At 42.6% G+C, this 121,896-nt stretch overlaps 4 protein-coding genes and 1 pseudogene across 4 annotated transcripts; all 5 read right to left on the bottom strand.

Annotated features, from left to right (window-relative positions):
* Positions 1 to 2,221: 2,221 nt before the first annotated feature.
* On the bottom strand, positions 2,222 to 24,333 carry ARHGEF5 (Rho guanine nucleotide exchange factor 5). Its single transcript, XM_052639039.1, has 14 exons — positions 21,222 to 24,333; positions 20,603 to 20,660; positions 20,112 to 20,176; positions 19,659 to 19,912; positions 12,503 to 12,663; positions 11,710 to 11,862; positions 11,282 to 11,411; positions 10,978 to 11,052; positions 10,485 to 10,574; positions 8,999 to 9,156; positions 8,022 to 8,183; positions 6,495 to 6,565; positions 3,307 to 3,411; positions 2,222 to 2,379 (listed from the first exon to the last, which is right to left on the bottom strand). Exons 1-14 carry the CDS (start codon positions 24,331 to 24,333, stop codon positions 2,222 to 2,224), a joined length of 4,752 nt encoding a protein of 1,583 aa, XP_052494999.1.
* Positions 24,334 to 54,112: 29,779 nt separating this feature from the next.
* LOC128046347 (olfactory receptor 2A1/2A42-like) lies at positions 54,113 to 55,053 on the bottom strand. The gene is given in 4 exon segments (XM_052638428.1): positions 54,113 to 54,169; positions 54,171 to 54,241; positions 54,244 to 54,297; positions 54,300 to 55,053. Coding segments are annotated over 4 exon segments (936 nt in total).
* A 13,972-nt stretch (positions 55,054 to 69,025) lies between these two features.
* On the bottom strand, positions 69,026 to 69,953 carry LOC128046555 (olfactory receptor 2A1/2A42-like; annotated as a pseudogene).
* An 18,549-nt stretch (positions 69,954 to 88,502) lies between these two features.
* Positions 88,503 to 89,441, bottom strand: LOC128046580 (olfactory receptor 13-like). The gene has a single exon (XM_052638713.1). It carries the CDS (start codon positions 89,439 to 89,441, stop codon positions 88,503 to 88,505), a length of 939 nt encoding a protein of 312 aa, XP_052494673.1.
* A 26,891-nt stretch (positions 89,442 to 116,332) lies between these two features.
* LOC128046540 (olfactory receptor 2A2-like) lies at positions 116,333 to 117,265 on the bottom strand. The gene is made up of 2 exons (XM_052638667.1): positions 117,014 to 117,265; positions 116,333 to 116,968 (listed from the first exon to the last, which is right to left on the bottom strand). Exons 1-2 carry the CDS (start codon positions 117,263 to 117,265, stop codon positions 116,333 to 116,335), a joined length of 888 nt encoding a protein of 295 aa, XP_052494627.1.
* Positions 117,266 to 121,896: the final 4,631 nt, after the last annotated feature.

The raw sequence follows: 121,896 nt of genomic DNA, 5'->3' as shown, positions 1-121,896 counted from the left end.
TCATTTAACAAAAAACATTTTTTTAACATATATATCATTCAGAAGTTGATATTTTATCTCCCTGGGAGAGTAAGGGAGCATTTGCCTAGAAAATATAAGGTTGGATATGGCTCTCTTTGAGTCATACAGCCAGTGTTCAATTATTGGTGTGAGCAAAGATCTGGATGAAAATTACTGTTATTGCTATTAAGAAGAATCAGTTGTTAGTTTACATATAATATATACATTTAACATATATTAATACTTAAAAGCTAACTTTATGAAAAGATGTAAAATCTTAATTGAACTTCTCTAAAGTCATGTCTCGGAGAAGGCAATGGCACCCCACTCCAGTACTCTTGCCTGGAAAATCCCATGGACAGAGGAGCCTGGAAGGCTGCAGTCCATGGGGTTGCTAAGAGTCAGACATGACTGAGCGTCTTCATTTTCACTTTTCACTTTCTTGCATTGGAGAAGGAAATGGCAACCCACTCCAGTGTTCTTGCCTGGAGAATCCCAGGGACGGGGGAGCCTGGTGGGCTGCCATCTATGGGGTCGCACATAGTCGGACATGACTGAAGCAACTTAGCAGCAGCAGCAGCAGCAGCAGCAAAGTCATGTCTATTTTAGACCTTTTAGCACTGTCAGACTGTTTAGAATAAATTAGTATTATTCTGAACTTAATTAACTTAATAGTGACAACTTTTCTAAAGATTAAGTAAGCTAACTTACATTTTAGGATGGATTGTAAACAAAATGTGTTATCAAAAGTGATACTATCATGTCATATCACAGTTAATTGGGTACGAGACCAAATTTAGAGTATTATTCTTACCTTTGTATAAAGCTGCAGTGCAATTCTACCCTGAGGCCCTCTAAAGATAAAGCATGGCAAAGGAAGAGACAACCCACTCCAGTATTCTTGCCTGGGAAATCTCATGGACAGAGGAGCCTGGCGGGCGAGAGCCCATGGGGTCGCAAGAGTTGGACATGACTGAGCAACTGAACCACCACCACCGGAGGTAAAGCCGAGGGGTAGAATGTCCAGGGATGGACCACAACGTGCCCGCTTAAAAGATGACTGTACCATTGCTGTGTGACGACTCGACATAAGGAAAAAAATGTAAGCAGGGATGTTCTCCACCTGAGAAAGGCAAACTGATGGAAGACAGAGAATCATGCATCACAGAGTCGGATGGAAGTCTGGAGGTTACGTGGCTTCATTCGGCATTTTACATTTAAGGAAAGTGAGAAGTAGGCAGGCTGCATCGTGGTGAGGCACTAACTGGAAGTTAGGTCTTGTGACCTGGATTCTAGGACTCTGCTATTTCCATGCTCTTTCTCACAAAGAGGATGAAGCAGCGGCGATGACACCCTTCCAGTATCTAAAGTCAAAATATAAAATCCATGAAGGGTCTGAGTAACAGTTCCAAATCCACCTAAACTAGCTTAGACCTTAACTTGTGGGTTCAGTTAAAAAAAGGTTTGGAGTTTTCATCACCCATCAACTCATTCTACTTCCTGATACGAACTCCGAGGCCATAACAAGCAGAAAAACTGCCCAAACTCTCCACAGTCAAAGAAAGAATTGGCCACTGCTGTAACCCAGTCAGCATTGTGGTCTTTCATGACATCTGAACCATGGGATCCCATGTTCTGAACCTCGCTCAGTGCTCAGGAGTCTGGGGAGAAAATACTCGGAGAAGTGCCAACTTTATTAGAGTGAGAGTGTATCACCTCACATAGCCACCGACAGACCCCAGAGACCCAGGCACTGACCTTGCCCAGTAATTACGGGATATCTCCAGGGTTGGAAGATACCTTAAAAGGTCACTGGGTTAACCCTCCCATCTGATTTTTCCATCCTCCTTAAACATCTCCCTCCAGATTCTGTTTAATACACGGCCGTGATGGAAACTCTGGTCAGCTCTGAATCTGTACTCTGAAAGCGTTTAGCTGCAGGGCAGGTGAAGTGAAGTTCCTTGGCTTAGGCCCCATGGATCCCTTTTTCTATGAGAAAAGGTTCTCAGAGTCCAGTGTAAAGTCCCTCAAAATCCCCACACCAAGTACAAAGCACACAAAAAAAGGAGGCCTGGGACTAGCTCCTGGCAGCTGGGTGTTGTCCTTGGGCTTCAGAAGGCCTAGTTCCTGACGCACAGAAGGCCTCCACCACCGCGTTCCGGGCCAGCCCTGTCCAGGAACATCTCATCCTTAAGCTCGGGGGTTTCCTCCCAGAAAACGGCTAGGCCTGCTGCTCCACCAGCTGTAGCTTGGCAGTCTTGACTCGGTGGGCTTCCTTCAGGTTCCGTGCACGGACCTCTGGGTTAGAGATGAACTCCACTTGTTGTAGAGGGAACCAGCCTTGCTCCCCATCAGACAGTCTCACGCCTTCCAGCCAGCCTATGGGCACAGGGTGGGTGGGAAGAAGAATTACCTGGCAAAGACTCACAATAATTTCCCCCGGACCTCCTTCCTGGACGCACTTGTGAATTAAAGGCTACGAGAACTGGAGAGTCCCCAGCATGGGGAATTCAGCCTCCCCATGTACTCACCCTGGCTGCTCTAGGTCTGATACAGTCTGTAGCTGACCACTTCTGCACCTTCTCCACTCTTATGCGTGAGCTGTATTCCCCCAAAATATATGATGAAGTGCTAAGCTCAAGAGCCTCAGAATGTGGTCTTATTTGGGAGTAGAGTTGTTGCAGGTATTGTTAGTGAGGTTAAGATGATGTCATACCTGAGCAGAGTGTGCCATTCATTCAGTATAATTGGTTGTTGTTTAGTTGCTAGCTGTGTCCGACTCTTTTGTGACCTCATGGACTGTAGCCCATGAGGCTCCTCTGTCCATGAGGATTCTCCAGGCAAGAATACTGGAGTGGGCTGCCATTTCCTTCTCCAGGGGATCTTCCCGACCCAGGGATCAAACCCAGGTCTCCTGCACTGGCAGGTGGATTCTTTACCACTGAGCCACCTGGGAAGCCCAATATAATTGGTGTCTTTATTAAGAGAGGGAAATTTGGACACCTAGACACACACAGAAGGAAGAAACAGAGCTTGGAGTGATACTGCCAAAAGCCAAGCCAGCTGGGGCCACCAAATCTGGAAGAAGTGAGGAAAGACCTTTTCCTAGAGTCTTCAGAGGGAGCATGGCCAGCGCAGCACTTGACTCTGGACTTCTGGCCTCCAGAACCATGAGAGGATACATTTCTACCCATTTAAGCCACCCAACTTGTGGCGCTTTGTTAGAGCAGCCCTGGGAAATGAGGCCATCCACCCCCACCATCCCACCTTCCATACCCAGCCTGCCCCTGTGGATCCCTCTCTTACCATCGCTGCTCTGCTGGGTCACCATCACCACGTCCGCCTTCTCGAGCGCCAACTCGTCATTCTCTCGGGGTTTGTAGGCTCGAAGGCACTGCACTTGTGGGGAGTCTTGGAAGAGAAGAGCGTGAGAGGGGTAAGGAAAGGCAGGAACTAGAGCATGAAGGAGGACTTGCAGGGGTGGTAGGTTGAGAGGACTTGGAGGAGAGAGAGTTTAAACTGTTGAAAGTTACACACAGAGAGACAATTGGAAAAGTCTCCATCTTCTCCCAGGGAACAAGATGGTTGATTAGGAGATAGAAATGTCATCATTGAAATGAATCAAAGATTCTTTCTAGTGAAGATGAGTTGAGAAACAGGTTGTGACTACCTTTTAGTGACCACTGTTACAAAGAATTGAGATTCTGCTAAGCACTGAAATCTTCGCTGTGTCTTTCATCCACAGTGGATTCTGAACTCCTTTAAAACTGTCTACGACAAACCACTTATCTTTTACCTAATTGTTCCAAGCTGGTGTTCTGCCTCTCCAACTCCATTGTAAACTCCAAGACTCATTTTTCATTCTTCTCCATGGTATATGTTGTGGGACTAAGTAAGACTTATCCAGTGTGCTTCCCGGTATAATCTAAGCACTGAATGCCCTTTCGTTTCAGTTTCCTTTTCTATAAATGACTCAGCTGATCAAGATGACTCAAGAACATTCTGGATTTTCTGTGGTTTTGTGATACAGGGGAAATTTCCAAAGTTTTTAAGTTCAAAATTAAGAAGCCTCAGAGTATGCCTGATCCACAGTCTTCTATCTTACATGGGTTTATGGCTCTTTATATTTCACCACACTGCACTGGTTCTCTTAGAGAATAAATAGACCATGTACTGTTACAGAAATGGTATGAACCTAACAGAAGCAGAAGATATTAAGAAGAGGTGGCAAGAATACACAGAAGAACTGTACAAAAAAGATCTTCATGACCAAGATAATCATGATGGTGTGATCACTCATCTAGAGCCACATCCTGGAATGTGAAGTCAAGTGGGCCTTAGAAAGCATCACTATGAACAAAGCTAGTGGAGGTGATGGAATTCCAGTTGAGCTATTTCAAATCCTGAAAGATGATGCTGTGAAAGTGCTGCACTCAATATGCCAGCAAATTTGGAAAACTCAGCAGTGGCCACAGGACTGGAAAAGGTCAGTTTTCATTCCAATCCCAAAGAAAGGCAATGCCAAAGAATGTTCAAACTACCGTACAATCACACTCATCTCAAATGCTAGTAAAGTAATGTTCAAAATTCTCCAATACATGAACCGTGAACTTCCTGATGTTCAAGCTGGTTTTAGAAAAGGCAGAGGAACCAGAGATCAAATTGCCAACATCCACTGGATCATGGAAAAAGCAAGAGAATTCCAGAAAAACATCTATTTCTGCTTTCCTGACTATGCCAAAGCCTTTGACTGTGTGGATCACAATAAACTGTGGAAAATTCTGAAAGAGATGGGAATCCCAGACCACCTGACCTGCCTCTTGAGAAATCTGTATACAGGCCAGGAAGCAACAGTTAGAACTGGACATGGAACAACAGACTGGTTCTAAATAGGAAAAGGAGTACGTCAAGGCTGTATATTGTCACCCTGCTTATTTAACTTCTATGCAGAGTACATCATGAGAAACGCCGGACTGGAAGAAACACAAGCTGGAATCAAGATTGCCAGGAGAAATATCAATAACCTCAGATATGCAGATGACACCACCCTTATGGCAGAAAGTGAAGAGGAACTAAAACGCCTCTTGATGAAAGTAAAAGTGGAGAGTGAAAAAGTTGGCTTAAAGCTCAACATTCAGAAAACGAAGATCATGGCATCTGGTCCCATCACTTCATGGGAAATAGATGGGGAAATAATAACAGTGAGAGACTTCATGTTTTTGGGCTCCAAAATCACTGCAGATGGTGACTGCAGCCATGAAATTAAAAGACGCTTGCTCCTTGGAAGGAAAGTTCTGACCAACCTAGATAGCATATTCAAAAGCAGAGACATTACTTTGCCGACTAAGGTCAATCTAGTCATGGGTTTTCCTGTGGTCATGTATGGGTATAAGAGTTGGACTGTGAAGAAGGCTGAGCGCCAAAGAATTGATGCTTTTGAACTGTGGTGTTGGAGAAGGCTCTTGAGAGTCCCTTGGACTGCAAGGAGATGCAACCAGTCCATTCTGAAGGAGATCAGCCCTGGGATTTCTTCGGAAGGAATGATGCTAAAGCTGAAACTCCAGTACTTTGGCCACCTCATGTGAAGGGTTGACTCATTGGAAAAGACTCCGATGCTAGAAGGGATTGGGGGCAGGAGGAGAAGGGAACGACAGAGGATGAGATGGCTGGATGGCATCACTGACTTGATGGACGTGAGTCTAAGTGAACTCCGGGAGTTGGTGATGGACAGGGAGGCCTGGCGTGCTGCGATTCATGGGGTCGCAAAGAGTCGGACACGACTGAGTGACTGAACTGAACTGAACTGAGCTGTTACCTGTACTTAGCTTGTCCGTATTTCCCATTCACAAGATCACAGTGATGGAGCAAGAACTGTCTTGCTTCCTTTCTCTTCTGAGAAAGTGAAGTGCAGCAGATGGGTCGCACCCTGAACAGAGCCTCATTTATATGCTGGTTCTCCTACGTCCTTTTCCAAAGTGCCCTGGATTTGTTTGTTGAGTCACTAATAGCTCAGTGTTCCTTTGAGTTCAGTCCCTCTCTGGATGTGAATTAGAGAGTCCTTGCCGGAGGACAACTATGAGGCTTAACAGAGACACTTCCTAATGTGCGTGTCTGCGGTACCTGCGGGTGCCTGGAAGCCGAGGGTAGAGGCAGGGCCTCAGGTCAGCCTGTATAGGGGAGGGGTGCTCAGGACATATCTGCTATACTGCTGTACCCCCCAAACCCCACTCCACATGGACTTTCTCCCCCTATTTCCCCAAGACCTTCAAGTCAGTGAAATTTAGGCAAACAAGTAGCAGGATAGACTTAAAGGGATGAATATTCAAAACAAGTGAACTACTGCCCAAGACGAGGAGTGTATGGGGGGTTGGGTGGGGCGCTGCCACGGTCACGAGCAGTTTTAAGCAGATGCATCTTGTTACCACCCGGCCTCCTAAACTGCACCCAAAGCAGACTTCTGACCACCTCTCCCTCTCTCTTGGACTTTAACCCACCGTAACACTCCAGAAGGTCCAACTCCTCCCTCGGCATAGCCAAGGCTGAGATCCAGCGAAGCTTTTCACTTCTGAGAAAACAAAGCAAGGTCATGCTTCAGCAGCAGCTCTGGGGGTACAGGATAGGGGCAGGTGATGGGGAAGCGGAGGGACCTTGGGAAAGACTTGTCTAGTTCAGCGATATCTAGGACAAAAATCAGTGGGGCTCCGCTTGGATGGAAATTTGACCGGATCATGAATTACATTTTCATGTGTCTTGTCACCATTTCTCTTTCTCTTTCCAAGCTTACCCTCTTAAGGACATCTTGTGTCTTTCAAGCAGAGGCCTAAAGTCAACTATCAATTGTGCATATGTAGACTTTCCATTTGGGGAAGTCTACTGAGTGAAATGTTCAGCTCAGTTGAGATTCCCTCTATCACTCTGCATACTTCTTGACACTCTGCCCACCTTCCTTCAGTCAAAGATCTCAGAGACGAAACTATTCTGTAATCATAACTGGGTCAGGTAGCTGCACCTACCTCTTTTTGTTTTTTTTTTTGTTATGTAATACTGGGTTGGCCAAAAAGATTGTTCGGGTTTTTCCATACAATGTTATAGAAAACTCCAAATGAACTTTTTGGCCAACCCAGTATGATCCGAGCCGAATTCTGTAATTATCTGAAGGTTTCTGTATTATCTGAGCCTCTGCCTCCAACCACGCTGGAGTAACTGAGAGCTGACACTATCACTGTTCCAGGAAGATGCTACCCAAAGCACTAGACAAAGAATGTGAGTCTGTATCCGATGACCTGACTTTGGTGATATTTTGCACCTGTATAGCCCCTCTGTCCTTTAAGTGAGGGCAGGCATTACTGATCCTACCCTGAAGGGTCTTCCAATGGGACAAAATCGTTAAGCGTCTACAATGTGAGGACCCTCAGACCATTAGGTGTCAGGTCAAACTTTTCAAAGAGGAGGTTTCTTATATCTTCTGTAACAGCTGTAATAGTTACAACTGTTCATTATGGTAGGTACTGAGTACCAGACTTTTAGACATTATTTTGAATACTCTTTACACTGTATGCATGTGTGAATATGTTTTATTAATATTATTATTATTAAAGAGATGAGCCAATCATAGTTCTCAACACTATGGATTTCTGTTCAGTAGAGGACTGGGTGGGAAGATGGGAGCAAAGAAAGCTAAAGGCACCCAGTGCTTATCTAATTCATGGCTTATTCACGCATATGCCCTCCAGCCTTGAGCACTGAGGAATTTCTGGCTCATACACATCCAGTCATGGATGTCAGTAAACCAATTATGCACTTTGTCCTTCTTAGCATAACAGATGCTAAGCCTTGATGGTAACAGCGACTTTACACCTTCTCCCACCCCCAGGCTCCTCAAAGTCCTCTATCAGCTCTAGGAGTCTGGGTTTAGGCTGGTCTGTGGATGCTCCCTGGACATGTTTTCTGCCCTGGTCCCTCTTCCTTGCCTGGCTGTCTTCCCACCCTCCCCACAGCTCCCCTGAGCAGCCCCATCTCACTGGGTCTCTGTGCGGAGGAGGAACTCGGCCTGGGAGCCCTGGGCGTTGTGCCGCAGGAAGAGTCGGAAGACGTTTTTGTGAGCTCCATGCAGCTTCATTTCACACTTTTCCCCACGGACGGCAGAGAAGGGAGCATGGTCGAATACCAGGAATCGGCTACCCCTGCAAAACACAAGGCTTTTCAGACTGATGCTGGGGTGATCAGACTTCATCCACCCGCTTATCTTTACAATTCAAAATCCCTGTCCTTAGCATGTTCAGCCTGTAAATTCTTGTCTTCTCATGGTAAGATGGTGTCAGTATTGAAAGGACCTGTCAATGGCTTGGCAAATCACGTAGCCAGGGCAATGGATGCTCACCACTATAACAAGTTGCAGAAACAGAACCAATATAAAGTTTCTAAGGACCAAGGAGTTAGGATCTGGAACTGGCTCAGTATCGCTAAGCTAGTAAGCTAAGCCCAGCCCAGAACGTGTGTTAGTCACTCAGTCGTGTCTGACTCTTTGTGACCCTATGGACTGTAGCCCACTAGGCTCCCCTGTCCATGAGGATTCTCCAGGCAAGAATACTGGAGTGGGTTGCCATTTCCTTCTCCAGGGAATCTTACCGACCCAGGGATCGAACCCAGGTCTCCTGCATTGCAGGCAGATTCTTTACCATACGAGCCACCAGGGAAGCCCAGAGACAACACAGACTTATTCGAAAAAGTGATATAGGCTAATATGCTGCATTTTGTCCTGTCTATATAACATGGTCGAGGTCCTGCCGGGTGATCTCAGGATGTAATTCAGTGGGATTCCCCTCTTTGGCTTTGGATCTTTTCTCCTTTTCTCTAAGTCATGACGTGGACTCCATGGGGGAAGCCGTTGAGAAGGTTCCTCTATAGGACCAGGACCCTTCTCTGTCCCCTTTAGTCCTTCCCTCTCGCCTCATCCCACTTCCCCCTCATGTTCCGGCCTCCCATCCCAGTCACTGACTCTCGGGGCCGAGACAGCAACAGACAGTCGTTGAAGAGGTGCAGGTGCACTGGGCGAGTGGTCAGCTTCCTCCGCAGAGCCTGGGAGACGCTGAACTCCAGGGCTGTCAGCTCCCCACTCTTCACCAGCCAGCGTGACTGTGAAATGAGCGGGAATATCTATATGGAACCGGGAAGAGAAAGAAGGTGGCGTCACACACAGGACATGCATGAGGCTTTCTCCCAGGCCGGCCCTCCTCATCTGGCCTCTTCCTCTGAAGTCCCACCACTGACAGTGATCCCTTCACATCTTCCTTCTTGCTCACACCCCATCCACTTAAACTCTGCTTCTCTCTGAAACATCTGACTACCGCTGTCTCCTGAATACTGCTGGGTGGCTCCCATGTCCCCAGCGCATGCAAATGGAAGATGCCCTAAGGTTCGACCCAGGAGAATGACTCCATGAGATCGCTCAGCTGTAGAAGCTAGAACTGAAGAAGAGATGGGAGAATCTGACTGGGACGGGTGGACGATGCCCCAGCGCTGAGGCCAGTATATGATGTGTCTCGTGGAAGTTAAAGGTTCAGGGTGCTTCTGACGTCTGTTCTTTCTTTGATTATAACCTGAGACATGAGAGGAGCAGTCAGAAACAGATGTGGATGAGAATACAGAGATCTCAGTGGGGTCTGCCTGGAGTTTGCATAATGTTAAGGGTGCTGGACACTGATGAACATGTGGACGAGGGATTTTCCCTCTCCTCTGGGGAGGTAAGGATAGTATCTGAATGGAAATTTGAACATGGAATGTCGATTTTAAATCTGGATTTGGATGCCAGATTGTAGCCCTATATCTGGATTCAATTTTATATTGCCTTGGTTAGACTAGATAGAGACATGATAAAATACTGAATAATTCAATTACCGAAAGTATATCTTTATAAAGGTATACATTGATAAGTTCTCTCTCATCTGCCCAGGTCTCAAAGGTACTCTCTCCCCGTCAGGTAACCACTGTTCTTTATTTCTTAGGTATCTTTCCAGAGTTTCTTTATGAATACACAAGCAAATACGTATAGATTTTGATCCTACTTTTTCACCAAAAGTAAGAAACTACAATACATATACAGCTGCATCTTCCCTTTCCCCCTTAACAATATATCATGGAGATTGAAGTTTGCTGTGTGACTCAGGGAACTCAAACCAGGGCTCCGTTAAAACCTAGAAGAGTGGGATGGGGAGGGAGAATGAAGAGGGAGGGAACATATGGATACCTATGGCATGATTCTTGCTGATGTTTGGCAGAAACCAGCACAATATTGTAAAGCAATTATCCTTCAATTAAAAATCAATAAATTATACATATAAAAAGAAAGAAGTAGGCATGTGGGTATTCCAGAAAATAGAGCAGAAGAGAAGGTGTGCAGCATGGAGCTTAGAGGCTGGGATACTGTGAGCGAGACTGGTTCTGTGTTAGAAGGTGACACTTGGGGACCCGAGGGACGAACTTACTTTGCACTCAAACTCAATCTTCTGGCTCAGGTAGATCAGCTCCTCTGTCCGTCGCATCCTCTGGACGTTGTTATTGCAGTCTCGGATCAGCTGTGTATTTAGCAGGGCAAGGAGAGAGGAAGAGAACCATGTTAAGAGGCTTTGGCTTGAAGTCCCTTGCAAGAAATCTGGAAACTGGCTGTGATAGCTCTCATCGTTCTGCTGGCCTGGAACCGAGCAAAGACAGCACAAGGATGATGGTCTACTTTGTGGAGACCTGCTAGAACACTCCTGGCTGCGTCCAAGGAAGATGTAATCTGGGGATCGTCCCTTGGTGTGGAGGGTCCTTGCAGCTGGCAGGCACGAAATGCTTGGAGGTTTGGTGGGTGCAGTGAGGCAGCTGAGCGATCGCATTGGCCAGGACCTATGCCTCCTGATGTCATGGGCCGGGGCAGGGGCAGACTTCTCTGTGAAGGATAATCAGGGGGTCCGAGCAGGGATGGTGGCCGCCTACCTCCTCCAGGGCGTGGTGCGCTTTCGTGGCCTCTGCTTCCTCTGCGGAGCCAGGCTGTGTTCTCTTCAGAATGTTCTACAGAACAAGGCGTAGGCAGGAGGCAGGTGGAGAGAGGGATGGGCAAAGAGGAGGAAGAGGTCAATGGAGACGGTCAGGAACCAAGCTATAGCAGCCAACCTTTCTGGGAAAGGAGGGTGGGGGCTGTGGGGAGATGGCTCACTGTCCAGCGGGCGTGGGAGCGTGGCACAAGGAGGGACCGGCGTTTTGGTTCAGGGGAGCGGGCTGAGGGGGGCATTTGCAGTACCTGGAGCAGGAGCTTGAGACGGGTGATGCGCTGGAAAGGCAGAATCAGGAAGGACTTGAGGGAAAGGCGCTGGCAGATGGGGGCGCTCTCCAGCTTCTCCAGGACCTCTCGGAAACTGCTGTTGCTGTTCCTGCAGGGCAGGGAGCCTCGGGTGAGGAGGGGCACAGGGCATATGGGGGACGCAGTGAAGGTGCGGGGTGTAGGGGCTCATTGGAACGTCTGCAGGTAGAGAAAGACCAGTGGGGACCCAATGCAGAGGAGCCCCAAGGGGGATGGCTGAGGGTATCCTGGAAGTCGGGCGGGAGAGGCAATCGCAGGGCAGGCACGAGAGCATGTGCTCTCGGAGCGGGTGGTGGGGGGAAGCTGGGCTGGCTATTGGGGGTCACTGCAGGGCCCACGTGGGGACCGAATGGGAGATCAGGTCTCACAGCAGGCTTTGGAAGGTGCGTTCCTGGTAGGTCTGGTTGGTGACGTAAGGCAGGTAGACCCGGCGGAAGTTGGGGGCGTGGTTCAGGACCACATCACACACTTGGAAGGTGAAGATGTTGTTCTCAAAGTTCTCTTCCAGGTCAGAAAGAAACCTGCACAGAGTTGAAACACGTCTCATGAGACCTGTGGGTCTCAAGTGAGGAGTCGGCTGACCCCGCCTGTAGCTTAAGGTTGGAACTTCTCTCCATTAGTCATAACGTCTACTGACTCTCAGCTCTAGAGTCCTTGCCACGCACCAGGGTTCCCTCTGCCGCTACTCTGCCCCTGATCTAAGTTTCCGGTTCTAATAGCCCACGTCTTGTCCTTCTTTCCATCTTGTCCTGGCTTTCTGATCATCAGCTATTTCCCATCTCATCTCCTGGAGAAGGGAATGGTTACCCACTCCAGTATTCTTGCCTGGGAAATCCCATGCATGGAGGAGCCTGGTGGGCTACAATCCATGGGATCGCAAAGAGTTGGACATGACTGAATACGCAGGCGCCTCACCTCCAATGCTGTGCACGCCCCTAAGACATCCAAAACCTCCCTCCAGGAAGCATTTCTTATTCATTTATCCATTAATGTTCCCATCCACCTGCACGCCTCCTCTCCTTGCTCTCCTTATCCCTACAGCCTCTGGGAATCATGCAGGGAGCAATGAGAGGGCTCTGAAAGCGGAAAAACCCAACGAGAGGTTTACAGGCTAAGAGCGTGAGGCTGAGTGAGTGGTCTCTGGGAGGAGGGGATGCTCACATGGTGCTGACGTCACGCACATCCTGCAAACGAGAGAAGAGCCATTGGTGATCCTGGTTGGAAAGGGTGGCCCGGAGCTGCTCTGAATGTTGGAAATGATCCACAGCTATATGCAAACTGCGCAGGTAGGAAGCCTCTGACACAATCAGCTCAAATTTGGCCTAAGAGGTTAGGGAGGAGGAAGACTAATTAGAAACATTTATTGAATCCCTGGCGCATGTTAGCCACTGTGTAATATTTTAGGGATAGAGCGGGACACACGACACATCCTATTAGAGTTCATAGTCAATACCAGAATCCAACCTGATCTCAGGAGACAGAACATTTGAAGCTGAGTGAAAGACATGTGCAGACTCTCAGGTGGAAGAGAAAATGAAGCTTTCAGGAAACTCAGATACACTGAGTATCATTGAAAGCAAGGGTATCAAAGGAGAGGACGCTGGAGAGGCAAACAGTGAGGAGGTCTGAGGATTGTCTAAACGAGGTAAGACATGACAATGGGGAAATGAAAAGAGCCTTTATGTAGGGGGATAACTTGGTCTAATTTGTTTTATATAAAGATATATCTGAGGACACCATGGAGAAAAGATCAGAAGGGGCAAGAAAGACACACGAGGAAACCGTGATAGTAATTCCAGAGGAGAGAAGAAGGCCTAAAGAGCCATGAGGACAGAGAGATATACGCCAATTTCATAATGATACAGGAGGGAGATCTGGAAGCGCTTGGTTATCTGCTAGAAATAGAGGCTGAAAGAACAAGAAGAGTCACAGCTAATGCCTGTTTTTGAGTTTGGTAACTGGCGCTTCCCTGGGGGCTCAGAGGGTAAAGAATCTCTCTTCAGTGTAGGAGACCTGGGTTTGAGCCCTGGCTCAGGAAGATCCCCTGGAGAAGGAAAGGGCTACCCACTCCAGTATTCTTGTCCGGGAAGTCCCATGGACAGAGGAGCCTGGCGGGCTACAGTCCATGGGGTTGCCAAGAGGAGGACACGACTGAGAGGCTAACACACTTCAACTGGGTGAGTGATAAAGTTCCTAAATGAACTAGATAGAGATCTCTGGAAGAGGAAGAGATTTAGGCGATGAAGGTAATTTGGGGTTTGAGGAACCATGGAAGGAAGCAGGATATTTGAGGTTTAGATGGTGCAATTGTGGTTTAATGGAAACAGCCCAATTGTTGGGAAGTTCCAGCAGGATGCACAATGACTCACAGCCCTGTTCTCTAGCTGGGCTGGTCAAGTTCATCACCCAAGCATGCAGCTTCAAGACAGATGCATGGACAGAAAAGAGAAAGGGCACGCACACACCTGGGAGATGACGTGGATAACTAATGACATGGCTGGAGGCCACTCACACACAGCACTTCACCTGCATCCTGGCTCAAATATCCACTCATTATATGACTTCGGGTGGCTCATTTAACCTCTCTGAACCTCAGGTTTCTTGTCTGTGTTGATACAGTGACCCCCCTCGTCACACAAAAAAATGTTGTGACAGTCAAAAGAAATGCAGTCAGTAAAAGCCCCTTTTCCCAGAAGTGCTAATTCAGGAAAGGAATATATGTGTATAAGCACAGAGGCTTTTCTTCTCAGAACCATGAGACCAGCGCTGGCCCAGGAATGCTGGCAGACTTCCTTAAATTCTGGTGTTGGTGAAAGAGCTATAGGGTTCATATCACCTGCCCACTCACTGGTTCATAAATATGCGCAGACTAGTGATTTTCTAAATATCTCCCACATGCTTTTAAAGTTGAGGTCAGCACAAGGCGCTCAGGTCTGAGCTTCAAAAAACCTAAAATTTTTTACCGATTTAGCTTGGTAAAAGCACTGCTATTATAAGTCCTTACAGCCAGAATTTTACTCCTTCCCACTTCTGAAAAGGGGGAAGAGTATGGTACTAACATGTATCAAACTATGCACCAGGTGGGCTTCCCTGGTGTCTCCCAGGTTAAGAACCCACCTGCCAATGCAGGAGATGCGGGTTTCAATCCCTGTGTTGGGACAATACTCTGGAAAAGGAACATTCCAGTATTCTTCCCTGGGAATCCCCATGGACAGAGGAGCCTGGCAGGCTACAGTCCACGGACTTGCAAAGAGTTGGATACAACTTGGTGACTAAACAATAACAATGTACCAGACACCATGCTCAAAGTTATATGAGAGTAGTTTCATTTAAATCACACAGCAACTCTGAAAAGTGGTCATTATCATCCTTGATTTTTAGATGAGGAAACAGATTTAGTCAAGTTATATAACTTAAGGTTACACTGCTAGTAAGTGGTAAATATAGGATTCAAATTCAGCTCAGTTTGACTTGAAACTAAATAGTAAATATTTTGTATATAGTGTCAGGAAATGTTCCAACCTCATTCTTTTACATGGAGCAGTACAGTTTTCTTAGCACCACTTATGAAGACACCACTTATGTCTTTAACTCCATTACATAGACTTGCCTCCTTTGTCATAAATTAATAGACCATAAAATAAAGGAAAACAGTGACAGACTTTATTTTCTTGGGCTCCAAAATCACTGCAGATGATGACTGCAGCCATGAAATTCAAAGGTGCTTGCTCCTTGGGAGAAAAGGTATGACAAAGGTAGACAGCAGCAGAGACGTCACTTTGCTGACAAAGGTCCGTCTAGTCAAAGGTATGGTTTCTCCAACAGTCATGTATGGATGTGAGAGCTGGACCATAAAGAAGGTTGAGCACTGAGGAATAGATGCTTTTGAACTGTGGTGTTGGAGAACACTTGAGAGTCCCTTAGACAGCAAGAAGATCAAACCAGTCAATCCTAAAGGGAAACAGTCCTGAGTATTCATTGGAAGGACTGACACTGAAGCTGAAGATCCAATACTTTGGCTACCTGATGCGAAGAGCCAACTCATTGGAAAAGACCCTGATGCTGGGAAAGACTGAGGGCAGGAGGAGAAGGGGAAAACAGGATGAGATGGTTGGATGGCATCATCGACTCAATGGACATGAGTTTGAGCAAACTCAGGGAGATAGTGAAGGACAGGGAAGCCTGGTGTGCTGCAGTCCATGGGGTCACAAAGAGTCCAACACAACTGAGCAACTGAACAACAACAACAAATAGGCCATAAGTGGATGCACGCATTTCTGGGCTCTCTACTCTGCTACGCTGATCTATGTATCTGTTTTAGTGCCAACATAATACTGATTACTGAAACTTTGCAGTATAGTCTGAAATCAAGGAGCATGACACCTCTAGCTTATTCTTTTTTCCTCAAAATTCCTTTGCAATTTGGGGTCTTCTGTGGTTCCACATAAATTTCAGGGTTATTTGTTTTAGTTCTGTGAAAAATGTCATGGGTCTCTTGATAGGGATTACATTATATACCAACTCAAAATGAATTAAAGACCTAAATGTAAGGCCAGAAACCATAAAATGCCTTAAAAACATAGGCAGAACACTTTTGGACATAAATTGTAGCAGCATGTTTTTGGATCTGTCACCTAAGGCAAAATAAATAAAAGCAAAGATAAACAAACGAGGCCTAATTAAACCTAAAAGCTTTTGCATAGCAAAGGAAACCACTGACAAACAAAAAGACAACCTATTGCAAAGTATGTGATTGATAATGGCTTAGCACCCAAAGTATATAAACAGCTCATAAAACTCAATACAAAAAAGCAAACAACCTGATTAAAAAATAGACAGATGACCTGAATAGACATTTCTCCAAAGAAAATATACAGATAGCCAACAGGCACATGAAGAAATGCTTAACACTGCTAATCATCAGAGAAATGGCAACCAAAATTGTAAGAAATCACCTCACACCTGTCAAATGGCCATCATCTAAAGGTCTACAAATGATAATTATTGGCAAAAATTTGAAGAAAAGAGGATCCTAGCACAGTGTTGGTGAGATTGTAAATAGGGGCAGTCACTATGGAAAACATTATGGTAGTATCTCAAAAAACTAAAAATAGAACTAACACATAATTCGAGAATTCCACTCCTGGGTATATATCAAAGAAAATGAAAACACTAATTCAAAAAGATTAATGTACCCCAATGTTCATACCAGCTCTATTTACAAGAGCCAAGATATCGAAGCAACCTAAGTTGCTGATAGTTGTCTATCAACAGATGAATGGATAAAGAAGCTGTAGTACACATACATACAAATACATGCACACACACACACACACACACACACACACACACACACACATACACACGCACAATGGAATATTACTTGGCCATAAAAATAATGAAATCATGACATTTCCAACTACATGGATGGACCTAGAGAGTATGATGCTTAGTGGAATAAGCTGGAAAGAGAAAAACAAATAGTCTATGTTCTATAGACTACTGTATGTGGACCCTAAAAATAAAAGAAACAAATGTATATAATAAAAGAGAAACAGACTCACATATATGAGAACAACTAGGATCACCAGTGGGGATAAGGAAGAGGAGAAGAGCAAGATAAGGGTCTGAGATTAAGAGGTAAATACTATTATGTACAAAATAAATAAGCAACAGAATATATTGCACAGTGCAAGGAAATATAGCCATTACTTTCTAATAACTTTAAATAAAAAATAACCTATAAAAATACTGAACCACTAATATAATACTGTAAATCATCTATACTTCAATTTAAAAAAGTGACATTTTTTGACTGATTACTATGCACTGGGAACTTTTTAAAAATTATCTTTCAATTGAAGTATAGTTGATTTACAATGTTTCAAGTGTACAGCAGAGTACAGAATTCAGTTACACACAGATAGATACACATGCAAAATACATACATACATACATACATATTTCTGCTTTAATGACTATGCCAAAGCCTTTGACTGTGTGGATCACAATAAACTGTGGAAAATTCTGAAAGAGATGGGAATCCCAGACCACCTGACCTGCCTCTTGAGAAATCTGTATGCAGGTCAGGAAGCAGCAGTTAGAACTGGACATGGAACAACAGACTGGTTCCAAATAGAAAGAGGAGTACGTCAAGGCTGTATGTTGTCACCCTGCTTATTTAACTTCTATGCAGAGTACATCATGAGAAATGCTGGACTGGAAGAAGCACAAGCTGGAATCAAGACTGCCAGGAGAAATATTAATAACCTCAGATATGCAGATGACACCACCCTTATGGCAGAAAGTGAAGAGGAGCTAAAGAGCCTCTTGATGAAAGTAAAAGAGGAGAGTGAAAAGATTGGCTTAAAGCTCAACATTCAGAAATCTAAGATCATGGCATCGGGTCCCATCACTTCATGGCAAATAGATGGGGAAACAGTGGAAACAGCAGCTGACTTAATTTTTCTGGTCTCCAAAATCACTGCAGATTGTGACTGCAGCCATGAAATTAAAAGACACTTATTCCTTGGAAGGAAAGTTATGACCAACCTAGACAGCATATTATAAAGTAGAGACATTACTTTGCTAACAAAGGTCCGTCTAGTCAAGGCTATGGTTTTTCCAGTAGTCATGTATGGATGTGAGAGTTGGACTATAAAGAAAGCTGAGCGCTGAAGTATTGATACTTTTGAACTGTGGTGTTGGAGAAGACTCTTGAGAGTCCCTTGGACTGCAAGGAGATCCAACCAGTCCATCCTAAAGGAGATCAGTCCTGGGTGTTCATTGGAAGGACTGGTGGTGAAGCTGAAACTCCAATACTTTGGCCACCTGATGTGAAGAACTGACTCATTTGAAAAGACCCTCATGCTGGGAGGGATTGGGGGCAAGAGGAGAAGGGGACGACAGAGGATGAGATGGTTGGATGGCATCACCAACTCAATGGACGTGAGTTTGAGTGAACTCCAGGAGTTGATGATGGACAGGGAGGCATGGCATGCTGCAGTCCATGGGGTTGCAAAGAGCTGGACACAACTGAGCGACTGAACTGAACTGACTGATACATACATATGCATACAAACCTATATATCCTTTTACAGATTCTTTTCCATTATAGGTTATTACAAAATATTGAATATAGTCCCCGATACACAGTTAATCCTTGTTTATAATTTTATATATAGTAGTGTGCATCTACCAAACCGAAGCTCCTAATTCATACTCTTTCTTGGTAACTATAAATTTGTTTTCTATGTCTGTGAGTCTGTTTGTATACACATCACATCTTCTTTAGCCCTTCATTTGTTAATGGACTTATAGGTTGCTTCCATGTCTTGGCCATTGTAAATTATACTGCTATAAATACTGTAAATAGAATTTATCTTTTTCTGATTCTCCCAGGAATTCTTTGCAACCGAGTTTTTACAAATGAAACAGAAGCTTGGAAAGATCAAGTATTGGGCTAGCCAAAAAGTTTATTTGGACTTTTCCATAACATCTTATGGAAAATCCTGAATGAACTTTTTGGCCAGCTCAATAATTTGGCCCAAGTTAAATAGCTAGCAAATATTAAAGTGGGTCCAGGTCGTTTAAGCCAGAACCTAATGCTTAAACATTGTTCCATAATGCCTTTCCAATGTGCCATACCGTCTTTCCAGGAAGAAAGGTTTAACCCATACTTTAGATTGATTTTTAAGATAAGTGCTCCATGTAAAATATATTAATGATAGTAACTTAACATGAGACCAACAGCCTTTACTGTAGTCTTGCTATTGGAAGGAAGGACCAAGCAGAGCCTGATGGTCATTCAAAAGCCTCTTTGAGACCCATGAACCACAGAACAGCTGCAAGGGCCACTCACCAAGGGAATACCAAAAAGCCCCTGCATGTGTCTTGGTTGAAGAGGAAAACTTCAGTGTAGGCTGAACCTTTGGTTGCAGAGGGAAATTTAAGTCTAGCCTGAAGCTAGACTAATGAGATTGAGTATATACTCCTCCCATCAAATTCAGGGGCATGGTCACTTTGTATGAGCTCAGACCAATAGCACGGAGCAGTAAATGGTTGATGGAGCGAGGAGGAGGTAGATAGGAGGGAGAGTGGTGATGTTCACAGAGCAACTTGAACCCAGCAAGCGGGGGGTGACCCGGTGTCACGGTGGTGAGTGTGGTAGGGACAGCCCGCTTGTGGTGGGGGTGGGGGTGGGGGTGGGGGTGGGGGTGGGGGTGGGGGTGGGGGTGCTGAGTAGGAGACACGGGCGTGAACAGAGGAGACCCTGCTTTCCCTTCCGCAGCCCCTGCCCCACCCCGCCTGGTGGTACCTCCTGGAGCTTCTGGTCTTCGTGGGTCATGGAGAGCAGCACGGTGCTGTTGCGCACCACGGGGATCTCCTGCCACAGCGAGCCACTGGAGGCCATGGAGAGGCGATGCAGGTAGGACTCCGAGGAGACCAGGGCCTTTCGGGGCTGCCGGGGCGAGATGGGCCCCGGTGCCTCCGTCAGGCTGTCCAACCGCTGCTGGCTCTGAATCTCCTTGTTCAGAAACACATCACTGTACTCCTGGTAAAGCAGCTGGGCTACAGGGGTGAAGAGGTGCAGGAGAGGGAGGGAGTTAGGGAGATGGGAGTTGAGGCTCCGAGATAGGTCACCAAGCCCCGTGGTCTCCTGGCATTTCTCCCTACAGATGGCCAAGTCCCACCGCTGATGACCACGAACCCCTCTCCGGCTCAAGCAGAACACTCACGCGGGTCCACAGGCCTGTTTTAAGGTACTCACAGGAGTTGATGAGCTTGGAGCACCGTCTTGAAAAGTTTCCCATCACCTCCTTTGGCTTTTTCTCCCTGTGGGATAAAGAAGGGCTCCATGGTGTTTGCTGACCATCAGACACGGAGAAGCCCCAAGTGACTATAAATAAGATAATCTCTGACCACTGGGACATGTGCCAGACTATCATGGCCAGAGCCTCTGGAGAGGCAAGCTGTAGCCTGACGCACTTTTGCATAGTTCGACGCTCTTATGGATGTCAGGTTGAAATTTTACAGCAGGGTTTAGTTCATGGCCAAAGGGTCTAGATGGATGGGAGATTGGGATTCAGCTGCAAGAACAGGGTAGACGAAAGATCTCCCTACCCTGGAATCCTGGTGTCGGTCCCTTCCCCTCCCTATGCCTGGAAAAGACACGGTCTCTGCACCTTTGTCAGCTAATAAAAATCTCAGTATCCTAGGAAAGAGAGAAAACTGTGCCCATTGGGAGAGAGGGTGACTCACCGGAAAACAATGGCATCCAACAGGCCAGGGGATCCTTCCATGGCGGGACCTCTTGTGTCTGAAAATGGAAAACGGGTCAAGTAACAGATTTCGAGGGGGTGTTCAGACAGAGTCAAGGAACCTAAGACCTAGAGTGGGAGTTGTAGCCATGGGGAGGTGGGTTCAAGGTTCAACTGGGCATCTGTGAGAAAGGGAAGAGCCCAAGTCAAAAGCATTTGAGATCTATCCCCACCCATTGCGGCAGAGTGTGAACTGGACAAGCAGAAGATGCCTTCTCTGCTAGCGGAAGGGCATCGAGCAAGTGTTTGTAATGAAGGTATGCAGCGGCGGTGGGGGGTTGTGGGGGGGAAGGTTCCAGAACAACGTTGGTAAACAGAGATGCACTATAAAAGTACACACCGCAGTAGAGCGAGAGAGAAGGAAGGGGAGAAGAAAGAGCCTCGCCATGAGCTCAGAGACGTTCTAGAGGACTTTCCTCTGCTTGGGGCTGGGTATGTGGGTGAGGGAAGCCAGCAGGGGGACCAGCAGGAGCCTGGAGGACGGAAGACGGATGAGGAGGGGAGAGCGGGACAGAGTCTGCTCTGAGGCGGGGTCACCGTGGGCCAGGCTCCGCACTCACCTACAGGGCTCTCGGGGAGGATGGAGGGTCTTCGCAGGCCCTGCCGGTGCCAGTCCTTGTGCTTACTCGACCCCTCACCGGGGACCGCCACCGCCTCACTGCCGTCCTCCGCTGGCCTTCTCGGCTCCCGTCGATGGGGCCAGCTCGATGCCTTCTCCAGGGGGATGTGGCCCGATTTCTCCGGCTGCCTCGCTGGGCCTACCTCTGACTTCCTCAGGCCATTGCTTCCTTCCTGGGGGGCTGTTCTTCTCCAAGACCCTCTGGCAGGGGCTTCAGACTCTTCTGAGAGCCCGGGTTCAGAGGTGGGTTGCTGGACCTCTGGAGTCCATGGGGTGGTTGGGGAAGATGGGTGTAGAAGGGCCGTCATGTTACTGAAAGCGAGGCCCGGGGGTGCATCACTCTTACACCTGCCGACGGAAGCCAAAGGGTGGGTTGACCGGCCTGTGGCTGGAGGCCAGGAGACCCGTCCTGCAGAAGGCGGGGTGGAGACGGTCCACTCTTGACAATCAGGCCTCGGCCTGCCTTGATCCCCTGAGTTCACGAGTCCTCCCTGTGAGCTCCTGCCCCTCCCCTTGGACTTTGGGGGCAGAGGGGGCGGTTCAGTAGGAGGATCCAGGATGGGGACAGGAGGGAGAGGCTTGTAGATCCTTGAGATGCTCGACAAGACAAGGGGGTGGTGGGGCTGGGGGGCGTGGGGGGTGGGGGGTAATGGCTTGTTGTATCTCTGCCTGGGAGAGACAGAGTGCTGAGTGTGGAGTGGCGCATCTGGCGTGGAGGGCAGCGGTCGGTGCTCCCTTGCCACCACGGGGTTGGGAATGTGGGCTGGGGGGGCCCTGGGGGGGCCGTGGGGCCCCGGACCCAGGGTGAGTGGTGGAGGATGGCTGTACCGCTTTAGCATGGGGACCACCGTAGGGGGATGGCCATCTCGCTCCACCGTGGAGGGCTGGACGTGCCTCCTCTCCGGGGGAGGCAGGGGTGGAGGTTCATGGATCATCAGGTCTATGGGGGTGCCAGGGGCTGGGGAGGAGCTGCAGGCAGGAGACCCGGGGGCAAAGGCCCAGTGCTTCGTGGGGCCCCACGGCTGACTGTCGGGGGGGCTGCCGGCCGTGGCTGGATTTGAAGCCGGTTCTCCAAAATCCTGCCCCGGAGCGGGTGGGGAACTCGAGGCTTCGGGAATGATGGCACAGTCCCTTACAGTTCTCCTGCCCCTTCTTGGGAGCACAGAGCCATAGATGACAGGTTTGGGAGGTCTCTGGGGCAACTCTGAGTGGGAGGAGGACAGGGATATTCCCACCAGGTGCGGGGCTGGCTCTGTCCCGTGAGACCCGGGGAAGGAGTTGCTCCTCATGGGCTGGACCGCTCCGGTGGGGCTGCCCAGGGACCCTGGGGGGCTAGCCCAGCCCGCCAAGGGGAAGCCGTAGCGGGCTGCTGGGGGGGTCTTAGGAGCCCCACAGGGAGATGGACTGTCGGTCAGGGGAGAGGCTCTGGAGGTTTCTGGAGAACTGGCAAGGACAGGAGGCTCCCTCCTGGGAGAGGCAGCCAGGGAACGGGCCGGCGGTGTGGCAGCTGTGCCAGGGGGCCCTTCAGGGGGACCGGGTGTAGCTGCCTCTGGGCTCCTTGGAGGGGTCGCGGAGAGACTGTAGGCAGAGACTTCCTCCGCCCCCCCACCACATGTGGTCTCCTGCCCCAACTCAGAGCCCTCTTGCTGGTGGCGATGAGCAGTTTCTGGGTCTGGGGACTCCTCGGCAGGACAGGAACCAGGTAAAGAAAAGGGCTGGTGGGAGCATCCTGTGGGTTCTGGGGCAGGACTCGGAGCGACGGGGGATGGAACCTCGGCTCCAGGCTCTGTCTGAGTCCCCAGGATCCTGGTCGGGGGGGAAGAGGTCTCTAGAGACAGGCCACAGAGAGGAGAGACCTCAGGGGCGACCAGAGCCAGCGCAGGGGGACCCTCAGGCTCTCCTTGTCCTATGCAGCTCTCTTCTCCTCCTCCCCCCGGTGTATCCCCCTCCCCGCCCCCTGGTTCCTCCTCCGGTGACCCCACTTCCTCCTCCTGCCCCTCTGCTGCCTTGGCTTCCCGCTGTGCACCTGGATCTTCCGGCTTTCCACGTCCTTTCTCTGACTTACTTGCTGAGCTTCGATTCTCCCCATCCTGAGCACCCACCTCATTCTCCTCTGGCCCTGTTAACTCCCTCCCCTTCTGCTCCCCTTTTTCTGGATCCCCGTGGCTCCAAGCCCTCCAGTCCCACTCCCCATAACTCAGATCCCCCAACTCCCCACGGCAACACCCCTCTCTTTCTCCTTGACCTGCGAGTACCATGTCATTTTGAATCTGCTGCTGTTTCTCTCTCCCTTCTTCCTCTGCACCTTTAACCTGCTCTCCTATCTGCTCTGGAGCCCCGGAAAGCCCAGCAGAGCCAGCAGCCTCTCCCTGAGGTCCCCCTTCCTCCAGCCCCTCAGTTCCCTGGAGACACACGAGGCCTGGACTTTCCTGCCTGGCAGGTCCACACTCCGAGTCCTCCATGGGCCGCCTGGTCTCAGCCGGGTGATTGTCATCACAAGAAGGCCCGCGTCTGGTCTGGGCATAGGTGTCGGAGGATGTTTCCTCCTTCCCTTCTGCTTGTCCCGTTTCCAATATCAAAGACGTGAGTTCTGGTTTAAAGTCTATCTCCACGCTGCTGCCCAGGTCCCTGGATAACGAGGCCGTGTCCAGACAGTCACCTTGGTCAGGACAGGCCAGGAGCTCCAGGGAAGCTGGCGTCCTTGCCTGTCTGTCTGCCAGGCTCCAGGGCCCGGCCTCCTGGCATGAGGGGGTATCATTACAGGCCTCAGCTGTCAGGGTTTCCTGGTCAGTCTCCACCTCTGGAGAGGCTTCGTTGTGGAGAGAGGTCATGCTCTCAGCTGCATGGTCATTCGCATCCCTCACGTGTCTCTGCTGGGTCTCCAAGAGTGTGCAGCCTTCAACCCACTGACACCCTGGGTCCTCGCCCTCTTCGGCTGCAGGCTCCAAGGCAGGGGTCTGGCTGCTCCTCATGGGAGCTGCCCGGATAACAGGGAATTCCGCTCCGGCAGGGATGGGAGTCAAGGCTCCGTGCTGGGGCTCCTCTGCCTCCATCAGCGCTGAATCCTAAAGAGGAATAAGAGACCAAGTTTCCACCCCCTCTTCCGCTTTATTTGTTATTCATCCAGAGGGACAGACCATAAAGAACAAGCATGGGGCATTTCTTTGGTTTCATTTGCAGTCTTTCTTTGAGACAAAAAGTCCTTCACAAAGTAAGCCATGGCTTCTATAAAATTTATCATTGATTTGTTCATTTTATAAATATTTGCCAAGTCACCCTTTCAAGGGTGGGGCATTCAGTAGCAAAGGAGGCAAACAAAGACCGTGTCCTCATGGAGCCTGCAGGCTTGTGACGGAGACAGGTGAAAACAATTACGTTAGGGCACCAGACCGCTGTCAGAGAGCTCCCAGCATTCCCCAGTGGTCATTAAGCTCTAGATGGTATGACGTCATGGTGTCTCCCCGTCGACTCTCTGGACACCAAGAGTGACTCAGGCCGGTATAACTCACAAACACTGTGAGTGACACGCCCTAGATCTTACAGCCCAGAGGAGCAGTGTCTGGAGGGGAATCCTCCTTCTAAACTGCTAATGGGATTTAAACAGGTCTGGCCATTATGGCCGGTGTCTGAGATACCACAGCACCGTATAATCTCCTTTATGAAAGTGAAAGTGAAGTCGCTCAGTCACCTCCAACTCTGCGACCCCATGGACTGTAGCCTACCAGGCTCCTCCCTCCATGGGATTCTCCAAGCAAGAGAACTGGAGTAGGTTGCCATTTCCTTCTCCAGGGGATCTTCCCAACCCAGGGATTGAACCTGGGTCTCTCACATTCCAGGTAGACGCTTTAACCTCTGAGCCACCAGGGAAGCCCAATCTCCTTTATAGAGGGTCTGAATTTCACTCACCTTATTTTCCAGAGTGTCTAGCAAAGCCTGTGACTAATTAACAACAACAAAAAAATTGTGTTTCAATTATAGAACAGCTTTAGTAAAGTGGAATGATAACTAGACTTAGATGAGAACCAGATGAGATTAGACGAGAACGAGAGTGATACAAAGGGTACCCACTTCAATGAGGTCCATCAAACTGGGGACCCCTCACCATCTTACTCTCCCCTTCTCTCTAGCATGAACTCATCTCATCACTGGTCATATTTTGATCTTCCCACCTCTCTTTGCTACTTTGCAAAGAATTTACAAACCAATAGAGAGGAATTGCTTCCGTTTCTTGCAGTTCAGAGCAACCCACACTTCACTCTGTCCATCTTTCCCCTCTGACTATGCCAGAGCACCCTCATCTCTAAGTGCCATCTTCCATAGCTGCCTTCTCAGGATCTGATGCAGTGGCTAGCTCATTCTCTAGCACCTTCACCTTCTGTTAGAACCATCCCACCAGCCTTTAAGCATGTTTGTGTCTTTCTTCTCTTCCCATGATGTACTTGAAGTTCTTCATACCTACTCTCCTCATATCCTTGCATCTCCCCTACCTCCAACCAAACTTTAACAGCGCCACTTTGCTCACCTCCCCTACAATCTTCAACTTTCTAACTCTAAACAAGACTCTGTGGATGCTTATTTTCGGTGGTTCTTGCCAGCATTTGACATTTGACACTGCAGTGGACACCAATTTGACATTACACATACCCTTTTCTGTTATTTGTGAGACTACATTTTTTCCTCTTAAGTTTTCCCCAACCCTCTAACTGACTCATCAGAACTGACTCATTGGAAAAGACCCTGATGGAAAGACTGAAGGCGGAAGGAGAAGGGGACGACAGAGGATGAGATGGTTGGATGGCATCAATGACTCAATGGACATGAGTTTGAGTAAGCTCCGGGTTTGGTGATGGACAGGGAAGCCTGGCGTGCTGCAGTCCATGGGGTCACAAAGAGTCAGACACAACTGAGTGGCTGAACTGACTGACTGACTGAACCCTCTAACTGGGTTACTTTGCTCCTGTTTGTAGCACTTATCATCTAGTTGCTGCTGCTGCTGCTGCTGCTGCTAAGCCGCTTCAGTCGTGACCGACTCTGTGTGACCCCATAGACGGCAGCCCACCAGGCTCCCCCGTCCCTGGGATTCTCCAGGCAAGAACACTGGAGTAGGTTGCCATTTCCTTCTCCAATGCATGAAAGTGAAAAGTGAAAGTGAAGTCGCTCAGTTGTGTCCGACCCTCAGCGACCCCATGGAGCCTACCAGGCTCCTCCGTCCATGGGATTGTCCAGGCAAGAGTACTGAGCTCAATTTATTTCTCCTTTGTAGCACTTGTGCAATTATAATTATGTAGCTATGTGTGTATTTTAGTTTATCATCAATCTCAAACAATGAGCTTCAGAAGATCAAGAACAACATATGTTTTGCTCAATTGCCTATACCTAGGACAGCCGACTCACTGGGAAAGACCTGGATGCTGGGAAAGATTGAAGGCAAAAGGAGAGTAGGCCAGCAGAGAATGAGACGGTTGGATGGCATCACCAACTCAATGGACATGAACTTGAGCAAACTCCAGGAGATATCAAGGGACAGGGAGGCCTGGCAAGCTGCAGTCCATGATGAGGTTGCAAAGAGTCAGACACGACTTAGCAACTGAACAACAGGACATAATACGTGGCCCATACTAAGCACTCAGTAAATATTTTTTCATGATAGAATAAAATTCTTGTTTCCCTCCTGGCCGACATTCCCCATATTTAATCGAGCATTAACTCCTCTGGATCCTTTCTCCGAAATCTCACTCAAGTCTGTGCACTTTTCTCCATCTCCACTGCTAGAGTCTGGTCCATGCGGCTGCCCTCTCGCACCCAGGTCACTGCAGCTGGCTGCTGGCCTCCACACGGCTTCTCTTGCCCTTTTTCCGAGGCATTCTCTCCTTACGGCCTGAGTGATTAAAGGCCCCACTTCTGGTAAATTTCTTCAGTAATCTCTAACTATTGGGGTGAAACCCAAATATATGTGGGGAGCATGCCTTCCACAATCTGGCCTCTGTCTTCCCTCCAGCAGCATCCTCGTTGGTCACCACCACCCCCATCCCACTGGCTTCCAGAGCCTTCAGCTCCCCTTCCTGTCACCCTTAGGCCTTCACAGATGTGGCTCTGAGACCTGGAGTCCTCTTCTCCTGCCCAGAGGACACTTGACTACTTCTTTCACACTTGGAGTTCTGCATGTAATGTCTATTTTCTGGGCCAGACCATGAGCTTCATGAAAACACAGATGCTGTTCAATTCCTTCTTCCCGCAGCTTAGCTGGCCCTCAACAAACATTTATTGCATGGATGAAGGAAGCAAGAACATAGACTTACAAGAACGTTGTCCAGCTTTTAGTCCTGCCTTTTTCGTATCTTACTAATTTTAACATAATTATAGAAATCATGTAGTTGAACATTTTTTTTCTCTTATTTTCAGAAAGGGGATAATAGCATTTGCAAAGAGTCCTAATAAAGATTAAAGAAGGCAACATAAAAAATGAAGAAAAAAAAAGGATTGGTAACACTGATGGTAGCAGACATGTCAAGAATTGTATGTATTTTGGGAGAAAGAAAGTGTAAGAGACATATATTGGATTTATGAGCAGGATGGACTTTTGGAGACACACAGAAAACTTTGCCTAATCTACAGATGAGGAAACTGAAAGTCAGCTAACCTTCAAGTGTCCTGAGTACAGGTGAACTCAAAACATGGTCTCCTGACTTCAGTCTACCATGAGCAACCGGAAGTCCAGCTGTAAGAAAGCTAGCTGGTCACTAGTCTAGAGGAGACCTTGGGGTCCTATAGAACTCACAGCTCCACCTGGACTCACCCTACCCTGTCTGATCTAAGCTGAGAGAGGAAACCCACCACCCCCAATGCCGGCTGTCTGGCTGAGACATTGCACGTGCATAGACACTCACATAAGCACACACATGCACGCACACACACACACATACAAAACACTAAACCACCCTTGCAGATTCTATGGGGACAGCTTGACATAACCAAACGAGCATGTCCCTAGCCACCCTGCAGCTGTCGCATGTGACAAGCTCCTGGTCCTTCACACAGATACTATCTCTATGGGCTAAGGGGCCATGTCTAACACACGCATACTGTGTACAAGGGCTTTTATGTCCTTTTCCAGTTAATTGACACAGTGTGTGATTTGCCCCCAACACTCAGCCTAAGTACAGAATAGTATAATCACTATAGATGATCCTGCAGTGACGTGACCCTCTTCTCCCAGCCACATGTTAAATAATATACTTGCTCACCGTAAACACTTTCTGAAACTTGGCTCCTACCTGCCTAAGGAGACCCTGTGATTAAAGCTGTAGTCTCGCCTCCCTGACATGTGTATTGTCCCGGTCCTATACCCATACACAGGATTCCCTGGTGGCTCCGGGGTAAAGAATCTGCCTGCCAATGCAGGAGATGTGGGTTCGATCCCTGGGTGGGGAAGATTGCCTGGACAAGCCATTCCAGTATTCTTGCCTGGGAAATCCCATGGAGAGAGGAGCCTGGTGAGCTACAGTCCATGGTACTGCAAAAGAGTCTTCGCGACTAAACAACAACAGACAGGCCCAAACACTGGCATGTCCTTAAACAAGCAGCCTCTAAATACATAAGTGTATTTCTGCTACATTCAGGTTGTTATCTACAGACAGTAAGTGCTGCATGGACATCTTCCGTTCCACCCTAGTCACATAGTGCATGTCTGTCTCCCACTGACACTATTCTTAACACCATCTTTACCCCTTTGGCATTACTGGTGGTCACCGGCTCAGCCCTCATATGCCTATTCTTCGTCCTGTGCTATAATCCTATGGGAATCAGGCATTACAAACCAGGAATGTGACAGAGCTAAAGGAGATCTGTAAAACGCAGTTTTACTCACATAAAGGCATCAAGAGAGATTTTTTTGCACTTCCCATTATCTTAGTGCCACCGCCTCATCGCTTTCTGCACTGGGGGTGAATGATCATTTTTATCCGAGTACAGGCAAAGACAGAACACGGCACGGGTGACCTGGTCTTCCTCCAGGCCAAGGTCATCTTTGCATCTGCTGCCCCTGTTCACACGCGACTTCTTTCAGGACAAAACTCCAAGTCACTCCAATGACAGTGTGTGACAGAACTCAATGCCCCCCCACCATAAAGCCCCCAATACCTTAGCTCTGGCCTATTTCAACTCACCAGATGTGAATTCGTATTTCAAAGATACCCCTCCTCCTCACCTGCACCCCTCATCACACTACGGCTTCTTCAGTCCAATGCCAAGTGCCAAGCGTACTTCTGAAGTGGATTTTGCAGCAGTGTTAGTTTCAAATATCCTGACTTACACCACAAATCACTGAAGTACTCTAGCGATTACAATACTTCTGCATATACACTGTGTCATCTATATTCTATTTTAGGAAAATACCCACCAAATCAAAAGACACATTCTCATTTTGCTTTCAAAAATAAGACCCATAGATGGATGCCTTTATTCATTGTTTGACATTACTGCCCTCGATGCTACATCAAAATAAGAGTAGCTTTCTGGACCACTAACTGCTAAGATCTGTGTTCTACATATTTGAGGAAAGCCCCACCATCCAAGTGAAAGCTGTAATAAACACCTCTATCTATTCCCTAATGCCTGAAAACACCACATCATTCAGTGCTTTGTAGCCCCAATGGGCTTACACAGACCATCATTAGTGACAATGCTAACACAGAGCCCACAGACCCACCAGTGGCCTTGGTGCCATCCACACAGAAGTGTGAGTGACCTGTTTGTGTCCTTAACCTAGACCCTGACGGTCACCTTGTTGACACTGTACGTGACCAGCTCCAGTTCACTCCACAGACATGGTGAGTGACTCAGCCCTGTCTGCACCAGATGCTGTAAATCATCTGCTTGGGTCTACACCACTTGAGTAACCCCGATCCCGTCCTTGTCCACACCACAGTGTGACTGACCGCTCCAGACACCACGAATGACATATTCCTTGTCTATCCCACAAGCACTGTGCTTATGAGGCTGCAGACAACCCCAGACAGACCACACTGTGGACAGCCATACACTCCAAGAACCCCAAAATGATAAAGACTCTTGACTAAGAACCACTGTATCCTTCTGATAAGAGATTCCTCCTCCCACCTCCTGCCTTCTCTTTCTGCCCCACCAGGACAGCGACCTACATTCCTCCTGTGGGACATCTCATTTGATTGATGCCCCACATCCCTTCCCCTCCCCAGCTCCCCAAGAAACCCCCACCATGGACATGGTTCCAATTTCAGGCCCACAGACTGGCGAATAGATGATCCCCATTTTGCCAGGGCCAGAGGTGGGTGGGGGTGGGCGAGTAGGGAGCTAAACCAGGAAGTCTGAACAAGAGGCCACATCAGGAGCTCTTTAGTCAGGGGCTGGGAATTCTGGAGTCGACAAAGGATGCAAGATCCTGGACAGCAGTAGGGGAACAGAAGGGGACAAAAGATAGAAAAGTCACGCTCCCTCCCTGTCTGTCGGACACACCCTTCCCCTCAATCTGACAAGAGTCCTGGCCAGAGTTCACGTCTAGGCAGACAGGAGGGCAAATCTGGCTTGGGAACCCCAGATTCAGGAAGGCGAGCAGGGGCTTAGATCTGAGATTTGCGGAACGGAGCTAGGGGGGGATGCTCCGAATCGGGGCTCAGAAGGGTGTTCTAACACCCCCGCCCCCAGCCCAGCTCTGCACAGCTCCCTTCCTACCTCGCCGGGTTCTGAAGGCAATGCTGGGATCCGCAAGAAGCTTTGGGAGCCCTCCCCGGGTGTGGGGAAACGGGAGGGGGGCAGGGCGCGAGCCCTTGTTTACAGGTTGAGGCACCTCCTCGGCTCCCAGCGAATAGCTTAGACACACACACAGTAGGCGAGTCCACAGGCAGATAAGCGAAGGAAGGCCCGGCCCGAGTAGGAAAAAGCAGACAGCAAAACACCTCCAGGGAGGGCGTCCGTCCACAAAGGGAATCTCAGCTACACCTCATTACAGGAGCGGGCTTTCCCCAGGGCCTGGACTTGGAAGAAAGAGCCCTGATCACCGGCCCGCGGAACATCTTAAGGGCAGGGTGCCCATTTCCGAGGCGGGGACCAGGCCGGAAGCAAAGTTTTCCAGGCAGGAGCCCTTCCTCCCGCTTCTCTCCCCTCTCCCAGACCAGGTGCTCGGGCCCCGCACCCCACCTCCGCCCACCTGCCCGGCGCGCTCCCCCCCGCTTTCTGGAGCCCGCGCCCCGGAGCCCGCGGGGGCTGCTCCCAAGGTGAAGGCCTCGATTCCCGGGCTTCCCGCCCCCTCGCTTCCCCTCCGCCGGGGCGCCACAGCCGCCCGCCCGGAGCCGGGCACCGGGCACCCACCTGGGTCGGTGTCACATGCTGTCCGGGCGCCCCCCCGCGTCCCCTCGGGTCCCCCGCCGGCCGGCCGTCCCCAGCGCAGGCCCCGGCCGCCCCGCCCGGCCGGGAGGGAGGGATCTGGTTCTCCTCGGAAGTTTCAGGTGAGGAAACCAGGGACACACCTTCCTGGGGGAGGGCCGGGGCCGGTCCGCGCCGCGGCCTCATTGGTGTGAAGGCAGCGCCCGCGTCAGAGCTGGGAAGTGCCGGCCCGGCCGGGACGGGAGCCCGGGGCCGGGCGGGGAGCCCTGGGCCCGCGGGCCGGCCCGAGGGCGTGGGAGCGGAGAGCCGACCGCGGGGCCTCCCCGGGGTCGGCTAGGTCTCTCAGATCTGCCTGGGGTTTCTTCTCCCGGGTGTTTCTCCAGGTCTTTACCTGAGCTGGCCCCTGACCGCCCCCCGCCCCCGCTTCGGTGTTCTTCTGAAGCTCACCTCTTGGCCAGTCTGTCTCTTGAGTTTTCTGTGTTCGTCTGTATTTGAGTCTTTATCATGAGGCCTCAGTGTTAATTTCTCTTCCTTGTTGGCTACCAGTCTCTTCCTACATGAGGAAGGGTGTATCCGGCTCCTTTTTCACTTTTCTGCCTGCACTCCTGCCCCCTACCCCTCAATCCCCCAGGCCCCCATCTTTCCCTTTCCTGCTGGCTTTTGCCTCTCTAGGAGGCCATCTCTCCCAGTGCCAGGCCTCTCCAAAATAGCTTGTCCATGTCTTTCCTCTTTGTATGACCTGAGTTCACATCTCCCAGGATGTGGGTTCCTTCTGGCTTCTTCCCAGGACAAGTATGTGTGTTGGTATGTAAGTATCTAAGCCTACATCTCAGGCCTGTGCGTTTTCTCCTGCCTATATATTTCTCCTCTGATGTTTTCAGGGACACTTTGTGTTTTCCTGGTCTCTGAGACCAAGGTTGAGTGGGTCTATCTTTATGCCGCTTCACAGACTTCAGGGAGGGCTTCCTCGGTAGCTAGCTCAGCTGGTCTGTCTAAAATGAGGGAGACCTGGGTTCAGTCCTTGGGTTGGGAAGATCCCCTGGAGAAGGGAACTGCTACCCACTCCAGTATTCTGGCCTGGAGAACTCCATGGACTCTATTAGTTCATGGGGTCACAAAGAATCGGACTCAGCTGAGCAACTTTCACTTTCATAGACTTCAGGGAACCCATAGCATTCTATGGTGTAGTCCCCTACACACATAGGGCAAGAATCCCACATGTAGGGGACAGAGATTTTTGGTATGTTCATTTCAATTAGATCAGCCCCTAACCTCACTCCTTACTCCAGGGGTTTCCATGATGAAATAAGTCAAGTGCGTTAAGTTGCTTCAGTCATGTCTGGCTCTGAGTGACCCCTGGACTGTAGCCCGCCAGGCCCCTCTGTCCATGGGATTCTCCAGGCAAGAACACTGGAGTGAGTTGCCATGCCCTCCTCCAGGGGGTCTTCCCGACCCAGGAACTGAACCTGCATCTCCCACGGCTCCTGCATTGGCAGGTGGATTCTTTACCACTAGCATCACTTGAGAAGGTAAGTAGAATCTTTATGGGCTTTCTGACTGTTTTGTTCTTAGGACTGCCATGCTCTATAAGCCCAACAGCTAGTTGGTTAGACCATTTCCAGATTACTGTGCCCAGTGGCTACTGCACTGATCCCAGCTGACCAGGCCTACCAGCATTGGAACAGGCTTTAGGACAGAATGCCACTTGGTCTCTTCTCCAATAGGGTCCTGATATATCTCTATATTTAAAGAGTGTGCTACTTTGTATTACTCTGAGGAGTTAAGCCCTAAGTAGTCCAGAAGCCTTTAACCTACTCCGAGCTGCTGTGTAAGGTGTGGGTGGACATGGGGAAAACCAGGAGACTCAGAGTTAAGGTGTGTAAGCACAGGCCTCTCACTTGCCATATGCTCAGCAAGAGAAAAAGATTGGGGAGTGCAGTTAGTCAAAAAGTTTAAGCTAGAGCTGTCTAGTTCTCAACTGGGAGACAGAATTCAGTCCAGAGTGTGAGATAGCCCTTGATTTCTAATGGCTGAGCCAAGCCAGTTGGATCCTGGGCAGAAGTGACTGATCTCTGCTGTTTCGTCCTATCTCCTAGGGGTGGGCAGTGTGGTCAGAGGTGCTGGGACTGCCTTCATCTTCTTCTTTTTTAATCTTTTGGCTCTGCCATGCGGCATGTGGGATGTAGGATCTTATTTCCCCAACCAGAGATCAAATTCACGCTCCCTGCCTTGGAAGCACAGAGTCTTATCCCTGGACCATCATGGAAGTTCCTGGCACTGCCTTCTAAACCAGCCTGATTATTCTTCCTGCTCCACTCTGACTTCCCTTGGTTCTCCTTCTAGCCCTTCATCTTCTCTGAGTGTCAAGTCTCAGAGACTTGACCTTCTCTTAATCTGCCAGCTTTGACCTATCGGCGGCGTTTTTTTTTTTTTTTTTTCTCTTAAGTCACTACCCTTGAGTCAGTGATCTTGGGGTCATTGAGAGCTAGGCATACAAGGCTTGACCTGACTTTTCGACTAGTAGTAAGATGAAAATTACTAGGAAGTAGGAAAGCTGAAAATTACCACTCTCCCCATGGAGCAACACTGTCTGTGGGGTGTTTGCAATGTGGGAATCATCCGGCACCCCAGTTGTCTCTTCCCTTCACTGTGCACAGCGGTCTTCTTCTTTTTTTTATTTTTTTCCATGTTTTTGGTGAGCGGGCTTCTTAATAAGGCCAGTCATCCTATTCCAAGATCTTGATATTTTGCTTGGGCCGTTTCCTCTATAAAGGACCAGAGATGAGAGAGAATGATTCAGTAGAAAGAGGATGGAATTTAGATTCAGATAGGGGTGGATCTGAATCCCACCCTCAACACTTTCCAGTGGCTCAGCAGGTCAAGAATCCATCAGCAAAGCAGGAAACACAAGAGACGCCGGTTCAGTCTCTGGGCCAAGGAAGATCCCCTGGAGAAGGAAATGGCAACCCACTCCAGTATTCTTGCCTGAAAAATCCCATGGACAGAAGAGCCTGGTGGGCTACCGTCCAGTGGGTCGTAAAGACTCAGACATGACTGAGAACACACAGCACAGCTCACCACTTACTTAATGCAAAAATTGGGCATTATTAACCTTCCTGTGCTTCCTCTTTATCTTTCTAGGCTTCGTTTTCCTACGGTCTTACGTGGGGAAAGTAATATTTAATAATACCTGCCTCCCTAGGTTGTTGTGGTGATTCACTAACCTAATATATAGAATCACCTTAGTACAAGGGTAGAAGATCTGGGCTGGTTTCCTTTCCTAACAGTGCCTGATAATTATGCATGTTGAATGAATACATTTACAATAAGAAAGCGATAAGAGCTGGGAAAGGTAAACTAATTCAAAGTAAAGTTGTTTTAAAATGAGAGATGTATTCAATGGGGGAAAAAAGGGTTCTGGATTTGGGGAAGGTGGTGCATTTTAACTGGAGTCAGTGCCTTTGAGATCCAGCACGGTGTGGGAAGGACAGAGAACTGTCCTGTGTAGTTCTAGGTTTTGAGAGCAAAGGGATTATTATAGTGACCTTTTGAAGCATCAGATTTCTCCCCCGGGCTGTCACTGACCTGACCACATGTCCTCCCGGTCCCACCATCCCACGTTGTTGGCTCTGTGGCCTCCCACTTAGTTAAATGACCCTCAGCTCATCCAGGATCAGTTCCTTCTATATTTCTCTGGCCTTTTTGATTCTGCTTTTTACCTGATCCCCGACCCACCTTGGAATGATTTTGAACTCAGTTCTTTTCTTAATTTGACCAACGGTGGTCTCTTCATCTTTCTCCTTTAAATCCACCCTGACTTGACCAGTGTGGTTCTTAACTATCCTTTTCTATTCTGATGAATATGTTTTTCTTTCTCACCCTTGGAATGGAATGGTGCTTGAAGTGAAAAACAGCTGCTGCTGCTGCCGCCAAGTCACTTCAGTCGTGTCCGACTCTGTGCAACCCCACAGACGGCAGCCCACCAGGCTACCCCGTCCCTGGGATTCTCCAGGCAAGGTTTCCCTTTATTTCTTTTCTCAAACTTTGCACTTTGGCTCTAGCCTAAATGTAATGCTATTCAAGGTATAAATAGTGATTGCCTACACTTTTTTTCCCCTTCATTTACTTAATATGCATTTTTTTAGAACTCAATATACAAAAACCAGCTCTCTGCCCCCAAAGAACTCTCAATCTAATTGAGGAGAAAAAGTAGCAAATAAGGATAACAGAGTGTAAGGAGTATTATGCTGGGATCCACGCAAAGTGTGATGCAGGCATAAAGGAGAGCATACTGCTTGGAGAGTAGGAAAAAGCTTCACGGATAAGATGATGTTTGAGTTGACTTGTCTTTAAAAAGTATTCTGCTTCATGGTGGAGAGGAGGAAAGGCATACCAATAGCAGGAATGGAATATGCCAAAATAGAAGCATAAGCCCCAGGGAAGCCCCTTTCACCATGAAGTGTGTAAAGAATTAGCAGAGAAGAAAAACAAAAAAGAAGTGGTAACTATGTAAGGTGATGAATGTTAATAAGCTGATTGTGGTGATCATTTCATAATATGTATGTATATTGAAACATCAAGTTGTGTACCTTAAACATACAATTTTTATTTGTCCATTATCCTCAATAAAACTGAACAAAACCCTTTAGGAGACCCCATCTCTGGAAGCATAAAGTCCAAATTCAGTAGCCTGTATGACCTTCAAGATCCTTCATGGCTTGACTTCACACTCTCCCTAGGTCTCTAGAGGTTCACAGTTCTTGAAAGTTTACCTATAGGTATTTTTAGCTTGGGCACATATATCATAGCATAATATTAATATATAGACCTCTGCATCTCATTTGGGCTTCCTCAATGGCTCAGCAGGTAAATAATCCACCTGCAGTGTAGGAGACACAGGAGATACAGGTGTGATCTCTGAGTTGGGAAGATCCCCTGGAGGAAGGGGATAGCAGAGACATTACTTTGTCAACAAAGGTCCATCTAGTCAAGGCTATGGTTTTTCCAGTGGCCATGTATGGATGTGAGAGTTGGACTATAAAGAAAGCTGAGCACCAAAGAATTGATGCTTTTGAACTGTGGTGTTGGAGAAGACTCTTGTGAGTCCCTTGGACTGCAAGGAGATCCAACCAGTCCATCCTAAAGGAGATCAGTCCTGGGTGTTCATTGCAAGGACTGATGTTGAAGCTGAAACTCCAATACTTTGGCCACCTGATGCGAAGAGCTGACTCATTTGAAAAGAGCCTGATGCTGGGAGGGATTGGGGGCAAGAGGAGAAGGGGACGACAGAGGATGAGATAGCTGAATGGCATCACCGACTCAATGGATGTGGGTTTGGGTGGACTCCAGGAGTTGGTGATGGACAGGGAGGCCTGGCGTGCTGCGATTCATGGGGTCACAAAGAGTTGGACATGACTGAGCGACTGAACAACGACCACCTGGTGCAGGAAATGGCAGCCCACTCCAATGTTCTTGCCTGGGAAATCCCATGGAAAAAACACCTGGAAAATAATATCTGAGAACAACCACATCTTTCCCTAGAATGGTTACAGTGTGTTTTATTCAGTTGTAAATAATATACAAAGTGAAAGTGAAGTCGCTCAGTCGTGTCTGACTCTTTGCGACCCCATGGACTGCAGCCTACCAGGCTCCTCTGTCCATGGGATTCTCCAGGCAAGAATACTGGAGTGGGTTGCCATTTCCTTCTCCAGGGGATCTTCCCAACCAAGGGATCAAACCCAGGTCTCCCGCATTGTAGGCAGACTCTTTAACATCTGAGCCACCAGGGAAACCAAATAATAATGAGATGAAAATAAATATAATGAAAAGTTCTAATATTTTCATCCCATTCTCCCAGTAGATCCACTGAGCATCCTGCTGTGGATATCCTTTCATTCCTTATAGAGAGAATGGGATGAATATTTCCTTAGTTGGACCCTCAACTCTTAGATTTTACCATCTCCAATAGTTAGTCACCCTCTTCAACCCAAGGAGGCACTCTCATTCAATTATTTAAGTTCCTCAGTTATTCAACATATTTGTTGTGTTTCCATTTTGTGCAAGGCATTGAATAAGAGGCTGGGGGTATTATGGTCCACATAGTCCTTACCATGTCAGTTTATATTATTGTTGTTGTTGTTCAGTTGCTAAGTCGTGTCTGAACAGTATGAAAAGGCAAAAAGATATGACGCTGGAAGATGAGTCTCCAAGGTTGGTAGGTGTCCAATATGCTACTGGAGAGGAGTGGAGAAATAGCTCCAGAAAGAATGAAGTGGCTGGGCCAAAGTGGAAACAGCGCTCAGTTGTGGATGTGTCTGTTGGTGAAAGTAAAGTCCAGTGCTATAAACTCCATGAATTAAGGTAAATTGGACATGTTCAAGCAGGAGATGGCAAGCATGAACATTGACATCTTAGGAGTCAGTGAACTAAAATGGATGGGAGCGGGCAAATTTAACTCAGATGACCATTATATCTACTACTGTGGGCAAGAATCCCTTAGAAGAAATAGAGTAGCTCTCATAGTTAATGAAAGAGTCTGAAATGTAGTACATGGATGCAATCTCAATAACGACAGAATGATCTCGTTTCGCTAACAAGACAAACCATTCAACATTGCAGCAATCCAAGTCTCTGCCCCAACCACTAATGCTGAAGAAGCTGAAGTTGAATGGTTCTATGAAGACCTACACCTTCTAGAACACCAAAAAAAAAAAAGATGTCCTTTTCATCATCAGGGATTGGAATGCGAAAGTAGGAAGTCAAGAGATACCTGGAATAACAGGCAAATTTGATCAGCTTATATTACGACAGCACATAAACATTAAACAAGTGATTACTTAATAGCTATTATAATTTTAATTGGTGCAGGAAGTTTATATGTTTAACTTAAGAGAATAAGTCTGTGGAAGTGGAGAAATCAATAGTTTGGGAGTAATATTTCAGCTGACTCTGAAGGATGAATAGAAATGAACTAGGCAAAGAGGATGGGGAAGAGGGTTTCAGGCGGAGGTAAAGGATTGGAGAACCCCAAGGCCGGAAAGTCACTGGCTCATTTTAGGAACTGAACAGAAGCTAGAGTGTTTCAGATCTAGAGGGTGGGGGAGAGACGCTGGCACAAAATGAAACTGTGGTGTGAGTGGAGACCAGAAATCCTGGGCGTGGCTGGCTGGACCACATTTAGGATCTGAGTCTTTATCCTGACGGCAGGGGAAGCCACTGAAAGATCTAAAGCAGGGATTAAGGGCCGGATCTGCATCTCAACATGGTTACTTAAGAGTATAACAAATTGAGACTTCCCTCGTGGTTCAGTGGCTAAGACTCTGCACTCCCAAAGCAGGGGGCCCAGGTATGATCCCTGGTCAGGGAACTAGATCTCATAAGCCAGCTGATTAGAGATCCCACATCCTACAAACAAGATTGGAGATCTCACGTGACACAGCTAAGACCTGGCACAAATAAATATTAAAAAAAAAAAAAGGGTATAACAAATGATCTCTAATCTTTCCTTTCTTATCTTTTGATTGTACTTAGAAACCTGCTTTTCCATCGCCCTCAGCTTATACTTTCCCTTCTCCTACTTTCTGCAAACTCTTACACAAATCCTTCAAGATTCAACATTAAGGTCACTTTATTTGGTGAAGTTTCCCTCTTCTCTATTCTGAACTTCCACACCCTTTGGAGCTAATCTCCATAATGGCACTTCCTAGGTCTTTTACTATAATTTACCTGTTTAACTTTGATTTGGGATGAACGGGTACAGAAAGTGGATTGACTACAATCTTCAAGGCACACTGTCTCCTCTGGTTCCATGGGTTTCGAGTTTCCTCCTTTTTTTTGAGTCTTTACTCCTTTTGTATTATAGAAATGAACTCTGTGTTGTTTGTATTTTCAGTTTACATGAATGCTGTTGTGCTAACAACTCTTTATGATTTTCACTAGTCATTTTTCTTTGTGAACCCTTACACTACCCTTATGGCAGAAAGTGAAGAGGAACTAAAGAGCCTCTTGATGAAGGTGAAAGAGGAGAGTGAAAAAAGTTGGCTTAAAGTTCAACATTCAGAAAATTTAGATCATGGCAGCCAGTCCCATCACTTCATGGCAAATAGATGGGGAAACAGTGGAAACAGCAGCTGACTTTATTTTTGGGGGCTCCAAAATCACTGCAGATGGTGACTGCAGCCACGAAGTTAAAAGACGCTTACTTCTTGGAAGGAAAGTTATGACCAACCTAGACAGCATATTAAAAAGCAGAGACATTACTTCGTCAACAAAGATCTGTCTAGCCAAGATTATGGTTTTTCCAGTGGTCATGTATGCATGTGAGAGTTGGATTATAAAGAAAGCTAAGCACCGAAGAATTGATGCTTTTGAACTGTGGTGTTGGAGAAGACTCTTGAGAGTCCCTTGGACTGCAAGGAGATCAATCCATTCCATCCTAAAGGAGATCAATCCTGGGTGTTCAGTGGAAGGACTGATGTTGAAGCTGAAACTCCAATACTTTGGCCACCTGATGCGAAGAGCTGACTCATTTGAAAAGACCCTGATGCTGGGAAAGATTGAGGGTAGGAGGAGAAGGGGACGACAGAGGATGAAATGGTTGGATGGCATCAGCGACTCAATGGGCATGAGTTTGGGTAAACTCCAGGAATTGCTGATGGACAGGGAGGCCTGTCATGCTTCGGTTCATGGGGTCACAAAGAGTTGGACACAACTGAGTGACTAAACTGAATTGATTCCTTCTACTTTTATTTTGCTTTAGCCCTATTTTCTTCTTTTACCCACCTTTAATTTTACCTCATGTGTGAATGTGTGTGTGCATGTATGTTTATGAGCCATATTATTTTCTTTTTGTACATGCATACACTAATACGTGCTCATATATACAGAAAGTTAAATATTTCTCCTATCATTTTGTAGATATATATTTGATTTTTTTTCTTATTTAGGAGAAGCTGGGAAATGTGCATTGTATCTTTTTTTTGATATTTTGTCTTTTTTAGATGAAAATCTCATCATATTATTGAAAGAAAGAGTTGGGTTTTTGTGTATGACCTCTCCTTCTGAAAGTAAAAACTGATAACATTGTTATTGGCCTCATTTTTAATCTCAAGCCCTTAATGTCTAATTCTTGAAGGATCTTGCTCCAGCTCTCAAAGTCCCCAGGGATTGTCCTTAGGTGTAAGTGTAACTCTTCTACCTTTATTCGTATTATTCCATTATTCTTCAGAAGGCAGCCAAGACTCCCTTAGCCCCACAGCAGTTTTTCTGTCTTACTCCTATGAGCAGACCCAGAGCTTCCTCTTGACATTGCACCCCTAGGTTCCCACTTACCTGCCTGTAACTCCCTGTGGGGGCAGAGAGGTTGCGGCAACAAGAGGGAGAGGGAGTGACCAGCCATGTATTGCTCTGTCCCAGTTTTGATCGTTAAAGCATGGAATGGGAGACAGAAAAATGAGATGAGAATAAAGATGGAGAGAGAGACAGAGATGCTATTCACTGTAGCAGAAAAGTCCTAATTCCCTTATGATGCAGATAGTCCTGCTTCTGTGGTTCGCTCAAGACAGGGATATGAAGCCATTAAAAATACAGAAGTAAAACATCTGAGGGTTAGGTGGAGAGTTCTATCCTTTTGGTGACGATCAAAGAGCTCCGCAGAGGTTGTGACTTAAGACATCACACCCGTAGCTCCTAGGTAGTGGCCAGGTGGTTAGCATCCGCCTGATTACTCAGGCTGCCAAGGCAACTGGGCACTTTCTTTAGACAGTCTGCATTCATGATCTCATGACTGTGCATGAATTCAAGGTAAGGTGCTCATTGTGGGATAGGCAAAGGGCAATTATGACATGGACTCTGTCCCAGAAGAAGTTGGAGAATTTAGATGCAAATGATAATATTCTAAAGCAGCCTCTGATAAGCCCAAAGAGAGATTAAAAATACCAACCCAGGGAAACTTAAAGGAAAGTATGAGTAAAGTGGTAAGGAAAGGCTGAGTCTTGAGCTGCCCCTGGATAGAAAGTGTGGGTGGTGTGGGAGATAGATTCCCATGATCGCTGACACTGTACACCACTCCTTAATATGCACGTTCCATTCCTGACACGGGCCTGACAGCGGTTAGAGCAGCATTTTGGAAAGGCTGGGCAGCAGGTGAGCGTGAAGCCTTGAGACATTGACCCGGCTATGTGTGGAGGTGGTGGAACCATGATCATGTGAAACAGGCTTCACCCTCGTAGCCCGCATCAAGCTCCACCAGAATGTCTTTGTACAAAGTGTTTCTTTGAAAGACTCATCAACCAGTTTGGTCCCCAGTCCTAGCATACTTAGGATTCCTAGCTCCTGAAGGAAACCTGAATCTTCTGCTTGGCAGAAGCTATAGCACCATCTGGTGGAAATAAATGCTTTAGGTCACAAGCCTTTCTGGTCACAGAAGCTGTCTTTGCACAGATCAATCTTGAAATGCTATCTTGGCTTTAAATCGTGCTAGGAACACACCATTTTTAAGTAACAAAAGGTTTCTAATATATTCTAAATCTTGATCTCATATATTCTAATGGTTAAGTTAGCAGCTCTTAATCAGTGGCAGCTCTCTCATTTTCAGAATACTTCCATATACTTAGGGTCCTCTATACTCTTATCTCAGAATTGTTTTAGGCTCTGCATCCTCAGACTTGGGTTTGAAACATGTCCCAAGGGATCCTTTTCATTGTGTTCATGGGAAAGATTGAGGGCAAGAGGAGAAGGAAGTGACAGAGGATGAGATGGTTGGATGGCATCACTGACTCAATAGACACAAGTTTGAGTAAACTCCAGGAGATAGTGAAGGGCATGGAAGCCTGGAATGCTGTAGTTCATGGTGTCACAGAGTCGGACATGACTTAGCCACTGAACAACAAGGGATCCTGTCCTCTTTGAATTTACCAAAGCAACTCGAAATCCCCAAAGAAAATAAAAGGAAGAAATGCTGACTGAATGGCTCTTTTCAGTCTTCTGCAGAGGAGTTGGAAAAAGGGGGTCCCTTATATTAAAGGAGCTAAAACATTGTGATGGTGAGCTCAGGGAAGAATTAATAGTTGCCAGGAGCTTACAGAATCATTTTCTAGAAATTTTGTTGGTTCCACTAAAAAAAAAAAAAAAATCCCTGGGACTATGTCTTAATTCAAATAATAAATGCATTCCATCATTGAGTAAATACTGAGACTTTTGAATGTGAACACTCTGTTTCTCAATCTCTCCTTACTCTGGTTTGGTTTACATCAAATATGGATTTGATTCTCCTTGTGAAGGTTTGGGACTTCAACAGGCTGCCCTCTAAACAGTTTCACGCTGCTTTAGAGTTTTAGGTTAGTTAGTGTGAATTTTGCATAAAAATCTGTCTTAACTTTCTCAAAATACGATTTTTCAAAAATCACACGTTACACATTGACATGTTTGGAAATTTAAAGGTATAAAACTTATCCTTTGATATACTTGGCATGCTAAGTCACTTCAGTCATGTCCGACTTTGTGTGACCCTATGGACCATAGCCCGCCAGGCTCCTCTGTTCGTGGGATTGTCCAGGCAAGAATACTGGAGTGGGTTGCTGTGCCCTCCTCCAGGGGACCTTCTTGACCCAGAGATGGAACCTGTGTTGTTTATGTCTTCATGTCATTGGCAGGCAGCTGCGTTACCACTAGTGCCACCTGGAAGCCCCTCCTGTTATGCAAGTCCTGGTTAAATGACCAGGGGTGGGTTTGCTAGATTATATGGTAGCTCTATTTTTAGTTCTTTAAGGAAACTCTATACTCCTATAATCCACAGTGGTTACACCAGTTTACATTTTCACCAACAGTGGAGGAGGGTTCCTTTTTCTCCATGCCCTCTCCAACATCTATTATTTGTAGACTTTTAGATGATAGCAAGTCTGATTGCATCATTGTAATTTTACATCATTGTAATTTTAATTTAATAATTAGTTGAGCATCTTTTCATGTACTTTTTGGCCATCTGTATATCTTTGAGAAATATCGATAACCTCAGATATGCAGATGACACCACCCTTATTGCAGAAAGTGAAAAGGAACTAAAAAGCCTCTTGATGAAAGTGAAACAGGAGAGTGAAAAAGTTGGCTTAAAGCTCAACATTCAGAAAACGAAGATCATGGCATCTGGTCCCATCACTTCATGCCAAATAGATGGGGAAATAATGATAACAGTGAGAGACTTCATGTTTTTGGGCTCCAAAATCACTGCAGATGGTGACTGCAGCCATGAAATTAAAAGTCGCTTGCTCCTTGGAAGGAAAGTTATGACTAACCTAGATAGCATATTTAAAAGCAGAGACATTACTTTGCCAACAAAGGTCCATCTAGTCAAGGCTATGGTTTTTCCAGTGGTCCTGTATGGATGTGAGAATTGGACTGTGAAGAAAGCTGAGCACCAAAGAATTCATGCTTTTGAACTGTGGTGTTGGAGAAGACTCTTGAGGGTCCCTTGGACTGCAAGGAGATCCAACCAGTCCATTCTAGAGGAGATCAGTCCTGGGTGTTCTTTGGAAGGAATGATGCTAACGCTGAAACTCCAGTACTTTGGGCACCTCATGCGAAGAGTTGACTCATTGGAAAAGACTCTGATGCTGGGAGGGATTGGGGGCAGGAGGAGAAGGGGACGACAGAGGATAAGATGGCTGGATGGCATCACCGACTCAATGGACGTGAGTTTGAGTGAACTCCAGGAGTTGGTGATGGACAGAGAGGCCTGGTGTGCTGCAATTCATGGGGTCACAGAGTCGGACACGCCTGAGCGACTGAACTGATATCTTCTTTGGAGAAATGCCTATTTAGGTCTTCTAGCCATTTTTTGATGGGTTGTTTGTTTTTTCTTGATATTGAGCTTTAGGAGCTATTTATATATTTTGGATGTTAACCACTTGGTTTCATTTTTTGCAAATATTTTCTCCCATTGTGTAGGTTGTCTTTTAATTTTGTTGACAGTTTCCTGTGCTGTGCAAATGCTTATAAGTTGATTTGGTCCCATTTGTTTATTTTACTTTTAATTATTTTGCCTTGGGAGACTAATCTGAGGAAATATTGATACAATTTATAGATTGTTTTGTTAATTTAGCTTTTCAGTAGGTAAAAGTGGCTCAAATGGCAAACAGCTTTCAAAAGTTTTTCTTGACATTCTGCTTCCTTTACTTGTTTTAAGAGGTAGATTTATTGTGATGCTGGTGAAACTTAAGCTTCAGCGTCCCTACCAAGGGCCCCTTTCAAGGCCAGAACTAATTTGATAGTCATAAATGTATGCTCTTTTTCTTAAAGAAGTTGAAGTTTTATAAACTTCAACCTAGTTGTGCTGTTGCTTGTCACCATCATTCCAGTTTCCAGACTCTCTATTATGGTCTCTTCTGTATCTCTCCAGAGTTATTTTATGTGTATATAAGCACATATGGCCATAGATTATCCATACCTCCTATTACTTGCTTTTCTTAATGTAACTTGGAGGTTTTTCTGTATAAGATACAGAAGAGCATCCGCATTGTTTGTTATATTTTTTGCCATGCCAGGTCTTACTGTGGCATCTGGAATCTGGTTCCCTGACGAGGGATTGAACTTGGGCCCCCTGCATTGGGAGTGGAGACTCTTAGCCACTGGACCACCAGGCAAGTTCCTCCACATTGTTTTTTGTTTGCTGCTAACTGCATGACCTTCCATTGTATGGAGGGTGGGGATTACTGCTCTTTACGTAATTGGCCCCCGCTTGTGAAACTTAATGGATATTTGTTTTGCATGGTTTTGTTTTTGCCATTGTGTTGTCTTCTGGCAGGTTTTAGAGACTTTAGAGACTTCAGTTCAGTTCAGTCACTCAGTCGTGTGCGACTCTCTGCGACCCCATGGACTGAAGCACACCAAGCTTTCCTGTCCATCACCAACTCCTGGAGCTTGCTCAAACTCATGTCCATTGAGTCAGTGATGCCATCCAACCATCTCATTGTTGTCCCCTTCTCCTCTTGCCTTCAATCTTTCCCAGCATCAGGCTCTTTTCCAGCGAGTCAATTCTTCACATCAGGTGGCCAAAGTATTGGAGTTTCAGCTTCAGTTTTTCCAATAAATATTGAAGACTGATTTCCTTTAGGATGAGCTGGTTGGATCTCCTTACAGTCCAAGGGACTCTCAAGAGTCTCCTCCAACACCACAGTTCAAAAACATCAATTCTTTCGCGCTCAGCTTTCTTTATAGTCCAACTCTCACATCCATACATGACCACTGGAAAAACCATAGCTTTGACTAGATGGACCTTTGTTGGCAAAGTAATGTCTCTACTTTTTAATATGCTGTCTAGGCTAACTTAGACAGTAGCTAAAAATCTCCTGTGGCCACTGGTTTCAGAAGAGGTGAGGATTAAAATAGGTGAAATTGGCAAGAGAATGTCAGTCTCTAGGTATCTAGGACTGTAACTCTTATCAAAACAAGTTCCCTAATACCTACTATTTATAACTTAGCATGAATATATGCATCTGCATGCTTATTTGTGATTGTGAAACAAAGGACAGTCTTGGTAAAGCAATTCTGGGTATCTGAAGGCAAGAGGAAGAGATCTGATCATTGTAAGCCTCAGTTCAGTTCAGTTGCTCAGTCGTGTCTGACTCTTTGCAACCCCATGAATCGCAGCACGCCAGGCCTCCCTGTCCATCACCAACCCCCGGAGTTCACCCAGATCCACGTCCATCGAGTCGGTGATGCCATCGAGCCATCTCATCCTCTGTCATCCTCTTCTCCTCCTGCTCCCAATCCCTCCCAGCATCAGACTCTTTTCCAGTGAGTCAACTCTTCGCATGAGGTGTCCAAAGTACTGGAGTTTCAGCTTTAGCATCATTCCTTCCGAAGAAATCCCAGGGCTGATCTCCTTCAGAATGGACTGATTGGATCTCCTTGCCGTCCAAGGGACTCTAGGGTGCCTCTAAAATCCTACTGGGTAGGCCTTGGCTTCATAAAAGGAAAAATAGCTCAGGAAGTCCATATTGCTCTATCAGTAGCATTGCTGCAGCCCACAGAAAGACTCCCACTGCACACACACTAATAATTTGTTCTGCTGAATGCCATGGAGAAAGATCCAGGCATGGAGTACTGGATGACCACTGCACACTGGAAGATTCAATCATTTAGCATCTTGACTTTTTACCAACTTCACTCTCTGGTTCCTTTCTGCTCTTCCAGTTCAATACGAACAACATGGGAAAAGCATTTTGGATAACTGGAAATGCAGACTTCTCCACTCTCTCCATCATCTTCAAGCATCAGTGTCCAATCTCCTATTATATCCTGCCTTCTGGGAAGAAAGGATCATTTATCTGTCTAATGGGTTATCCCAAATCTAACCCTTTGCCCAGTTATAACTTTTGTTCAGACAATCTTCTTTGGATCTTCCTCAATATCTTGTACAGAATCGAATTATAGTAGGTTTTAGTTAAAGAGAGCACATTTTAAATCCTGTGTGTTTTATAAGGGGTCAGGGAAAAAGTAATGATGCCTAAAGCAGAGACATTACTTTGCCGACAAAGGTCTGTCTGGTCAAAACTACGGTTTTTCCAGTAGTCATGTATGCATGTGAGAGTTGGACTACAAAGAAAGCTGAGGGCTGAAGAATTGATGCTTTTGAACTGTGGTGTTGGAGAAGACTCTTGAGAGTCACTTGGACTGCAAGGAGACCCAACCAGTCTATCCTAAAGGAAATCAGTCCTGAATATTCATTGGAAGAACTGATGTTGAAGGTGAAACTCCAATACTTTTGGCCACCTGATGCGAAGAATTGACTCATTGGGAAAATCCCTGATGCTAGGAAAGATGGAAGGCGGGAGGAGAAGGGGACGACAGAGGATGAGATGGTTGTATGGCATCACTGACTCTATGGACATGAGGTTGGGTGAACTTCTGGTTTGGTGATGGACAGGGAAGCCTGGTGTGCTGCAGTCCATGGGGTCGCAGAGTTGGACACAACTGAGTGACTGAACTGGAAAAGTACATAGAGAAAGTAGGGGAGGAGAAAAGAAATAAGGTGAGAGGAGAGAACTGATGATTTTCAATTTTATAGATCTAAAAATAATGTTTAGTACTTTTCAGCTTAAAAATTGTTGATGTGTATATTACCATTTTGGAATTACCAGCTCCTCTTTGGAACAGACAGGGTGGGTGGCATCTTATTAACACTTCAAAGATGGGGCAACCCCCACCCTCCTCCAAAACTGGTATACCTGAACTCAGGTCCATGGGATTTCCTACTATCTAAAGATTTGATGATCAAGGCTGACACCAGCCCTCAGGAAGTGATCTGGGGAGTATTAGCAATTCAGAAGGTCTGCTGTAGTGGGGCCTAGAGGATTTGCCTTGAAGCTTTATTTGGATTGTATTTCACATAACATCAGACACAAATCCATCTGTATCACTGGCAGAGCTGCTGCTGTGCACCTGGGAGGAGACTCAAGTCTCTCTTCTCCAGCCTTAGTACCACCAGGCCTCTTGAGTTTCACTGATGCCCTAAAGGGCCAGAGAGCTAGGAACTCAGAGCCTCTGGTTACTGGTGGCAGAGACTGCTAGATGGTTAAGAAAACCGTTTCCTATTATTCCTGGGAAATAACATGCGCTGACCATATATCCCAGACTTCTTTGTGTATTTTTATGATCAAGTACTATATCAATATGACTTTTCTTACTTATGAGAATCTTCCAAATATTACTTGTTTACCCATACTAAACTTAATTACTAAAACTTATTATAATAGTTATATAAAATATTCCAAAATGTAGGCTTATATAATATTTAACAACTGCACTGTTGAAGGATATAAGGTTATTTGTGGCATTTTGCTACTACAAAATTTTCAATTTAAAATAAATTTACACATACATATTTTTAACATGTATATGTGAATATTTATATAGGATATGTTTCTAGAATTGGAATCGTTGCATACCAGGTGTGCAAATTTTAATTTTGGAAGACATATTCCCAAATAACCATGAAATCAATTTATATTTCCACCAAGACTATGGGGAAATTCCTAATTGCCCATATGCTCAGCCACACTATAAAATATCAATCTTTTTCTTTTTGTCCAGCTGATGGGCAAACAAATGGTATCTCATGCTTTAAAATTAATTCCTCTAATCACTGGAGAGGCTGTACATCTCTCATCATAGTCATTAGTGGTTTTCACTTGTTCTCCTCTGTGTGGTTCATTTGTCTCTACTGTATCCAGGAATTTTTGCTCAGTTAAACAATTCGTTTGTATATTACTACTTTGTTCATTATATTTATTTTGAAACTCTGTTAGCTATATTTTTATCTTTTTATTAAACGGAATTTCAGAATAGTCAGGGTGATTTTCTTGAGTCTAACTTTACTATATGTAGAGAAAGATTCCCGAAGTCCAGGCTACAGGGAGGCAGTATGCTTAGTGATTATGGGTGTGGTTGTGGTGTCAGGCTGACCTAGATTAGAACTCAGGTTGTGTCATACACTTTCCTATAACTCTTACCATCCCTGTGCCTCCATTTCTTCTTTTTAAAAATGACTGTAATAAAAGTAGTAAACTCGGAACTGTTACGAAGCTTAGACAAGATAATAATGCACGTATCTCTGTTGATGTTTGGCAGAAAGCAACACAATTCTGTAAAGGAATTATCCTTCAATTAAAAATAAATAAATTTAAAAAACACTGTTGTGATAGTTTCAGGTGGACAGCAAAGGTGCTCAGGCATAAAAAAACATAATGCATGTATCTCACTACAATATCTGAAACTTAATAATGCTCAATAAATACCATATATTAAAATGATTATTTTAGATATACAAAATTAGACATTATTTAAGTTTATTCCAGGTCCCAGAACCTATCCAGTGAAATTACTCTTAACAACATCTGAGAAGGCTAATGAAATTAAACTTTTCTTAGAGTGGGCATTTCACCTTATGCTTTAGCCAGCCTTATACAATTCCTATTTCCTGGAACATTAAATGTTCAACTCATTTATTAATTCAGCCATTACTATTGTGTTCCTACTATGTTTAGAGCCCAAGACATTCAATTATCTTAAGAATCCATTTCATTGTCTCTGCATGGAACTCATTCTGTATTCCTTTGGAAAAATTCAACATCCAAATTCCAATGGAACGTGAGGAAACTAAGAGAGACAGAAAGTAGGAAATAAGAAAGACCCACAAAGAGTGTCTAGTTCAACTTCTCATTTTATAGATGAGGAAACTATAGGCCAGAGGAGTAAAAAACTTCTCTAAAGTCACAGCGAGTCAGTGGGGGAACTGGGATGGGAACTGGGATGTCCTGAATCTAAGCCAGTGCTCTGTTGACTGAATCACACTGTATTCAAGGATCCACCTCTACTTTTGGCCCAACACAACTTCAAAAATTAGAAACAAAGAGAAGCACAGGTTAAAGAAAGATCAAAATGAGCCAATGCTATCCAAAGTTTGTCAAGAATGTAAGAAGCATAAGACACTCCCCTTGCTGGTTGGGAAAACAGCTGTGTTTTCACCCAGTCAGACAGCATTCCAGCTCTCTGCTCATTTGTTTTTGCCCTCTTTCAACAGCCCATATTAACAATGATAATCTACGTTCACAGTAAGTGGTAAACAGCAATCCTACAGGTCTGCGGTTGGCAATCCCCAGTCCACATGCCAAATATGCTGCAGGTGCCAATTTCAGGCCGCAAGTGAGCCCGCCGCCACACGTGGATTCCCGTTCCTATCCTTACTGCAGCTATTACTGATAACAGCCTCCACCCTCTTGCTTGGGTTTTTTAAGGACAGCACCTCCCATCCTGGCCTTCCAGAAGCACAGGTTCAGCAGGTGGACACGCTCCTCTGCAAAGCGAATGACCACTGTTCCTTGTGAGAGAAATGAATAAACAGCCTTAGCAGTTTTTACAGTAAATGCTAAATTTCTACCCAAATGTGTTTCCTTTCCTCTCTGTGATCCTAGACCAATACTGCATTCTTGATTATTAATATTCATCAAATAAGAATACACTAAAAACAAGAACTGGATAAATCTAAGGGATAGTAAGATCTTTGACTTAAACGGATACAAGGTAACACATTCCCAGGCCTGTAAGTTATGGGTAGAAATTAGGACACAGGGACTGTGATTTGTTCATTCAGTTTACTGAGGGTCTGCTATGAACAGGACAGATGCCAGCCATTCAGTTTATGAAGATCAGCAGATCCTCTACAAAAGAGTGGTTTAGAATTATTTTAAAGCCAAACTGCCTGAACTTGCATTTTATTTCCTTGATTTTTAAAATAAATAAAATTCAAGGAAATAAATTTATTTATTTTATTTTGTGTCCTTGAGTAAATCAATTCACTTTCCTGAAGTTCATTTTCTTCATCATTATATAAGGATAACAATTGTACCCACTCTACAGATTTTGATACGAAGATTATTTTAAAAGTATTTTATGTAGTGCTTACCATACAGTAAGCACTTCATAATTATCAGATGATCAAACTTTGTAACTACAACTCACAATTAGAGAGACTTAAGGAAGATTAGCAATCAGAAGATAGCTCCACTGAAAATTTGGAAATGCAGCTGATAGTTAAAGCATCCTTTATTTAAGGAGTGTTTGCTGAGTGCTTATTTGTGTTAGGAGCGTTAAGGCAGTAAGGATAAAGAGAGAAACTGATACTTGTCCTTCCCCACATGAAGAGATAATACGTAACTGAGAAATGTTCTATAGATCCCAGGTGAAAGATCAGAAAATGTTGGAAATAAGAAAACAAAATGTGAATCTCTTTGCCCAAGGGAAGGTCTCACATGTTTTCTTAGTATTTGGTTGTCTAGGAACAGGTTCACGGAGAAGGCAATGGCACCCCACTCCAGTGCTCTTGCCTGGAAAATCCCATGGACAGAGGAGCCTGGTGGGCTGCAGTCCATGAGGTCACTGAGTCGGACACGACTGAGTGACTTCACTTTCACTTTTCACTTTCATGCATTGGAGAAGGAAATGGCAACCCACTCCAGTGTTCTTGCCTGGAGAATCCCAGGGACGGGGGAGCCTGGTGGGCCTCTGTCTGTGGGGTCGCACAGAGTCGGACACGACTGAAGTGACTTAGTAGCAGCAGCAGGAACAGGTTCAAGGGGAGAGATGTCAGTCCCCTGGAGCCTCTGCCAACTGACTCATTAAGGGGCTGCTGAATCTGAGCTCCAGCTGGGACCCCTTATCACGTTGTTCCCTCCAAGCCCTGTGCTGCTAAAGGGGATATGCTTCTGCACATGGCAATGTAGTAAGCAACATCTGTCATAAAATGAAACAACCATTTAAATATTGTGTTAGGAATTATTGGAATTAAAAATTATATCCATGTTGGACAAATTACAAGCACTCTTTCTAATGCTCTTGAATTTGGCAAACCATCAATTTAAAACTTCATTGTTATCTCTTTCTTGCACTTTTCTCTGTTTAACTATCCTAGTTCACAGGCTCTTCCTCTACTCTGGACCCTTGGACTCCCAATCCTTTCTTGCTCCCTCATTTTTACACCAGTATAAAGTGAAATTGCTTTCTTTAACAAACTTAAGTACCTTTTCTTCGTGAAGCTCAAGGCCTATCTTTGACTGGATGTTGAAAGTTTTTCTTTTCCTGCACTTCCTTCTTCTCTGGGAACATCATAAGCTATTTGATTTTTATATATAGGTATGTCTATGGGTTTGGTAATCAGATTGCCTAGGTCTGATTCTGGACTAGGTACTTATTAGCTGTGAGGCTTTAGTTAAGTTACTTAATCTCTTTGTGCCTCTGTTTCTTCATCCAAGAAGTGGTGAATAGTCTCTATCTCATAGGGCTACTATGAAGATTTAGAAAGGTAATACTCATAAGATGCTTAGAACAGAGCCTCACCATAGTGAACACTCAGTAAATATGTGTGCATACATGTACACACATGTGTATGAACACGTGAGTGGTGTATGTGACACTAGAAATGTCCTAGTTCTAGGTCTTAACACCATGCAGGTCTAAACCAAACCTCTAATCTCGACAGCCTCCATCCCCACCCTCTTTGTGTTGCTACAAAATTCTGAACATCTTTAGCAACCATGCCCACAGAACTCTCTGACCAGGACCAGAAGCCTTCAATAAATAATACCTAGCTCTCCCAGATTCACTGTGGCACACAGCCTGAGAAGAAACACAAAGCCTCCCAACATATCCTATGTTGGGATAGGTTCACCTTATTCTTAGTTTAATAACTCTGATAGTGAGGTACTACATTATTCAGTTAGTAGAAAAGACTTGGGAGTCATATTGTTGGGATATGAGTCTCACATTTGCCATTGCCTTAATGTTTGCATCTATAAAATGGGATGATAATGAAAAATGCATTTGTTATGATGATAAAAGGAGATGATCTCTATAAAGTATCAATCAACGTGAAGCAGGTGGCATGGAGTACTTAATTATACTTTTAACTATTGTTATTACACCCCTTTTTCCATTCAGTTGCCTCTGTGTAGGGCTCTCCATTCGTATCCAGCAATTCAGAGTTGGGCTGCGGCACTTGCTAACTCCTCCTTGGTATGTCTATTCAGAGAGAATCGTAGATATTTTTCTTGAGAAGATGAGGAGAGTTTGGAACAAGCAGCCATCAAAAGACCAGCGCAGACAGGACAATGGGTTTTGTTGGGCAGTTCCTTGGGATACCAGCTATATATGAGACTCAATTTCTGATCACAGAAATTGTAAGGCAGATTACAGGATTTGATCAGCAAAATCAATTTTCCGTAAGTCTAAGTAGGCATTTTGGTACAGCTTCCCTGGTGGCTCAGAGGGTAAAGCGTCTGCATGCAATGCGGGAGAGAACTGAGTTCAATCCCTGGGTTGAGAAGATCCCCTGGAGAAGGAAATGGCAACCCACTCCAGTACTCTTGCCTGGAAAATTCCACGGTCGGAGGAGCATGGTGGGCTACAGTCAGTGGGATCGCAGAGTCGTACACGACTGACAAACTATACTTCACTATTTCTAAGAGGATTTACACTTGAGAGGAAACATCCGAATGTGGGATGAACATGGACAAAGTTATTCATGGATTCTGTTGCCTGTAGCAACAATATTTTTAAAAATTGTTATGAATGTGGTTATATCACTAACGTCTGTTATTCTGCTGTTATTGCACACGCCCAGTGGAGTCAGAGGTAGAGGGCCTATTTTAACCTTTTGGGCTCCTTAGCAGTGGATAAAATAATTTTTCCCCCCCTCTGGATCATCTTAATTCACCAAGTAGTCAAATGAAAAAGTAAATGCGGTTGATAGAATTAAATATAATGAATGCAGCAAAACCTAACTAATTTATGGGGAGGAAAAGAGAGTTCTTTACAGAGTGTCTTGGATGACTTAGTCTCGGAGACACAGAGTGATAAGCTTTGGTAGATACTCAGTACCAAAGTTCCAAGTAAACTCTTCAGGCAGGGGCAGTGATTCAAATGTCACTCCAACAGGAAATGACTCTCCTTGAATAGCACTCTCCTAAGGGCACCCTTGACCTACTTTGCTCCTCAGGCTGTAGATGAGCGGGTTCAGCATGGGGTTGAAGAAACTGTAAAACAGGAAAGGATCTTCTGCTGCTCCTCAGGGTGGCGGGACCTGGGGGCCATGGACATGATGATGGCACTCCAAAGAAGAGCCCGACCACGCAGAGGTGGGAGGAGCAGGTGGAGAAGGCCTTCCTACGGCCCTCAGTGGACTGGATCCTCAGGATGGAGGCCAGGATGCACGCATAGGAGCCCAGCACCAGGCAGAGGGGCCCCAGTAAGATAAAAACACAGGCCGAAAAGATGACAACTTGGTTGAGCCAGGTGTCAGCACAGGCCAGCTTGAGGACATACAGGATTTCACAGAAGAAGTGGTTGATTTCGTGAGGCCCACAGAAGGGCAGCCTCAGGATGAGACCCACATGGACCAGGGCCAGGAGGGAGCCACATGCCCAGGAAGTCCCCACCAGGCTGATGCCGACTCTCCAGCTCACAATGACAGAATATCGGAGGGAGTGGCAAATGGCCACATACCGGTCATAGGACATCACCACCAGGAGCAGACACTCAGTGTGAGTGAAACTTAGAAAGAGAAAGGTCTGTGTGATGCAGCCAGCAAAGGGGATGGGCTTGGCTGGACTCAGGAGGTTGACCAGCATCTGGGGCACTGTGCTGCAGGCGTAGGCCATGTCAGCGATGGCCAGGTGTGAGAGGAAGAAGGACATGGGGGTGTGCAGTCTGCAGTCCAGTGAGATGAGCCCCAGGATGACCCCGTTCCCCAGCAGGGTGAGGACACAGAACAGGGAGAAGAGCCCAAAGAGGAGCATCTGAGTCCTTGGGCCAAGACCAAGTCCCAGTAGAATGAACTCTGTAACTATTGTCTGATTTTCTCCCATTTCACTATGAAAACTACAAAACAGGATCACTTAGGACAGAATTGTTGAAAACCTCTAGACATTATTTCAGAAAATAGCATTTTTAAGGGACATGATTTTAAGATGATGACTGCTGCTGCTGCTGCTGCTTCCGCTGCCAAGTTGCGTCAGTCATGTCCGATTCTGTGCGACCCCATAGATGGCAGCCCACCAGGCTCCGCCATCCCTGGATTCTCCAGGCAAGAACACTGGAGTGGGTTAAGATGATGACTATTTATACATTAAGTTAATCATATAACCTGACATACAGTTTTACAGAAAGGGATTGTGTCACCATGATAGGTTACCTAGATCCACTGATGCGTGATGGGAAGAAGGAATGTCCAATCAAAAGAGGAGATAAAATAACCATGACATAGGAATCATTCTGAAGCTGCACGTGTCAAGTTACCAAGCACATTCCTAAAACGACAAGGTGCTAAGCTGCACATCTGTTACTAAGAGAATTTCTGGAATGTAGAAGTAATCAGTAAAGGAGGAACACCAAAGATGAGAATTAGAGTAGTCCTAGAGAGGAAATGTAATTCTAGTTTCTCAACAGGAATATCAACTATGTTGCCTTCTGCAAATCAACCTTTGCTCTTTAGATGTAGAGCAGTTTACATGATAACAGGAGGAACAAACAGATAAAGGGCAACTTTTATGACAATGTGATTGTTTAAGGTGCTAAGCAGGGATCAGCGGATATGCTCCACATGAACTCTAGTGAATACCTTTATGTTACCAAGAGCGATGAAATCAAACCAACCATTGGCCGTGAATGTACCGATGCCATCATAGTTACTAATTTACCAAACAACTGTTTTGAATAACAACCTCTACAATTTGTAGGAATTGGGTTTGGGAGTGCTGCGTGGCATTTATGTATTGTGAATCTGGATCTTTTGTGCAAGGGTGTAAATGACCGTAAAGTCAGGCACTCACACGTTGCTTTGAAGGCTGTGGTGTGTATGTGTGGATGCAGGTGAAACACGTGAAGATGTAGTTTCCCATGTGCTACCTGTAACCCTACTGCTCTACTCCTGTTAAAAGAGAAAATCTAGGTCACAAAATAAGTGGAAAAGGCCATACCTGGAGTAAGTGTGTGGTAGGCTTCAGTATTTGTGTGATGGTTTGGCATTTGCATCACATACCATATGTGAAATTCAAAAAGACAAGACATGACAATCATTAAAAAATCAACTTGCTCCTACTTCAGCAACACAAGAACTGATATCTGCCTTACAGATAGCCAATTTTTTTTTTAAGTAATTTAGTGAATTTGTCATTTTAGAGATGTGTATAGCATTCATTTGGTGGTTCAGTATTTGATGCTACTGTGAACTGGTGATGTTTATTTGTTCTAAGTCCTGGATAACAGCTTCTGCAAAATACCATGTACAAATATAACATCTTTGCTGGTGCAGACATTTAATTAGCACCTTCAGTTCAGTTGCTCAGTCGTATCCGACTCTTTGCGACCACATGAATCGCAGCACGCCAGGCCTCCCTGTCCATCACCATCTCCCGGAGTTCACTCAAACTCACGTCCATCGAGGCCGTGATGCCATCCAGCCATCTCATCCTCGGTCGTCCCCTTCTCCTCCTGCCCCCAATCCCTCCCAGCATCAGAGTTTTTTCCAATGAGTCAACTCTTCACATGAGGTGGCCAAAGTACTGGAGCTTCAGCTTTAGCATCATTCCTTCCAAAGAAATCCCAGGGTTGATCTCCTTCAGAATGGACTGGTTGGATCTCCTTGCAGTCCAAGGGACTCTCAAGAGTCTTCTCCAACACCACAGTTCAAAAGCATCAATTCTTCAGTGCTCAGCCTTCTTCACAGTCCAACTCTCACATCCATACATGACCACAGGAAAAACCATAGCCTTGACTAGATTGACCTTAGTCGACAAAGTAATGTCTCTGCTTTTGAATATGCTATCTAGGTTGGTCATAATGTTTCTTCCAAAGAGTAAGCGTCTTTTAATTTCATGGCTACAGCTACCATCTGCAGTGATTCTGGAGCCCAAAAAGATAAAGTCTGATACTCTTTCCACTGTTTCCCCATCTATTTCCCATGAAGTGATGGGACCAGATGCCATGATATTCTTTTTCTGAATGTTGAGCTTTAAGCCAACTTTTTCGCTCTCCTCTTTCACTCATCAAGAGGCTTTTTAGCTCCTCTTCACTTTCTGCCATAAGGGTGGTGTCATCTGCATATCTGAGGTTATTGATATTTCTCCCGGCAATCTTGATTCCAGCTTGTGTTTCTTCCAGTCCAGCATTTCTCATGATGTACTCTGCATATAAGTTAAATAAGCAGGGTGACAATATACAGCCTTGACGTACTCCTTTTTCTATTTGGAACCAGTCTGTTGTTCCATGTCCAGTTCTAACTGTTGCTTCCTGACCTGCATACAGATGTCTCAAGAGGCAGGTCAGGTGGTCTGGTATTCCCATCTCTTTCAGAATTTTCCACGGTTTCTTGTGATCCACACAGTCAAAGGCTTTGGCATAGCCAATAAAGCAGAGATAGATGTTTTTTCTGGAACTCTCTTGCTTTTTCCATGATCCAGCAGATGTTGGCAATTTGATCTCTGGTTCCTCTGCCTTTTCTAAAACCAGCTTGAACGTCAGGGAGTTCACGGTTCACGTATTGCTGAAGCCTGGCTTGGAGAATTTTGAGCATTACTTTACTAGCATGTGAGATGAGTGCAATTGTGCGGTAGTTTGAGCATTCTTTGGTATTGCCTTTCTTTGGAATTGGAATGGAAGCTGACCTTTTCCAGTCCTGTGGCCACCTTACTGCTAGGCAAACATGACCTGAGGCTGATCTATTGAACCTGGGCCTGCTTATTTTGGAAGAAGCAGCTTCTCCAGGATTAGTGTACAGAAAGGTGCTTTTGTTGATAATATCCTGATCTAGTTGTCATTAATATAAATTAATACCAGTCATTAATACCAATGGAGACAATAATGAGATACTCCCTGAGGAACTCAGAAAAAAGAGAAACAAAACTTGTAAAGTCCACTCATCGTGAATGGAGAAGAACTGGAGAAGGAAAACAAGAGAACTGTGTAGACATATAACTGGAGAATTCTAAGTGCATGCAGAAAACTCCACTCAAGGAGCTTTGATGCAATCTCATGGAGGAAGGGCTTCCCTGGTGGCTCTGTGTGGTAAAGAATATACACGCAATGCAAGAGACCTGGGTTCAGTCCCTGGGTCGGGAATATCTCCTGGAAACAGAAACGGTAACCCACTCCAGTATTCTTGCCTTGGAAATCCCATTTTCAGAGGAGGCTGGTAAGCTACAGTCCATGGGGTTGCAAAGAGTAGGACACGACTTTAGCCACTAACACTTTCACTTCACTGTTTTTCATGGAAGAAGGAAGAGAGGATCTGATTGTGACTCAGGAATCCAAATATAACAATTGTGTGAGGTCCTTGTCTATGGAAAGACTGAGGAATAAAGCAGGCAGTGATCCATGGGCCAGTGGTTATCCACACATCTTCAGCAGTGTCCCGGGGCATCTGGCCTGATGGGATGAGCATGCCGCCCTGCTACAGGTCTGTGTCTACAGGTCAGATGGCTTCAGTAATCAGGGATCAATACCCTCACTGGTAAGACCTCCAGTTAAGCACCTCCCCACCTCCCACCCTGATTCCATGCTCACCAACCAACCAGGCGGTATTGATTTGCCTTCTTATGCAGATATTTTGACAAAGAGGATGTGCTGATAATCAAAGTTCTTGCCAATTTTTTATAACAATTCCATTCAGGTTTATTTATGCCTGGAAAATCCCATGAACAGAGGAGCCTGGTGGGCTACAGCCCATGGGGTTGCAGAGAGTCTGACACAACTGACCAACTAACACATCAATAAGTTATTAGCAAGACACAATTAAATCAACTGTACTATGAATTTCTAACACATGATGAAGGCTTATTTTTTCAGGATTATATTAAAAATCATTGTTCTAGGACAACCTTTTAAATTTATTTGGAAAATACATAAAATATATTAAAACATTTAGCTGTGAAAATGCACCTGAATCTACCTCTTATAAAATGCTTAATCTCTTTATTAAATCATCCTTTATTTCCTTTTGTAAATTCCAAGTTAATTACATAAAGAAAAAAGAAACATTGCTTACAAAGTAGGAATCTCTTTGAAACCTAAAGGGAGAGACAGGAGGAAGGAGGGCCTATTGACTATATTAAAATTCTTTATGAATAGTTGTCAACAGGATTGTATCACATCCCTTGTGTATCCATTTTTGTAATTCTGGCACTTAGCAAATGTTTACTGAGTGAACAAATGAATGAATGAGACACATGAGTGAATGAATGCCTAAATATTGAATGCTTGGACCATCCTTGAACTGGGTCTGGTACTTCAGACTTGCTTAAATTTTTCTGAGCATCAGTTCAGTTCAGTCACTCAGTTATGTCCAACTCTTTCTGATCCCATGGACTGCAGCATGCCAGGCTTCCCTGTCCATCACCAACTCCTGGAGCTTGCTCAAACCCATGTCCATGGAGTTGGTGATGCCATCCAACCATCTCATCCTCTGTCATTGAGAATAATACCAAATTAAGGACATTCTTCCCAAGGCCAAAAAGAATGCTGTCTGAAGTTTGGTAATAACAACTGTAGAATCTCCAAAATATTTAAGCATTGAACACCTGGAAAACACTTCTACTTTCTTTTTTCCCTCAGATTTTATGCTGGTGGTGGTTTAGTCGCCAAGTTGTGTCCAACTCTTTATGACCCCACGTACTACAGCCTACAGAACAGTCTCCTCTGTTCATTGGATATCCAGGCAAGAATACTGGGGTGGGTTGCCATTTCTTTCTCCAGGGCATCTTCCCAACTCAAGGGTTGAACCTGCGTCTCCTGCCTTGCAGGCAGATTCTTTACCAATTGAGCCATCAGGAAAGCCCTATTTTCATTCTACATGGCATTAGAAGTCTCTTACCTGAACTCAAATGGATTAGTTTACTAAAGACTGTAAAAACTGAAAGATGAGACTAAGAAAGAAATGAAATACATCCCAATATCAAATACAACATTCAAGCATCATTTTATGCTCTAATGATGCATCTGATATGTATGTACAAGTTAGCAATTTAAAAATTGGCAAATTGTTTGATGACTAATACATTATTCAGGATCTCTGTCGTTTCAAAGTAAATATCTAAGATTGGAATCATTTCTTTATACATGAACAAACCTGTCAGCGCTAGATGGGGCCTCTGTTTCAAAAAGTAAAATTTAAGATCTGATGGGCTGACAAACTCTTTTCTAATGTTGTGGGTGTGAGTCACAGAGCATTCCTAAAAACGAAAGCTATTTTTAAACCCTCAGTTCAACCGAAGTGCTGCATGCTTACTTCCAAGTTATAAGAAATATCTGTTACAGTTAATGTACTCAATAGAACCCTTTTTCGATTCTTTTCTAGATCAAAATATTTTAGCATTTCTGTTGATCTTTCTTCCTTGACCCATGTGTTATTTGGAAAGTGATTGTGTAATCCCCAAATATTTGGGAGATTTTCCAGCTAAATCTGTTAATGATTTCCATTTTAATTCCGTTTTGATCTAAGAACAGACACTGTGTGATTTCAATTCTTTTAAATTTGTTCAGGTGCATTTTTTTGGCCCTAAATGTGCTCTATCTTGGTGAATGTTACATGTGAGCTTGAGAAGAATGTGTATTTTGCTGTGGATGAAGTAGTCTCTAGGTGTCCAGTTGGTGGATGGTGTTCAGCTATATCCTTACAGATTTTCTAGCCTCTGGATTGATAATTTATGATAGAAAAGCAAGATGGATTAGTAATTAAAGAGCATAAATTTAAGGATCAGACATGCATTTACTACTTGTATGATTCTGAGTTCTTAACCCCTCAAGCCCTAGTATTAAAATTTTTGAAAAGAGAAAAGTGACAGTATCTATTATATGAGGTTGTTGTGAAAATTGAGGTAATACAGGTTAAATAGTTAAATGAATTAACTGAGGTAAAAATTGAGCATATTTCTACTACACAGTGATTGTATTACAGTCAACGACATGCTTTTGAGGATAATATACAGTTGAAGGATCAGTAAGGCAGGTTTTGGCTTCTGACCTTCAATGTCTTTATTTGGAAAGTGCATGATTAGTTTAAGAGATATTGGGGATTAAAAAGGGCTTAAAGCTGACAAATCTATTAAAAACTAAAGAGATTATCCTTTATGTAGCAACTCTTGCTTTCCTGAATTTTCCTCAACTACACATATAGATATACACACACAACCACACACACATACATTCACTTTCATTCATGTACACTCTAGATTTGGGAAAGTCTAATATACGAAGTGTTTTCTGTGTGCCTGACACTGTTCTCCAACTTATGGGTAATGGATGAGAGGTGTATGGGCTTCATAGATTATATATTGTAGTTCTATTGATGAGACATAGACATAAAGACTGAAGTAACATCAGTTTCCCTGAAATGAAAGATCACACCCTAATATATCCTAGAAAATCTTTCTCAGCTTATAAAAATTATTCCATATATTTAACCTAAATCCAACACCCAGGATTTTGTTATTCTTTTATCTAGCATCAGGATCCACAAAGTTATAGGTTTCATACAGCTACTTATCCACTGTATAGAATGAAATTAACCAAATTAAATATATACTTATACTATGTGTGAGCACTATTTTAGAAAGTTAGCATTAATTTTTCTTCAAACTATCCCCACAGCAGAATAATTATTAGCCCATATTTATAGAAAACTGAATTTCTTTATCTGTGCTTAAAAAGAATAGCAGTATAAAAGTGAGAGTTAAGAATTTGGGATTAACATATACACATTACTATATATAAAACAGATAACCAACAAGGACCTACTGTATAGCACAGAGGATTCTACTCAATACTTTGTAATAATCTATATGGGAAATGAATCTGAAAATGAATGGATATATGTATAACTGAATCACTTTGCTGTACACCTAAAACGAACACAAATTGTAAATCAACTATACACTAATATAAAGTAAAAGTCAGATTAAAAAACAAAACCAAAAGACTAGATGTTATACATGTACAAGAGGAATTGATGGTAAAATAAAATACAGCAATCTGGTTCACACCCATATTTGGACTCAAGGTCTCAGAAGAGGAAAGCACCTGAAGGCTGGATGGGGTCCTGCCTTGGCGAGCTTCTGTGGGAGCTGTAGAGCCCTCACCTCTGTTGCAGATTGGAAATGGGATCAGATCCTCAGAAAAGGAGGCTAATTCTCTGATGGGCTCAACCTCGCTGTAGCTCTCGAGGGTTCACTGGAAGGGGTGGCTGTGACATGTGGCGCACGCCCACCTCCACTGGGGAGGGGGACAGAGCCACTCTCCTTTTCTGTTTCCCTCTCATCCCCAGCAGGACAAGATTAGGAAACACAGAGGGCCCCAGGGCACACCCTGAGAAAACAGCACTCCTTACAGTCCCTGAATAGTTGGCATTATTTGGATTTCATGAATCCCAGCACTGCCGTGTTTCTCAAATCTCCAGATGGTTCAGCTAAACCCATAAGGAAGCTGAACCAGTAAGACATCAAATAAGCTCCTGGCACTGAGTTCTATAGTTTCAGCTTCTCTTCTCCCCAGTGTGATCTGGGTCCCTTGTGTTAGCAGAGGTGAGCAGAAAGCACCCTGAAAAAGCAGCGGATTCCAAGTAAAAACTCAAGGTGTGGAGATGCTGCTGAGAGCTGGTTATAGAGGCAGGAAATGGATTAGGAGGTCCAAAGAGGCAGGGTGTCCCAGAGATCTTATTAGACACTGCCCAGGGGAGGATTTTCTAAGACACAAACCATCAAAGTAGGGCGACCACTAGAATTACTCTCTAGTCTCTGCTCTGAAGAGGTGCTGAAGAGTCTACTCCTTCGGGAGAAGGGGGAGGACTTGGGCTTTCTCTAGAAACCATCACCGCTTCCAGGAGCATGGAGACAACTGTTGCCTAAGGTATCCTCATGTTTATTTGTCCTTTTGTCTTACACTGGACATTCGAGGTTATGAATTTCATATCAAGCAATTGTGAAATTTACAAATGAATGAGTTTTTATAGCATGACCTCTGACATGCTGGGAATGAGGCATAAACTTGAGGTACATCTTTCACAGATTATCACATTTTGAAAACATGCTTACCTGTGCTCCACAGGTGTGTGTCCATTATGAGAAGAACCACGTATTTATTTAGGAATGTGGTAAGTGCTCCTGATTATATAATAAAGTTGGTACATAGCCGGCAACCCATAAATATTAAGACTACTTTCTCCTTGATTTCTCCTTTCATGCCCAGGTGAACTGCAGAACATCTGAAAAATGGAAAAGCAATGTAAACTACAAAAATCCTGCTAAATTCCATGAAAATAATATTTCAGGACATGTCTTTCAATATTTAACATCACGTAAACTCACTTCCGAATAGGAAAAGGAGTACGTCAAGGCTGTATATTGTCACCCTGCTTATTTAACTTATATGCAGAGTACAATATGAGAAATGCTGGACTGGAAGAAACACAAGCTGGAATCAAGATTGCCGGGAGAAATATCAATAACCTCAGATATGCAGATGACATCACCCTTATGGCAGAAAGTGAAAAGGAATTAAAAAGCCTCTTGATGAAAGTGAAAGAGGAGAGTGAAAAAGTTGGCTTAAAGCTCAACATTCAGAAAACGAAGATCATGGCATCCGGTCCCATCACTTCATGGGAAATAGGTGGGGAAACAGTGGAAACTGTGTCAGACTTTATTTTTTTGGGCTCCAAAATCACTGCAGATGGTGACTGCAGCCATGAAATTAAAAGACGCTTACTCCTTGGAAGAAAAGTTATGACCAACCTAGATAGCATATTCAAAAGCAGAAACATTACTTTGCTGACTAAGATCCATCTAGTCAAGGCTATGGTTTTTCCAGTGGTCATGTATGGATCTGAGAGTTGGACTGTGAAGAAGGCTGAGCGCCAAAGAATTGATGCTTTTGAACTGTGGTATTGGAGAAGACTCTTGAGAGTCCCTTGGACTGCAAGGAGATGCAACCAGTCCATTCTGAAGGAGATCAGCCCTGGGATTTCTTTGGAAGGAATGATGCTAAAGTTGAAACTCCAGTACTTTGGCCACCTTATGTGAAGAGTTGACTCATTGGAAAAGACTCTGATGCTGGGAGGGATTGGGGGGCAGGAGGAGAAAGGGACAACAGAGGATGAGATGGCTGGATGGCATCACTGACTTGATGGACGTGAGTCTGAGTGAACTCCAGGAGTTGGTGATGGACAGGGAGGCCTGGCGTGCTGCAATTCATGGGGTCCAAAGACTCAGACACGACTGAGCTACTGAACTGAACTGAATGTCACAAATGAAATCTGGATTCCTTTGTCTTGGGAAAAGGCTCTTTTTAGACAATAATATCAGACTTCCCTTCTGCCTGTTCTCTGCTGGTGAGGAACCAGTGAGAAACTGTGGCATCAGTCTTGTCTTGCACTGGCTCTCTTTCACTTCCCAGCTCATTTCCATAGAACCATCTCCTTCTCTGACCCTTGGAGCCACAGTTCTTCCTTGTTACTACACCCACTGTTCACATCGCACTTTGGAGTCAAGCTGCTTTCTTTAGCAAATGCAATTCCTTTCTTTCGAAAGCCTAATGCCCTCACTGGTTTGAGTCTCTTGCTTTGATTCAGCCTCTCGATTTCCCTGATTTTTACCCATGCTGCAGCTAAGTCACGTCAGTTCTGTCCAACTCTATGTGACCCCATGAACGATAGCCCACCAGGCGTCCCTGTCCCTGGGATTCTCCAGGCAAGAACACTGGAGTGCGTTGCCATTTCCTTCTCCAATGCATGAAAGTGAAAAGTGAAAGTGAAGTTGCTCCATCGTGTCCAACTCTTAGGGATCCCATGGACTGCAGCCTACCAGGCTCTGTCCATGGGATATTCCAGGCAAGAGTACTGGAGTGGGATGCCATTGCCTTCTCCCATAGGTATGCTCTGAAGAGGCCATTACGCAGTGGTAATGATTATAGGGTCAATAATCAGACTGCCTCAGTACAATCCTGAGTTGGATTGTCATTCACTGTGAACTGGGTGAGTTACTCAGTCCCTCTGCCTCCATTTCCTTATGTGTAAAGTGGGGATTGTCTTTTGCCTCAAAGGGCTATTGTGAGGATGAAATGAAATAATTCTTGTAAAGTGCAGTGTCTAGCCGGTAGTGAGAGAAACAGAGACAAAATCAGAGATGGAGATAGACAGAGAGAAAGACAGAGGGTGTTGATGTCTTTGTAATGACTTTTGATCTTCAGTTAAGTTCAGTCACTCAGTCATGCCTGACTATTTGCGACCCCATGAATCGCAGCACGCCCGGCCTCCCTGTACATCACCATCTCCCAGAGTTCACTCTCACTCACGTCCATCGAGTCGGTGATGCCATCCAGCCATCTCATCCTCTGTCGTCCCTTTCTCCTCCTGCCCCCAATCCCTCCCAGCATCAAAGTCTTTTCCAATGAGTCAACTCTTCGCATGAGGTGCCCAAAGTACTGGAGTTTCAGCTTTAGCCTCATTCCTTTCAATAAGACCCAGGGCTGATCTCCTTTAGAATGGACAGGTTAGATATCCTTGCAGTCCAAGGGACTCTCAACAGCCTTCTCCAACACCACAGTTCAAAACATCAATTCTTTGGTGCTCAGCTTTCTTCATAGTCCAACTCTCACATCCATACATGACCACAGGAAAAACCATAGCCTTGACTAGACAGACCTTTGTTGGCAAAGTAATGTCTCTGCTTTTCAATATGCTATCTAGGTTGGTCATAACTTTTCTTCCAAGGAGTAAGCATCTTTTAATTTCATGACTGCAGTCACCATCTGCAGCGATTTTGGAGCCCAAAAAGATAAAGTTTGACACTGTTTCCACTGTTTCCCCATCTATTTGGCATGAAGTGATGGGACCAGATGCCATGATCTTCGTTTTCTGAATGTTGAGCTTTAAGCCAACTTTTTCACTCTCCTCTTTCACTTTTATCAAGAGGCTTTTTTAGCTCCTCTTCACTTTCTGCCATAAGGGTGGTGTCATCTGCATATCTGAGGCTATTGATATTTCTCCCAGCAATCTTGATTCCAGCTTATGCTACTTCCCGCCCAGCATTTCTCATGATGTACTCTGCATAGAAGTTAAATAAGCAGGGTGACAGTATACAACCTTGACGCACTGTTTTTCCTACTTGGAACCAGTCTGTTGTTCCATGTCCAGTTCTAACTGTTGTTTCCTGACCTGCATACAGATTTCTCAAGAGGCAGGTCAGGTGGTCTGGTATTCCCATCTCTTTCCAAATTTTCCACAGTTTATTGTGATCCACACAGTCAAATGCTTTGGCATAGTCAATAAAACAAAAATAGATGTTTTTCTGGAATTCTCTTGCTTTTTCCATGATCCAGTGGATGTTGGCAATTTGATCTCTGGTTCCTCTGCCTTTTCTAAAACCAGCTTGAACAACAGCTTTTGATCTTAGCTGAACTAAATCACCAATCTCAGTGAGAGTAGACTTAATTTTCACCTTCTTCATTGTCTGTATTCCTGTAGAAGTCCCATAACTCTTGCAACTCTGACCATATATTTTACTTTCCAGGACAACTGACCTCTCATAAATTGTCTCTGATCTTCCAGGCCTCAGAGAGCAAAGAGCAGCTCACTTTGCATACATGAGACAGTGCAGAGATACTTCTTCAGTTAACATATTCTTCCTTGGGATATCTTAAACTTCTTCTTTATTGAATTACAATGATATTGACCTATGACTTTGTTATGGTTAAGTACACAAGGCTCAGGAGTCAGACTGTCCATGTAAAGGTCTGAACTGTTTTTCTGGCACATACATACATAAAACAGACTGATAATAGGACCCTCTTCTGGGATATGTTATGATGACTGAGCGAGATGGTCCATATAAATGGTCGATATGAGCGTGAAGTGTGCAGCACGAAGCGGTCAATTCGAGCCTTAACTCTTGTTGTAAAAGCCCACTGTTTCTACATTCAGTAAGCACTGTTGCCCACACACAGTAATTAAGAATAGGGTTGAGAAGTTATTAAAGCACGAATGAAGGACACACCCTAATTCTACTGAAAAAGCCTTCTGTTCAGTGTTACGATGAAATTGAGGAAGAGTCCGGGGGAAAGCGGCCATCCTTGTCTCAGGTCAAGTTATAAAGTGGATGTAAAAGTAACACTCTGAAAAATTACATTAAATATATGGGACTCAACTCTGACCGTTGGGTTTGTAAAACAGAATTAATTACCACAAGGCAGAAGAGCCAGTCATACCATGCTAGCTGCTTATACTATCAGATAGAATTTCCTATGAAATTACTGTTGAAAAGACACTAGAAAATAATATACTGAGACAGTCCGTACATCTACATAACTTACATTCAACCCACAAAATTTTCTGGGAATCTAAAAAACAACAGAAATTTTTTGTTTGTACCCATTATCTGCCTAGTTTTATTCTTTTAGCAGCCATGAGCTAATCAGTTTACCTCCAAAGCTGTAAACAACATACTATTTCCACCCCATCAGCAAGCTTTTCCTTTATCTTTCCTGCTTTCTCCAAAATCAGTTCAGTTCAGTTTAGTCGCTCAGCCGTGTTTGACTCTTTGGGACCCCATGGACTGAAGCACGCCAGGCTTCCCTGTCCATCACCAACTCCCAGGGCTTGCTCAAACTCATGTCCATCGTGTAGGTGATGCAGTCCAACCATCTCATCCTTTCTTGTCCCTTTCTCCTGCCTTCAATATTTCCCAGCATCAGGGTCTTTCCCAAGGAGTCAGTTCTTCACATCAGGTAGCCAAAGTATTGGAGTTTTAGCTTCAGCATCAGTCCTTCCAATGAATATTCAGGACTGATTTCCTTTAGGATTGACTAGTTGGATCACCTTGCAGTCCAATTCCTTTTGGATTGACTGGTTTGGCTCTCCAAAATACCTTGTATTAATTATGTTCCTTCATAATTATCAGCCTGCTCCCTAATATGACTCAACAATTTTCATATGAGATTTTTCAACATTATGGAGCACAACTAGCTAGACATCTCTGACTGACTCTTGAACAGGGGGAGTGAAATTTTTGTGAGTGGACAAGGGTGCATCCAGGCTTTCAAGATCACCTCCCTTCATAACTGTTTTTTTCTTCCAAATCTTGTGACCTAAACCATTGATGAGCTAATATAGTTAGGGCAGTGGAAAGACTATTCAAATTTGTAGACTCAGGAAATCAATTTAAATAAATGTTAATTTCAGATATATTAAATTCAGAGCAATCAAAGAAAAAAGATCATAGTATAATCCAAGCTATGATTTTTCCAATAGTCATGTACTGATATGAGAGCTGGAGCATAAAGAAGGGTGAGTGCCAAAGAACTGATGCTTTGGAAGTGTGTTGCTGATGAAAGCTCTGGAGAGTCCCCTGGACTGCAAGGAGATCAAACCAGTAAACCCCAAAGGAAATCAACCCTGAATGTTGACTGGAAGGATTGATGGTGAAGTCGAAGCTCCAATACTTTGGCCACTTGATGTAAAGAGCTGACTCATTGGAAGACTGTGATGCTGGGAAAGACTGAGGACAGGAGAAGTGGGTGACCTAAGATGAGATGGTTGGCTAGCATCCCTGACTCAATGGACATGAGTTTGAGCAAACTCTGGGAGACAGTGAGAGACAGGGAAGCCTGGAGTGCAGTTCATAGAATTCATGGGACATGCTTAGTGACGGAACAATAACAATAAAATCACATCTGAAAGAAAAATCAATGAACGCAATATAGCTAAAACTTTTCCTTCAAAGGAAGAGGGAAATCTTATTCTTCTATCATCAAGGCACATATAAGAGAGCAGAGAACTTTTTTGGATTCAAATGTCACCAGTTAGAAATAACTCTCCTTGAACAGTGCTCTCCTCAGGGCACCCTTGACCTCTTTGCTCCTCAGGCTGTAGATCAGCAGGTTCAGCATGGGGTTGAAAAGATTATAAAACAGGAAAGGATCTTCTGCTGCTCCTCAGGGTGGCGGGACTTGGGGGCCATGGACATGACGATGGCACTCCAAGGAAGAGCCCGACCACGCAGAGGTGGGAGGAGCAGGTGGAGAAGGCCTTCCTGCGGCCCTCAGCGGACTGGATCCTCAGGATGGAGGCCAGGATGCACGCATAGGAGCCCAGCACCAGGTAGAGGAGCCCGACTAAGACAAACACGGAAGCAGCAAAGAGGACAAGTTGGTTGAGCCTGGTATCAGCACAGGCCAGCTTGAGGACATACAGGATTTCACAGAAGAAGTGGTTGATTTCATGAGGCCCACAGAAGGGCAGCCTCAGGACGAGACCCACATGGACCAGAGCCAGGAGGGAGCCAAATGCCCAGGAAGTCCCTACCAGGCTGATGCCGACTCTCCAGCTCACAATGACAGAATATCAGAGAGGGTGGCAGATGGTCATACCGGTCATAGGACATCACCACCAGGAGCAGACACTCAGTGTGAGTGAAACTCAGAAAAAGAAAGGTCTGTGTGATGCAGCCAGCAAGGAGATGGGCTTGGCTGGACTCAGGAGGTTGACCAGCATCTGGGGCACCGTGCTGCAGGCGTAGGCCATGTCAATAATGGCCAGGTGTGAGAGGAAGAAGTACATGGGGGTGTGCAGTCTGCAGTTCAGTGAGATGAGCTCCAGGATGACCCTGTTCCCCAGCAGGGTGAGGACACAGAACAGGGAGAAGAGCCCAAAGAGGAATACGTGGATCCTTGGACCAAGACAAAATCCTAGTAGGATGAACTCTGTAACCATCATCTGATTTTTCTCCATTTCACTATTAAGAGAGAATCAGACAGCTATGCGACATCTATTTTATTTAATACTTCATATATTTTTGGTATATGGAAAACTATTAATAAACATCTTTAAGAACTCATTGAATTATAAATAAGGAAAGAAAGAATAGAAAGTTTAGGAAGGGGAAAGGAAGGAAGAAGGAAGCAGAAAAGGAAAGACAGACAGACTTATCTATCTAAATAAAGTTAAGTGTCCAGTAAATTAAATTTTCAATCTCATATTCAATTTTACAGAAGAGAAATGTCATCAATAAAGACTTACATAGAGCCACTGACACTGTCCTGAAATTAAGAAATATCAAACCAAATTATGAGAAAATAATCATGAAATATGGATTGTTTAAGGTGTCCAATATGCTACTGGAGATGAGAGAGTCTGAGTGAACTCCGGGAGATGGTGATGAACAGGGAGGCCTGGTGTGCTGCGATTCATGGGGTCGCAAAGAGTCAGACATGACTGAGCGACTGAACTGAACTGAACTGAAGAGCTGCTTATGTTGAAATCAGTGGGAGAACTACCCGGTAGTAGAAAGAATCAGAAGTAATTGGTATTTAAATCCCATGTTCACGGATTGGATGAATTAGTACATGCTGCCAAAAGCCATAGATGGATTCAATGCAGCCCCTATCAAAATTCCCATGGTATTTCTAACAGAATTAGAAAAATAATCCTAGATTTTTAAGGAATTGCCAAAATCCCAGAATAGCCAAGGCAATCCTGAGAAAGATCAAAGCTTCATGCTTTCTACTTCTAGATCTCAAGCCTTATTACAAAGTTACAGTAGTCAAAACAATACATTACTGGCCTAAAAACAGAAACACAGACCAATTAAACAGGATTGAGGGCACAGAAATAAATCCCTGCAAATACATTCAACTAATATTTAACAAGGGAGCCAAGAATACCCAGTGGAGAAAGGACCGTCTCTTCAGTAAATGTGCAAATTGGATATTCATATATAAAAGAATGAAAGTAGACTCCTATCCTACACCACTCACAAAAATTAGCACAGAGTGGATTAAAGTCTTAAACAAAAGAACTGAAACTACAAAGAAATAAATGAAACATAAAATAAACAATCCTTGACATGGCTCTTGGCAATGAATTTTTTGACATAATATCTAAAGCAAAATAAAAAATAAACAAGTGGAACTACCTCAAGCTAAAAAGTTTCTGCACAGGAAAGGAATAAAAAGATTAACACAATGAAAAGACAACAAAAGGCATGGGAAAACATACTTGCAAACCATATATATTGAACAAGGGGTTAATATTCAAAATATATATTTAAAAAACCCCATATAACTCAGCAGCAAAAAAGCCAATCACTTCAGTTCAGTCACTCAGTCGTGTCCGACTCTTTGTGACCCCATGAACTGCAGCACGCCAGGCCTTCCCATCTATCACCAACTCCTGGAGTCCACTCAAACCCATGTCCATTGAGTCGGTGATGCCATCCAGCCATCTCATCCTCTGTCATCCCCTTCTCCTCCTGCCCCCAATCTCTCCCAGCATCAGAGTCTTTTCCAATGAGTCAGCTCTTTGCATCAGGTGGCCAAAGTACTGGAGTTTCAGCTTTAGCCTCATTCCTTCCAAAGAAATCCCAGGGCTGATCTCCTTCAGAATGGACTGGTTGGATCTCCTTGCAGTCCAAGGGACTCTCAAGAGTCTTCTCCAACACCACAGTTCAAAAGCATCAATTCTTTGGTGCTCAGCTTTCTTATAGTCCAACTCTCACATCCATACATGACCACTGGAAAAGCCATAGTCATGACTAGATGGACCTTTGTTGCCAATAATCCAATCTAAATGTGAATAAAGAATCTGAATGGACATTTTCCCAAAGAATACATACAGATAACCAAAGGGACCTGAAATCCAAAACATATTACCATTTAAGCAAAAAAAAAAAAAGGTAACTGAAATAAGCAGTAAGGATTAATACATACTTTATAAGTATCTAACAGAAACAATGATAAATTCAGCTTGCCTCTTGACAAATGGCAGCATTAGTATGTTAGTGGTAAGATGTCTAGTCTATGAATTTGTGGTTTGGTAAATTAAACTGTTTTTCCTTACCTTGTATCTTGGATGATAGTCTCCTCTATAAACTATGTCAAAATTCAACATTATTTCTAGTGCAAACATTTGTCAGTGCCATTGCAAAAACAAGTAACTTGAGGTTTAGCTACACTTTTAGGATTAGTGTTGAAAAAGGTGCTGTTTTTGGCCACACCTAATTTAGCTGTCCTCAATACCTGTGGAGATATCAACATGGATGTAAGAGACAGAATTGAATTTTGAGAGAGAAACTTGGAAGCATATACCAAAGTGATGAGAATAACAACCTATAGGTTAAAAAGAAGATAATACCAAGAAACACATGACTGAAGCATTTTGGGAATCTCCAGAAGTCCACCTAAGGTGCTTTGAATCAGTATCAGGGAGGCAGGACAGAAAGATGCGATTGAACCCAAATGTAGTCAGTTGAGTGAGTTACCTGTTAGAGAAAGACTGTGGGTGAAAGACAGGAGCTGCTCAGTACAGAGCACAGACATAAGGTCAGAGAGGCAGCGCTGTCTGTGCGTCTTAAAGACCTTCAGGGAAGGGGAAGCCTGACCAGTTGACACAGGATTCTACGCATCAGGCAATTCTATGTCCACAGTCTAGATGGATGGTTTGGATGACCAGTACTCAATAACGCTAGTCAGTAAGATCCCTGATTAGCCCTCCTGCTCTGATTTTGTGTTCACCAATTCACCAGTTAACTTAACACTGAAGAGAACGCTCAGTTGTGTCCAACTCTTTACGACCCCATGGACTATTCAGTCCATGGAATTCTCCAGGCCAGAATACTGGAGTGAGAAGCCTTTCCCTTCTCCTGGGGATCTTCCCAAGCCAGGGATCAAGCCCAGGTCTTCTGCATTGCAGGTGGATTCTTTACCAGCTGACCAGGGAATAAGATGAAGGCATCAATCAGCAAAGTTGTTTGCTTATTATGCAATTGCATTTCAAATTCTAAACGAATGAACATTTAGATGTTCTGGCTTATGCATTATCCAATTGTGGTTTACATAGCATGATGTAGTTCCTGAACACTTTCCAAAGCTGGATCTAAAAATTGAGGAACAGACCCCGGACCAAAGTAACCTCACTAAAGCAGAACTCGGAAAGAAATGGATCCCTTCCTAACAATGACAGATGAGATGTCTGTTTCCTCCTAAACATTATTCATAAGTTGTCAAATTGCCTGGACACAAAAGTAACCTAACTAATACAATAAAAAGTCCTTATATATTACCAGGGATTATTTGACTTTAGGTTAATATTACACATTTCTATGCATAACACTGTTTCTGTATTTTTTAAGCACATAAAACATGTAAGAATATTTGACTGTGAAAGATATACAATATATTTAAATCCATCCCCTTCTGAAACGGCAATTTCCTTTTCCAATTTTCCTTCACAGGAAAATATAAATGGAAAAAGAAATATAGTACAAATCATGATTTTTTTATAGTGAAATTGAGAGACAGATGAAAAAGGTCAGAATGCGTGTATATTCTTTTAAGCACAGTAGCCATACTTATTTCAAATTTGATTTATTTAAAAGCACAGGAATAGGCTTGTTCATTTTTATACCCCTGGCAGTTAATAAATATTTGTTGAGTGGCAAAGTAATAAACATAAACAAATGAGTAAACATCTACATTGTGATGTCCTTATCTCAGGTCTGGTGTCTTTTATTTTATTTTTTTTCCTTGTCTTTTTTTTAATTTTTATTTTTACTTTATTTTACTTTACAATACTGTATTGGTTTTGCCATACATTGACATGAATCCACCACGGGTGTACATGCGATCCCAAACATGAACCCCCCTCCCACCTCCCTCCCCACAACATCCCTCTGGGTCATCCCCGTGCACCAGCCCCAAGCATGCTGTATCCTGCATCGAACATAGACTGGTGATTCGATTCTTACATGATAGTATACATGTTTCAATGCCATTCTCCCAAATCATCCCACCCTCTCCCTCTTCCTTTGAGTCCAAAAGTCTGCTATACACAGCTGTGTCTTTTTTGCTGTCTTGCATACAGGGTTATCATTGCCATCTTTCTAAATTCCATATATATGCATTAGTATACTGTATTGGTGTTTTTCTTTCTGGCTTACTTCACTCTGTATAATCAGCTCCATTTTCATCCATCTCACCAGAACAGATTCAAATGTATTCTTTTTAATGGCTGAGTAATACTCCATTGTGTATATGTACCACAGCTTTCTTATCCATTCATCTGCTGATGGACATCTAGGTTGTTTCCATGTCCTGGCTATTATAAACAGTGCTGCGATGAACATTGGGGTACATGTATCTCTTTCAATTCTGGTTTCCTTGGTGTGTATGCCCAGCAGTGGGATTGCTGGGTCATATGGCAGTTCTATTTGCAATTTTTAAAGGAATCTCCACACTGTTTTCCATAGTGGTTGTACTAGTTTGTATTCCCACCAACAGTGTAGGAGGGTTCCCTTTTCTCCACACCCTCTCCAGCATTTGTTGCTTGCAGATTTTTGGATCGCAGACATTCCGACTGGTGTGAAGTGGTACCTCATTGTGGTTTTGATTTGCATTTCTCTAATAATAAGTGATGTTGAGCATCTTTTCATGTGTTTGTTAGCCATCCGTATGTCTTCTTTGGAGAAATGTCTATTTAGTTCTTTGGCCCATTTTTTGATTGGGTCATTTATTTTTCTGGAATTGAGTTGCATAAGTTGCTTGTATATTTTTGAGATTAGTTGTTTGTCAGTTGTTTCATTTGCTATTATTTTCTCCCATTCCAAAGGCTGTCTTTTCACCTTGCTTATAGTTTCCTTTGTTGTGCAGAAGCTGTTAATTTTAATTAGATCCCATTTGTTTATTTTTGCTTTTATTTCCAGAATTCTGGGAGGTGAATCATAGAGGATCCTGCTGTGATTTATGTCAGAGAGTGTTTTGCCTATGTTCTCCTCTAGGAGTTTTATAGTTTCTGGTCTTACATTTAGATCTTTAATCCATTTTGAGTTTATTTTCATGTGCGGTGTTAGAAAGTGATCTAGTTTCATTCTTTTACAAGTGGTTGACCAGTTTTCCCAGCACCACTTGTTAAAGAGATTGTCTTTTCTCCATTGTATATTCTTGCCTCCTTTGTCAAAGATAAGGTGTCCATAGGTGTGTGGATTTATCTCTGGGCTTTCTATTTTGTTCTATTGGTCTATATTTCTGTCTTTGTGCCAGTACCATACTGTCTTGATGACTGTGGCTTTGTAGTAGAGCCTGAAGTCAGGCAAATTGATTCCTCCAGTCCCATTCTTCTTTCTCAAGATTGCTTTGGCTATTCGAGGTTTTTTGTATTTCCATACAAATCTTGAAATTATTTGTTCTAGTTCTGTGAAAAATATCGCTGGTAGCTTGATAGGGATTGCATTGAATCAGTAGATTGCTTTGGGTAGTATACTCATTTTCACTATATTGATTCTTCCAATTCATGAACATGGTATACTTCTCCATCTATTAGTGTCCTCTTTGATTTCTTTCATCAGTGTTTTATAGTTCTCTATATATAGGTCTTTAGTTTCTTTAGGTAGATATATTCCTAAGTATTTTATTCTTTTCGTTGCAATGGTGAATGGAATTGTTTCCTTAATTTCTTTTCCTACTTTCTCATTATTAGTGTATAGGAATGCAAGGGACTTCTGTGTGTTGATTTTATATCCTACAACTTTACTATGTTCATTGAATAGCTCTAGTAATTTTCTGGTGGAGGCTTTAGGGTTTTCTATGTAGAGGATCATGTCATCTGTTTTCGAAGACAATGGTCTGCTTTTCTGGTTGCCTGATGTCCTCTGCCAGCATTCAGAAGTTGTTTTGTGGAGTTTGCTCAGCGTTGAAATGTTCTTTTGAGGAATTTGTGAGGGAGAAAGTGGTCTTCCCGTCCTATTCCTCCACCATCTTAGGACCGCCCCTGGTGTCTTTTAAAATATGTTCTACTCTCACTATTTTGAGTTCAGCTCATTTGTCCCAAACAAAGTACAGAAATTCAAAAGAATTTCACCCCGATGATTTGGACTAAAGTAGGATTTTAAAATTTTGATAAGAATAAATAAATAAATAAATAAAATTTTGATAAGAATAACTAAAGAATTTATAAATTGTTTTAAGTAATTAAAATTTGGATACACTTCTTTATTTTTTCTTATTTTTATTTGCTACCTACATATCTAATATTAGTTCAAAACAGTCAAATGGAATGCAAGCAGATTATACTGCTGGTGGGGTTAAAGGGGAAGTATCATAGTTCCAAGCATACCTTATAAGCATAGTGATGTCTATTAATTCATATATGTACAGTTCCAGAGTTAAAAAATGCCAAATTATTATCTGGTTAATAAATAATCAGGTGACTCTAAAGTTCTAAAGTAAATATTTAAGAAGGAAATCATTTCACATATAAATAAAACATCAGAACCTGATGAAACCTGTATCTTAAAAAATAAATCTTGAGGCAATAGGGAGCTGGAAAGTTCTTTTCTAAAGTAGTAGGCATGTGTGAAGAAGAACTCCTAAGATGATCATCCATGTTTATCCATAGCTCAGTTGAACTGTAAGGGTGTTTACTTGCAAGTAATAAGAAAGAACTGAAAGCTAATTCATCTTAGTGCTTATGTAGGGCTAAGCCAAGACTTCGCAAAGTTGTTGTATTGGGTAAGGACTGATAAGTGACTTTTCCCAGATATAAGAACTACTGCTGAGCACAAAGAACTGTCAGTTTCACGTAATGAAAGGCTATTTGAGAATCTGTTAAAGGTTAATAATAATTGATCATACTATTGAGTTCTTCCTATATACCAGGTACTGTGGAAGTACATAGTGAAGCAGGCTGATGGTTCTGGGCTCTGTGAAGACATGACTGTGAAAATATGCTGAAGGAAAAAGAGTGGGGATATATATTGAAAATGTGCATGTAAAATGGAAACATCCTATAAAAATAAAATGTAAAGAATTATTGATGATCTCATTCTCCTTCCTTGCTATTCCACTTCTTAACATCCTGGTCCCTTTCTTTACTCTTTCCATCCCCATCATAAAAACTTATCCTCCAACCTACAGAAAATGTAAGTTACTCATATTTATTGAGTACATTCTAGATGCCTGATAGTTTTTAATGCTACACTGAATGAAAGATAAATATAAGACATGGATTTAGTGTCCATTTGGCTTCATAACACACTGTAATAAATATGTTCTCATAGATTTAGCATATATTGTGACTATGCCTGCCATAATATAAATGCATAATTTATACAATAACCAATATGCTGATAATTCTGAAATGTAACACCGTTCCATAATATACCTACAATGGTTTCCTTCAGCTTGGAAAATTTCCAAATGTTCCATTTAAATCCACGAAACAGAAACTTCTTTCTTCTCTTTTTTAGTGTCATCTTTTTCAAGTAAATCTTTATCACATGGTTATTTCTCCACCAATAACACAAAAATAACCAAATCTTAAACACCTTTGCATATTTTGTTTATAAAATGTGCATCTAATTACTCATACAGAATATGAGTGATGAGCATGTATTTTTAGGATTAACAGAGAATATTTATTTCTCTTTCTGAGATTTGTAGTGATAACAATGATAGCTAATAATAATAATAAAAAAGCCACATGCCATAGCAGACCTAAGAGAAATAAATGGTAAAATAAAATAAGGCAACCTGGTTAGCACCCCGATTTGAACTCAAGACCTCAGAAGAGGAAAGCACCTGAAGGCTGGATGGGGTCCTGCCTTGGTGAGCTTCTGTAGGAGCTGTAGAGCCCTCATCTCTGTTGCAGATTGGAAATGGGATCAGATCGTCAGAAAAGGAGGCTAATTCTCTGATGGGCTCAACCTCACTGTAGCTCTTGAGGGTTCACTGGAAGGGGTGGCTGTGACATGTGGCGCACACCCACCTCCACTGGGGAGGGGGACAGAGCCACTCTCCTTTTCTGTTTCCCTTCTCATCCCCAGCAGGACAAGATTAGGAAACACAGAGGGCCCCAGGGCACACCCTGAGAAAACAGCACTGCTTACAGTCCCTGAATAGTTGGCATTATTTGGATTTCATGAATTCCAGCACTGCTGTTCTCAAATCTCCAGATGGTTCAGCTGAATCCGTAAGGAAGCAGAAGCAGTGTGACATGGAATAAGCTCCTGGCATTAACCTCTGTAGTTCAGCTTCTCTTCTCCCCAGTGTGATCTGGGTCCCTTGTGTTGAGGAGAGGTGGGCGGAAAGCACCCTGAAAAAGCAGCTGATTCCAAGTAACAACTTAAGGTGTGGAGATGCTGCTGAGAGCTGGTTATAGAGGCAGGGAATGGATTGGGGAGTCTAAAGGGGCAAGGTGTCCCAAGGGACTTATTAGATGCCACCTAAGGGAGGATTTTCTGAGAATCTCTAATCTCCATTCAGAGTCCAGTCCCTAAGAGGAATGGAGGAAAGGACCCTCCCCAAGACAGCTTCCCTTAGCAATCTCCTGCCTCTTCTGGGAGTTAGAGAATATTTTGTATCTCAGATGTTGTCATATTTATTCGTATTTTGCTGCATTCATTTACTGAACATAAAGGAGTTAAAATGCTATTTTTGAAATTTCAGGCAATCAATCAATCAGGCAATTTAAGAACTAATAAGTGCATCATAGTGTGATTCCTAACTTGCTAGGATCATGACATAAACTTGGGTGAAAGTGGGCACAGTTACCAAGTTTTGAGAACGTGTCCACCTGTGTTCCTGCTCTATGGACCCACTGTGAGAAGAAACACACATTTGAGGATACCAAAGCTGGCTCCTAATTGTGTGAAATTCCAGGTGCATATTAGGCAGTCCATAAATATTGGGACTTTTCTTTCTTTCTTTTAATGTTCTTGGTGACCTGCAGAAATGTGGAAATCAGGAAACCAACACATAAAAGAAAAACCCAAATATTGTGAAAACACTAGATTACGACATGGTTTCTATGTTCATTTGCCCTGGAGAAATGTGGAAATCAGGAAACTAATACATAAAAACTAAAATACTGTGAAAACAACAGATTAGGACATAGTTTTCTATGTCCTCTTGACCATTATAAAAAGTAAAATATTTAACTAAGACAGTAATAAATATAAATGTTTATGATTCCAAACCCCATCACTTCATGGCAAATAGATGGGGAAATAGGGAAATGTATCATCCCAAAGTTATAATTTTTTTTCTACGTATCAAGGTGACATAGCTTTTAACTCATGGACAACTTCTAAAGGTGATCAGAGTAACCATATACAAAACATAAATGTATACAAAGGAAAATAACATACATAATATAGTCACCTTTTAATTACAATAAATATGTTTTCAGATATTTATATTATCTGTCAGCATTGGGCATTTTATATAATCACTGAGCTTAAGATTCTGATGCTGGGAAAGACTGAGGGTAGGAGAAGAAGGGAGCGACAGAAGATGAAATGGTTGGATGGCATAATCAACTCAATGGAGATGAGTGTGAGCAAACTCCTGGAGATAGTGAAGGACAGGGAAGCCTGGGACGTTGCAGTTCATGGGGTTGCAAAGAGTTGCACTTGACTTAGCAACTGAACAGCAACAATAACCATTATGGTTATAAGAAGGTCCACTGAGATTGAAGATAATTTCCATTTGAAAGTAGAATAAATAAAAATCAACACATTGATAATATAACCATCTCCCAAATTATCTTAAAAATTGGTGTGCAAATTAGTGGCTCTTAAAAAATAACTAGTGGCTTTTAATTGATAAAATAAATATCCAAGTCAAGGATGAACCTATCTTCAGAAAGTCATCAAAGTCTTGGAATTGTAATTCATGGAAAGTTAGAATTGTAAAATATTTTTATTAAGTGTATTTCTGGAGTAATTATGTGTTGAAAGATCAAAAGTTCAATGTATCATTTGGAATACTAAAAAATGGGAATTTAAAGCAGAATTTGCTTACTGATCACTGCTCAAGAAAGAGAAACTTTATTTAGTAGACACTGCTTTTTGATTATGAGAATTGTGACATATTTGGCACAATTTATTCTAAATTTGGGCTTCCCAGGTGGCTCAGATGACAAAGAAACTGCGTGCAATGCAGGAGATGATGGTTCAATCCCTGGGTTGGGAAGAATACCAATCCAGCATTCTTGCGTGGAGAATTTCACCATATATAATAAACATGCCAAAAATACATTACCAGGTGTGACAAGTTCTCATATGCAAAGTAGACATGTTCAAGATATCGTACAATTGTGCTCATTTCACATGCTTGCAAAGTAATGCTCAAAATACTTAAAGCTAGGCTTCAATAGTATGTGAACCAAGAACATCCAGATGAACAAATTGGATTTAGAAATGGCAGAGGAACCAGAGATCAAATTGCCAACATCTGTTGGATCACTGAAAAAGCAAGAGAATTCAAGAAAAACATCTACTTCTGCTTCATTGACTATGCTAATGCCTTTGACTGTGTGCATCACAACAAACTGGGAAGTATTTCAAGAGATGGGAATACCAGACCACCTGACCTGCCTCCTGAGAAACCTGTATGCTGGTCAAGAAGCAACAGTTAGAACCAGATATGGAAAAATGGACTGGTTCCAAATTGGGAAAGGAGTACCTTAAGGCTGTATATTGTCACCCTGTTTATTTAGCATACATGCAGAGTACATCATGCAAAATGCCAGGCTGGATGAAGCACAAGCCAGAATCAAGATTGCCAGGAGAAATATCAATAACCACAGATATGTAGATGACACCACCCTTATGGCAGAAAGCAAAGAAGAACTAAAGAGCCTCTTGATGAAAGTGAAAGAGGAGAGTGAACAAGTTGCCTTAAAACTCACCATTTAAAAAACTATGATCATGGCATCTGGCCCTATCACTTCATGGCAAATAGATGGGGAAATAGTAGAAACAGTGATAGACTTTATTTTCTTGGACTCCAAAATCACTGCAGATGGTGACTGTATCTATGAAATTAAAACATGCTTTCTCCTTGGAAGAAAAGTTATGATAAACCTAGACAGTGTATTCAAAAGCAGAGACATTATTTTGCCAACAAAGGTCTGTCTAGTCAAAGCTATGGTTTTTCCAGTAGTCATGTATGGATGTGAGAATTGGATCATAAAGAAGGCTGAATGCTGAAGAACTGATGCTTTTGAACTGTGGTGTTGGAGAAGACTCTTGAGAGTCCCTTGTACTATAAGGAGATCAAAGGAGTCAATCCTAAAGGAAATCAGTCCTGAATATTCATTGGAGGGACTGATGCTGAAGATGAAACTCCAATACTTTGGACATCGGATTCAAAGAGCCAACTCATTGAAAAGACCCTCATGCTGGGAAAGATTGAAGCCAGGAGGAGAAGGGGACAACAGAGGACAAGATGGCTGGATGGCATCACTGACTTGGGAGATGGTGAAGGACAGAGAATGCTTGTTGCAGTCCATCAGATGCAAAGAGTCAGACATGACTGAGCAACTGAACAACATTCTAATTTTAGAAAATACCCTTCAGTATTATTGAAATGCATTAGCTCTGACTCCAGGCTTATTGAAGCATGATTTTTTTAAATTCGTTTCTCAGATTTTTGAAAGGAAAACTGGAGGATCTTAGATAATAGGTATAGGTAATTCTTTTCCTGAGAAGAAATAGCCATCATTCAGTTCAGTTCAGTTGCTCAGTCGTGTCTGACTCTTTGTGACCTCATGAATCACAGCACGCCAGGCCTCCCTGTTCATCACCAACTCCCGGATTTCACTCAGGCTCGCGTCCATCGAGTCAGTGATGCCATCCAGCCATCTCATCCTCGGTCATCCCCTTCTCCTCCTGCCCCCAATCCCTCCCAGCATCAGGGTCTTTTCCAATGAGTCAGCTCTTCACATGAGGTGGCCAAAGTACTGGAGTTTCAGCTTTAGCATCATTCCTTCCAAAGAAATCCCAGGGCTGATCTCTTTCAGAATGGACTGGTTGGATCTCCTTGCAGTCCAAGGGACTCTCAAGAGTCTTCTCCAACACCACAGTTCAAAAGCATCAATTCTTCAGCGCTCAGCCTTCTTCGCAGTCCAACTCTCACATCCATACATGACCTCTGGAAAAACCATAATTATAAAGGTTCAAACTGACATCTACATTAAACATGATTATGTCATGAGTTATGTTAAAGTCAGTCAATTCCTCAGTGACAATATCCTCCTAGTGAAAAATGCCCACACTGGATAAACACTAATGTTCTAATTATGATCCCATAGTCTGATCATTAAAAATTCCCACAGATATGTTTAATTAATAGGGTTAGAACAGTGTTTTCTGACTTAAGTATAAACTTCATTAAGGACTAAACATTAACACAAACCAACATTAAAGAAGAACACTGATCCCCTTGTTGAAATCATATTTGTTCAATAATATAAATAAAACTTTGATACAATTAACTAGTCTCTCTTAATTTCCCAAACTCTTAATTGTTCAGCAGAGCTTAACTCTACTAAAGTTTAACAGAACTTATTTTTTCAATCTACTCTAGGGTTTAACCTACAGTCAAAACATTTCTGTAACTGTACTTAAAAGCCTTTACTTATCTCCAAGCTTTACCACTTTCCAAGTAGTTGGGACTTGACTATATTCCAAAATAATATTTAAAAATATACAATCAATGAAAGATGCAATTTATTTTTATATCCCTTAAAAATATTGTTATTTTCTTCTAGCAGTAGAAAACTCAGGTTAAAAAACTTCTTAAAGTTTTGTCTGTCAATGTATTTAGCCACAAAATATCGATACTTAAAAAAATGTTTTTTCACTAGGAGGAACCTTTTTTTAAATTAATTAATTAATTTATTTTTTACTTTACAATACTGCATTGGTTTTGCCATACATTGACATGAATCCACCACAGGTGTATATGAGTTCCCAACCCTGAACCCCCCTCCCACCACGCTCCCCATATCATCTCTCTGGGTCATCCCAGTGCACCAGCCCCAAGCATCCTGTATCCTGCATCAAACCTAGACTAGTGATTCATTTCTTACATGATAGTATACATGTTTCAATGTCATTCTCCCAAATAATCCCACCCTTTCCCTCTCCCACAGAGTCCAAAAGTCTGTTCTTTACATCTGTGTCTCTTTTGCTGTCTTGCATACAGGGTTATCATTATTATCTTTCTAAATTCCATATATATGTGTTAGTATACTGTATTGGTGTTTTTCTTTCTGGCTTACTTCACTCTGTATAATTGGCTCCAGTTTCATCCACCTCATTAGAACTGATTCAAATGTATTCTTTTTAATGGCTGAGTAATACTCCATTGTGTATATGTACCACAGCTTTCTTATCCATTCGTCTGCTGATGGACATCTAGGTTGCTTCCATGTCCTGGCTATTATAAACAGTGCTGCGATGAACATTGGGGTACACGTGTCTCTTTCAATTCTGGTTTCCTCGGTGTGTATGCCCAGCAGTGGGATTGCTGGGTCATAAGGCAGTTCTATTTCCAGTTTTTTAAGGAATCTCCACACTGTTCTCCATAGTGGCTGTACTAGTTTGCATTCCCACCAACAGTGTAGGAGGGTTCCCTTTTCTCCACACCCTCTCCAGCATTTATTGCTTGTAGACTTTTGGATCGCAGCCATTCTGACTGGTGTGAAATGATATCTCATTGTGGTCTTGATTTGCATTTCTCTGATAATGAGTGATGTTGAGCATCTTTTCATGTGTTTGTTAGCCATCCGTATGTCTTCTTTGGAGAAATGTCTATTTAGTTCTTTGGCCCATTTTTTGATTGGGTCATTTATTTTTCTGGAATTGAGTTGCATAAGTTGCTTGTATATTTTTGAGATTAGTTGTTTGTCAGTTGCTTCATTTGCTATTATTTTCTCCCATTCCAAAGGCTGTCTTTTCACCTTGCTTATAGTTTCCTTTGTTGTGCAGAAGCTTTTAATTTTAAATAGATCCCATTTGTTTATTTTTGCTTTTATTTCCAGAATTCTGGGAGGTGGATCATAAAGGATCCTGCTGTGATTTATGTCAGAGAGTGTTTTGCCTATGTTCTCCTCTAGGAGTTTTATAGTTTCTGGTCTTACGTTTAGATCTTTAATCCATTTTGAGTTTATTTTTGTGAATGGTGTTAGAAAGTGTTCTAGTTTCATTCTTTTACAAGTGGTTGACCAGTTTTCCCAGCACCACTTGTTAAAGAGATTGTCTTTTCTTCATTGTATATTCTTGCCTCCTTTGTCAAAGATTAGGTGTCCACAGGTGTGTGGATTTATCTCTGGGCTTTCTATTTCTTTGTGCCAGTACCATACTGTCTTGATGTCTGTGGCTTTGTAGTACAGCCTGAGGTCAGGCAAATTGATTCCTCCAGTCCCATTCTTCTTTCTCAAGATTGCTTTGGCTATTCTAGGTTTTTTTGTATTTCCATACAAATTGTGAAATTATTTGTTCTAGCTCTGTGGAAAATACTGCTGGTAGCTTGATAGGGATTGCATTGAATCAGTAGATTGCTTTGGGTAAGTATACTCATTTTCACTATATTGATTCTTCCAATCCATGAACATGGTATATTTCTCCATCTATTTGTGTCCTCTTTGATTTCTTTCACCAGTGTTTTATAGTTTTCTATATATAGGTCTTTAGATATATATGCACCCAACATAGGAGCACTGTAATATGTAAGACAAATGCTAACAAGTATGAAAGGGGAAATTAACAATAACACAATGATAGTGGGAGACTTTAATACCCCACTCACACCTATGGATAGATCAACTAAACAGAAAATTAACAAAGAAACACGAACTTTAAATGATACAATAGACCAGTTAGACCTAATTGATATCTATAGGACATTTCACCCTAAAACAAGGAATTTTACCTTTTTCTCAAGTGCTCATGGAACATTCTCCAGGATAGATCACATCCTGGGCCATAAATCCAGCCCTGATAAATTCAAAATAATTGAAATCATTCCAAGCATCTTTTCTGACCATAATGCAGTAAGATTAGATCTCAATTACAGGAGAAAAACTATTAAAAATTCCAACATATGGAGGCTGAACAACACGCTTCTGAATAACCAACAAATCACTGAAGAAATTAAAAAAGAAATCAAAATATGCATAGAAATGAATGAAAATGAAAACATCAAAACAACCCAAAACCTGTGGGACACTATAAAAGCAGTGCTAAGGGGAAAGTTCATAGCAATACAGGCATACCTCAAGATACAAGAAAAAAGTCAAATAAATAACCTAACTCTACACCTAAAGCAACTAGAAAAGGAAGAAATGGAGAATCCCAGGGTTAGTAGAAGGAAAGAAATCTTAAAAATTAGGGCAGAAATAAATGCAAAAGAAACAAAAGAGACCATAGCAAAAATCAACAAAACAAAAAGCTGGTTCTTTGAAAGGATAAATAAAATTGACAAACCATTAGCCAGACTCATCAAGAAACAAAGGGAGAAAAATAAAATCAAAATTAGAAATGAAAATGGAGAGATCACAACAGACAACACAGAAATACAAAGGATCATAAAAGACTACTATCAGCAATTATATGCCAATAAAATGGACAATGTGGAAGAAATGGACAAATTCTTAGAAAAGTACAACTTTCCAAAACTGAATCAGGAAGAAATAGAAAATCTTAACAGACCCATCACAAGCACGGAAATTGAAACTGTAATCAGAAATCTTCCAGCAAACAAAAGCCCAGGTCCAGACGGCTTCACAGCTGAATTCTACCAAAAATTTCGAGAAGAGCTAACACCTATCCTACTCAAACTCTTCCAGAAAATTGCAGAGGAAGGTAAACTTCCAAACTCATTCTATGAGGCCACCATCACCCTAATACCAAAACCTGACAAAGATGCCACAAAAAAAGAAAACTACAGGCCAATATCACTGATGAACATAGATGCAAAAATCCTTAACAAAATTCTAGCAATCAGAATCCAGCAATACATTAAAAAAAATCATACAGCATGACCAAGTGGGCTTTATCCCAGGGATGCAAGGATTCTTCAATATCCGCAAACCAATCAATGCAATTCACCACATTAACAAATTGAAAAATAAAAGCCATATGATTATCTCAATAGATTCAAAGAAAGCTTTTGACAAAATTCAACATCTATTTATGATAAAAACTCTCCAGAAAGCAGGAATAGAAGGAACATACCTCAACATAATAAAAGCTATATATGACAAACCCACAGCAAACATTATCCTCAATGGTGAAAAATTGAAAGCATTTCCCCTAAAGTTAGGAACAAGGCAAGGGTGCCCACTTTCACCACTACTATTCAACATAGTTCTGGAGGTTTTGGACACAGCAATCAGAGCAGAAAAAGAAATAAAAGGAATCCAAATGGGAAAAGAAGTAAAACTCTCATTGTTTGCAGATGACATGATCCTCTACATAGAAAACCCTAAAGACTCCACCAGAAAATTACTAGAGCTAATCAATGAATATAGCAAAGTGCGGGATATAAAATCAACACATTGAAATCCCTTGCATTCCTATACACTAATAATGAGACAGTAGAAAAAGAAATTAAGGAAACCATTCCATTCACCATTGCAGCAAAAAGAATAAAATACTTGGGCATATATCTACCTAAAGAAACTAAAGGAGGAAATTTTTAAACTGTTTAAACACCTCACTTAAGTCTGTCTTTTGAGATTATAGGAATCTATATGTGTTATGACCAACCTAGATAGCATATTAAAAAGCAGAGACATTACTTTGCCAACAAGGGTCCATCTAGTCGAGGCTATGGTTTTTACAGTGGTCATGTATGGACATAAGAATTGGACTGTGAAGAAAGCTGAGTGCCAAAGAATTGATGCTTTTGAATTGTGGTGCTGGAGAAGAGTCTTGCGAGTTCCTTGGACTTCAAAGAGATCCAACCAGTTCATCCTGAAGGAGACCAGTTCTGGGTGTTCATTGGAAGGACTGATGCTGAAGCTGAAACTCCAATACTTTAGACACCTCATGCAAAGAGTTGACTCATTGGAAAAGACCCTGATGCTGGGAGGGATTGGGGGCAGAAGGAGAAGGGGATGACAGAGGATGAGATGACTGGATGGCATCACCAACTCGATGCACATGAGTCTGGGTGAACTCCAGGAGTTGGTGATAGATAGGGAGGTCTGGCGTGCTGCGATTCATGGGGTCACGAAGAGTCGGACACGACTGAGCAACTGAACTGAACTGAACTGACTGATATGGCATTCTGCATAGAGTATCGGGAAATCTCTGTTTGTGTTGCTATCATTTGAGTTTTTTCATTGTAAGAATAACCAATAAGTAATAAATCATGTATTTTCCCTATTTTGTTTTGTTCTTAATCTCCAAATGATTGACTAGCCCCTTGGGCATTCTATCTTTATTCATTTCCTTTTCACCCATCATATTTATCATGTACCTGTTCCTATGAATATTCTCTTATAGAACTCCTCCCATGTGTCTATTTTCTAAACACAGCAATCAAACTTTTCTAAAGCTTATACTAGTTAGGTAATCAGCTTTGCAAATTCTTTCAGATTCCTTTGAGAAACTTGGTTTTCTCTTTATATCCTTGAACGAGAAAAATAGATTGATTTCATATAGTTGGTAAATAAGAAAATATATACAGAATAAAATTTTAAATCTCAGGGTTAGAAGACTGTGAAACTGAATGAGGTCATTCCCTGAGATGTATTTTGGAATACTTATGCAAGAAGTAGAGGGTTTTACCATTTCCAGATAACAGAGAAGAGTACTGTGTATTTAGACCTACATCCTCTTTACAGGATCACTCTGCAGGAACAAAAAATCATTTGACTCAAGAAGACAGTTACAGGAAGTGTTCACAATAAATCCGTAAATATCAAGATTCCTGGTTCTAATAAACTTCTAATGAAATGTTAAAAAATGTCATGTGAGCAAGTAAGTTTGGAAAACACTGGCTAACAACTGGAATAGAATTTTTCTGTATTTACCATAGGAATTTTTACAGTTTTTACTGTGATAGTATGAATTGTGAGCCCCCTAAAATGAGTCATCTATTATGCAATAACTCTCAAACTCACTTGACCCCAGCATTTATTTTGAAAGCCCTTTTCAAGAGCTGGAGATTTGAGGAAAACATTTTGGGAGATATGGGGCTGGAACATAGCTTGATGAAGAAATTATAAAGAGTGTTATTCTAGATCTGTGACTTCCAAATATTGGTCTATAACATTCAGAAGCATCACAAATTGCTATTGGTAATATTTGGATAATGATAATATTTAAAGGTACAGTTTTCTAAAACACTTCCCACATCTACTGAATCAGTGATCTAATGGTGGGTCAGGAGATTTACTCTATTTTAAATAAGCATCTCAGATAATCTTATGCGGGGTTGGGCTTAAGAACTTTTGAAATAATATCCTCCTAGGTCATTGTCAACCCTGATGCGATCATCTTTTCATAAAACTCTTTATTCCCAGCACTCTTTTCATGGCATTCTTAACTTCTGAATTCTTAAGGGTATAGATAAGGGGATTGAGCATGGGGTTGAAAAGGCTATGAAACAGGAGAAGATATTTCTTCTGTTCCTTGGGGTTCCCATATCTGGGTCCAACATACATGATAATGGCTGTGCCATAAAAGAGTCCGACCACACAGAGGTGAGATGAGCAGGTGGAGAAGGCTTTGCTTTGCCCTTCCCCCGACTGGAGCCTAAGGATGGCACGGAAGATGCACACATATGAGATTATAACTGAGGAGAAGGGTCCCACTAGCACGGAAACTGCTCCAGCCAGTACCATAAGCTCATTGATGTGTGTGTCTGCACAAGCAAGTTTGAGAACAGCCATGATTTCACAGAAGAAATGATCGATTTTCTGGGCCATGCAGAAGGGTAAGGGTAAAAGTAACACTAGATGAACCAAAGACAGAAGGACTCCGGTGGTCCAGGAGGTCACCACCAGCATGATGCAGACTCTCCAGCTCATGATGACTGAATACCGGAGGGGGTGGCAGATGGCCACATACCGATCATAGGACATCACCACCAGGAGAAGACATTCTGTGACAGCAAATGTCAAGAAGAGAACGGTCTGTGTGATGCAGCCAGCAAAGGGGATGGGCTTGGCTGGACTCAGGAGGCTGACCAGCATCTGGGGCACCGTGCTGCAGGCATAGGCCATGTCAACGATGGCCAGGTGTGAGAGGAAGAAGGACATGGGGGTGTGCAGTCTAGAGTCCAGTGAGATGAGCCCCAGGATGACCCCATTCCCCAGCAAGGTGAGGACATAGAACAGGGAGAAGAGCCCAAAGAGGAGCATCTGAGTCCTTGTGTTAAGGGGGAATCCCAGTAGGATGAACTCAGTGACAGAGGTCATATTGTCTCCCATAGCCCTATGACAGAAGGAACTGAGTTAATGTCCAGGGTTAAAGAGAAGTCTCTGCAAAGAGAGCTATGTCACCTTATACCTTTCTGTGGTGTAAAAATGTATTCAGAACCACTTTCAGTGATATTTTGTGTTTTTAAATGGAATTTTAAATAATATATTTGGTCATCCTAAAATGCATATATATACATAAACACATATATACATATATTTTCTTTCTTGTTAAGTTTTTAAGAGGTTAAAATTTCAAAATAAGTATGTTGCCACATGTTAATCAAATATAGAGTTTTTGTTTCATTCAGTGAAATACCTCATATCATTGAAATAAATTTTATTCTTTGCTTATATTAAAGTTATCCCCGTTTTTCCCCAGAAACTATGACACTTAACTGATATACATGCTAAAGTCCTTAAGCTGCTATACATTAATATTGAGTTGGAAGGTTTTATCAAGGACAGTGCATTCTCTAGGTAGACATACCGTTTTCCAAAATACACCATTAGGATTTAACCACTTACCTGCCTGTTGAGACACACTTTCCAATTCTGCATCTTAGTGGTTACCTCTGCAACTAATATTGCACAAAATCTCTGCTTGTTCAAGTATAAAAACCTATTTCCAGCCTACAATCTGTTCTTTCACATTTAGCTTTTCATAGTATTCAGATGAACATTTACACAAATGATTGAATAGATATATACTGTGCTGTTTATCTAAAACACAAAACAAAATCAATAATTTCATTAGATTAGGACTCATTATTGATAAACACTCTAGAAATACTCTGTCTCAGACGTTGACTCTACAGGTGGTTAAGAATAGCTAGAGGACTTCTGGGAGGGATGCTGGAAAGGGGTCTAAATTCCTCTAAAGACTGAACTAAATAATCTTTCTTACTCTAAGATTCCACAATTAGAATGCAAGCATAAGCATAATATTGCCCCTCTTGCTTAAATTTTATTCTCATCTTTTATGCAAGATCATCTTGTCTTGGAGAGAGTAAGAATGAATAATAACTCTCAACTTAAATGGCAATAGAACTATAAACATTTACAAATCATCCCATTTCCTTTGTTACTCCTCTGTTACTGTTCCAGCGATAAGTGTCATATCCAGAAGGTTAAAAATAAATCATTCTATGTTTACTAAACTCCATTTTACCCACCACTGTTCTGAGGGTGGAGTTATCAATGATAGAAACTTTAAGCTCATACTTATGGCTCAGACTCTTGTTTTTGCATATAAACATACAGCTATTTGTAACTTATCCAAAAACTGGAAAAAAAGCTATGACCAACCTAGAGAGCATAAAAAAAGCAGAGACATTACTTTGCCAACAAAGGTCTGTCTAGTCAAAGCTATGTTTTTTTCCAGTAGTCATGTATGGATGTGAGAGTTGGACCATAAAGAAAGCTGAGCACTGAAGAATTGATGCTTTTGAACTGCGGTGTTGAAGAAGACTCTTGAGAGTCCCTTGGATAACAAGGAGGTCCAACCAGTCAATCCTAAAGGAGATCAGTCCTGAATATTCATTGGAAGGACTGATGCTGAAGCTGAAACTCCAATACTTTGGCTACTTGATGCGAAGAACTGACTCGTTGGAAAAGACCCTGATGCTGGTAAAGATTGAAGGCAAGAGGAGAAGGGGACAAGAGAGGATGAGATGGTTGGATGGCATCACCAACTTGATGAACAGGAGTTGGAGTCAATTCTGGGAGTTGGTGATGGACAGGGAAGCCTGGTGTGCTACAGTCCATAGGGTTGCAAAGCATTGAACATGACTAAGCAACTGAACTGAATCCAAAAACAGAATATTTTTCCTTTAAATATTTGACTTCTCTCTGTATGTGATACTTCAGGCCTATTTCTTTTTAAATAAAAAGGCATTGGCCTTTAAAAGTATTAAACATTTAGCAGAAAGTCACACATACACGTTGCTCCTTACTTATAGGTAGCTACCAGTCAAAAATAACCATTCAGATACTGATTATATTAACACATTGATATTTTGCTTAATATACTACCAATGAGCAAAATTGGAATGTGAATGAAAATACACTTTTGCATCTTATTGAAGAGTGATGGTAAAGCCTAACAAGCAATGAAAATGATGTACATATATATTTGACCAGAACTCACAAAGGCAATTAAGAAACGTGTGTGCTTAGAGATGAGTGTTGTATGGACCCCACAACACCTTCATGCAGAAAAAAGCAAACATACCCAGTGTGGCTAAGTTTCCTGATGATTCTGAAAGACTTGCTCCTCCTCTGAGTACTGTCGGAAAAGGACCTTGGTTACTCGTGTTGCCTAAGAGAAGAGAAGGCTTTGCTCATTTACAGTATCTACAGGGCTCCTTCCCAATTGTCATGAGGGTTTGTGTAGGGTACAGTAGGTCTCACACTAATGTGCTCCCTGTAGAGACATACAGAAGCCAACCACTGCCCCCCTTCTGAGACAGAAGAGGATTTGTAGTCTCAGAGGAAACAAGAGAAATAGCTAGATCTTTAGAAGTAAAGAACAGGTAGTACCTCCATAATGAAAAGAATACACACGTATTAAGGTACGCTCTTCTTGTTATTGTTCAGACACTAAGTCATATCCATCTCGGTGACACCATGAACTGCAGCACACCAGGCTTTCCTGTCTTTCACTCTCTCCTGGAGTTTGCTCAAACTCAGGTCCACTGAATCAGTAATGCCATCTAACCACCTCATCTTCTGTCACCCCCTTCTCCTCTTGCCCTCAATCTTTCCCAGCATCAGGGTCTTTTCCAATGAGTTGGCTCTTCACAGCAAGTGGCCAACTTGTTGGAGCTTCAGCTTCAGCATCAGTCCTTCCAGTGAATACTCAGGGTTGATTTCCTTTAGGATTAACTGATTTGATCTCCTTGCAGTCCAAGGGGCACTTTCAAGAGTCTTATCTAGCACCACAGTTCAAAAGCAATTCTTCAGTGCTCAGCCTTCTTGATGGTATAACTCTCACTTTCTGGTTACCCCATGAATATTACTGATACCCAAATACAGGAATTTGTTATGGTTCATGAATTTTTATGTCAGTCCAGCTCCCAAACATACAGGAGGCACTTGGGAGATGCAGGTATTGATTCCTGTTTATTATCTGACAGTGAAACAGAAACGCAACATTAATTCCTGAAGCTCGTTTGTTTTAGTGTATTTAGTAACTACGGTGAATCTTGTAGCAGAATAAAAAGGTCTTAATCATCACACCATTTTAGATAGCAACTCAGAACCTACATCCTTGAGCACCGATCTGGAAATGTGTGGGCATCCTAGTTAGGGTTTCATGTTGGACGTGCCTTGCAGCTTGTGGATCTGTCTGGAGGATGAATGAAAAAAGCACAAAGGCTGACGAAGTTTACTTTTGAAAAGTAATTTCTGATAATTTCTGGTGCTGTCCTCATGGAAAAGATAAGCTCTATAAAAGCAGAGGGCCAACTCCTGTCCTCTTTATCCTTATGGTGGGGCCCATGTATTCTACCTATCAGAGTAGCCATATACAGAGTAGCCATATATCAGTATATACTGAAAAACAGTATTCTAATTCTTCAGAGTGTTATCAACAACCCAGTACTCCAAACCTGCATGTCAGTTTACAATTTCTATCTGATCTACAAGTTCTGAGTAATACAATATGTATTGTTGTTACTGAGTCACTAAGTCCTGTCTGACTCTTTGCAACCCCATGGACTGCAGCATGCCAGGCTCCTCTGTCCTTCATTATCTCCTGGAGTTTGCTCAAACTCTTGTGCATTGAGTCGGTGATACCATCCAACTGTCTCATCCTCTGTCACTAAAGTATTGGAGCTTCAGCCTCTGTCCCTCCAATGAAAAACAAAATGTATTGGAACCAGTTAATTCCTTGGTCATTTGCCCTTTGTCACTCCTTTGCTGTGAAATGAGCCTAAGGAAATGTGAACAACTGTGAAATGGACTGAGGTGACATTATATGTATCAGAAATCACATGATCTAATCGCACTCAGTGGAGGTACTGATCAAATCAAGATACTGTGGACAAGAAAGGGAAATTCATACTTGTGATGGATATCATCTGCAACCCAATGAATCATTGCCCTACACAGAGTGGAAGGATTCAGTATGCCATCAACTGACTTGGTGGCGGTGGTGGTTTAGTCACTAAGTCGTGTCCGACTCTTGCGACCCCACGCCAGGCTCCTCTGTCCATGGGATTCCCCAGGCAAGAATACTGGAGTGGGTTGCTTCTGGCTTCTTTGACTCAATAAAATGTTTTTGAAATTCATTCATGCTGTTTGTGTATCAGAGATTCACTCTTTTTTATACTGCATAATATTCGATATGAACATTCCAAAATTCATTTGCACTGGACTGGAAGAAACACAAGCTGGAATCAAGATTGCCTGGAGAAATATCAATAACCTCAGATATGCAGATGACACCACTCTTATGGCAGAAAGTGAAGAGGAGCTAAAAACACCAATACAGTATACTGACATATATGGAATTTAGAAAGATGGCAATGATGACCAATGTATGCAAGACAGCAAAAAGACACAGATGTGTATAGTGGACTTTCGGACTCAGAGGGAGAGGGGGAGGGTGGGATGATTTGGGAGAATGGCATTGAACCATGTATACTATCATGTAAGAATCGAATCGCCAGTCTATGTCCGATGCAGGATACAGCATGCTTGGGGCTGGTGCACGGGGATGACCCAGAGGGATGTTATGGGGAGGGAGGTGGGAGGGGGGTTCATGTTTGGGAACGCATGTACACCCATGGTGGATTCATGTCAATGTATGGCAAAACCAATACAGTATTGTAAAGTAAAATAAAGTAAAAATAAAAATTATAAAAAAAAAAGCCTCTTGATGAAAGTGAAAGAGAAGAGTGAAAAAGTTGGCTTAAAGCTTAACATTCAGAAAACGAAGAACACGGCATCTGGCTTCATGGGAAATAGATGGGGAAACAGTGGAAACAGTGTCAGACTTTATTTTTTTGGGCTCCAAAATCACTGCAGATGGTGACTGCAGCCATGAAATTAAAAGACGCTTACTCCTTGGAAGAAAAGTTATGACCAACCTAGATAGTATATTCAAAAGCAGAGACATTACTTTGCCGACTAAGTTCTGTCTAGTCAAGGCTATGGTTTTTCCTGTGGTCATGTATGGATGTGAGAGTTGGACTGTGAAGAAGGCTGAGCACCAAAGAATTGATGCGTTTGAACTGTGGTGTTGGAGAAGACTCTTAAGAGTCCCTTGGACTGCAAGGAGATCCAACCAGTCCATTCTGAAGATCAACCCTGGGATTTCTTTGGAAGGAATGATGCTAAAGCTGAATCTCCAGTACTTTGGCCACCTCATGTGAAGAGTTGACTCATTGGAAAAGACTCTGATGCTGGGAGGGATTGGGGGCAGGAGGAGAAGGGGACAACCTAGGATGAGATGGCTGGATGGCATCACGGACTCGATGGACCTGAGTCAGTGAACTCCGGGAGTTGGTGATGGACAGGGAGGCCTGGCGTGCTGCAATTCATGGTGTCGCAAGGAGTCGGACACGACTGAGTGACTGAACTGAACTGAACTGAACTGATCCTACTCTTTATGGATATTTGGGTCCTTTTTTAGTTCAGTTCACTCAGTGGTGTCCGACTCTTTGCGACCCCGTGAACTGCAGCATGCCAGGCCTCTCTGTCCACTACCAATGCCGGAGTTTATCCAACAGTTGATAGTAATTTTGTAATTTTAACTAATGTGGTATATCACTGTGATTTTATTTATATTTTATTGATGACTAATTAAATTAGAGATACCAAGGGAACATTTCATGGAAAGATGGGCTCGATAAAGGACAGAAATTGTCTGGACCTAACAGAAGCAGAAGATATTAAGAAGAGGTGGAAAGAATACACAGAAGAACTGTACAAAAAAGATCTTCACGACCCAGATAATCTTGATGGTGTGATCACTAATCTAGAGCCAGACATCTGGGAATGTGAAGTCAAGTGGGCCTTAGAAAGCATCACTACGAACAAAGCTAGTGGAGGTGATGGAATTCCAGTTGAGCTGCTTCAAATCCTGAAAGATGATGCTGTGAAAGTGCTGCACTCAATATGCCAGCAAATTTGGAAAACTCAGCAGTGGCCGCAGGACTGGAAAAGGTCAGTTTTCATTCCAATTCCAAAGAAAGGCAATGCCAAAGAATGTTCAAACTACCGCACAATTGCACTCATCTCACATGCTAGTAAAGTAATTCTCAAAATTCTCCTAGCCAGCCAGTTCACGTGAACCGTGAACTTCCTGATGTTCAAGCTAGTTTTAGAAAAGACAGAGGAACCAAAGATCAAATTGCCAACATCCGTTGGATCATGGAAAAAGCAAGAGAGTTCCAAAAAAACATCTATTTCTGCTTTATTGACTATTTCAAATCTTTAACTGTTCAGTTCAGTTCAGTTCAGTCACTCAGTCATGTCTGACTCTTTGCGACACCATGAATTGCAGCACGCCAGGCCTCCCTGTCCATCACCATCTCCGGGAGTTCACTCAGATTCACATCCATCAAGTCCGTGATGCCATCCAGCCATCTCATCCTCAGTCGTCCCCTTCTCCTCCTGCCCCCAGTCCCTCCCAGCATCAGAGTCTTTTCCAATGAGTCAACTCTTCACATGAGGTGGCCAAAGTACTGGAATTTCTGCTTTAGCATCATTCCTTCCAAAGAAATCCCAGGGCTGATCTCCTTCAGAATGGACTGGTTGGATCTCCTTGCAGTCCAAGGGACTCTTAAGAGTCTTCTCCAACACCACAGTTCAAAAGCATCAATTCTTCAGCGCTCGGCGTTCCTCACAGTCCAACTCTCACATCCATACATGACTACTGGAAAAACCATAGCCTTGACTAGACAGACCTTAGTTGGCAAAGTAATATTTCTGTTTTTGAATATGCTATCTAGGCTAGTCAGAACTTTTCTTCCAAGGAGTAAGCATCTTCTAATTTCATGGCTGCAGTCACCATCTGCAGTGATTTTGGAGCCCCCCAAAATAAGGTCTGACACTGTTTCCACTGTTTCTCCATCTGTTTCCCATGGAGTGATGGGACCGGATATGTTGGATCACAACAAACTGTTGAAAAATCTTAAAGAGATGGGAATATCAGACTACCTGAACTACCTCTTGAGAAATCTGTATGCAGGTCAGGAAGCAACAATTAGAACTGGACATGGAACAACAGACTGGTTCCAAATCCGGGATTTGGTGATAGACAGGGAGGCCTGGCATGCTGCAATTCATGGGGTCGCAGAGTTGGAGACGACTGAGTGACTGAACTGAACTGATGTCAAGGCTGTATATTGTCACCCTGCCTATTTAACTTATATGCAGAGTACATCATGAGAAACGCCGGGTTGGATGAAGCAAAAGCTGGAATCACGATTATCAGGAGAAATATCAATAACCTCAGATAGGCAGATGACACCACCCTTATGGCAGAAAGCAAAGAAGAACTAAAGAGACTCTTGATGAAAGTGAAAGAGGAGAGTGAATATTTTGGCTTAAAGCTCAATGTTTAGAAAACAAAGATCATGGCATCTGGTCCCATCACTTCATGGCAAATAGATAGGGAAACAATGGAAACTGTGAGAGAATTTATCTTTATCGGTTCAAAAATCACTGCACATAGTGATTTCATGCAGCCATGAAATGAAAAGATGATTACTCCTTGGGAGAAAAGTTCTGACCAACCTAGACAGAAAATTAAAAAGCAGAGACATTCTTTGCTGACAAAGGTCCGTCTAATCAAAGCTATGGTTTTTCCAGTAGTCACGTATGGATGTGAGAGTTGGAATATAAAGAAAGCTGAGAGCTGAAGAATTGATGTTTTTGAACTGTAGTGTTGGAGAAGACTCTTGAGAGTCCCCTGGACTGCATGAAGGTACAACCAGTCAATCCTAAAGTAAATTAGTCCTGAATATTCATTGGAAGGAGTGATGCTGAAGCTGAAACTCCAATACTTTGGCCACCTGATGTGAAAAACTGACTCATTGGAAAAGACCATGATGCTGGAAAATATTGAAGGTGGGAGGAGAAGAGATGACAGAGGATGAAATGGTTGGATGGCATCACTGACTAAATGCACACGAGTCTGAGTAAACTCCAGGAGTTGGTGATGGACAGGAAGGCCTGTGTGCTGAAGTTCATGGGGTCGCAAAGAGTCAGGCAGGACTGAGTGACTGAACTGAACTGAGCCGAATGTAGCAAATATTTCAATCACATTTATAAAGGAAGTACAAAGTATTTAGTATAGTCCTAAAAGAGTCTTTTCCCTCTGTGGCTGAGTTCAGAGAACCACATGCAGAGGTCACAGCCTGGGCAAGGAGGCTCTCATTTTCTTTGTCTCCTTTCATTAGTGCCAGCTCTGGCCTCCATCCTTAATCACATTATTGGAAGTGATGTGGAGAAAGATGGGAACCAGGTCCAAGAGGGCCATGTTTACAGCTCAGGTAAGAAGAGCTCCCCATGAGAACATCTTTATTTGCCAATCCAGTTGCACTGAATACAAACCCTGGCTCAGAAAGACAGACACCCAGGACATAATTTTCCTCTCACCATAGCCCTCGTCCTAATGCAATAATCCTTACCCCAAACCACCTATCAGGGCAGACAGATCTCAGCTACACATGATGGCATTAGGGGTAGGCTGTTACCTTAAGAGTCTGCTTTAACCTTGAGACAATCCCACAGAAGGTAGACTGTTCCTTCTTCTAATAGCCCCAATGGATCAGCCATGGGGTCACAAAGAGTTGGACAGGACTGAGCAGCTAATGCTTTCACTTTCACTTTCTGTAGTGATAAATTCCAGGGTTAAAAATGTTTACTTCACTTTCTGATGATGTTGGAGAATAATAAAAATGTTGCTGTCTGCACTTTTGGGAGCAAAGGTTGTATTTTTTAATTTTGTGTGTTTGTGTTTTAATTTTAATTTTTTAATTGGAGGTTAATTACTTTACAATATTTTATTGGTTTTGCCATACGTCAACATGAATCCGCCATGGGTATACATGTGTTCCCCATCCTGGACCCTCCTCCTACTTCCCTCCCCATACTATCCCTCTGGGTTATCCCAGTGCATCAGCCCCAAGCATCCTGTATCATGCTTCGAACTGAAGTATAGTTGATTTGGATTGGACTGCAAGGAGATCCAACCAGTCCATTCTAAAGGAGATCAGTCCTGGGTGTTCTTTGGAAGGAATGATGCTAAAGCTGAAACTCCAGTACTTTGGCCACCTCATGCAAATAGTTGACACATTGGAAAAGACTCTGATGCTGGGAGGGATTGGGGACAGGAGGAAAGGGGACAACAGAAGGTGAGATGGCTGGATGGCATCACTGACTCGATGGATGTGAGTCTGAGTGAACTCCGGGAGATGGTGATGGACAGGGAGGCCTGGTGTGCTGCGATTCATGGGGTCACAAAGAGTGGGACATGACTGAGTGACTGAACTGAACTGATAGTTGATTTACAATGTTTTGCCAGTCTCTGTTGTACAGCAAAGTGACTCAGTTACACACACATAAATCCTTTTATTGAAATGTTATTTTCCATTATGGTTTATCCCTGGGGCTGGAATACAGTTCCTTGTGCTATACAGTAGAACTTTACTGCTTATCCATTCTAAATGTAATGTTTTTGATCTACCAAAGTTTGTATTTTACCATCAGTTAGAAACAAACAATTCTTATGACTCTCTTGAGAATTTAGATTTTCCAAGGGGCCCCATTAGTTATTACACCTTTCCTGAGAGAAAACATTTTTCTGAACATTCTCCCTGGAGGAAAACAGAGATTGCCTGTGTTTGACTGTCTGTGCAGGAAATATTTGAATGAAAGTCAGGAGAAGACATGTTATCACAGATTTTAAGAAGATGTTTCAAACATCTCAAAGGCTATAATATGAGATAAATATCACAACTCATAATACATAACACTTGATTCTATATAGCTTTGCGAAAACGTAATGAAACTAAAAAATAAGAAAAGCACTTCATTGAAAACATTGATAACCTGCACTTCATTACAATAAAAAAAAGCCTTTGCTCTGTGAAATAGATTGTGAAAAAAATATTAAATGTTGAGCCAAAGATGAGAAAATCTGTTCACATGTTGGAAAAATGACTTAATTCCAAAATACACAAAGAACCCTAAAACACAATAAGAAAATGAACAACTCAATTTAGAAATGGGTCAAAGTCCCTAACAGACAACCCTTTAAAGAAAATATACAGGTGGTAATAAGTAATCATATGAAATGATATTCCACATCCATGTCATTAGGGAATTGCAAATTAAAATAACAATGAGATATCTCTATAGACCTAGTAGAATGGCTAAAATCCAAACATGGATAACATCAAACATTATTTAGGATGGACCAACAGGAATCTTTATCCATTACTAAGAGAATTCATTTTCATTTACTGCAACCTGGTAGAGTCAGTTTGGAAGGCAGTTTAATAGTTTCTTAAAACACTAAACATACTCTTACTATACGAACTACCAATCACCCTACTTGGTTTTCATTCATTCAAAGGAGGTGAAACTATATCCACACAATGCCTGCAAACAAATGTTTATAGCAACATTATGCACAATTATCAAAACTTGGGAGTAACAATGATGTCCTTCAACAGGTGAATGGATAAACAAACTGTACACCAAGACAATATTATTTTATCAGTGGTATTATTCAGTGATAAAAAGAAATGGCCTATTAAGTCCCCCAAATATAGATAAACCTTAAATGAATATTGCTGTGTAACAGAAGCCAAATTGAAAAAGCTATATACATTGGATGATTTCAACTATATGACATTCTGGAAAAGGTAAAACTATGGATATATGACTAACAGAAGGGGAAACAATAGAAACTGTGACAGAATTTATTTCTGGGGCTCAAAATCACTGCAGATGGTGACTGCTGTCATGAAATTAAAAGATGCTTGCTCCTTGGAAAGCTGTGATCGATCTAGACAGCATATTATAAAGCAGAGACATTACTTTGTCAGCAAAGGTCCATCTAGCCAAAGCTATGTTTTCTCCAGTAGTCATGTATGGATGTGAGAGTTGGACTATAAATAAAGCTGAGTGCTGAAGAACTGATGCTTTTGAACTGTGGTGTCAGAGAAGACTCTTGAGAGTCCCTTGGACTGCAAGGAGATCAAACCAGTCTATCCTAAAGGAAATCAGTCCTGAATATTCATTGGAAGGACTGATGTTGAAGCTGAAATTCCAATGCTTTGGCCACCTGATGCAAAGAACTGAGTCATTGGAAAACACTGTGATGCTGGGAAAGATTGAAGGCAGGAGGAAAAGGGGATGACAGAGGATGCGATGGTTGGATGGCATCACTGACTAAATGCATATGAGTTTGAGTCAACTCCAGGAGTTGGTGATGGACAGGGAAGCCTGGTTTGCTGCAGTCCACCGGGTAACAAAGAGTCGGACACAACTGAGTGACAGAACTGATGGAGATATTTGAAAGATTAGTGTTTGTCAGAGGTTTTGGGGAGAGAGAGTGCGGTGCATTGGTGAGACACAGAAGACTGTAGGGCTGTGAAGCTATTCGGTATGGTGTTATAACGGTGGATATATGTCCACCTTTATATGTATATAAAGGTATATACATGATACCTTTGTCAAAACTGATGGAATATATAACCCAAAGAGTGAACTCTAACTATGAAATATTGTTAATAATGTATCAATATTGACTCAGTTTAAAGAAATACACCACACACATTGCAAGATATCAACAATATAAGAAACTGGGGAGGAATGAGGGAATATACAGAACTCTGAGTTCAGGACTCAAATTTTCTATAAATCTAAAAGTGCAACCCCATGTCCAAGGAGCGGTAGCTGTGTGGGCACAGGAGGGCTAGAGGAGCTAGCCTGTTTAGGGTCAGGAGGGGTGGTGTTGAGGAGATACCCCTCATCCAAGGTAAGGAGCAGTGGCTGCACTTTGCTGGAGCAGCCATGAAGAGATACCCCACGTCCAAGAAAAGAGAAACCCAAGTAAGACGGTAGGTGTTGCAAGAGGGCATCAGAGATCAGACAAACTGAAACCATAATCACAAGAAACTAGTCAATCTAATAACACTAGGACCACAGCCTTGTCTAGCTCAATGAAACTAAGCCATGCCCTCGGGGCAACCCAAGATGGGCGGGTCATGGTGGAGAGGTCTGACAGAATGTGGTCCACTGGAGAAGGGAATGGCAAACCACTTCGGTATTCTTGCCTGGAGAACCCCATGAATAGTATGAAAAGGCAAAATGATAGGATACTGAAAGAGGAACTCCCCAGGTCGGTAGGTGCCCATATGCTACTGGAGATCAGTGGAGAAATAAATCCAGGAAGAATGAAGCGAAGGAGCCAAAGCAAAAACAATACCCACTTGTGGAAGAGACTGGTGATAGAAGCAAGATCTGATGCTGTTAAGAGCTATATTCCATAGGAACCTGGAATGTTAGGTCCATGAATCAAGACAAATCGGAAGTGGTCAAACAAGACATGGCAAGAGTGAACGTCGACATTCTAGGAATCAGCGAACTAAAATGGTCTGGAATGGATGAATTTAACTCAGATGACCATTATATCTACTACTGCTGGCAAGAATCCCTTAGAAGAAATGAAGTAGCCATCATGGTCAACAAAAGAGTCCAAAATGCAGTACTTGGATGCAATCTCAAAAACAACAGAATGATCTCTGTTTGTTTCCAAGTCAAACCATTCAATATCACAGTAATTCAAGTCTATGCCCCAATCAGTAACGCTGAAGAAGCTGAAGTTAAACGGTTCTAGGAAGACCTACAAGACCTTTTAGAACACACCCCAAAAAGATGTCCTTTTCATTATAGGGGACTGGAATGCAAAAGTACGAAGTCAAGAAACACCTGGAGTAACAGGCAAATTTGGCCTTGGAATATGGATTGAATCAGGGCAAACACTAACAGAGTTTTGCCAAGAAAATGCACTGGTCATAGCAAACATCCTCTTCCGACAACACAAGAGAAGACTCTACACATGGACGTCACCAGATGGTCAACACCGAAATCAGATTGATTATATTCTTTGTAGCCGAAGATGGAGAAGCTCTATACAGTCAACAAAAACAAGACCAGGAGCTGACTGTGGCTCAGATCATGAACTCCGTATTGCCAAATTCAGACTTAAATTGAAGAAAGTTGGGAAAACCAATAGACCATTCAGGTATGATCTCAATCAAATCCCTTATGATTATACAGTGGAAGTGAGAAGTAGATTTAAGGGACTAGATCTGATAGATAGAGTGCCTGATGAACTATGGAATGAGGTTCATGACATTATACAGGAGACAGGGATCAAGACCATCCCCATGGAAAAGAAATGCAAAAGAAGCAAAATGGCTGTCTGGGGAGGCCTTACAAAAAGCTGTCAAAAGAAAAGAAGTGAAAAGCAAAGGAGAAAAGGAAAGATATAAGCATCTGAATGCAGAGTTCCAAAGAATAGCAAGAAGAGTTAAGAAAGCCTTCTTCAGCGATCAATGCAAAGAAATAGAGGAAGACAACAGAATGGGAAAGACTAGAGATCTCTTCAGGAAAATCAGAGACACCAAGGGAGCATTTCATGCAAAGATGGGCTCGATAAAGGACAAAATGGTCTGGACCTAACAGAAGCAGAAGATATTAAGTAGAGGTGGAAAGAATACACAGAAGAACTGTACAAAAAAGATCTTCATGACCAAGATAATCACGATGGTGTGATCACTCACCTAGAGCCAGACATCCTGGAATGTGAAGTCAAGTGGGCCTTAGAAAGCATCACTACGAACAAAGCTAGTGGAGGTGATGGAATTCCAGTTGAGCTATTCAAATCCTGAAAGATGATGCTGTGAAAGTGCTGCACTCAATATGCCAGCAAATTTGGAAAACTCAGCAGTGGCCACAGTACTGGGTAAGGTCAATTTTCATTCCAATCCCAAAGAAAGGCAATCCCAAAGAATGCTCAAACTACCGCACAATTTCACTCAACTCACATGCTAGTAGAGTAATGTTCAAAATTCTCCAAGCCAGGTTTCAGCATATGTGAACCATGAACTTCTAGATGGTCAAGCTGGTTTTAGAAAAGGCAGAGGAACCAGAGATCAAATGGCCAACATCCGCTGGATCATTGAAAAAGCAAGAGAGTTCCAGAAAACATCTATCTCTGCTTTATTGACTGTGCCAAAGACTTTGACTGTGTGCATCACAATAAACTGTGGAAAATTCTGATAGAGATGGGAATACCAGACCACCTGACCTGCCTCCTAAGAAACCTATATGCAGGTCAGGAAGCAACAGTTAGAACGGGACATGGAACAACAGACTGGTTCCAAATAGGAAAAGGAGGACATCAAGGCTGTATATTGACACCCTGTATTGAACTTCTATGCAGAGTATATTATGAGAAACACTGGGCTGGAAGAAGCACAAGCTGGAATCAAGATTGCTGGAAGAAATATCAATAACCTCAGATATGCAGATGACACCACCCTTATGGCAGAAAGCGAAGAGGAACTAAAAAGCCTCTTAATAAAAGTGAAAGAGGAGAGTGAAAAAGTTGGCTTAAAGCTCAACATTCAGAAAATGAAGATCATGGCATCTGGTCCCATCACTTCATGGCAAATAGATGGAGAAACAGTGGAAACAGTTTCAGACTTTATTTTTTTGGGCTCCAAAATCACTGCAGATGGTGACTGCAGCCATGAAATTAAAAGTTGCTTACTCCTTGGAAGAAAAGTTATGACCAACCTAGATGGCATATTCAAAAGCAGAGATATTACTTTGCCAACAAAAGTCCGTCTAGTCAAGGCTATGATTTTCCAGTGGTCATGTATGGATATGAGAGTTGGTCTGTGAAGAAAGCTGAGTGCTGAAGAATTGATGCTTTTGAACTGTGGTGTTGGAGAAGACTCTTGAGAGTCCCTTGGACTGCCAGGAGATCCAACCAGTCCATTCTGAAGGAGATCAGCCCTGGGATTTCTTTGGAAGGAATGATGCTAAAGCTGAAACTCCAGTACTTTGGCTACCTCATGGGAAGAGTTGACTCATTGGAAAGACTGTGATGCTGGGAGGGATTGGGAGCAGGAGGAGAAGGGGACGACAGAGGATGAGATGGCTGGATGGCATTACTGACTCGATATACATGAGTCTGAGTGAACTCTGGGAGTTGGTGATGTACAGGGAGCCCTGGCGTGCTTCGATACATGGTGTCGCAAGGAGTCGGACACGACTGAGTGACTGGACTGAATTGAACTGAACTTAAAGGTGAGCTAGAGTCTATTTGAACTCAAATCAAGATGGTAGAGTAAGAGGACAGAGAACTTACCTCCTCCCACAAACACATCAAAAATACATCTACATGTGGAACAACTCTCAGTAAAAACTAACTAGAGATTAGCAGAAAGACTCCTGTACAACCACAGCTGCAAGAAAGACCCATACAGAATTAGACAGGAAGTGCAGAGAAGCAATACCAGGACCTACACACTTGGGAGGGAACTCAGAGGACATGGTAAATGACTTTAGTGGAGACCCTCCCTTCTGAGTGAGCTATTAGAACCACATATTGGGCTCTGGGGTCTGACAAAGTGAAGACAGGCCCCCTTGGTTGGTTGATGCCCCAGGGGATGCCTGAACTCTGCTTGCAGGGAGAGTGAACACTTGCTTGCTCCTGAAGCAGGGCAGAAAGGACAGGTTAAAACCAAAGAGTGATCTGACTGGTTCCTGAGACCAGGGAGGTGTCGGGTCCAGCCTGAGCCAAGCAAACACTCCAGCACCAAAGTGAGTGTTGCCAAGACCAAGGACGATTGCACGGGTCATCCATCAGAGACAATTTGGATTTCTGATGGTGATCAGACTGTAATGGCCTGTGTCAGGACCCTCGTGCAATACCCCCGCCAGCCCCTCTTGCTCCAGCACTGCTCCCCTCTGGGGCAAGAAGTTGTTTGGTACAGGAAGAGCACACACCCAAAGTGAATTGAATCAGCTCCCCCAGGGCTTCTGTGCCAGCAGTGTGGAACTTGACCTTGTCCCTGACAGGGTGATGACAGTGGCCAAGCAGAAGGAAAGCCCTGCCTTACACCTGGTTCTACTCGAAGCCTGTATCTGTGAGTCTGCTTCTGTTTTGTTCTACACATTTGCTTCAATTTTTTTTTTTTTAGATGGAAGTGACATCTAAGATGTCATGTAAGATGTCTTTCTATGACTTTATTCACTAATCATAATAATCTCTAGGTTCTATTCATATTGCTGCAAATTGCAAAATTTCATTTTCTATTCCTGAGTAATATTCCATTGTACATATACACAGTGTATCTTCTTTATCTGTTCATCTGTCAATGAGCATTGTTTTCATCTCATATCTATTGTATCTACTATGCTACTATAAGCATTTGGGTGCAAGTATTTTTTTGAATTAATGTTTTCCTTTTCTTTGGGGAAATATCCAGCAGTGGAACTGCTGAACTGCATGGTAGTTCTATTTTTAATTTTATGAAGAAACTCCATACTGTTTACCATGGTGCCTGCACTAATTTACATTCCCACAAACACTGCACCAGGGTTCCCTTTTCTTCAGATCCTCACTAACACCTGTTACTTTTATCTTTTTGATGACAGTCACTCTGACAGTTGTGAGGTGATACCCCATTGTAGTTTTGTTTTGCGTTTTCCTGATGATTAGTGATGTGGAGTATCTTTTTATATGTCTGTTGGTCATCAGTAGGATTTCTTTGGAAAAAAACTATAATTGAGGTCCTCTGCTCATATTTTAATTGTATTGTTTATTTTTTATATTGAGTTGTGTGATATATGTTCTTTGATATATATATATATATATGATATATATATCTTCTTTATATGTTTTGGATATCAACCTTTTATCTGAAATATTGTTTGCCAAATATTTCTTCCCATTCAATAAACCGCTCTTCAGTTGGTGATGCTTTACTTTGCTCTATGAAAGTTCTTTATTGTGATTGGGTCCCAATTGTCTATTTTTACTTTTGCTTTATTTGCCTGAGGAGACAGATTCAAAAAATAATATTAAGACTTATTTCAAAATGCTTACTGCCTACATTTTCTTCTATGACTTTTATCATTTCTGGTTTTACGTATAAGTCTTTAAAGCATGTTGAATTTATTTTTGCATATGGTATGAGAAAGTAGTCCAATACTGCTTATTGAAGAGATCGACATTCTTTATTTTATATTATTGCTTCATTGGTCATAAACTGGCCATATGTGTGCAGGTTTATATTTGGGTTCTCTATTCTGCTCCATTGATCTGTGTTTTTGTGCCAGTACCATACTGTTTTGATTGTCATAACTTTATAGTATAATCTGAAGACAGGAAATTTGATTATCTCCAGTTTTGCTTTTCTTTCTGAAGGCTGGTTTGACTCTTTGGTGATCTTTTGTGGTTCCATACTAATTTTGACTAATTTGTTCTTGTTCCATGAAAAATACCATGTTATTTGAAGAGTTGCATTGAGTTTCTTTCACTAATGTTCATAGTTTTTGGAGTACAAATCTTTTCCCCTTCCTGGTTAAATTTATTCCTAGGCATTTTATTCTTTTTGATGCAATTGTAAATGGGATTTTTTCTTGATTTCTATTTCTAATAGCTCATTATTAGAGTACAGAAATTTGACAAATTAGTGTGCATTAGTTTTTTATCCTGAAGCTTTATTAAATTCATTTATTGTTTCTAATATTTTTTTGGTGGAGTCTTCAGAGTTGTATATATTATCACATCATCTCAAACAGCAACAGTTTTACTTCTTTCCAATGTAGATGCATTTTATACCTTTTTCAATTGTGGAGCGTAAGTCTTCCAGTACTATGTTAAACAGACATGGTGAGAGTGGGCATTTTTGTCTTGTTCCTGATCTTAGAGAAGATTTCATTTCATTAGTGTGATGTTCACCAGGCGTTTGTTACAAATGGCCTCTATTTTGTTGAGTTATATTCCCTCTATATCAATCTTGCTTAGAGTTTTTATCATGAATGGATGTTGAATTTTGTTATGTGCTCTTTTGCATCTATTGAGATGACCATGTCATCTCATGTCATTAATAAAATGACACCTTGTTAATGTGGTGTCTCATGTTGGTATATTTGTAGATACTGCACCCTCCTGCATCCCTGAAATAAATCTCACTTGATCATGATGTATGAATTTTTATGTATTATTGAATTCAGCTTGCTAATATTTAATTGAGGATTTTTCTTCTATATTAATCATGGATAAGTGTTTGTAATTTTTATTTTATTTTTTTGAAGTATTTTTATATGGGGTTTGTATCAGGGTATTGCTGACCTGGTAGAATGAATTAGAAAGTCTTTCCTCCTTTTCAATTTTTTGAAATAGTTGGAGAAGGATGGGTATTAAGTGAAAGTGAAAGTCGCTCAGTCGTGTCTGACTCGTTGTGACTCCATGGAATTCTCCAGACCAGAATACTGGAGTGGGTAGCTTTTCCCTTCTCTGGGGGATCTTCCGAACCCAGTGGTTGGATCCAGGCCTCCCACATTGCAGGCAGATTCTTTACCAGCTGAGCGACGAGGGAAGCCCAAGAATACTGGAGTGGGTTGCCTATCCCTTCTCCAGGGGATCTTCCCGACCCAGGAATCAAACTGGGGTCTCCAGCACTGCAGGTGGATTCTTTATCAACTGAGCTATTGAGGAAGCCCTTTTCAAATTTTTGAAATTTGAAAAGTTTCCTACTTTACAATTTTTTGGAACAGCTGGAGAAGCATAGGTATTAACTCTACTTTAAATATTTGGTACAATTTGTCTGTAAAGTCCTTTGGTCCCAGACTTCTGTTTGTTGGGAGATTTTATTACTCTTTTAACATCATTATTTACTAATAATGACCTGTGAAGGCATCCTTTTTCTTCCAGATTTAGGCTTGGAAAAGTATCTTTTTCTAGCAATTTGCAATTCTTCTAGATTACCCACTTTGTTGGTGAATAACGGTTTGTAGTATCCCCTTATAGTTATTTGCTTTTCAGTGATATCAGTTGAAACTTCTCTTTAATTTCTGATTTTATTCATTGAAGCCCTCTTTCTTTTTTTCGTGATGAATCTGTCTAAAGGTCTATTGAGTTTATGTTTTCAAAGAACCAGCTTTTAATTTCATTGATCTCTTTTATTTACTCATTTATTTGGTCACCATGTCATTAATTTCCACTCTGGTCTTTATTATTTCCTTCCACTAACTTTGAAGATTTTTGCTGTTTAGTTGCGAAGTTGTGTCCAACACCTTTGCAACCTCATGGACAGTCATGCTCCTCTGTCCATGTAATTCTCCTGGCAAGAATTCTGGAGTGAGTTGCCATTTCCTTCTCCAGGGGCTCTTCTCAACCTAGGGATCGAACCAGCGACTCCTGCATTCAGTTCAGTTGCTCAGTCCTGTCCCACTTTTTGCGACGCTATGGACTGCAGCTCGCAAGGCTTCCCTATCAATCACGAACTCCTGGAGCTTACACAAACTCATGTCCATCGAGTCAGTGATGCCATCCAACCATCTCATCCTCTGTCATTCCCTTCTCCTCTCACCTTCAATCTTTCCCAGCATCAGGGTCTTTTCCAATGACTCAGTTCCTCACATGAGGTGGCCAAAGTATTGGAGCTTCAGCTTCAGCATCAGTCCTTCCAGAAAATAGTCAAGACTGGTTTCCTTTAGGATGCACTCGTTGGGTCTCCTTGCAGTCCAAGGGACTCTCAAGAATCTTCTCCAACACCACAGTCAAAAGCATCAGTTCTTCAGTGCTCAGCTTTCTTTATAGTCCAACTCTCACATCCATAAATGACCACTGGAACAACCATAGCTTTGAGTAGATGGGCTTTCTTGACAAAGGAATGTCTCTTCTTTTTAATATGCTATCTAGGTTGGTTATGGCTTTTCTGCTAAGGAGTAAGCATCTTTTAATTTCATGGCTGCAGTCCCCATCTGTAGTGATTTTGGAGCCCTTGAAATGAAGTCTCTCACTGTTTCCATTGTTTCCTCATTTTTTGCCATGAAGTGATGGGACCAGATGCCATGATCTTCGTTTTCTGAATGTTGAGTTTTAAGCCAACTTTTCACTCTCCTCTTTCACATTCATCAAGAGTCTCTTTAGTTCTTCTTCACTTTCTGTCACAATGGTGGTGTCATCTGCATACTCGAGATTATGGATATTTCTCTTGGCCATCTTGATTCCAGCTTGTGGTGCATCCTTGCAGTTTATTGTGATCCATCCAGTCAAAGTCTTTGGTGTAGTCAATAAAGCAGAAGCACAAGGCTTCCCTTGTGGCTCAGCTGGTAAAGAATCCACCTGCAATGGGGGAGACCTAGGTTCAATCCCTGGGTTTGGAAGATAGCCTGGAGAAGGGAAAGAATAGCCACTCCAGTATTCTTGCCTCGTGAATTCCACGGACTCTACAGTCCATGGGGTTGCAATGAGTCAGACACAATTGAGCAACATTCACTTTCACTTTCCTCACTGCTGCATTACAGGTGGATTCTTTACAACTGAGCCACCAGGGACATCTATCATTCTTTTTCTAACTCCTTTAGTTGTAAAGTTAAGATTGCTTGAGATTTTTGTTTCTTGACATAGCCCTGTATTCTTTTTTTAACTGCTTTTGCTGTGTTCCATATATTTTGAAAAGCTGTGTTTCTCTTTTCATTCATTCATCTTGAAGGTATTTTATAAAATTTTTTTTGAAGTTGATCCTTTGGTAGCATCCTTTTTAGTAGCATGCTGTCTAGCCTCCTTACATTTGTATTTTTTCCAGTGTTCTTCCTATAATTTATTCCTAGTTTAATACTGTGTAGTCAGAAAACATTTGATTTCTGTCTTCTTAATTTAATGTCTTCTGTTATAGATGTTTTAAAAGTCTATTTTGTTTGATATGAGTATTGCTACCCCAGCTTTCTTTTCATTTCCATTTGCATAGGATATCTCTTTGTTTTCACTCCTTGTGTGTGTTTAGTTCTGTTCCAGATGTCTTGTAAGAGGGATATAGATTGGTGGGGTTTTTGTGTATTTTGCTGCTGTTGGTGGTTTTCTTGTCTCTTTTTGTTCACTTGCTTTCTGCTTTTCAACCCATTGAGCCATCCTATGTCCTTTCACTGGAGCATTTAGTCCATTTACAGTTAAAGTGATTATTGATGAGTATATGAAAGTGAAAGTCACACAGTCATGTCTGACTCTTTGTGATCCCATAGACTATAGAGTCCATGGCATTCCCCAGGCCAGAATACTGGAGTGGGTAACCATTCCCTTCTCTAGGGGATCTTCCCAACCCAGATATCGAATCCAGGTCTTCCACATTGCAGGTGGATTCTTTACTAGCTGAGCCACCAGGGAAGCCCATTTGAAGTATATTACTACCTCTATTTTGTTACTCATTTTCTGTTATTTTTTTAAAAGGTATTTTCACTTCTCTCTATATATGTGTATAGTTTTACATATATATGTATGTGTTTATATACAATATAAATATATTGCAATGTTTATATTGATAGCTGTTCAAGTTTAAACATTTTAAAGGTTCTACATATTTACTCCCTTTCCCACAAGTTTTGTCTTTTGGTATCAAATTTTACATGTTTTTTCACATCTCTTAACTGATTATTTTAATTATAGTTGATTTTATAACTTTTGTCTTTCAAGCTTTATACTACCTTATTTGAGTGGTTGATACACTGTCTTTAATTTACCTCTATCAGGGAGATTTTTCATACACATATTTTCTTATTTCTTGTTATGGTCTTTAGTTTTCACTTGAGGGCCATTTAACATTTCTTATAAGGTTGGTTCAGTAGTGATGAACTCAGTTTTTGTTTGCCTAGGAAACTCTATTCTTCAAATCAATGATAACCTTGCTGGGTAGAGTATCCTTGGTCATAGGGCCTTTTTATTCAGCACTTTATATAATGCCAGTCCCTTCTGACCTGCAAATTTTCTGCTGAAAAATCAACTGACAGCCTTATGGAAGTTCCTTTATATGTGACTCTTTGTTTTTCTCTTGTTGCCTTTGAGATTCTTCATCTTTAAATTTTGCTATTTTAATATTGATATGTCTTGGTGTGTATTTCTCTGTGTTACCTGGACCTGTATATCTAGTTCCTTTAGGTTAGGGAATGTTTCAGCCATTATGTCTTCAAGTACATTTTTTACCCCTTTCTCTCTTCACCGGTGACTCCTATAATGCAAATATTGGCATAGTTATTGTTGTTTCACAGGTCCCTTAAACTATCCTGATTTAATTATCTTTGTTTTTGTTCTGGTTGAGTGATTTCACAATCAACCTTGCAGATCACTTATGCATCTATATTACCTAATCTATGTACTAATGTGCTGTTGATTCCTTCTAGTGTATTTTTTATTTCAGGCATTGTGTTCTCCAGCTCTGATTTGTATTTCTTATATTCTTCTTCTTTTTTTTTTTTTTAGTCTTAAAGGCATGTCTTGTGTGAGAGACTCCTTATGTAGTCTACATGTGCCCAGTGCCTTTGGGCAAGATCTGGAACTGGCACAAGTCTGTGCTGAGGCTTTTTTCAGGGCCTGCTGGGGCCTCCACTTGTAGGGGTCAGAATTGGAGCCAGGGCTGGGTGGGGCTAGAGCTAGAGTCTGACGTAGGCTGAGGCCCTTTTGAGGGCACACTGTGAGGCCTTGCTTCAGTGAGCCATGAGCTGCTGCTGGGGACTAGACCTAGGATTTCTTGTGGGCTGAGGCTTCTCCTGGATCACACTGAAGTAACCATTTTGGTGGGTGCAGAGCTGGAGCCAGAGAGACTGGAGCCAGAGAGACTGGAGCCATTACCTGATGAGAGCCCCCAGGCTGTGCTCGTGGCCACTACCTTGACTGGGAGTGTGACCAAAGAGGGAGTGGCTTGGGCTGCAGCCTGAGGAGAGCTGCTGCTTCTCCTGGGGGCAGGGGTATTGGTGGCCAGTGCCTTAGTGGGATATGTGGCCAGAGCCAGAGAGGCTAGAGCTACAGTCCAGGCAGGCTATGGGGTGGGGCCCACCAGGGTGGTCTTGGCAAGCTGGCCATAGCACCAGGCATTTTTCATCTTCCTGTTTCTGCACAGGAACTGGGAGGAAGCAAGTCCGTGTGTACTCCCTTAAACAGGGACATTTAGATTTCCAATAGCCCTTGGGCTCTCTCAGTTATAAGCCTCACTGGTTTCAAAACCAGCAAAAGCTTTTTGTGTTCCTAGTGCAGGGCCCCAGGGCTGGGGTGCCCTATATGGTGCTTGAACTCCTTGTTCCTTGGGGAGGATGCCCATCTTGGGATAACCTCCTCCCCTTCTAGGATGCACAATGGGTGTGTGGGTCCCAACTAGATTGTTTCTCTTTCCCTCCTACATGTTTGGTGTGGAGTTAGTTATTTCTTTTGTATTCACGGTTGTACAAAAGTTGTTCTACTTTAGTTCTCAAAGAGAGAGAGCTCTTTCATATGTAGTTTCAGCTTTGGTATATTCATGAGGTATACTCAGGGTCTTACAACTCTTCTGTCTTGAACTTGTCTTCTAAAATTTTAAATGTACACTTCAGTGACATTGTCAATAACACTGTGGCGCCATCATCAATATCCATCTCCAGAACTTTCCCACCTCAAACTGAGACTCTGTACCAATTAAATAACTTCTCATTCTTGGTTCCTAGTCACTTGTAACCACTATTCTACTTCATGTTTCTAGGTATCTGAATATCCTACATATATCTCTTTTTCTTTCAGTTTAGATAAGGGTTTGCCAATATTTTGAGTTTCTCGGGATACCATTTCTTAGTTTCATTGACTTCTTTTTCTACCAGTTGGCTGTTCTCTATTCTCTATTTTGCTTATCTACATTCCAGTATTTATTACTTTCTTATTTCTGCCATATTGGGGTTGATTTTTCTTCTGTTTCTGGTTCAGATGTAAAGTGAGGGTGTTGGTTTTCAATCTTCTCTCTTTATAAATGCATGAGGACATGCTACTGAAAGCTCCCTTCTCAATATTGCTTTTGCAGCCACACATTTTTGGCATGCTGTGTCTTATTTTCATCAGTCTCCAACCAGTTCCTAATTTCTTGCTTGAACCCCTGTAATCAATTTTTCACCTCAGTCCCAGAATTTATGTTTGGTTCTTCTTATAGTTTTTATCTCTTTGTGATACTTTCATTTTGTTCATGTATCATTTTATTTGTCTATATGTTTTATAGATTATTCAATATGGTTAAAATGATGATCCTGGATTTTTGCCAGGTGACTCATATCTACATTTCCTTAGGGATAGTTTCTTGAGATTTAGTTTGCTCCTTTAATTGGTCCATGATTTCCCTGTTTCACCATATATCTTATGAACTGTAGCTGAGATGTGGGTGTTTGGAAAAACAGCTACTTCTCCTAGTCAATTGATTGACTTTGAGAAGGGGAAGGTCTTCAGCAATAAGCTCTCCTAGAGATTCTGGGGACCTCCTAGCCTTGTCTGTGGATGCGGCTTCTCTGAATCGGTTTATGTACTTTCTCAGTTAAAGAGGTTTGCCCTTTTTTTTTTTCTCCTGAAGCCTGTACAGACTTGCTCTACCTGGTGTTTGTCTGACATGCTACAACCTCTATATATCTATAAAAAGTTGGAATGCTTGCGATGTTTCTCAGTGGCCCCGACAGTTCAGTTCGGTTTAGTCGCTCAGTCGTGTCAGTCTCTTTGCGACCCCATGAAGCGCAGCATGCCAGGCCTCCCCGTCCATCACCTAATCCCGGAGTTCACTCAGACTCATGTCCATCGAGTCCGTCATGCAATCCAGCCATCTCATCCTGGGTCATCCCCTTCTCCTCCTGCCCCCAATCTCTCCCAGCATCAGAGTCTTTCCCAATCAGTCAACTCTTCGCATGAGGTGGCCAAAGTACTGGAGTTTCAGCTTTAGCATCATTCCTTCCAAAGAAATCCCAGGGCTGATCTCCTTCAGAATGGACTGGTTGGATCTCCTGGCAGTCCAAGGGACCATCAGGAGTCTTCTCCAACACCACAGTTCAAACGCATCAATTCTTTGGTGATCAGCTTTCTTCACAGTCCAACTCTCACATCCATACATGACCACTGGAAAAACCATAGCCTTGACTAGACGGACCTTTGTCGGCAAAGTAATGTCTCTGCTTTTGAATATACTATCTATGTTGGTCATAACTTTTCTTCCAAGGAGTAAGCGTCTTTTAATTTCATGGCTGCAGTCACCATCAGCAGTGATTTTGGAGCCCCCCAAAATAGAGTCTGACACTGTTTTCACTGTTTCCCCATCTATTTCCCATGAAGTGATGGGACCAGATGCCATGATCTTTGTTTTCTGAATATTGAGCGTTAAGCCAACTTTTTCACTCTCCTCGTTCAGTTTCATCAAGAGGCTTTTTAGCTCCTCTTCACTTTCTGCCATAAGGATGGTGTCATCTGCATATCTGAGGTTATTGATATTTCTCCTGGCAATCTTGATTCCAGCTTGTGTTTCTTCTACTCCAGCATTTCTCATGATGTACTCTGCATGTAAGTTAAATAAACAGGGTGACAATATACAGCCTTGACGTCCTCCTTTTCCTATTCGGAACCAGTCTGTTGTTCCATGTCCAGTTCTAACTGTTGCTTCCTGACCTGAATACAGATTTCTCAAGAGGCAGGTCAGGTGGTCTGGTATTCCCATCTTTTTCAGAATTTTCCACAGTTTATTGTGATCCACATAGTCAAAGAATTTGGCATAGTCAATAAAGCAGAAATAGATGTTTTTCTGGAACTCTCTGGCTTTTTCCATAATCCAGCGGATGTTGGCAATTTGATCTCTGGTTCCTCTGCCTTTTCTGAAACCAGCTTGAACATCAGGGAGTTCACGGTTCACGTATTGGAGAATTTTGAGCATTACTTTACTAGCATGTGAGATGAGTGCAATTGTGCGGTAGTTTGAGCATTCTTTGGCATTGCCTTTCTTTGGAATTGGAATGAAAACTGACCTGTCCTGTGGCCGCTGCTGAGTTTTCCAAATTTACTGGCATATTGAGTGCAGCACTTTCACAGCATCATCTTTCAGGATTTGAAATAGCTCAACTGGAATTCCATCACCTCCACTAGCTTTGTTCGTAGTGATGCTTTCTAAGGCCTACTTGACTTCACATTCCAAGATGTCTGGCTCTAGATTAGTGATCACATCATCATGATTATGTGGGTCTTTAAGATCTTTTTTGTACAGTTCTTCCATGTATTCTTTCCACCTCTTCTTAATATCTTCTGCTTCTCTTAGGTCCAGACCATTTCTGTCCTTTATCGAGCCCATCTTTGCATGCAACTTTCCCTTGGTATCTACAAGGAATCCAAATTGCCATTCTCATCAGTGCTCTGAAACAAGTGAGAAAACTAACCTTCAGGCCACTCTCCGCAAAGCTACAAAATATCCACATTGTTCAGTTTTCTTTTTCCCTCTTGAAGAAGAGATGGGAGTTGGGACTTTTCTCCTGATCTGGACACATGGTGGCAGATACAGGAGGTAGCCATAGGAGGTAAAGTGTCATCAATTTGCGTAAACACTTCACTTACTGTATCTCTTCTTGGTGTTGTGTTTGTCTGGGGTGCTGACACCTCTTATCTGACTTCTGTTATTTTCAGAAAGGAAATATGGCCGGTATATTCTGGTCTCCATGGAGGAACAATGGCTTAGGGGATCTTACTCTGCCATCATGTTGATGTTCCTCTTGAGTAATTGTCATCATGAAATCATGCATCTTCTCAGGAAATTTTGTTGAGTTTTGTATACCAGCAATCACATCTCACTGGGAGAAAATGCACTGAACCAAAACTGGACCCTCCCTCACACTGTCCTCTTTTTCTGCAATATTCTGTGGAAGGCAGCCTTCACTTGAGCATTCCGTATACTGTAGACAAGAGAGTTCAGCAGTGGGTTGAATAGAGTGTAAAACAGGAAAAGGATTTTCTTCTGTTCCTCTCGGTGGCTACTGTCAGGGGCCAAGTACACCATCATGGCTATGCCAAAGTAGAATCCAACCACACAGAGGTGGGAGGAGCAGGTAGAGAAGGCTTTCTTGCGGCCCTCCTTTGACTGGATCTTCAGGATTGCCCAGAGGATGTGCACGTAGGAGACCAGCATCAAGGAAAGGGGCCCAACTAAAATAAACACACCTTCAGCAAAGAGAAACATTTCATTGATCCAGATGTCACCACAGGTCACTTTGAGAACAGACTGAATCTCACAGAAGAAGTGGTTTACCTTCTGGGGCCCACAGAAGGGCAACCTTAGAAACAGAGTTACTTGTACTATGGCCAGGGAAAATCCACAGGCCCAGCAAGCAATGGCCAGGAACGTGCACACCCTCCAGTTCATGATGACCATGTACTGCAGGGGATGACAGATCGCCACAAACCTGTCATAGGACATCACCACCAAAATCAAACACTCTATTGAAGCAAAAGTCAAATTAAAAATCATCTGCAAAGTACATAAGACAAAGGAGATGCCTTTTTTGTGTTTCACTAGATTTGCCAGCAAATTGGGCAAATTGCTAGAAGCATAGGATATGTCAATGATGGCCAGATGAGACAGGAAGTAGTACATGGGGGTGTGCAGTCTAGGGTCGAGGCAGATGAGACCCAAGATCATGCCATTTGCCAGCAGGTTGAAGGTATATAACAGGGAGAAGATACCAAACAGGACCAATTCCATGTCTTCACTGAGCTGGAATCCTACCAGGATGAATTCTGCAATCCATGATTGATTGCCCTCCATTCCTAAAGACAGTCTGTCAAGGAGTGAAGTGTGATGGGAAGGTCACAGCTGGATAACAATGAAAATAGGAGTTATTTATCAGAAGGGAATGAAGAGGAAGCTGGCATACTTATCCCTGCATTACTGTTTTTATTTTTTCTAAGTTTCTTCGCCGTTTTTTTTTTTTTAATGTGAAGTAATACAAAATTTCAGATAAGTATCAGGGACTATAAACTATACTACTATATAGATTTTACCAAACTGTTTTTTTTTTTATTTTGCCTTATCATTTATCTTCTTTGTGTGCACATAGTGTTAATTTTCTGGAGACCCCATAAGACTAACGGGAAACCATATTCACCTATTGGCGATTTACATCTAAACCTTTTGGAATTTTTTCTCTGTAACATGGATACTTGCTAATGTATTCTCAGTATAATTACCAAAAACAGGAGATGTAACATTAACATGATTCACTACTCTAAATACAGCATTTCCTGCCCTGGTAGTCTTAAGGTTCAAATTCAACATCACATATCCTATCATTTCCTCTAATTTTACATTCTTTGCATTTCTTGTCTTGATGGTGATATTTTTGAAGAGTATGAGTTCTTGTTTTTTAAAGTGTTTCTCAATGCATTTTCCATTTATTGTCCATGTTCTAACTCAGATTAAACATTTTTTTAGCAGAAAAAAAATGTCCTTCTTAATGCCCTCCATTAATACACAGATAATTTGTCCCAGTAATGTTGATGTTGATCATTGGCTAAGGTGGTTCCTCAATGTTATTTCCATTATAAAGTTTTTAATCCATAAAGTTTTAAGTACTTTCTTTCTTCTGGCTTAACAAACTATCCTATACTCATCTTGTACATTTACCATTTCAGGTTGGAAGCAATTATTTCACTTAAAATATGTCTTCTTGTATTGAAGAATCATTTTAAAATATCTGCTTATATCGAGTGTTTAATAATAATTTTTTATCATCACTTTTGCCACATTTCTGATATCCCCATGCAATAGGGATAAATATAATTTGGGACAGTATATAGATTGCTAAGTGGATAATGGATTCTTACCTTGACTTGTTTAATCTTAACACGTTTACTGCCTTCTTTTGGAGATCAAAATCTATTTTACTAAATTAACATTATATCATAAAGAGCACTCTCAATCTTATAGAGTAGTTTTTTTGGCAATGTAGATTTAGTATCACCAAATCATATGAATTATCTTGCTAACCGCTTTTTATTTTCTTGGTTTTCAGGTAATTATAGTCTTCTGGAAATTTTAGACTTATAAATTAATGTTTCAATGATCTGGTTTACACTATGGGTAAAGAAGCATCTACATCATATGAGATTCTAACATCAAGTTTTCTAATTATCTTAGAGAAACATACAAATTCATAAAACATTGAAGAGAAAATACATATGTGAAATATATGTCCAAAGCTGATGATTGTTAATAATTTCTATAAACAATTTTCCATGTTTCACTATCCCTATATTTTCACATATACATTTAAAATTATATGAACAATACTGTGTATCTCAGTTCAGTTCAGTTCAGTCGCTCAGTCGTGTCCGACTCTTTGTGACCCCATGAATCGCAGCATGCCAGGCCTCCCTGTCCATCACCAACTCCCAGAGTCCACCCAAACCCATGTCCATCGAGTCGGTGATGCCATCCAGTCATCTCATCCTCTGTCTTCTTTCATTTAGAATAACATCATGTATATTTTTCATATCAATTATTTATTTGCAATATACTTTAAACACCTGTACAATATGAACATTTTATTTAGTATATCATTTTCTAACTAGGTTGTGTGGATTATAGTGCTACAGTGACTATATTTTCTACATATACTTTCATGTCTATTTTCTTTTCTTATACTTATTTCTAGGACATGGAAATTCTTGTCAAATCTATTCCTTCCTTCCTTCCCTCTCTTCCATCCTTCCTTTCATTCTTTCTTTCTTCCTACTAGCTATTTATCTATCTTTCTGTTTACCTATCTAGTTTAAAATAGCCTAAATAAAATTTCTTCTTTCCAATAGAGTCATTAAAATAATTGCAGCTCAGTAAACAAAGGATATGCTATTCTTTACTGGGACAGCTCAGTAACTGAGCTAGGGAGCTTTAAAATATTCTTTTAGCCAGTGGATTGGCACACTCATTCTATCCTATTTTGTGATAGGACACATATTTCTATCAGAACAGTAATCTTGAGTCTAATAATTATCCATATTAGATGATAGTGTAGGAAATAGTAAGAAATAACTATATTGTAAAACTCTTATACTGTTTCAGTAAAGAGTTTACTATAACAGTTATCCGAATTCTGTTTTCCAGCATCAGTCATTACTCTATTAACACATTTATCTATTAGGTTATAAGGTCCTTTTGCTTTTTTGGCCATGTCAGAGCCTTATTCAGAAGAAATATCTGTATATGAAGCCTGTAGCCAGGTTATTCTCAAAACAATAGAGTTGGTCTATTGGCTGAGAAGGACCACCACTCAACCACACTGGGAAGGGATGCCAAGAAAGCTGCTGAGGAATAGAAGACACCTGCCACAGCCCAGCACTCAGAAGCTCTAGGAGCTGGCGTGGGGGTAGTCATTACTATAATACATTTAGTAATATGATTACAATAATAAATAGTTATTAAATAAATATGTATATATACACACATATATGTAATTTCTATATACACAGGAATTTGTAAAATATGCCCTATTAGATATTCTGAAAAATTATTTCTCAGTCGATTGTAAATTACAGATATATACATAAACTGTGATAGCAGGACTATTGTGCAACATTATTCATTTAAATAGAGAAGAAACAGTCAAAATTGTGAGCATGATGGTGGATAAACAGAACATAAATAACAAATCCTGGTGGTTCAGACAGTGAAGAATCTGCCTGCGATGCAGGAGACCTGGGTTTGAACGATCCCCTAGAGAAAGGAATGGTAACCCATTCCAGTATTCTTGTCTGGAGAATTCCATGGACAGAGGAGCCTGGTGGGCTACAGTCCATGGGGTCACCAAGACTCAGACACAAGTGAGTGACTAGCGCTTTCACTTTCTTTCACTTACAATGTAAAAACAGCATTAAAGAATCCGAAAAAGTCACCTGTTAGAGAAGTATGAAAAATCATAAGAAAACAAAATCTCCCCATTTTGAAGTGGAAATTTAAAAACCAAAGTTTCAAATTTGAAGGATGCCGTTTACAAACTCTGAGATTTAGACTTCAGTTTCTGGCAGGAGGAGAGACTACATGCCCTGCACCATACTCGTCTATTAAAAACAACTAACCCTACTCTTGAGCAGAGCCAGCCTGGATTCAACTCTTCTCACTGAAGGAAATTCTAATATTTCATTTCAAGCAGAAAAGAAGTCAGCCCAGAAAGAAAGTTCACACTGTAAAAGGAAATAAAGAGCAGAGAAGGCAGTGCGTATGTCTGTAAGCTAAGCAGATATTGATGGTGGGAATACTGGTGGTGTTCTCTGGTACCTAGAATGAGACTGAACTAAATACACAACAATAGCGCATATGCGGGGCACAGGCTGACAGAAGGTAAAAGGTTCTAATTTCCATGCGTTTTGACAGAAAAGTGTAACTACTGACTTTTATTAGCCTTTCTTTCTAGTCAGTATTAATTACTTAATTACACTGATAAATTTAGCCCATGAGCAGTTCATATTCCCATTCAAAAATGTAAGGATCCTTCTTTTAAAAAATTGGATGAGATTAAAGCCTGTCACATGTCTTTACAAATCAACATGTTAAATCTACATCTGAGTTAGAAGATCAAGAAAACATTAACTCTGTGGAGGGACACAGGGAAAAGAAAAATGGAACAGAAGAATTAGACGTAGTTCTCTCTAGAAAAGCAACATATAAAATGGAAACACCTGTCAAAATAATCCTTTTTGGAATTCTGGAATCTAATCAAAAGCCATAGCAACCACACTATTGCTTAATATGGAAAACAAGCCTGAAAATCAACCTGAGAGATCTGTAGTATTTTAACTTGCCCTGATACCATCCCCTACTCCCTAGCTCAGGAGCAGTTCTAAGCAAGATAGTCTGCATTTCTGATGTACACTCACTACCAAAAGGAGCAGAATATATTTTATACTCACAGAATTCTGGATGTTGGATTTGACCTGTCCTTGAAGGATGCACTCATAGAACTTCCTTTATGTAATTAACTCAAAACTCTCCCACTGCAGGGGTGGCTCAGTTCACTTCAGTTCAGTTCATTCGCTCAGTTGTGTCTGACTCTTTGCGACCTCATGAATTGCAGCACGCCAGGCCTCCCTGTTCATCACCAACTCCCAGAGTTCACTCAGATTCACGTCCATTGAGTCAATGATGCCATCCAGCCATCTCATCCTCTGTTGTCCCCTTCTCCTCCTGCCCTCAACCTCTCCCAGCATCAGGGTCTTTTCCAATGAGTCAACTCTTCACATGAGGTGGCCAAAGTCCTGGAGTTTCAGCTTTAGCATCATTCCTTCCAAAGAAATCCCAGGGCTGATCTCCAGAATGGACTGGTTGGATCTCCTTGCAGTCCAAGGGACTCTCAAGAGTCTTCTCCAACACTACAGTTCAAAAGCATCAATTCTTTGGTGCTC

The sequence above is a fragment of the Budorcas taxicolor genome, chromosome 4 (genome assembly GCF_023091745.1).
Source record: "Budorcas taxicolor isolate Tak-1 chromosome 4, Takin1.1, whole genome shotgun sequence".
Taxonomy (NCBI): domain Eukaryota; kingdom Metazoa; phylum Chordata; class Mammalia; order Artiodactyla; family Bovidae; genus Budorcas; species Budorcas taxicolor.
Note: the sequence above shows the minus strand (reverse complement) of the source record. Positions and strands in the feature narration are given on the sequence as shown.

What these genes read in the sequence shown, in the direction of transcription:
- LOC128046580 (XM_052638713.1), bottom strand. Translation starts at nt 89,441, where the DNA reads ATGGGAGACAATATGACCTCTGTCACTGAGTTCATCCTACTGGGATTC.
- LOC128046540 (XM_052638667.1), bottom strand. Translation starts at nt 117,265, where the DNA reads ATGGAGGGCAATCAATCATGGATTGCAGAATTCATCCTGGTAGGATTC. An exon ending in CCAATTTGCTGGCAAATCTA is followed by an intron (nt 116,969 to 117,013) that starts GTGAAACACAAA and finishes TGTACTTTGCAG; the next exon opens with ATGATTTTTAATTTGACTTT.
- ARHGEF5 (XM_052639039.1), bottom strand. Translation starts at nt 24,333, where the DNA reads ATGGAGGCAGAGGAGCCCCAGCACGGAGCCTTGACTCCCATCCCTGCC. An exon ending in CGCACCTTCCAAAGCCTGCT is followed by an intron (nt 11,412 to 11,709) that starts GTGAGACCTGAT and finishes CCTGCCCTGCAG; the next exon opens with GAACAGCAACAGCAGTTTCC. An exon ending in GTCTCAAGCTCCTGCTCCAG is followed by an intron (nt 11,053 to 11,281) that starts GTACTGCAAATG and finishes CTTGTTCTGTAG; the next exon opens with AACATTCTGAAGAGAACACA.